The sequence below is a fragment of the Embiotoca jacksoni genome, unplaced genomic scaffold (genome assembly GCF_022577435.1).
Source record: "Embiotoca jacksoni isolate LCO1_2020_lvr unplaced genomic scaffold, fEmbJac1.0.p SCAF_90, whole genome shotgun sequence".
In the NCBI taxonomy this organism is placed as follows: domain Eukaryota; kingdom Metazoa; phylum Chordata; class Actinopteri; family Embiotocidae; genus Embiotoca; species Embiotoca jacksoni.
The window spans coordinates 114,911-259,089 of NW_027185448.1; the positions used below are offsets into that span (position 1 = coordinate 114,911).

The 144,179-nt window shown below is 41.3% G+C and overlaps 2 protein-coding genes across 2 annotated transcripts; both read right to left on the reverse strand.

Annotated features, from left to right (window-relative positions):
- Positions 1-18,520: 18,520 nt before the first annotated feature.
- On the reverse strand, positions 18,521-35,003 carry LOC138193621 (Ig-like V-type domain-containing protein FAM187A). The gene is made up of 6 exons (XM_069141756.1): positions 34,939-35,003; positions 22,870-23,009; positions 21,668-21,945; positions 20,785-21,147; positions 20,171-20,409; positions 18,521-18,747 (listed from the first exon to the last, which is right to left on the reverse strand). The coding sequence occupies exons 1-6, from the start codon at positions 34,940-34,942 to the stop codon at positions 18,521-18,523; spliced, it is 1,251 nt and encodes a 416-aa protein (XP_068997857.1). The 5' UTR covers positions 34,943-35,003.
- Positions 35,004-39,262: 4,259 nt separating this feature from the next.
- oprl1 (opiate receptor-like 1) lies at positions 39,263-104,799 on the reverse strand. The gene is made up of 6 exons (XM_069141719.1): positions 104,321-104,799; positions 98,331-98,580; positions 58,400-58,487; positions 57,771-57,953; positions 57,243-57,327; positions 39,263-42,935 (listed from the first exon to the last, which is right to left on the reverse strand). The coding sequence occupies exons 2-6, from the start codon at positions 98,528-98,530 to the stop codon at positions 42,388-42,390; spliced, it is 1,104 nt and encodes a 367-aa protein (XP_068997820.1). The 5' UTR covers positions 98,531-98,580; positions 104,321-104,799; the 3' UTR covers positions 39,263-42,387.
- Between the last annotated feature and the right edge of the window lie 39,380 nt (positions 104,800-144,179).

Genomic DNA, 144,179 nt, shown 5'->3' on the forward strand with positions numbered 1-144,179 from the left:
AGGAAGGAAAGGAAAGGAAAGGAAAGAAAGGGAAGGAAGGAAAGGAAGAAAGGAAAGGAAAGAAGGAAAGGAAGGAAAGGAAAGGAAGGAAAGGAAGGAAGTAAGTAAGAAAGGAAAGGAAGGAAAGGTAGGAAGGAAAGGAAGGAAGGAAGGAAGGAAAGGAAGGAAAGGAAGGAAAGAAGGAAGGAAAGGAAAGGAAAGGAAAGGAAAGGAAGGAAGGAAGGAAAAGAAGGAAGGAAAGGAAGGAAGGAAAGGAAGGAAGAAAGGAAAGGAAAGGAGGTAGGAAAGGAAAGGAAAGGAAAGGAAAGGAAAGGAAGTAAGAAAGGAAAGGAAAGGAAAGGAAAGGAAAGGAAAGGAGGTAAAAGGGAAAGGGGGGGGGGGGACACGGAGACCGACCTTTTCCTCAACACCGCGGAGCGAGGAAAAGCCCCGCCGCCCGACCGGAGACCGGAGAACAAAAATCAAACTGAAAGCAACACCCCCCCCCTCTCCCCTCCTCTCCCCCCCCCCCCTCCTCCTCTCCCCCCCCCCCCCCCTCCTCCACTCCTCCCCCCCCTCCCTCCTCTCCCCTCCTCCCTCCCCGCGTTCAAGCTGGTTTCCAGCAGCCGATCAGATACTCACTATGTGGGCATGAAACCGGTCCGGAGGTCGGTGTCTGCTGCGCTTTCGGAGGCACATCCGTGTGCTTTTTTTGAATTTCTTCTTCCGCCGCTTCGCACCGACGGAGTTGATTTTTGTCTTCTTTTTTTTTTGTTCTTAAATTAATTTTTCTAAATATCCTGCCGCCGCCGCTGGAAGAAGAAGAAGGAGTCTTCCTCCTCCTCCCCCCTTCTGCTGCGCTCCTCCTGCTCGGGTTTTTCCCAGAGAGAGAGAGAGAGAGAGAGAGAGAGAGAGAGATCACCGCCCTGGTGGACAGAGGCGGCAGGGCGCATGCGCGGAGCCACACGTCCGTCCAAGCAGGAGGAAACCCGGAGTCTACTAAAACTTTAGATTGGCTGTTTAATCACCTTTATTTTTATTTACGTCACACATACAGTATTATGTTACGTTATCAAACATTATACAGTATCATTTATAGTTATAATTTAATACCAGAATAAAAGTTTTAATGTAAGATAAATACTTTTATCCACCTTCTTACTTTCATACAATATTATTTTTGCAGTTTTTTTTATATTTATGATTAATGCTAAAATATATTTATTTTAACTTTATATGGCTATTTTATGCACATAACATAAACATATTAACCCATAAGTGTATTTTTATGTCTAAAAAAACCTATTAATTTATATAAGATATAGGCATAACTATAATAGTAAATATGTGCTAAGGGTACCAGCTGCTGTTTTTCCAACCTATTCTTTCATGGAATAACACAATATATCATTTTTCAAATATCATTTTTGCACTGATTCAACAGTGATCTTAACACCACTCCACATGTCTGTCAATCAAAAACAGATCGTCAGGAGAAAACTGACAAAACAATGAAACAGATACCTGGAAAGGTGAGGGATAAAAACACTCGGCGTCTTTTATGAATTTATTCAAAGTTTACGCGTCCTCAAAAACATGCTGACATTCAGTATAATTAACCACAACGACTCCCATTATTCTCCAGCAGTTTATTCTAAGAAGATAATTAATAATAATAATACTAACCCTCAGTTTGGATTTCTTATATGTAAAATAAATTGTTGGAAATACTTCAACTTTCCTGTGTGATGTCACCGAGGTGAAAAGTGACGCGTAAAATGTAAAAAAAAACCGGAAAAAAAAGACAACAGTAAAAGAGTTTAGACATCACTCTGAAACCCAGTGTGGTCATGAAACATAAGAAAAGGATGATTTTCTCGTGAAACGCAGAATATTTGTTCTGTTTTAGATTTTGAGTGACTGCTTCAGACGTTGTGGGTGGAGCAACAGAAACAGAAGGGGGCGCCATACACCAAGGAGAAGGAGAGAGAGCGGACAGGACAACCAAAATAAAGGATTAAAACGAGGTTTTACATTTTTAAGAACAAAATTACATTTCAGCACTTCATACATGATACACCTGATATTTATACGACCGAAGGAAAAACTATTCTTCGACATTTCAATGACAAATTATAACTGAAATTGTCAAATATATACAGCTCCTATGAAGTCATGTTTTATATTTCTAATGTCTTCTTCCTGTGTAATTTCCACTCCAACGTGAGTATAAAACATGTAGAAATGTGTCTTTTATTGTGTAAAATGAGATTATTAAAACCTACTCATGTATGTTGAATTCACTGAATCATGTGTTGTTGTTTTTTTTAACTTTAAACATTAAGTATCATCACACATTTAAGTTAAATGCTCTGATTCTCATTATTTTTCAAACACATAATTGTCATAAATCACCATCCAGGGGTCACAGAAAAACAATAATTATAATAACCAAGGATGTAATGTTGGTGGTGAGAACAGTAGAATTTAGACTAATTCTCATCCTTTGGCTTTAAAATATTCAAGGTGATAATTTTCTTTTTGCGGCAGAGCGCCACCTGTTGGAGCGCCGTCACTGACTCGAAGCAGAGCTGCAGCTTGTTATATGAGAGTTCAACCTTTGATCTGTGATATGAATCTGAGTCATATCTGGCTGCAGACGCCTCCTCCTCCAGTATGGGTGTGAAAATGGATTTCACCTGAACACGCTGTAAATCTACTGCTGTGAGTGTGTGACATGAAAACACTCTTGATTTATGATAATAACACAACAACACAGGACAAAAAACGCAAAGCGTGGAGGTACATTTTTACCAAATGTAAATAATTCCTTGTGTTAGTTTGTGTGAAATGCACTAAAATAGGGTTTTAAGACGATGCAAACATGAGTTTGTCTTCTCTGTCCTACATACACTGAACCTTCCACTTGTAGAATGTCCTCTGCAGTTCTTCCTGTCACCACAGGAGGGCACTGTAGCTGCATATCGAGCCGTACAGCCTTTTGGAGTGCAGCAGAGGTTATGTTCTGGTTTTCGTTTTTTTCCAACAACATATTGACTAACAGTAGCAATCAGCAGTATTTTGCTCTCTCTGCTCCCATGTTTGATTCGTCCTCAGAGAACATGAGCCGCTTTTATTGCTTCAGTGACGTCCTCCGTCCTCCGTGTCCCGACAGCAGTCAGTCTTTCACTCGCTGCTTGCCTTTACAATCTGATAGTGATTAGTTCCACCGGAGGAATCAGGGCTTAATTGCTTTGCTTTATAGGGTTGGTCTTTTAAAGGGTCAAATGAATTCCCCCTCTTCGTCACAGGTAGGTCTCAGAGGAGGGAGACCCTTCACACATCGGATTCATCACCAGAACAACATGCAAGAGATTCTTCAGCTCAATAAAACAACAAGGGACAGAAATAAATATGCAAATTAATTTAAAATACGTGTTAAGCAGAGTAAATTAAAGAGAAGAGTTTTGTCAGTTCAGACAGTTAAATGAGAAAGAATCAAAGCTTCTTTGCAGTGATGAATCACAGAGATGTGATGTAACTTGTGTCCTTTGTAACTTTACTCGGCTGTTTATATTCTACAACATCCCGTTCAGGTCGGACCGACTCGACAGTGAGAACAGAAGATAAATCGTGCTTTCTCTTTAAAGCTCGAGGCCAAACGTTAGCCTCCATCAACTCAAATCAAAGAAGCTGAATTCAACGATGCTCCGAGAGTTTATCTTCTCTGTGTCTCATTTTTTTTTTCAGATTTTGTTGCGCTGATTGTGCCGAGGAGGAAGTGAAACCTTCCATCCATCTGCCAAACAGGAAACACAAACCACACGCCCACGCACAGCTTTACTATTCTATCATTTATGCTTCAATATTTAAAGACGCTGAAAAGCACCTTTTTGCACACCTGCTGTGGTTTTACCTTCATTTCATGGAGTCCTGTGTGTCTGCAGCATTCGTTTAACCCCTCGGGTTTTGCACAAAGGTTGCGGCAGCAGCTTGCTGAGAGTTATTCACACTTGAAGGCACCTGCAGGCGGATCATCCGAGAGTTAACTCTCAATCTCTCCTGCAGGTTTCGTGCATCCGATCTGCTCATCAGACTCTCAAATATTGAAGACAAAAATCCCATCAAGCCCAATAATCCATATTTTATATTGACTGACTGTTTTACCTTCTGTGGCCACTGCTTCGGTTTTACGGCACACTTACTCAGTTTCAGCGCTCGTCTTAGCTTCATTAACTTTTGCAGACTTTACAGCTTGTATTCGAGATTTGCTGCCCCCTAGTGGTCAAAATCTGAGTAATGCAGTGTGCACGTGAAACACAAACCCAAAATCACAACAGTCAACAGTCTCATTGTTTGTGAGGTTTTTACAAAATTTCATCGTGTGAGAATCAGCTAATTTTCAGGTATTCTATCGTTCCAGTGAAACTTTTGTTGCTGCGCAATTTCACATTTTTATTTGTTTTGTCAAACAAGCTGAACTACAGAAGCCAAACCAGAACCAAAACAGGAACCATGAACAGAACCATGACCATGACCAGAACCATGACCAGAACCATGACCAGAACCAAAACCAGAACCATGAACAGAACCATGACCAGAACCATGACCAGAACCATGACCATGACCAGAACCATGACCAGAACCAAAACCATGAACAGAACCATGACCATGACCAGAACAAGAATTAGAACCAAAACCAGAACCATGAACAGAACCAAGACCAGAACCATGAACAGAACCATGACCAGAACCATGACCATGACCAGAACCATGACCAGAACCAAAACCAGAACCATGAACAGAACCATGACCATGACCAGAACAAGAATTAGAACCAAAACCAGAACCATGAACAGAACCAAGACCAGAACCATGACCATGACCATGACCAGAACCATGACCATGACCAGAACCATGACCATGACCAGAACCAAAACCAGAACCATGACCAGAACCTCAACTCAATTCACACCTTTCCCCTCGACCTAACCAGCATGTCAGAAATGTCGTTTTGCCTCTTCAGGACCAGACTTTGGTTCTCGTTAGGACACACACACACACACACACACACACACACACACGTGTACATGTAGCTGCACGTCATTGCAGACAATTAAACAATAATATAAAAATAACTCACCAGATGAATAAAGTTCATGTGCTGTATGCACATCACATGAACACACTGTTCCTCCAGAATGTGACATAACACAATAACAGTGCAACCGCCTTATGTCTGTGTGTATATATGTACAGTGGGTACGGAAAGTATTCAGACCCCTTTACATTTTTCACTCTTTGTTTCATTGCAGCCATTTGCTCAAATCAAAAAAGTTCATTTTATTTCTCATTAATGTACACTCAGCACCCCATGTTGACAGAAAAAAACAGAAATGTAGAAATTTGTGCAAATTTATTAAAAAAGAAAAACTGAAATATCACATGGTCATAAGTATTCAGACCCTTTGCTGTGACACTCATATTTAACTCACATGCTGTCCATTTCTTCTGATCCTCCTTGAGATGGTTCTACTCCTTCATTGGAGTCCAGCTGTGTTTAATTAAACTGATTGGACTTGATTAGGAAAGGCACACACCTGTCTATATAAGACCTTACAGCTCACAGTGCATGTCAGAGCAAATGAGAATCATGAGGTCGAAGGAACTGTCCAAGGAGCTCAGAGACAGAATTGTGGCAAGGCACAGATCTGGCCAAGGTTACAAAATAATGTCTGCAGCACTCAAGGTTCCTAAGAGCACAGTGGCCTCCATAATCCTTAAATGGAAGAAGTTTGGGACGACCAGAACTCTTCCTAGACCTGGCCGTCCAGCCAAACTGAGCAATCGTGGGAGAAGAGCCTTGGTGAGAGAGGTAAAGAAGAACCCAAAGATCACTGTGGCTGAGCTCCAGAGATGCAGTAGGGAGATGGGAGAAAGTTCCACAAAGTCAACTATCACTGCAGCCCTCCACCAGTCGGGGCTTTATGGCAGAGTGGCCCGACGGAAGCCTCTCCTCAGTGCAAGACATATGAAAGCCCGCATAGAGTTTGACAAAAAACACATGAAGGACTCCCAGACTATGAGAAATAAGATTCTCTGGTCTGATGAGACCAAGATTGAACTTTTTGGCGTTAATTCTAAGCGTTATGTGTGGAGAAAACCAGGCACTGCTCATCACCTGCCCAATACAATCCCAACAGTGAAACATGGTGGTGGCAGCATCATGCTATGGGGGTGTTTTTCAGCTGCAGGGACAGGACGACCGGTTGCAATTGAAGGAAAGATGAATGCGGCCAAGTACGGAGATATCCTGGAAGAAAACCTCTTCCAGAGTGCTCTGGACCTCAGACTGGGCCGAAGGTTCACCTTCCAACAAGACAATGACCCTAAGCACACAGCTAAAATAACAAAGGAGTGGCTTCGGAACAACTCTGTGACCATTCTTGACTGGCCCAGCCAGAGCCCTGACCTAAACCCAATTGAGCATCTCTGGAGAGACCTGAAAATGGCTGTCCACCAACGTTCACCATCCAACCTGACGGAACTGGAGAGGATCTGCAAGGAAGAATGGCAGAGGATCCCCAAATCCAGGTGTGAAAAGCTTGTTGCATCATTCCCAAGAAGACTCATGGCTGTACGAGCTCAAAAGGGTGCTTCTACTCAATACTGAGCAAAGGGTCTGAATACTTATGACCATGTGATATTTCAGTTTTTCTTTTTTAATAAATTTGCACAAATTTCTACATTTCTGTTTTTTTCTGTCAACATGGGGTGCTGAGTGTACATTAATGAGAAATAAAATGAACTTTTTTGATTTTAGCAAATGGCTGCAATGAAACAAAGAGTGAAAAATGTAAAGGGGTCTGAATACTTTCCGTACCCACTGTATATATATGTATATATATATATATATATATATATATATATACACACACACACACAGTCATGTACAGGCTATACACTGAAGCACACACACACTGATTATAAATGCAGGCCTACACAGGAAGTCTTTTGATCTCCCAGATGAAAGAGTTGTGAAGTTCTCACAACAAAAACTCTTTGAAAACTGAATTAATGTACAGACAGGAATATGGACAGAAATACAGAGTTGGTCAGTCTGAACAATTCGGGCTGGATCTGTTTTGAAGGGTCAGGTGGGCGAATAAAATCAACGGCGTGAATGATGAGTGATTTAACTTCCGTAAAGAGAGTGAGAGTCATTTCTCTCTTACTCTTTCTGTTGGTGTTAAATGTCGACATCAGATTGTGTCACGTGTTGCAAGCAGACTCACAATCACCAGAAGACCGAGGAGAGTAACAAAACCCTGCATACTGCAGGGTTGAATGAAAGAGTGTAGAAACCCCCCATAGAGGCCGGGTGCAGATCTCAGAAACAGAAGATAGAAGTAGGTAAAACATGCTGTAAAATTCTGGTTCATATAACCAAAATCTTTAGGGCAATAAATTATTTATATTTCTTGTTTTTACATGGATGGGCTCCAGCTGCTGGATGATGAGTTTGATGTTTAAAATGTAAGCGTGGTGCAGTCAGGTTACAGCTATCGGTGGGCGGGACGTAGTATCGTCAGGTTTCCAATCAGATCGGTCAGATCCACCGCTGGCTCCTCCCCCAGCTCGTCCAAATATGGTCACTTCCTGCTCCAAACCGCTCCGAACTAGTAAAGATGGTGACGGACAGAATCTGAACTGGAGGATTCATAACGTTCACAAACCAACGATGACATCACTGATGGTTGATGACATCACTGATGGATGATGACGTCACTGATGGTTGATGACATCACTGATGGATGATGATATCACTGATTGATGCCGCTTGGTTATATTCGGTCAAAAACTAAGGTGGTTTAATGAAAAATGTACGGTGGCTTGCTGGTTATTGCTGTCTCATATTTACAGTCATATCTCCAAGATCAGACCGTAAGAAACTCACCACTGATCCACGTAAATCATCGACAAACGATGAAGTGAGGAACCAGTGGAGGTGTGCAGCAGGTTGTGTCCCTACGACTATAATCATACTCAGCCTTGGACTCCGTCTGCAGTCCGCCGGTGTTCAGGGCTGAAATATCTCGAGTGTTGTCGGTGAAACAAATGCAGACGGACCGGATTAACATCTCCGCTGCAGAAATGAAATGACCTGACCTCCCCCCTGCAGACACTAAGCCCGTCTGAATGGAGCTCACGGTGTGGCACAAAATGACACATCAGATCACCGATGTCTCCGCGGCGTCTTCGAGAGTTTATCAGTGTTGTGCAAGATGTGAGCCACGAATCCCGAAGATGAGCGGAGCAACACCAAACTGTCTTCTGCCCCTCTGCTGCCTCAGAGCAGCAACACTCAAATGTCAGCAGATCGTTAACTTTTAAAACTGGTGAGGTCATTATATTCTGCTTCCAACAACAGCTAGCGGCAACGTGAAGATTTATCAAAGCGCATCAAACGGAAACAAAGTCAAATAATGTCATTCTGTCAAAGCGGTTGGTGTCAAACAGAGAAGCACGCGATGCCTGTTGGTGTCGTTATGGTAACCCCTAAATTTATTCTCTAATGAGGCAACCTAAGCTAACGAAAAGTAGCCTCTTACCCGCAGCACACAAAAAGACTTTAATATCTGACTATATCGTAATCCAGCTGATTGATACCAAATTAAATCCTTTTGCACACAATAAAAAAACAGTCACAAATAAAGTCTCACGTACTTCACACGCCAGAAGATGACATCAATAATTGATAATAATGAATTTGACCACCTGAAGGTTTTAAAAGCCAAAATGATTTAGTTTAAACTCAACATGAAAAATACGTAACTGTTGTGTGAGAAACACTTTGTTCTGTTTTTTTAAGCTGACAGAAAATAAAGGACTCGTATCTAATTTAGTTGAATGTCTGCAACATGTTCAGGATAAATGCATCGTGATAATAACAGTCTGCAGCACCGAAACACAGACTGGACAGAACAGCTTCCACCTGCAGCGCCATGCTAAGCTAAGAGCTTCCAATGTGACTCACTCTGATCAAATTAATGTATGTATACATATATATATATATATATATATATATATATATATGTATGTGTGTGTGTGTGTTCATCAGGCTTCATTTGTGATCCTCTATTATCTCGTCCATCTTCTGTCTCTAGAGATGGGGAGGAAGAGAGAGAGAATAAGTGTGAGATGGAAAAAATGAATTAAAAGAGACAATAGAGACAAAGCGAGAGTTAATTAGTGAGACAGACTGGATTCAGATTGACAGACGGTGAAGTCGGCCGCCACTTAATGGACGTCTAGACGATGTCGCGCTGCAACACGTGTCAGCCTTGAAGTCAAATTAACGTCTGTGGATCCAATTTGGGATTTCAAATGATGCTAATGTTAATTGGATATACTTTGAAAGAGACCTCTACTTCACATCAAGTCAGCAACAGGAAATTATCTGGTTTTTTTATTTAACACCGAGATAACTGATGGACACATTTTATTCACTTTGGATTTGATGAGAGAAGTTGAATGGGAGTCTATGGAGCCGGAGGCTTTTTGGAGCCGACCTCTAGTGGCACTCGCTGGTATTGCAGCTGAAGACACTTCTGGATCAGAACCATTTTACAGACCATTTGTCACGTTCCATTTTCTGAAGCGTCCGTCGTGAAGACTATTTATATATCAAACTACGTCCTACACGGCTCACATGTGCCGTCTGAGCCGCTGATTGAAAGCGAGATGAGTGACAGCTCCGACTGCTGGTGACGAAGACACGAGTCGGGGTCAAAAACGCTGTCAGGACATGTTCATCACACCGTCACCACCCTGGAACACCGTCAGTCTGTCTCCGTCTCCACCGTCAGTCTGTCTCCGTCTCCACCGTCAGTCTGTCTCCGTCTCCACCGTCAGTCTGTCTCCATCTTCACCGTCAGTCTGTCTCCGTCTGTCTCCGTCAGTCTGTCTCGGTCTCCACCGTCAGTCTGTCTCCGTCTCCACCGTCAGTCTGTCTCCGTCTGTCTCCGTCAGTCTGTCTCGGTCTCCACCGTCAGTCTGTCTCGGTCTCCACCGTCAGTCTGTCTCCGTCTCCACCGTCAGTCTGTCTCCGTCTGTCTCCGTCAGTCTGTCTCGGTCTCCACCGTCAGTCTGTCTCGGTCTCCATCTTCCACTCAGTAGGAGCCTCCCGCCGTATTCACGCTCTCAGCTCGTGACATGACGACACGGTGCCATAAAATCCTCCGGGATCTTTAACAGTTTACGGTAACCGCGTCGCTTTACAGCACGTCTGCTTAAATCGTCTGAGGAAGTAAAGCCGAAGGTTTCCTGCCGTCCTTTTCTTCTTCTTCTTCTTCCATCTTATTTCAGATCATTCTTATTGATGATCATGTGATGGAGAAAAGATCAGCGACCCGGCGGGAGAAAAGAAACCAGCTTGAGAAGAGGTTGTAAAGACGGAAGGAGCGACGAGGCGATGACGGCTTTATGCTGCCTGCAGTCACATCTGCCACCTCTCCTCCTCCTCCTGCTCCTCCTCCTCCTGTTCCTCCTCCTGCTCCTCCTGTTCCTCCTCCTGCTCCTCCTCCTCCTGTTCCTCCTCCTCCTCCTGCTCCTCCTGTTCCTCCTCTTGCTCCTCCTCCTGTTCCTCCTCCTCCTGCTCCTCCTCCTCCTCCTCCTGCTCTGTCCTTGCTTTTCTCTTACGAACCCTCTCACACTTCCCTGCAGCTTTCTCGTCTTTTATTGCATCATGAAATTTTAATATTTGCATTTCTGTGTCTCTTCTATGCTCCAGTTCGAACCCTCTCAACCTCCCACTCCTCCTCTCCTTCCTCTCCTCCCACTCCTTCCTCTCCTCCCTCTCCTTCCTCTCCTCCCACTCCTTCCCTCTCCTCCTCTCCTCCCACTCCTCCTCTCCTCCCTCTCCTTCCTCTCCTCCCACTCCTTCCTCTCCTCCCACTCCTTCCTCTCCTGCCTCTCCTTCCTCTCCTCCCATCCTTTCCTCCTGCTGCCTAATTGCTCACAGGATTTACACCACATGAAACATTAATGTTTATATCTTTATAAACGTTGTAAATTATGCTGATTGATGACACAATAAACCAACAGACACAAAACAGACATTTTCTTTCACTTCTGGATCATTAACTGCACACGGTTGGAAATATTTTTCAGTTTGTTGGAAAAAGAAAAAGGTCAACTTTAGCCTCTCGAAATATCTTCCACATGCAGCACATTATTATTAATTTATTTTGTGTCCCACGTCTGGTAGACATCGTGCAATCATCCAGCTAATGTGCGCAACTTCAAAAATGTGTCAACAGAAACAACAGAAATTGGTGTTCATAAAAGATGGACGTTAGCTTCCAGGTCTGAAAGTATTTTAAAGTGTAATACCACTGAGGGCCACTAGGGGCTGGTTCCAAAAAGGTTGTGGCTCATAGATTCACGTTCAAAAAGCTTCAACTTCTCTCATGTAAAACAAAGTCAATCCATTTTGTTTTTTCACGTCATCATGGAGTCCTTCTGAAAGTAACGAGGCTCGCCGGGATAATCACGCACACAAATTCACGGCGTACAATTCTGGTGCTCCATCGAGAAAAAAACAAGATGGCGACGGCTAAAATACCAGACACGAGGCTTCCAAACGGCAGTTCACGAACCAACCACCAGGTGACGTCACGGTGGGTTGACGTGTCAGCAGGATATTGAGCTTTTTATCTCCTTTATTATCAAGTCGATTCATATACAGTATAAACACACACGTTTGTGTAGTTGCACCAACTTTGACGTATTTTAATTTGAGCTCGTTTGAATCGGAAACGAATCCTGTCAGAACGAACCAAGACTTGGACCTGAAGCAAATACACGACATTCACTGTATTATTTTAATACATCTAATAATGATATTTACCCGTAATGACTTCAGAGCAGTAAATTGCCGACTTCGTATTTATCTTTAGGGACGTGGCTGCATGCCTGTCTGTATTTGTTGGTCTCATTCGTAGCCTACGTTAGGAAAGATAAGTCGTGAGTCGTCAGTTCTCGCCGCCCACGCGACTGGTTGTGATGGAGCGCGTCGACAGTCGTGACTCGGCATGAATACGAAGCAGGACTCCACGGAGCGCCGTGACTGACAGGAGACGACGAGGGCAAAGACCCAAACGGGGGAAACCAGACAGAGAGACGGAGGGACGAACGGGACGGACGGATGAGAGATGTCAGCACCCGTCTGCTCGTCAGCAGGAAGTAGAGCACCAACAGACTCGTCGGGTTTTTGTGGGTCGTTCTGTTGACTTGTTGTTTCCCTGTTGTCTCTAAACTGGGAGATAAACAGACGTAAATACATCCAAACCTGAACACGGCACATTTTCATGAAGCTTTATCAGCTATTGATTTATTCCTCAGTATACTTTGCTGTGGAACATGCGAACACAATTCTGACAAATGGGAATTTAATACATGCGATGGCATCGATGGCTGGCTTTATCTCTGTTGTGTTGGAGCGACGGTCACGCACATCTGGGTTTCTACGTTCTTTAAAATGTCCTTTAAATTAGATTTATTCTGATCTTGAGCCTTAAAGAACTCATCTTCATGTACCACAACAATCGACACGGCCCAGAGAGGTCAATGCATCGTAGTTCAGGAGAACACAAACAGACAAAGCACAAGAAAACGAAAGACAACATCCAAAACCAATTTGACAACATTTTGATGGTTCCCTTTTCACATGTATTTCAGATATTGGAGGTCGCAGAAATGTTCCGTTTGCTGTGGTTTTCCTCTTCAACCCCTGATCTCTACGTAGTCAGTATTTCCATCAGATAACAGAAGTGTAGTCAGTGACTACCTCATCAGGATGTTTAATTTAGATTCAAATTGTCAGGAAGGACACGGAAAAATAATGGAATTACTTAAACATCACAGAGACGACGCTCAAAGGCGTCAACAAAAAAACACAACAATAAAAAACAGGAGAAAGAAATGGACGTGTTTGACGGATCATTTTTCATTAACTGGACTTTTAGTCAAGTAAGAAGAATGAAAACGAGCAGAGATGGGAAAAATGAGCCAGTAGATAAAGATACGGAGCGGCAGAGAAACCAGACGAACAACTTCAGACAGAGATGGAAATAAAGTGAGATTGAGGAAATGAAAAATGAAAATGTGCTGACAGACAAACTGAATAAATTGAAAACAAAGATGACATGTTTGTCCTGTTGAAATTCTTCAAGTGTAACAGTAGGAGTTATAATGCAAGAAAAGTCCAAAAGCATTAAAAATGATTTTTAGTTTTACTAACGTGGCGTTTTAGCTCAGCAGAACAGGCGCTCCTCTTCCAGTCATTTATCTCCTTTACATCCTGCTGCTGAGCGCCGCTCTCCTCGTTATTTATTATCTGACTTTGCTTCTGCAGCGCAGCAGAGAAAACACGGCAAAGAGAGACAATAACATCCGAATACAATGAACCATTGAAAAGACAGGGACTAATAATTACTCCTATTAATCATCTCGCTTCGGAAACATAGAAAAAAACTGAAATTGATGCTGCAATGAGAAGTAGAACAGTAAATTGTTCTTTAGGCTGAAATATTGTGAGGAAAATGAAATCAAATAAAATGTATGTTATTTGAAACAGTTTTATTTCACCTGGCGACAAAAAGCACTTTCTTGCAGCTTTTTTTTACTCTGCTGAAAATTCTGTATTTTGCCTGTAAACTTCGAAGGTCCCTTCTGTTATCACATCGAATTTAACTGGACGAATTAGCCGATCCTTCAGCACAACTCGTTCCTAATTGAATTACCATACAGCAGCATTTATCATTACCATGGCAACAAATGTACACATTACCTGAAGGGCTCTTGAGTGTTATAATCTGAATAATTTGTGTTAATTTATTTATTGATAAAGTACATATCAGTCAAATGTATCTTGAAGTGCTGCCGCTTAAACATATCTGAACGTGTTCTAAATCTGGATTCAGTTCAGACTCAGAACTGAGCGACTTCATTGATGATTCAACACACGAGTCCCTGGAAGCGTTTTAGAATCTCCTGCCTGCTCCTGCATCGTCCATTTCACTGTCTGAATCCAATGTAATAAAAATGATAAATCCCAAAAGGCAGAGAATAATTAAGAACAAGAATTACAGACTCACGGTTGAATGGCTCCATCAACCAGTCGAGCTGCAGTTTACATTCATGTCTGGCCAGAATCATATAATATCTGTCGGACAGACTTCGCAGTAATTTGGCTAAGAAACGTATTCTGATGGTAAAATAAATGCAGCCATGAGAGTAGACGAAGCTTCAAACATGGATGTTGCTGTAAAAAAGCTGCAGATTCTAAAATGTGGATGCTTCACACGTTGAACCCGACAGAACGGAAGATCTCGACAATCAACACAGTTTTAAGGTGGACACCCAAGATTGGTGTCACCAATTCAGTAGCCGACCAAATGTAAGGGTTCGGGTTGGTGAGACACCGGCTGGAATTGGCAAACACAGGCCAGCAAATATATTGATTTAACTCGATTACATGCACATCTCTGAAGGTTTAACACGTCGTATCAGGAGTCATGCACCAGACTCAAGGCTCATCTGATTGGGAGCCTGAACACACTAAGCCCCACCCACTTATGGAGGAAATGTGACTGCAGACACACCCCCCCAAAAAATTAAGCTTTTTGAGGCCTAATTTCTAATTAATGATGGAATAATTTTCAGATGGACCTCCAGAAAACAACTAAGAACGAGTGACTTTAGCTAACAACACCAAATTGACTCGTGAAAAAAAAATGTTGACTTCTTTTTTCATGAGAGAAGTTGAATGGGAATCTATGGAGCCGGAGCCGACCTCTAGCGGCAATTGGTGGTATTGCACCTTAAGACACTTAATGGTCCAATGTAGATTTATTCTGTGGGGTACTGGACTGTGTTGCACAGTTCCCCCAAAACAGGCAAAGTAAAGCAACATCTCTTGCTCCATTTTGTCTCCAAAATAAATTCTAGCATTTATCTCAGCAGAACTTCAGCATGTCTGAAACTCCAGTGGCCCGATTGAAAAAAAATTAAAATAATGTTTTGAAGCTAGAAAATCTGAACTCCAGACATCATTCCTGAGTCATTCGACCCACGTTTGAACTCGTGCTTTGGGAAGGATAACCCCGAGCCCTGCAGAAAAAAAATGGTTTCTCATTACTCACTACATTAGTTTTTCTATTTTGCAGATTCATCCCAGTGAGGTATAACTAATATCCAAGTCGTCGCTAAGATTTTCAGATCTGCGGCTGGCGTTATGAAGTCAGGCGAGGATCCAATTACTCGTCCGGGCTGCGAGGCCTGACCCTTCCCGCCCTGCCCGTCTCCACTGCTGCAAACAAACAATGTCATTTTCTCTGCTCAAAATTGATTTTCATATTTCTTTGCAGAGTACCAATTAAATTTGCTCTTCTGTATGTTGCTGAATTGTTCCAAAAGAAAGCGGTGGGAGTTATATAGGTAAATTAATATTTCATCTCTGTAGAAAAATCTGTATTTCTTGCACATATCTGGCAAACATAAAAAGATAAAAGTTAGATATCATTAGTTGAACAAACAGTTTTCAAAAACGGGTAAAACAGAATTACAGATGATCTTTGATGAATTAGTTGAATAAAGAGAAACAGGAAACCGACGCTTTGTGCTCAAACTTCGTCTGAATCTGCAGCCAAGCGAAACATACACATGAAACCAAACGAATATTATAAAATGAATTATGTTTGTTTTTCCACATCAGGGAACTCATTAGCATAATGGGACAAAGGAGTTAATCAATAACAGTCCATCACACACACACACACACACACACACACACACAAACCTGGTCCACTGTTCCCAGGTAAAATGCAGGTCTGAACTCTGCTCAGGCCTCATTCAGAGGAAGTGTTAATCCCGTGGAACCACCGACTCAACTGACATCCTCTGAATAAAGCAGGAGAAATAAATGCAGATCTCGGTACCTCGTTCCTGTGTTCATACCCGACTCGGTGCTTCTGAAATGCCCGTTTGTCTCCGTAGAACAAAAACGTAACACAGGGAAACATAAAAAGTTGTGGATTCACAGATACCGTGAAAGAAATACTACATATGTAACATCACCTGGAGTTTTCAAAAGGGATTCCTGTTCATATTTGCACATGTATCTCCCACATATATCTGTCATGTTTGATACAAGCAAAGGGAGAAGATTCATTCCTTAAATAGCAGCGAGGAGAAGCGACCAGCGCTGGTTCTGTTATCTTTAGAGGTGGTTTCCTCTAACGAGCTGAGGAGATCTTCCCATCAGCACATTGAACCACAGTTCCTGCCTTTGATAATCACGTCTACTCTTTATGTCATTTCAGTTTGAAAGCACCAGCTGTAAAGATTTATTTTCCACCTCTTTGCCTTTCTGTACTTTCCAGTTTCAGCTGTTCAGATTAACGACCGAAGCCAGGCTGTATGTCGATGTAGAAATATATGGAAAAGTTTTCACATCTTGAAAATACAACAGCTGTAGTGGTCTCACATCAGAAATCCATGCTGGTTATTTGACAGGCTGCCAATAGGTCCTTCAGCTTATATCGTTCAGCTCTGAGGACACGATCAAAAGTCTCGCCTGGTTCAAAACCAATAAAATGTTAAAGGAGAAAAATGTAATTACATATAAAGCTTCCCCAATTGCTCTCAAACCTCCAACAGGGAACAGTCTGCAATTGTTTCCCCGAGGCCAAATTGAAAGCACTCCCCCGCTAGCCGAGAGGAACGCGGGAGCGCTGCGACGAGCCAGCTCACATTTTTGTCAATTACATTTAATCAACAAGATGGCAGCAAATGAGAATTCACGAATCATTCCTCATCGATCTGGTGGAGCGGCGCGGCGGCCGGGCGGATACCTGCTGCTGCTGCACAGCGCTTTAAATATTCCGTCTGGCAAAACAAGGTTAAGAAACTAAGTCTGTGTTCATTTATCTCCCGCCGACAGCAGCAGGCCTGGATGCACTAACAGGCTGATTAATGACTGCAGTGTGGGGTCCAAAAAAATCCTCCCTCCTTTGCCCTCTTCTGCCAGCTACAATCAGCTTACTACGAAGGAAAGTTAACTAAAGGGGTGGGGGTGGGGGGGGTGGGGTTCAGAACGACTAAGGTTTTTATGATTTCGTGTGTGTGTGTGTGTGTGTGTACTCGTTCAACTACCTTTGAGAGGACCAGTTTTCGTGAACCACCATCGGAGTGAGGACATTTTTTTGGTCCTTTTTCCTCAAAAAGGTTCAGTTATGAATTCCCCCTGCTTCGTGTTGACGTGATCTCTGAGCTTCTCGTACCGACTCCTTAAAGGCCCACAGCCTGTTGGCTAGTTTCATCCGTGCCCCCCTCCCCCTCTCCCCCCCCTCCCCCGTTTCATCCCAGTTGTAAAATCAATCCCTTATTGAATCGGAGGGAACGGTGAAACCCTGCAGGCCTCGAGGCAGAAGGAGGGACAGAATCAGATGAAAGAAAAAGAAGAGATTTTTTCCTAAACGGTTTCTGATGTATGATTATCTATCGATTAAATATGTTCGATTTTAGATGAAGTGAAATCAGATTAGATCCTCGAGAGGTAAATTAGTGTCTGGGTTCCCAGTGGAGCTGCTGGTTCAGCAGTGAACAGGGTAAAAGAAGGAGGAGAGGAACTGAAGAGGAGAACAAGTGGTCTGTTGGGCTCTCAGGCTGGAGAGAGAATCCAGATATCTGTCCCTCTCCATCCGCCCGTCTCTCGGCCGCGAGGCTTTCGAGAGGCGCATTAACACCTGCAGGTGCTGCAGCAGCTCCTCCAGGTGTGACAAGTCATTAGAGACACATCAGGCCTGCTTCATGGTGAGCTGCATGGGGGGAAAAAACTAGACAACACGAAAGAAAACTGAAATGTTTCATTCTATAGATGTGGATATAAGTGCAATACCGAATATAATACGGATAAAGATGTCATAAATATATGCAAAGGAAAAAGTAAAAATATTTTTTTTTTAAATGATGTCATTTATAATCATATGTTTTGCAATCATGCGTCAACCAACAGTGGTTTATGAACTACAGTTATGAAGCCTCCAGTTCAGATTCTCCAGAAAACTAATAAGAATATATACATGGACAACATTTGGTTCCAAAGCAGGAAGTACGCTCTATATCTATATCTATATCTATATCTATATCTATATCTATATATCTATAAAAAAAAAAAAGTCTAGAAGAAGGCGGTTGAATACATGCTTCAAGCCGGCATTTAGACCTTCAAAATAAAAGTGTATACTGTAATTATGCACATGGAAATGTAGTATTTAGCTTTTTCTTCCATCTTCTCTCCGGCAGCGTCGCTGATCATTTAAAGCTACGACAGTAGAACTGCCAAACAGTCCATATTCTCCTCTGCTTTTCTTTCTCTCTAACTTTTATTGTTTCCTCTCATGTTACCTTTCATCAGCTGTTTTTGTTACTGAATAATATTGTTGAGAGTAACTCCACAGCGTCGATGTAACGGAGTTTATTCGTGGTGTATTTCCTGGCTGTCTCTGAGGTGTCTCCATCGGGCTCGACCCAGCAGCAGCAGACAAAACAAAAACGTCATGCCGGCGTACGTGTTCAACACCATCTTGACAGCAATCGGGAAGTCAGGATGTGACATCACCGAATGGCCCCGCCCCAAGTGGGCGTAAACCAGAAGTTGGATCTGGAAGGCCCGGCGACCCTGCAGCCAGCAGAAGTAGGTACCTGAATATGTATTTCAGGATAAATTAGATAAATTAGAAAACATAAACTGCATTGAACTACAAAAAGGTTGAGTATATATATTATAATATTTATATAAAAATCCTGTTATATGAAATATGAAGGCTCCACAAATGAATTTTGGTGTGTTCAGACCAAACTTGAAGCGTATTCTGGTAAAAGTCGATGCAGATACATATTTTGCATAGAAGCTTTATTTCATTCGCCCGTCGCTCACAGCTTCAGTTGAAGGAATCGAAGGACAAACCAATCAGTGACCGGCGGACGTAGATAAGTACGATGACGTTACAAGTCAAGCGTTTGTTTCGTAATGAAGCTACAACGACGGCGGCGGTAGACCGAGATGAAGCCATACGAGTAGTTCGAGCAATGCTGGCATATATTAAGGAATTGAAGCCGGAGTAAAGCTCAGAGCTTTTTTTTAAAAGATGTCTGCAGCGGTCATGAACCAACACAGCGTTTAAACTCTGCTCACGCTGGAGGACCGTCTCCATTGGTCTCGGCTGGATGAGCTTCGCTGCACAACACGCATCACACGGTCGTCGATGTCGATTGGTCAACAGCTGCTCCGACGGTTTCTAAATCACCCCGAGGGAACACAACCAATAGGATGCAACGACTGGAAGGAAGCTCAATGGAGCGCGGACAGACACATGAATCCACCTGGACAGTTTGAGTCGGGTAAAACCAGGATATCGGTTTTGTATCATTTCCCTGAAAGGACAACAGGAGACATCACGAACAATTAAAACAGGAAGCGGCGTGAACGGACGAAATCAGACCGACACAATGCCGATGATGTAACGTGGCTACTGCTGCGTACAAGTGGAACTCGTGAGCTCGTGGTTTCAACACAGGAAGTCGTGCTTACGGTATGTTTGCCGTTCAAGAGGTTAAGTTGTAAAAAGAGCGCTGCTAGGCAACAGCAACATGGACGGCGTCCAGAAGCCACACAGGCTAACAATTTAGCGAGCTAAGGGGGGGGGGGGGGCGGCAACGTAATGCAGGAAATACAAAGACACGGAGGGAAAAGATGATGCTGTCAGAAAGATCAACATGTTCCTCAGACGTAGGTTATTATCTGAATTATGAAGACAAACTCTACGTGACTAAAGTTAAAACATGTCAGCTGAACATCCAACCAAACATGAACTTCCATGACCTCTGACCTTTCTGTAAACGTCGGCAAACACGTCACAACTGGTGAACTCGAGGCTGGTAGAAAAGTTTGAGTTTCCAACGTCGTAAATACCACAAGAGGGCGCCGTTCATACGGACTCTTCTCATGTACGCAGTAAATAGGACAACATTTGAACGCATTATATATCTATTTAAAGTAATGTGGTGATGTTGGACAGCAGGATAACATCAAACATGTCTAATGGAGGTCGTGTCATCACAGCACCTGAGTCCTCAAGTTTTGCCGGTTGAAAGACGAGGTGATGTCCCACGTCTATCGTCAGCCGGGGGGTCGCGACGCTGAGGTTGCCCCCCGCTAAGTGCTCACGTCGGTAGATGGGTTTGGATTGCCGGTCCCAGCCCACGGCCATGTCAGGACGCGCTCCGGGGCACCCCATGGTGAGGACTGTGTCCACTGGGTGGGTCAGGTAGGAGACCTTTATCTTGTCCGGCAGGGAGGCGGGCCTACAGCACAGGAAACAGAGATTCGTTATATCAGAGACGGATTACGTTTGAAACTGAAAACCGCAGTGACCCAACAAACGCTGGAGTTCTGATCAGATTTATGATGATTTGTGTGTTCCTGTTTTTAATGTCTCTGTCAGGACAAAACTTCTATTTGAACAACTCTTCGGTCCTTTACAAGCAAAACTCAGAGAGCCACAAGCACTGCTGTCAACTCTTGTCTTGTCAAATAGAAAACCCATTGTTTATTCCCTACAGCACTCTTGTATGGTTTTGGTGTGAACAATATTGCATCCTCCAAGTGATGCTAGTGAGGCTTCATCTCTCTTAAACCTAAAAATACACATCCATTAAATTAAAATTGTACCTGCTCACCTGTACCCGAGAAATGCCATCAGAGACTGTATTTTGGAAGAGAGCACAGCCTCAGAAGAACAAGGCATTTGACAGCTTTTCACCTCCAACCTGGCTCCAGCTCCGCTCTGCTTCAGCTGGCCGAAAGCCCGGGGCACCGCCCCCGAGCCGCACGACGCCACCGTCTGATTGGACCGTCTGTAGCGCACGTGCAGGAAGCGGGAGTGGACGTAGCAGAGTCCCACGCGGACCTGCTCCCCCGGCGTCCCGCAGCGGTCACACACTGACCAGGACTGGAAGCTGGTGAAGACCCGGTAGAGCGGCTGAGAGGCGCCGAGGGTTTTGTTCTGTTCTCTTTTCCTCATCATATTTTCTGGAGCGAGTCTGGGAGCAAAGCAGCGGATAGTCGAGGGTTAGAAGGAACCGACAACAAGCGACAACAAGCGACAACAAGCAGCACTCGTGACCCATAAATTTGTCAACAGCCGTTATGAATCCTCCAGTTCAGATTCTGTCCGTCACCATCTTTGCTAGTTCGGAGCGGTTTGAAGCAGGAAGTGACCATATTTGGACGAGCTGGGGGAGGAGCCAGCGGTGGATCTGACCGATCTGATTGGAAACCTGACGATACTACGTTCACTTTGTATTTGATGAGAGAAGTTGAATGGGAGTCTATGGAGCTGGAGGCTTTTTGGAGCCGACCTCTAGTGGCACTCGCTGGTATTGCAGCTGAAGACACTTCTGGATCAGAACCATTTTACAGACCTGGAAGCTACAAACTCTTTTATATCCAGTCTGTGGTTGCTCAGGAGGTTTCTCTTAGATTTTAGAGAAAACATGCGCGAGTCGATTGGACTTAACGCATTCATCCGATTTCCCGTTTAGGCCGCAGTAACCTCGTCACCTCGGAGCGAAGCTGATCGTGCGAGCCTCCTGGATGTCCAGGTCGTGGCCGTAGAAGAAGTCTCTGCGGGCGGAGCCGCAGATGTAGACGCCCGAGTCGCTGGTTCCCGCTCTGAAGATGAGCAGGCTGAAGAGGCGGATGGAGAACCGACTGCGCAGGTCGTTGTTGTGAGACACCTCACTGGTGTCCAACAGCTTGTTGCCGTGGTGATCGGTCAGGGCTTGGGTCTCCTCGGACCTGCCCAGATGTTTCCGAAAGAACCACACGACCGATTGGACCTGCGGGACACGAGGAGCAAAAGAAGGATAAAATAGATGTGCTGTAAGTCAATAAAGTTGTTTACTTGATCGATAAAATGGATTCCAGTTGTTGTTTTGGGAGAAAAATCGTTTTTTTTTTCTCTCCTGTTACACTCAACTGCATTTAGCTATCTTATCTTCTCTAAAACCTCCGTTTCTTTTCTTGGACTTTTGTTCTTACAGATAGACATAAAAGATTCAGTCTGCTTTGTGTTGCGGCATTTTTTTCCATAATTTTCTTGCATGCGAACCCCTTCTTGTGCACGATTACTCCCTTCAGCATCATGCACTTAGTAACCAACCACGCAGGACAAATTAGTGGGTGAAAAGGTGTCGGCAAAAACGGGACTAGAGTTGGTCCTGAGGGGAGTTTTTGTGAATGACATGATGGCATATAACTGTTTTAATACTTAAAATCAAGGTGAAACAGATCGGTGACACTTCATGGTGAGGTCACATGAATTATCATGAATTAATCTTTAATGGGAGCCTCAGTAATGTTGAACATAATGGACGCTGGACACCACCCTTGCATGTTTCTATTTGCACCCTGATGAAGTGGATGAAGCCGCGTTCAGCTCACCTGCTTGTGTTTCTGTATTTGTGTCCAAGTGTGCAACACAATTACTTCATGCATTAATACCTCATAAGTAACATGAGTTCAAAGTCCTTCATTCACTATCTCATGCATGAACAACACATTAATTGACTATATTTCTATATTTGATATAAACTGAAATAAAACATCAGAGCATCTTTTCAGAGACAATTTTCTATTTTGTAATAACATTTAAGGAACACGAGTTACATAACCCAGAAAGTGTTGGACTTTCTTCCTTTTCCTCTGAAAGCTGCTGGTGACATCATGACTTTCATGTTCCATAGAGACACTTATATTTCTACCTGATGTTGTTTGCAGTGGCAGGGCAGCTCCACGGTGACTCCGGCCAGGAAGGCGGCGTTGCTGAAGGTCAGGAAAGCGGGACAGGCTCTCCGGGAGAACACGTCCTCCTTGTCCTCCTCAGCCTCGTAGCTCCGCAGCTCTGGAGGCAGGAGGAGGACGAGGAGGAGGACGAGGACGAGGAAGGGTGTTAAAAGCATCAAATTTCGATGCAATATTTCAACACATTCTCAGAGAAAAACTCAGCTGTTTGATTTTTATTTCAGATCTGAAGAATGAAACTTTGGTTACTTTCAAATCATGGAATCTGATGATGTCACTGAGGAACAGTCGTCTGTCGTCAACACAAACATCTTCAGCTCCAGACTCATTCAATCTAAATAGAAAACTGCTTCTCTGACTACATTAGCTTTGAATTTCTTTCTCTTCATGAAGTAAAAATATTATTCTTATTAAAAATCCCCATCATTTCTTGTTGATCTAATTTAATTGTTTAATTTGTGTGGTAACGATGTGAGCTGTTTGTGGTCAATACAGACAACAAGACATTACAAACATTTTGTTGCACCACAGACGTTCATTACATTACATTCATTACATTACATACATTACATTTCATTACATTTCATTACATACATTACATTACATACATTACATACATTACATACATTACATACATTACATACATTACATTACATACATTACATTTCATTACATTTCATTACATTTCATTACATACATTACATTACATACATTACATACATTACATACATTACATACATTACATTACATACATTACATTTCATTACATTTCATTACATTTCATTACATACATTTCATTACATACATTACATACATTACATACATTACATACATTACATTACATACATTACATTTCATTACATTTCATTACATTTCATTACATACATTACATTACATACATTACATACATTACATACATTACATACATTACATTACATACATTACATTTCATTACATTTCATTACATTTCATTACATACATTACATTACATACATTACATACATTACATACATTACATACATTACATTACATACATTACATTTCATTACATTTCATTACATTTCATTACATACATTTCATTACATACATTACATACATTACATACATTACATACATTACATTACATACATTACATACATTACATACATTACATACATTACATTACATACATTACATTTCATTACATTTCATTACATTTCATTACATACATTTCATTACATACATTACATACATTACATACATTACATACATTACATTACATTTAGCTGATGCTTTTATCCAAAGCAACTTACAATAAGTGCATTTCAACCATGAGGGTCACTGAGTGAGTCATGAAGTTACACTGAATTCATTTCAAATTAAAAGACCTCAGTAGCACCTGCATACTGCAAATCTTCTATTCTACCACTTCCCAGTGAGTGAGATCTTTGGAGGTCATTTCTAAACACAACGCACCATTTTTCTGGATGCTGTCGACCTGCTCTACTCGTCTTCCTGCACCTTCATCCACGCAGCTCAAACCTCAGAGTCTCACTCTTCAGAGTCTCACTCTTCAGTGTCTCACTCTTCAGTGTCTCACTCTTCAGTGTCTCACTCTTCAGTGTCTGCTGATGAGGCGAGCTGCTTCGTGTACTTCATTCATCCCCCACTTCACCTACAACACTGCCGCCAGCAGTCGTGGTTGTAATATAATAAAGCAGTAAGTAAATGAGAGCAGCGGAGCAGCTCGCGTGTCCTCGGGCGTCCGGCACAGCGAGACAACACAACGCGTCTGCTCAACAACTTCCGCCTGCAGACACAAACAAGTCTCGTATGATGTAAACTGGCAGCTCTGGCTGGAGGATTATCTCCTGCATGTGTGTGAGTGTGTTTCAACACGAACTGCAGTAGTTTCAGGGTGGATGTTTCGTGAAGGTGTGAGAGCAGCAGGATGACCAACTAACTAACTAAGAGTGGGAAACACTTCTGATCACACTTTGTCGTTTTTTTTATCAACAAAATTAAATTCAGTTTTAATTCAAAACAGCAGATTCATTTTAGAAAACAAAAATCCCAACCTGGAGTAAAAATAATTACTATAATGTGTCACTGATCCCATACTGTGCTTTTTGTTCCATTGATACTAGTTAGAAAGGATCCTTCATATAGTAAAATCCTTTTTCTGTGTAAGATTTCATGGGGAGACCATTTGTTTTTATTTGGCCTTCTTGAATGACACTTTTCTTTTGGATCTTCAAACACATTAAAGATGTTCATGATTTTTCAATCAGATAAAGAAAAAAATAAGTTTTTCTGAATTACTGTGACCAAAGACAATTTGCCTGATTCTCACACAGGTTCTGGAGTTATGAAGAGTGTGCTATTATTATAACGTATAAGACAGATGACTCATGGACATCTATTCATGCCAGGACATTCGAGATAATTGTATTTCTCTGGAAATTTAAGTCACTCCATGTCTGTATTTATGACTCCGAGGAGTGTTATGCACTATTTTCTCCTCATGCAGTTTCTGTCTCTTTGCAGCTCTCCACAGTCTGAAGTGCCGTCCCATCATGTCCTCCCCCAGAGTCCCCGACGGTCTGTCCTTGTACGTAAACTTCTCGTGACCAGCGAGGGATGAACAGTACGTATAGGAAACTCTCTGAAGCGACAGAAGCCTGTTGCTCCAATTCTCTTAACAAAAAAAAGTCCATCTGAAAAACACAACCTGGATTCGGCCTCAGCTGTCCATCCACAACGTCTGTCCCCGCCTCCTTCACTTGTTGACTCCAGGTAATAGCATCGATTCAGGGCATCGGACTTTGAATACCACCGAGTGCTCCGACATTTCTCCCCCTGCCATGATCATCTACTGATACTCTCACAAAAAATGTCCATTAAAAGCTGCAAGTCGCCAAATGTCCCATTCAGCCCGCTCTTCCATCGTCCTCCTCCAGACGGGGGAAATTATTTTTAGCAGCAAAGTGCAATTTAATGTGTTTCGATTCTCGTAATCAAGGATGGTCGGTCCGTTAGTCTGTCTGACTCAACGCTCGCAGAACATCTTGTTGTGGTTGATGTCTAAAGGCATGAATCCCGTGTTTTTTGGTGTTTTCAATCACCACCATCGGGCAACATTTTCAAACTAAGTACTCCTTCTTGGTTAAAGTGATAAAAACAAACTGGCATACGACCCAGCTGAAGGCACTTCTGTATCGCCCTCATTTTTTTTTAGATCTGGAAGCTCTGTCCACTTTTATATACAGTCAATAGGGGCATCTGCAGAAAAACTAAATCCAATGAAAAAAAAAATTATGGAAAAAAGTGGCACCACTAGTGCGTCCATAGACAGTTTAAATAAATAACCCAATGTATGTTTGGCTAAATATAGCCATGTTAAACAATTAACTTTGCTCTTTCATTTTGTACTTTTCCATCTTTTGAGTCTGCAGTCTCGTTTCCTGTTTTTCATTTTAGAAGCTTTAATTTTGAAAAGCACTCGTTTTAGTTCCTGTCGCACAAAACAGAACAAAGAAAATGAAGGGACAAAAGAAAGTAATTTTCTTTTATGATATTAGCATCCAAAGTCAGTATTTGTTGCTCTACTCTTCTGTTAAGATGTGTTACGTGCTTTTTAAAAGAAGATGTGAACTGAAGTTTGTTTAAATGAATGGACGCTGGCCCGTGTTAAGACTGCTGTAATACTGGACCTGATATATTACTGTATTAAACCAGCTCTTATGGTGGTTTGTATATTTTAAATGAAACTGAATCATCAGTTGAAGTGTTACGGTGTAAGAAGGTGAGAGTCCTGCAGCATTTAAACAGCCTCTCCAGAGTCGGTCCAGGAGTTTAACCCAGAACAATATATGCAGCCCTACTTCAGACCTGGAGTCCTGCGCATGATGAAGTCCTTGAGCCGTGCTGTAATATCTCCTCCCGCCTCGACATTTCAGCTGCACAGTAATTCTTGAACTTTATGAACTGACACTACTCGGACTTGTCAGCGATTTGTCCAACACGGCGTTTATCTGTGACTGCAGATGGACGGACCTCCTGGGCTGCTAAACGTTACCTGACTGTCACTTCTGAGTGGGAGATTAAAAAAAAAAAAAAAAAAAAAAAAGATACATTTTTTTGCAGACGCACTCTCATGTTGATTTTTTTTTAATGATTCCAAAAGTTTTATTTTTAATTTAGCACTAATTAAAAACAAACATTTCTTTAGTTAAGATTTAACAATGAAGAATTTGTATGTTCTCTGCCAGAATTTCGTTGATAAATATATCATACAAATACACGCTGACAGGTTTTTAATAACACTCATAAGAGCGACGTGTGTCGGCGCAATACGCCACGATTCATTAAAAGAAGTGTTTATCGTGATTAGAGGAGGCAGTGATGTAAAACCAGTCAGTAGGAATTACAAACACAATATGGAGGATTAAGAAAAAGAGGCCCTGATGTAAACTGGTGTTCGCAGGTCAGAACGATTCACTCAACCTGTCTAACACAGAGAAACACAAACTACATAGACGTCATCTGAACTGTGTCACTTCTTTTCTACGACACCAGATTGTCGTTATCTTTATGACCACTAGGGGTCAATTTATCTTTAAAATCATCACTGTGGATCATAATTTCTGCTTGACGACATCTCGAACGTTAACCTGAATGACGATGAAAAACAGATCCGATATGAACATATTTACTGGATCAAACAGAGCGGTAACTATATTATTTACATTTAACTGTCAATTTACAGTTTCAAATCGTTCCACCTGTGTTTTAGGTCACGGAGAGGCTTCCAAAATCTACCTTCAGCTATCAGGTACGAAAACATTTTGGTGTTCCTCTATTGTCCTTCTTCTCTTTTTACAGCCTCAACTTTTCCTCCTCTGTCATCTCATCCATAAAATCTTTGTATTCATTCAAGCATCAAACACATTTCACTACTTCGTTTTTCCTTTTTTCCCCCTTCTCCTATATTTATCTTCCTCCGAGCGTCTTCCTCCTCTGCACCATCTAGTCTCCTGTTCCCGTCCTGCTAAATATCCCATTCAACCAAACTGTGTTTCCAGAACCCTTCGACGTCCTCCTGACATGTTTATTTAACTGGCATTTACTCCCGTGTTAAAGTTTAATGTAATTATATCTAATATGCAACCTGACTTTTCTTGCACATATTTCTCCTCTTCATCCCAGTTGGATTTCCCAATTAGCCTAAATTCCATCTCAATCTGGAAGGAAAGTCCTCATTTAATAAAAAAAAATGGCCTTCTACCTTTCCTACCTTTCTACCTTTCAATTCGTAAACTGTTAAGAAATGTTCATTAGACTTGGAAAAGTTGTAAAAATGTTTTTTTTTGTCATGTTAACATTTCAAGAAGAGTTCAGATGCTTGAATGTCCTTGAATGCACCACCATCAGAGCTGTCAATGCTCAACAAGATAAAGTCCTGGAGCTTTCAGACACATCTCACTTCTCTTTAAAGCAAAAGCACCTCCCAAAACCTTTACGAATCACTTCACGAACAAATCAGCTTCATGATAAGACAAAGCTATTGGGTGAAAACAAAACAAAACCCCATACCACCCTGCTGTTACCCCAATTCAGTAAGTGAGGAAAGGCAAGGCAAATTTGAGCCACCAACAAAACAACGTAGGGAGGTTAGAGTTGGAAAAGATTTCTTATGAAACATTTATGCGTCTTTCTCATGGACTCAAACCCTTTTCTGCCGGGTGAAAGTCGCCGTCTTACATCCTCCTTTGGGCTTTAGTCACATGATCGCTTCCTTTGATCCTGGACATACAGTGTGAGTACTTTTTGTGCTGTCTGTGCCGACGCGAGACAAAACCGTGACACGCCGACGCCGTATCCTCCTGATGGATGTGTTACTGGGCGGTACAACAGTATTTGAGACTTTGATGAAGGTCAGAGATCGGTGTTGACTGATGGTACAATACAGGAGATTGGAGAGATTTGATGAACAACTGACGCTGTTGTTCATCGTCGAGGGACAGTCTTGCTAAAATACAGTATGGTCGTATATATATATACACTTAACAAAAAGTCAAGTCATCAGAAAACACCTTAATCACCAAAAATACCTTTCTTCATTATCTCTGTGCTTCTGTCTCGTAATAAAAGATGAGTCAGCAGCCTTCGAATCTCTGCAATTCGAGTTTCACACAGAACTGAAACCAACGAAGGTAGAAAATCAATTCAAGTATGTTCTCATCTATTAAAAACACCAACTTCCTGTAACCTTTAGGAAAATGAGACTGAAACAAGAATCTCATCTTTTGCCTGTTTGAAGTTTGCCTTCTCTCAGACTCGCTTCTTGTCCTCATCTTTTATTCACGAGAGTGTTTGCTCGAACACACTCGCTGCACTCACCTGTCTGTGTGTGCATTTTAAAGCAGGGTTTAATAAGACTTCGGATTGGACTACCAGACTTTATCCATCGATCTGTCCTCTCGCCGCCTCGCTGTTATTACTTCCAAGCGCACTTTAGGATTCAACAGGAGTCTGAAGGCAAACTCAGAAAGCTCAAGCAACGGCCATTCATTTCAATCAGGTGGTCTCAGACAACGTTGTCTGGTGGACTGTGGATAAATATGTTGAACTAAAGTTCTGGTGTTGGATATGATAATCAGGAGATCTGATATGGATGCCAAAAACAAATCAAATCAAATGATATTTGCTTTAGTTAAAACAGGCTGTTTTGGACCATTTTAATGAAGACAGAATGATACTTAAAATGGGGCTCTGACTCAAAACCAGAAGTGTACGAGTTAGAAACGTGATTTATGTCACTCAAACTCAGCCTGTGATTAGCTTGTTGCTCGCAACCCAAGCTAAATATACATGTTGCATTTTTCATTACACGTCATCACACTGCATATATTAATCAAATGCAAATTTATGATGAATATTTTGTTATTTTGTAGTCATAAAGTCTTAAACCTTTACAGTATGATGAAATTTGAACTCTGTAAGTGTCAAATAATAAATACTTTCAAGTGTTGACTGTTAACGCCGTGAAAGAGTTCGAATTCAAACACCTCCAGGATGAAATAGAGTTTTACTCCTCATGGACTCAATGAGAAGGCGCCCATCAAACTGAGTGTCAAACTCAGGAAATCAGCAACAGAGATGCTTGAAATGCTTCAAAAAGCCAATGAGGTGAACGTTGTTGTCCAAACCCCAAAAAAGGTGCCCGAGGTCAGCAGCACAACCCGGCAAACTCCTTCTGTGAGGACCGCCCTGCTCTCATGTTGAACATCCACCAGTTTTCATTCAGTTTTTTAGCCTCTCTCAGTCCACTGAATGCCGAAAACCAAGGACTCCTTTCAGCAACACCCTCGGTTATATCCACCCGGTCCAGTTGGGAGCGCAGCGCCCGAAAACAGACGTCCACTGTCGGCCGCACAGCCGCTCAACTGGAGCAGCCGGCAGCCGAGCGGCTTCGGTCAAAGGGGCAGTGAAGAGGAGCTGCTGGAAGGAGGAGCAGGGTTTTATTCATTCATGTTTCGACCCTCAACGTTTCCCAGCTGGTCTGATCCCCAAGAGATTTACATTCCCACTGCTACCGGAGCTCGAGGACAGCGAGGTCTGTTATAGAATCTGACTCAGAGATATAGAAAGTCATGAAATATTCTTTGGATATTTATGGTACCCAGAGATTTTTAGTTTATGCCCAAATGTTTTCTCTTGAAAACAAGACATTGAAAAACAGTAAAAAGATTGCCATTAAACAGAAAGCTTCTCGAGTACTTAATTGTCCCCAGAGGATGAACCTTTCCCATTTTGGATCCTCTGTGACCCTGTGAGCATTCAGTGCTTCCAAACACTGGAGCTGCAGCTGCAGACCAACGTTTAGCAAGAAAACAAACAAGTCGGAGGAGAAGAGTAACGCAGGAAAAGCTAAATGTGACGACTCTAAAAGCTCTAAAAAGTGTTTACAGCTGTTCTGAGTGACTAAACTCGACGCCGGTTGAACGTCCGTCATCATAAAGACACTTTCAGACGGTCTGCTGCTGCACGCATTAAAAAGTCATGGAAATAAATGGAATAATAACAGAGAGCTCGAGAGTGAAGTTGAAATCCTGCAAATGTGGAGGGTCTTAGATGTGTTTGTCTCATTGTCAAAGGTCACAGGAACAATCAAAATAAGATAGACAGATACAAAAATAAAGACATGTATAAATACACACAAACTATATACACAACAATAAATAAATAAATACACCTTGGGGTTAATAATAACGCAAATAATATAGTAATACAACAGGATCGCAAATTTCTTTGGGCAATCAGTGTTTAATAAAAATTAAAAGTGACATCAACACATCACAAACGTAACGATTGAATATCTGTCTGTCTTCCTCGTCCCGTTTTCATCATTAATCACGTCTCCCCCTCCGACACCAGTTATCGTTCATTATCCTTCTGCTTTATTTCCAGACGAGTCGACCGCGGTTGCTAATTCATTATATGTTTGTGTGAGGACGCCGTGGAAGACAGAAGAGGGCTTCGCATCGTTAGTGACAATCTACGAAGTATTTCTGTTTTTAAATGTTAAACATCCGCATGATGACGAAGGTGATGAATATTGTGGTGCACGAGGTGGGATGAGTAATGCACCCCTCATCCCCCATCGCCTGCACCACAGGCCTGTCAATCAAACAGACACGCCCCCCAAAACAGGTGTTTTTGAATCTTATTTTCTAATGAATGAGGAATTATTTTCAGGTGAACCTCCAGAAAACTAACGAACACTTTTATAACGAGTCTGTGGACAAAACCGAAGCTGCTAGAAAAGGAGTCTCGTTGCCTTTGAAATTTGAGTGAAAAAAAAACGTTTACGTGGCCTTGAAATGTTTTTTTCATTGGTTTTCAAAAACATTCTTCTGCTGTAGAAGCACGGTAGTCATTACAAAAAGATTATTTCATAGGTTTTCTACTTCAAACGTGTGTGGGGGACGTCAGGAGGAAGAGAGGCGGCTCTGCTGCGTGGTGACAGCGCGCCGCTCATCATCGTCTTGTCATAAATCCACAGTGGGCAAACCTTTTCCTTGATACTATATAGTGCTGTCACACTGTGGGCCTGAAAAGATTTCCTGCCCACGGAGTCAGCCTCCCGTTGCAGTGATAGAATGAGGGTATAAAGACGAAGACGTTGATGTCGTAAATCACAGAAGAGGGCGCGGTGCTGCTGCTGCTGCCTGTGAAAACGCTGTTTGAACTTCACTTATCGCCTTCGTTGATTGATAATTCATGTTCATACCGGGTTTATAAATTCATTATTTACAAGAAGGATTACTTTATAAGGTGGAAACTGGACAGGGCTGTAAGGTGGTGAGTTTTGAAATATGTTATGTAAAGAGTCCGTTTCTAGGCCAGGTGCTGTCCATGGTGCTGATCCTAACTGTGTACACAGGCGCTATGTTAAAGTTCTGGTAAAATTCTTAATTAATGTCAAAAAATCCTATGAAAATGTCAAAGTTCCTGATTTTTCCTTGAACTTTGACCTTTGCCCCCCAAACTCTCATCAGTTCATCCTGGGTATGAAGTGAAGGTTTTTGTTCACGACCCCTGCAGAGGTCAGAGGTCAAGACGTTGCTGTGGAAAGTTTCCGTCAGATGATTGAGGCGTTTATGAATGTGATGATCGCATCGACTCTCGGGAGGAACTTCTAACGTGTGAGAGGAAAAACAACGCGGTCCTTTGTACGGGGGGTCGAACAAAAATGGCTCCAATACGTTTCACATTAGAAACTTTCCAGTTGCTAAAAAACATGATCGAAGTAAGTGTTGAGCATCGATGCGTAATTTCCACGACAAATTTCACAGGATTTAAATTGAAATTAGAAAGATGCTGCGGAACTTTAAATCTGAGTGTCTGCGCGCCGTCCGACCAATCAGAGACGTCTCTCGTAAAACGTTCGTTTTGGTAACAACACCTTCAGAATATTTTGCTCTTTTTCAACTTAAATTTGTCTCGTTCGTCCTCCCATCCTTCGTCTCTCAGCTTTCTCTCCACCCGTCCTCAGCTGGAGCTTTTTAAATGTACTCGGATCCTGTCAGGACTTTGAGTCCTCGTCTTCACTTTCCAAGGAAAAGTCCTCCTATCTATTTATCTGCCTCCCTCCTTTCATCTTCCTCGCCCTCCTCCCCCTCGGTTACGTCACAGCTCAGCTTCGTCCTCATCTCACCTCTCTGCCTTCCCCTCCAAACGTTTTACACCGACCGAACTCTCCTCTTCGTCTTCCTCACTTCGCCTCCCGATTGTTTCCACCCGCATCTTTTCCCGCCCGAGAGCGCTCGTCTTCGTCTCTTTTCTGCGTTTGGAAAGCCTCTCTGTGCACTCAGGGCTCTGCAGCGCTCCTTTACCTCTCCGCTCACCTTTTCATCCACCTGTTCCTGCGCTCGTAGTGGATGCTTTTATCCAAAGTGCCCGCTTTTTAAGTTTATACATAATGAACACTGGGACTTCTCCTGAAAATAAACCGCAGTGTGAGAACTACTTTAACTTCACTGAAGTCTTCATCTGAATATCCTCAAATCATTCTCACTCATTTTTCAGCACATTTGATGGATTTTCCTTTTTTTGTGGAAACACCTTTCACTGTGATGCTACACATGTTAACATGCTCCCCTCTGATCACCTGCAAACTCGGTCTGTAGCACCTCTAGCTCCGCCCACCTCTAACTCCGCCCACTTCACCCGGCACCGCAGATCGATGGAGACTCCCAATAAATATGAAGAAAAAGAAGACGAGCGCAGCAGAAGCAGAATTTATCTAAAAGTACAATAAGGTATGAGTATATTATAACACTACAACATTATTTTGATATTATTATTTGATATGGTCTAAACATCCTGACAAAACAGGAGTTATAGATGGGCGGGGTTAGATGTGGGCGGGGTTAGATGTGCACAGGATTGTTATCACTGCTCGTTTGCTCACGGCCACTGAGAGTGAGTCCTGCAGTAATTCTGCTGTAAAACCAAAACAAACATCTAAAATGCTAAAAAGTACCATTTTCATCCAAAGGAAAAATAAATAAATATACAAAAAATAAATTGAGAGTTCACGACCCCTGCGGAGGTCAGAGGTCAAGACGTTGCTGTGGAAAGTTTCCGTGAAGGTATATTTCGATTAGTAGCACTCATCATCTCGACTTTTGTGTGACATTAAATACCCTCGACTGCATGTTTAATAATAAACCGAGCACTCGTTGTTTTTCTTCTCACACATTAGAATTTCCTCCCGAAGGTCGATGCGATCATCACATTCAGAAACGTCTCAATCATCTGCCGTTATGACGGAAACTTTCCACAACAACGTCTTGACCGCTGACCTCCGCAGGGGTCGTGAACTCTCAATTTATTTTCTTTCAGCTCTGACTGATGAGCGCGACGGAACGCTGCCAGATTGATCCGCCGTGATTTGTATTCACGCAGCAGCGTCGTTAGCATATTCGTCACTCCGGCTGTTACAGAGCACTCGGAGACCTTCGACCTCCTCACCGCTGGCTGCTGGAAGTATTGGCAGTAAAAGGAAGCCGGCGCTGGTGCAGTACAGAACTCTTATTGATAACTGATTGATTGTTTTTATGCCTCCGGTGATACACAGAGCTGGAAGCATCATGTTTTCAGGTATACCGTCCATCACATTCTTGTGAACGCGATATCTCAAGAACACCTTGAGGGAATTTCTTCTAATTTGGCAAAACCATTCCCTTGATACCCAGGATGTACTGATGGGAGTTTGGTGATCAAAGGCCAAAGTTCAAGGTCACTGTGAGGCCTTATATATAAATAATGACGAATTATTTTCAGATGTACCGCCAAAAAACTAATAAGAAGAATGGGAGTCTATGGAGCTGGAGCTTTTTTGAAGCCAACTCCTAGTGGCGCTTGGTGGTATTACACCTTAGGAGACTTCAGAATTAGCCTCATTTGTCAGACCTGGAAGCTATGAACACTTTTATATACAGTTTATGGTGTTAACTTCATATAGAAAGTTTTCTACTCACCCATCCAACGAGGCCTTCAGATCTTGGGACGACAGTAAACGGAAAAACATTTTCTCCCTGAGTTTTACCCTGAAAACAGCACTTCTCTCCAGTTTTACCATTTTATGGAGGAACCTTCTGTTTGCTGCCTGGAGGAAGAGAAACACCAAAGATTACATGAAAGACTGTAGAAATAGTCCCGTATATGTCAATTTTAAATGGATGATTGTTAAACAACCCGTTGCCATGGCAGTGTTGGAGGCAGTGCTGCACACTGGATATTTAATCAAAACATAGTGGCAGGAAAAATTGATGTCGTGTGTTTCTCTGATGGATGTCCGCAGCTGTAAGCATGTTTGACTCATTTGGATCTCCCACATGAACCTCTTCCTCTTCCTCCTCCTCCTCCTCCAGTTAGTTATTTTTCATATTTTTCAGTCCACTTTGATGGATGCCGGAAAGCTGATTGTCAAAACAATAAATGACAAGAAACTGACGGAGAAGAAAAGGAGACCTCCCCATAAAACATTCCTACGAGTTAAACTCAGAAATGAAAGGATGAACTCATTTGATTTTGGTAGGCAAAGGTCAAAGGTCACTGTGACCTCACAAAACACGTTTGTGGCCAAAGCTCAAGAATTCATACAGTCATAATAACAAACTTTCATACACAAGTCTAGCAAGATCAAATATTGAAGTGATGACATTTGAGTATCCAAAAGGTCATAATGGTCTGCAAAAAGCAGTTTGGTCCCATTTCGCATGCATCTGCAAAAAAAGAAAAAGGTGAAAACTGGGAATCATACATGGTCATCATTTATTTATTTGTTCCATAAGCAGAGAAAAATATACAATTTAAAATTCAAGCTTCAGCAAAAACTCTTTATGCATTGACAACAAGCCAGCTAGCACGATCGTTTCAGTCTGCCGTACGCAGAGCAGGAACAGGTAAGTGTATAAAGCTACAGCCTGAGTCATGATGTACAAACAGTTCTGCCTTCTAAGGACTCTCCAAATATGAGAAATAGTAAACCAGGGGTCTCCAAACCTCAGCTCGCCACCCGTTTTTGAGTAGCTAGCAGAAGGTTCGAACAATATGCAGTGCTTCCCACACATACATTTATTTGGGCGGGCTGACCAGGTTTATTTTGCGATCAATTTCAGCATTTTTTTTAATCTATTTTTTATCTGATCTGAGAGAACTGTGTCCGTGTAATATCAAATATTTTGAAAGAGTCTCATTCACTTATTGTTTTAGTGATGGCACTTTGTGTACTTTTGTGACATATATCAACTTAATATTACACCTTGCTCCCTTAACATGCTGTTGTTCTTTCAGTAATTTGTACTAATGCAAACTGTTGATTTGAAAGCAATCAGATGTTCAGGTATATCTGACTTAAATCAATTGTGTTAATATAACTTGTAATTTTGTCAAAGTAGCTCTCAGATGAAAAAAGGTTGGAGACCCCTCTAGTAAACTGTGATTTTATCACCATGTGATACTTAAAAAGATACAAGATGGGTGGTGATTAATGTGATGCCTTTAAAAAGTCTGGTCACCCAAAGATTTGCCACATAGTCTTATTGTTTGAGTGGATTTATGGTCCATAACTTGAGAAAAGACCAAGAAAATGGGGGCTTTACAGCAACTAAATTTGTTTGATTTTCAAACGTTAAAAACTGTTTCATTTTATGACTCAGGCAGTGAGCAAAATGCAGTACACAAGTAATACATACATATATACCAGACAGTCTCCCGCGCATAAGAACAATTTTAAATTAAAAAAAAGCAAAACAAAAACAACAGAAACACGAATGCAACACAGTTTTTTTCTCTTTTGATAGTAATAAGAGTAATTAACAACATCAACATCGTATGTTTTTTTTCTTTCTTACATTTGGATTTTCATTTTCATTTGGACATTCATGTGGTCTGTAAAATGTAAACGAATGAAAGTAGCCTCGCTGGTTCGGCCGCAAGGAGGCGACAATACGTACCATTACAGTTGGCAAGAAATAGCTTCTATCTTTACACCGAGAACAACAAGAGAAAGAGGTCAGATGTTAAATGATGATCAGATCAAGTTGTATATTTATATATATTTAAAAAAAAAAAAATTCTATACAGAGCTAACAGACGCTATAATTATGCTGACTGCATTGTTAAACAGAAGGATTTTTTTCCCCCCTCTTCGAGTCCTCTCTATGTAGTTTTGTGCTACAAAACAACACCAAACAGTTATACAAAATACTGTTGCGTCTTCAGTTATAACAGTGACGGTTAAGCACAAAGAGCCTCACAGCTGCGTTATAGCACGTCTCCGTCAAGATGAATAGTGCCGAAGCCGATGTTCTCGATGCTTCGGCTATTTTTCCTACACAAAGTCTGCTAGGTTGTACAAAAGGTGACCAGTATTCATAAAACGACCTCCGGACAGAACAGACAGAGTTGACCTGTTATGAGTGACAGCTGTGATTGGCAACGATGTCCAATTAAAATCAGTTAAAAGTAGCCTACTTATATTTATATAGCGTGAGGCAGGCTTTACATTGGTAACAGCAGTTAAACAATATATTCCCTGATTCTGGAAAACCAACAGCCGGTTGAAATACCAGACTCACAGCTAAACTCACTGCTGATGATTTGAAACTCAACCCAAACTTTTGAATAAATTTGTGAATAAACACGATTTACAACTTGGAGGCAAGACAATACAAATCAGAAAGACTTGGTTTGTGTTGTAGTGCTCTTCTGAACCCAAATAAAAATTGAGCTATCAATGTTCAGTTTTAACTCCTGATAAGATTTGTTTAACCAAGGAGTATTGTTACCATGGTAACCAGTCATAGAACAATGCTTAAATAGTTGACTGGAAAATATGGTAAGGCATCCCCATTAACTCTTTTACCAAACATACAGCAGCCTACGTTAGTCAGTCTAAAATGAGTTTTGTTCATAGAGTTTAAATTACATAAACACATTTTTTTATAGAACTAAAAAGAATAGATATACTCCATTCATCCTATTCCTTTGAATATTTTAGATTAAATTTGACCACAAAAAGTGATAGATGAGTTGTGAAACATCCTATTGAATGTAAAACTGTCAGTCAGCTATTGTGCAGCAGATATGCAACATCAGAAAGAAGTATTATCAGCAGCAACGGCACAAACCAGACTTTACCAATACGTGATTACAGTTAACTGCAGTGACAAAAAACAAATATTGAGTTTTCAGTTGCAGATGCAGAATGAAAAAAAGGAAAGTTGAACCTCTTGATGTCCAGCAAATATTTGGGGTTTCCATAGCCATCATTTTTCTTACATTACATTTCACTGTGGGGGTTACTTTTGTCCTGTAGTGAGAATCAAAGAGCCAGTTTGCAGTTTTATTGCACCAAGTTTAAGGGAGAGGAAGGCAAAAAGATGTCCGTGTCCATTAAATTAGATGTAAGTTCATTAATAGTGATTTCCAAAACTGTTAAATCGTTAGTCTCAGGCCAAAGAGTAGTAAAGCAGTTTGAGAAATACAGACTGAAAATGTTCTCTGGCTTAATGAGTACCGTCCTCGGAGGGTTTATGAATACAGGTCTGTATAAACTAACAGCAAAGCGCCATTAAAACTAGAACACGTTTTATCCAGCCAGATAGCGAGCTTCAGTAACAGACTTCACTTGGTATTTAAGGCAATGTAAGTTCATAAATTGTTCCTCTCAAATAACAACAACAACAACAACAACAACAAAAAGGCAAAATGTAGGAAATACAAAAAAAAAACTGATTTCAATGTGCTGCAAAGAGAAGCTGCAGCAAACGAACGGGTTTGTGCAAACAAGACAATTAACAGCAGATCAAAACCTGATGCGACAGCAAACAGTGTAAATTTGCCATCCTGACATTCTGTTTATCAGTCTGTTGAAAAAAAAAATCTAATGAAAGAGAAACACAGATGTGTTTTCAATTCAAAGTAGAATCATTTTAACAAATAAAAACTCAACCAAATTATATGAAGACACACAAATATAAAATTAAAGGGGACACCAACCCTAAAACAGAAAGCACGTGTATATTCGTAAAGCCTGGATGGTTTTCAGTTACCTTGAACTGACCTGCTGAAATAACAGCCAAATGGTGGAAATTATTGGGAACATCAAAATGTGACATTATGTGACTGATAAATAAGAAGCAAAATTTCCATTCGGGTTAATTTCTTACAGTTTGGAGAATGGAAGCAAGAACTTTTATAAATATTTCTGAACTAGACACTCTTAAAGAAAGAAAATTTGCTTTTATTTTTATTAAAAAAAAAAAAAAAACTCGTTAAATTTCCAAGCTCTAACAATAAAAACTGATTTTTTTTTTTTTTTTTTTTTTTTACTTCTTAGATTAAAGTATGAATCGCAAAATTATCAAAAACATTTTTTTAATGAAATGTCACCACAAATTACCATAAACAAAAGAGGAACTACATTAAAATGAGATAAAAAAATCATCCCTGTTAGAGTTTCCAGTTACGTTCTGGAATATTTGCATTAAAATTGTTTTCCCTTTCTGGTGAGTCAAAATGTCAACTTTGTGGACCAAAAACTTCCCACTGACAAACTGTATCTGGTCCAATGTCGTCAGTATTATTTCTGAAACGGTCCAGGATGATGAGAATATGTTATGCGACTTCTGTTTCAGGGCTGATTTCCACTTTAAGACACTAAGAAGAGAGAGAGCCCCTTTGTCCCTTGGAGGGGGGCCAAGCTATTGTGACCCCTTCCTCCTGCTTTGCCACTGTGGTGCTGGGAGTCAAAATGCCTCCGCTGGTAACACCCCGACCCAACCCCCGCCCAATGAAAACGTTCCACCTTAACATATCTTACACCTAGAGTTCACCAGCGACACTCCCAAACCCAACCTGAACCCCTCCAACAGCTTCAAAATCCCCAAACCTGACAGCAGCTACAGATCTGGAAAAAAAACCAGCACATTTGTGGCATCATAAAAACATCTGTGATTATAATACCTCTGTGACTTTTCAAAATCTATACGTACCACGATGGGTATCAGTGGAATTAGATCATGAGCTCCAAGCCTGCTTGTGGTGTTTGAAGAAGGATGTTAGGTGGCATTGTCTTCCCACCCAACTGTTTATCCAGTGGTATCTAATGTTCTTTTCCTTTTAGGCTTGTCATTACAAAAGTGGGTATTAAGTTTATTAGCATAAGTAAAGCTGAGTTTCAGTGGCACTGACTCTAAACATGTATCAAAATGAATCCTTGTACATTTGTTTTGGTGAAAATGTGGTCGGTCCTGTTCAATGGTTGGCTAGTTGCCTGTTAAGTCCCTAACAGATCATCAAGGCTGGATATTAAGAACAAGTTTGGAATAACAACTATCAACACATTTCTAAGACCTAAATCTCTCTTGTTTGAGTGTTGCAATTCCACTTTCGTTAAAGTTGTATTTGGATTCTCCGAGGTGCAATCAACAAGTTCGAAGGTTGTTCCTGTTGCAACATAAGCTGGAAAACTCACTCACGAAATGGATTGTTTCCCTCCTGTTCTGTAACACGAACACTCTCTGAACTTTTAGATCCTACCTTCAACAAATTTCACTCTTTTGGTTTCTGAGTTGAACTCAACAACATGAACAGAATCAAAAGCAACATTCGATGAGAGTCCGAGTCAGTAAGCCGAATCAGAACTGATAAAAACTCCACTGATCATTCATAGCATTCATGAAGGTCAAGAATTCGTTTTTCTCTTTTCAGGAGCGTGTATCAATGTCAGCCATCCTGTTGGCAGATTGGGTGGTAATGAATATTTCTTTATATCAACTTTTAAACATATCCAATTTACAAATTGTCCTCAAAAGTTTTATTAGGACAACTACAGATGTGTTTTACACACCGTGTGGTTAGCATGTTTATGAAGATTGGTTTTCAGTGTTTATCCCAATTAAGAAGTGAAATCCTTGAACACTTTTCTCTGCGAAATGATGAGTTTCACCCTTGTTGTTCGATTTTGTACTTTGGTACTTGTATTTTTTTTTTTTTTTTTTACCAGGTCACGTTAAGGTTGTTTTCAGCAAACATCAAGTCTTCTAGCTGCAAATTTGAAATAGACACATCAACCCCTGGATGGAGGCGAATTGACATTTCATAAGTGGACCCACCATAAACAGCACAATCAGTCGCCGTCATTCATTTTGTGTAAGAAAAAAAAAATGTGTATACACCTTGTGGCCAAACATGACTTCTGTTTGTTCAGGTTTTGCTGTCCTTTAAATTTTAACACCCACCCACCACCCGTCCGATTTCCCACCCCAAACACTTCCCAGCACCCCACAGGTCATTGTAGAAAGTTTTCAGAAATCACTGAAACTGTTAAGAAACTTGTTTCAGGACAGGATTTCTTAGGCTTATTTTGTTTCAGTATTTTGTTTCAGAAATGCTGCTCCAATGAGAAATAACATTCATGTGACCCACACTGGGTCCATAGACACATTTTCAGGAATATTGTTCCTTCCTGCACGTTGTTCTTTTCCTTATTCAAGCTATTGTTTGCAGATATTATATCCAACTTCCTGTCCACAACACATATTATATTATACTTTGTGTACCCATTTAGAGCCCATTTTGGTGAATCCATGACAATAAAAGCCCCGTATTGAGATGAGTACAGGACGCTGGTCTTTTTAACCACCACTTCTGAAACATCAAGTGATAAAGATACATTAAAATGTAGTAAAAGTGTTTGTTGTCCATTTCACACTTTGATGACGCTTTACTCATTCCATGGTCCTTATCACCAGAAAGCCACAATCCGAGCTTCGAATGCTTTTCATATTGTTCTGAGCACCAACGTAGTCGTTTCACAGATTTGGTATCAGAAGCTCCGCCTGCTGTTTGTACACTTACTCCAAATGTCTCGGCTCATGCCGTCTCATACCCAAGTAAAGAACCTGGCAGCTTTCTAGACATGCAGCAACTGGGTACCAGCCTCAGTTCGCAAGATCCAGTTTCTGTTCATGAGGCTGTTTGTATTTTTGGAGCTGAACTCGAAGTCAAATAGTCCTTTTTTACCGTTTTTCACCGGATAGTTGAATCCTTTCGGCAAGAATTATTGGTGCTGTTCCAAAATATTTCATCACTTTGTCTCATCTGGAGTCGTAGTCCGTCTGTAGGGCTGTGGGTGGAGCTACCAACACCAGCATCTTCAACCCAGATAGCCACGACCACCATTCCGGCTATCTAATGTCGTAGCACCCATACAAATATATTTAAATCCGTTTCCTTTCGACCCCCTCCTCCTCATCTGCCTCCCCCCCGCCCCAGGCCAGCCTCCTAGTTGGGGGGCGGGAGGGTTCGTGCCGCTAGAGAGCAGTAATCTGTGTCAATTCTGTATTGGAGTTCCCCTTTCCATGGTTCTCCTCCCGCTCTTTGGGGTCCACCCCCACCAAGGGGAGCTCCACGCCTAGTCACGCCGGATTGGGCGTCCCTCTCCCGGGCCCCCCGTCATCTCCGGCCTTGCAGCTGTAGGCCGCCGCCACCTCCCTGGCGATGCTCCTCATCCTGCCCGACTGCTGGGTGTCGAGGCGGAACGGAGACGGGTGGCAGAACTCTCGGAAGCAGCGCTTGAAGTTTTCGTCCAGGAAGGCGTAGAGGACGGGGTTCAAGCTGCTGTTGACGTAGCCCAGCGCGATGCAGAAGTGCATCAGGACCAGCGTGGACAAGCTGCTCAGGTTGAAGCCCAGCGACTGAGCCAGAACCATGATCTGGATGGGGGTCCAGCAGACGACGAAGGCCGCCACCACCACCAGGACCATGCGGGTGATGCGCCGCAGGTTGCGGTCCTTTTCCTTGGAGCCGGACAGGATGCGAACGCTGCGCAGGCGCTTCACCATGAGACTGTAGCAGATGCTGATGATAGCAACCGGGATGAGGAAGGAGAAGAGGAAGACACAGGTGCCAAAGATAGGATACCCGTGACTCCTTGGTTCAGGCAACGACACAATGCACTCAACACCTACGTGTGAAAAAGAGGAATAGAAGAAGAGACGTGAAATAAGGAATATCAAACTTGTAGTTAGAAAAAAAAAGAGGGGAAAAGGGTTCGGGTGCATCCCAGGACGGCACTACAGTCGGTACAGGTTGTGTTTAGCATGAGTTGGTTTGAATTGGAAGGAAAGGTGCTCGTCTTGCTTCAGTGAGGGTGAAACTTAAGTGGATCATGATTTAAGACTTTGGCTGTGTTTCTGTTTTTGATTGGATTTTCCATCAAGTTGAACACGGCAGCTTTTGAGTTGTTCTTTTGATTCACGGAAAAAACAAACTAATGTCAGTTTACTCACGAGAAGTGTATCTCCAAAAATAAACCTTTATTTACTCTTTTTGCAATCAAACGGGATAAAAGCCGCTTCGTATTACGGGGAACAATGTGTGTAATATCTGAATAATAATGTGTTTGTTGAAAAATGCAAATGTGGATTATGTAGGGGATATTAATAAGAGGAGACAAGCGGATAGCACTGAGGCGTCTTTGGGAGGGCGTGATGATGGCGCTACAATGGAGACGAAGAACAAATGGATACATGAACAGTGACAGGAGAGTCCGTTTTTAACAAGGCCGGTTTAATCAGCTTAAACATGAAACAGTGTGCAGCTAAAGAAAGAGGTGGATGGGTGGGGAGAAGGAAGACAGGAAGATAAATGTGTCTGAAGCTTTAAGGAGGTCAGTAGATGCAGGTACAATGGAAAGGAAGAAACAGAACGATGGCTGCAGAGTTATAGAAGCTGGTGGGCTGCTTCAAATATTCACGGCAAACATTTTGATATGTTATTGCAGGGAAAGTACAGGTGTATTAACGGTGGCTCAGTTCCATTAACTGAGACCCCCCCTTGGTGGAATGCAGCCATCATTAACGCACCTGTGCTTTCCCTAAAAGACACCTGCATTTTAAACCTCATCTCACTTCTCCTGATGAGACTGAATAAATTCTCCTCACTTGTCCAGATGGAACTCAGATGTTGGAAGAAAAACCTTTTACTGGAAAAAAAAAAAAAAAAAAAACCCCGCTGAGGCAATGGATCAGAAAGTGAAGAGGAAAACTGAGAAGTAGTTCCGACCCAGCGATCTGATTGGTCAACTGCACATTTGGAACCTGCTCAAATCGGCATGACATCACTAGAAATGTCACTGATTGTTTTCCAGTTGTTAGTCGTACCCCATGTGTTGCCATGGAAATGGGATCACGCTAACAAAAGGTTTTGTATTTTGAGAGCGAATTGCTCCACAATATGAATATATTTTGATTACATATTTTATCTAGATGGTAACTTGTTGAATAATCACAATATTATTGCTTCAGTGAGGAACCTCTTCAACCAAGATATTGGCTGGTTAATTTTTCAGAGTCATTCTGCAAAGTCACTATTAAGAGATTGTAATTGTTTTTTTTTTTCATTTGAACATGTCTTTCCAATTTTCATTTCGATTGAAATTTAACAATCAAACTTTTGCATGGCTTTCGAAAAGTTTTGGTATGAAGTATTGAACTTCCCATAGCAGCAGTTTAACACTTATTTTGCGTGGTCAGTCTGTTGAATTGACAACACGCTCTGAATTTTGCAGAGCACAGATATGGATGAAGGGAAGGAGGAGAAATCTCCTGGAAATGCACATTTTTTGATCAATAAAAAAAACAAAACCACACACAAATGGTCCGAACAATGACAGGTTACATTTTGGAGGAAATATGCTGCTTCTGGGATTTCTGCCATTAGTGAGATTTCATGTTTTAGTCATAACCCCAAGGATGGATACGTTTACAAATTCAATTCAATTTTTTTTAATCCTGAGGCTGTTTACAAGGACGAGAAATCAGTCTGACTTAGAATTTTAAGCAATATCGATGATGCCTGTAAGTAAAAGAGGAAGCTGGAGAACACTTCAGCTCGTTACTCTTTCAGTGCCTTCTAGTTGCTCTGATTATAATAAGTGTCCTGCACTTTTAATGAATTACCAAAATGTTCCAATTCCCCCCGAAAGCACTGCTTCAAATAAATTGCCTGTTTTCCGATGTATTTAACAAAAAGGAAAACCACGAGGTTTCTACTTCAAAACCTTTTATCTCTGAAAGAGTCCTCTTAGCTGGAATAGTTTCCGGCATCGTGAAATATTAAGTAATCAATCCAGTGTTCTTTTTATGTCATTTTTCCTCAACCAAGCAAGTAACTTTTCATACTTATGATGTTGCGTCTCTGCTTATAAAGAGACATTAATGCAGTGTTTTAGTTATGAGATAAATGCTTAATATTTGGAAAATACACACTGCAAAAATGAACTGCATTAGCATTCGAGGTGAAGCAGGATCAAACAAATAGGAACAGGAAGTGTTTAAAGAAACAGGTGATCTATTGTGTTTGGTGGATGCTTTTATCTGCTGCATCTCGCGTGTTAGGTGTCCTCCGGTAAAAAATGGAAGCTTTGGTCTCGGCTCGGTTCCTGCCAACGCGCCGGCCGTTGACCAAAGACTGTAGAAGTCGGTGTGAAAGGACAGGAATGCTGATAACATGCTTGGCAGGGCCGTGAAGGTATTAAAAAATGCCGTGGATGGATCTGAACCTGAAGGTAAACAACACTCAACAAAGGGATTAAAGGTAATGTTCCCTTTTAGGGTAATAATCCCTCTTCACGCAGGGTCAGAGGTCAAATGGAACGGCAAACATAGGTGCAGTTTCAGAGGTTTCATATGTAAAGGAATACGTGTTGAAACGAAAAAACCCGAGAAAAACCAAGCGTGCCGATGCTTCTCTTCATCCGTCTCTCTTGCTTCCTCTCTGGATCGCCGCTCATCTATTTATTTTTCAGTCAGTGCCGACATTTCTTGACAGCGAACCGTCCGGATGCTTCAATTTATACCCTGCGATTTGCTCCTCCAGAGACGGCTCAGCTTGTCAGGACATGTATGTATTACATCCACCGCAGCATTCAGGCCTCAGACACCACGAGCTGCTGCATCGCAGAGTGTTTACGGACGCACGTTAACATTCTGACGCCCAAATCCCTGATGTGTGAATACATGTTTCAAGGCACTCGGAGATCTTCTGACCACCAAAATCTGTATTACAACACCAAAATACTTAAGTACTAAACACAGAAATATGTTGACGTGCACTTTCTAAGTATGTTGACAGAAGACTTTTAAATGCCGCATCTCTCAACTCTCCGACGTCCGATAGATGAGAAATCTCAGAGATTCGATTTTCTGCTGCTTCATTAGAGGTTTTTTTAGGCAGCGACGGATGCAAGAAAAAAGGTCAATCACTCCAAAGCTGTTAGCGGAAATAACGCAAAGACTACTCGGAAATATCTCTCATTTTAAAATGTCACTGGATGACTTTCTCTCCCCTCTGTTTCTGTACAAACCGCTGTTGTTGTATCTTGTTTTTTTTAAACCATAAAGTGAAACTATTCACAATTAGCCAAAGATTAACCTCAATGCTTCAACTCAAATGAGGACAAGTCACCACTCTGAGAAATTTAGTGCATTTCTCAGCATTCCTTTTCTTAATTCTATACATTTTTGCAAATTCAATTCTACAGATTTGTATCTGCGGTCTCCAACATTGGAAAGTCCAACATGCTCGACCAAGCCGGACGCACCAGGAGTCAATCCCTTCCGATAGGCTTAATTTAACATGAACTCTTTTGATTAATAGTCAGTGTCGATTGACCAATTGGAAACCCATCTTGACGCCACCCATTGGTTTCTGTACTGTCATTATAGAGCCTCCAGTTTGGCCTTTTGGCTGTCGCTATCTTGTTTTTTTGGAGCCAGAAGTGACCATATTTGGACACAAACGGTGGATCTGGACACCAACACCCGCCCACCTACACCGGAAACCTGACTTCACCTCGCAGATGTCAATCACACCAGGTACCCCTATGAACATACTTTAAGGTCTCCTATCTAATTATTTATGGAATTATTTTCATAAAGCCAACCAGAGAAAAAAGTGTGTTGACTTTCATGAAAGTTTTTTTTGAATGGGAGCTGGAGGTTTACTGAAGCCGGCCCCTAGTGGCCATCAGTGGTATCACACTTCAAGGCACTTCTGCATTGGCTTCACTTTTCAGACCCTGCGATTACCTCCACTTTACAGTCTATACTATCAACAGACAAGAAACTGTCACTTTTTATAAGTCAGTCATTCCTGAAAATGTCGCCAGTGACTAAGGAGAAAAAAATAACTTGAAAATGTTACTGTAAGCAACTAAAACACTCGGCTTAGGCTAAAGAAAGATTGAGAATATGATTATTAAATATAAACTAACATGTGACAGTTAAAGACAATCTAAGACACTAAGAGTTCTTCTAGAAAGACGGATCTCAAAGAGCATATTGTACATAAAAAATTAAAAACTTTAAGCCTCCAGACACGAAATTTAGCTTCAATACAGGAAGTTGGTCCTTAAACTTATTTCTTTTTGCTTTTTTTTATATTAATCTCTTTCTACTATCTGTTATTTTTGTTTTTCCTTTCTTCTTACTTTAAATCATCTCTTTACCATAATTTGCTCATTAAGATCCACATTAGATTTTGCATTACAGCAGCTATTCTTCCAGGGGTCATTAACTCTTTCTCATATAAAAGGTTTTTGTATTTCACATCTTTTCTTTTTCCTGAGATCTCTTCATACCTTTTTCTGTGTAGCTTTATTTCTTTCATATATAACCAGGAGTCTGTTCCTCATCCTTGTTTCCATTTCACACTTGATGATTCACCACCTCTGCCTTCGATCCTCTCATTTAACTTTTCTTTCTCCTCCATTGCGTTTTGCCGACCTCTTGTTTTTTCATTTTTTCCTTTCAGCTTTGACCATTTCTTTTTTCCCATCGCTCTTCTCATCTATTTTCTTTCAGTTCCCTGATTCCCTCTCTTACTCACTTTACCTCTGGTTCAAACCTATTTTGTTCATTTTGTTTAAACCTCTTACCATGTTTTCTTTTTTTCACCTATAGATTTGTCTTTTGATCAAACTTTTTTTGCCCTTTACTGTCTTTTTCCAGACATTCATGTTTTTTGGGGGGTTTTTTTCCTTCTCTTTTTCCACTTTGCAACTTAGTTTTTTTCATCTCCTCTTCTCACGTTTTCCAGTTTCTACTCTCTTGGTCATTCCTCAACTTCATATTCTTTTACTCTAGTTTTGTTATCTGAATTAAATAAATTGTTCATGTGTTCTTCCCATTTCCTTTCTACAAGTCCCTTTTCATTTTCTTGCTTTCTCCTCTCTCTTATTGCTAATCTCCTCTGCACCTCCTTCTTTCATTTTCAATCAGAGCCAAACAGCATTCTCTCCGGCTTCCTTTTCCATCTCCCTTTCACCTTTGCTAACAGTTTCACTCATCGTTTCTTCCTTTTCTATCCCCTCCTGCCTGTAAAGCTTCCATTTCATTTTCTGCCGGAGGACCATCGCCATGATTGGATCCCGATGCCGTCCCACCTGAACACCTGGAAACTTTTTACTTTGGTTAAACTGAAGCTGAACACCACCTTCCACATTCAATATTTTGCCATCAACCCGGTTCTTCAAGCCTTTAATACACTCATAAGTCCACAACAGGATACTGCATGAGTATATATAAACAGTGTGTATATCCCTTTGTAAGTATTCATTTTCTTTGATTGTATCTGTACTTTGTAGTGGTGCAGCTTGATTACACTAAAACATTCTTAGCACGCTGACGTGCTAACAGTTGGTCAGAGGACAGGAACTGAAATGACAAAGATAAAATACTACAAAATAAAACGGAACACAGAATGCAAAGATGAACCGAGAGGCAGAAATGTGACAGAAGCTTTTCTTTTTTGGGGGGGAAATAAAAAACTGCAGCCGCATTTCTGTTATAAGATCACAATATTCTCGCTGCCACATATGTGCAACATGGAGGCGGGAAACAAAAGAAGACAAGGAGATAAATATAGAAACAGCAGTGATTTATTAGCATTGGTGGAAGTGCTGTTCAAGCTCTATTGAGACAATCCTTCGTAAGCTAATGCTGCGAAGGAACGACCTTGACGTTCTGAAACCTGCAGATGTTCACCTATGTTAGCACGTCTGACTCACGGTGGGGACGAAATGTGTAAAGTATAAACGTAGTGTGGTTAAAAAGGCCTAATGTGAATTGAATACACCAATCACGTCACAAATTACACTTGTATGTATCACTGCTTTTACAATAACTAACTCATAAAAGATACAGAACCAACATAGCTAATGAGGCAGATTTAATTATACAGTTACTGTAAGACAATCATATTAGCATAACCATTTGCCTTTATAATTGCTCATTTATTGAAGTTTACTTCCTGCTGTTTGGATGATGAAGAAATAACAGCGAGAATTCACAAAGGGTTGAACTTCAATGTGTCGTAATAAATCAGGACCGCAGTGATTCCATGAAGGTTTCTTCTTCCACTTCATTAAAGAAAACTCCATTTTAATGCATTACTTTGCACGAGGGGTCGCTAACCTTTTTCCCTCTGAGAGTTAATTTGACTCAATGAAAGTGGGCCAACAGCTACCCGTGTTTTATATTCGTATTAACATTTGTTCACATTGCTGAGCTCCACCCACAAAACAGGTGTTGATATTCAACATTCACATTTTACATTAAAACCCTCTAAAATTCAGCAGAGTTTTTCTCTTTTATGCATTTCCTTACAGTTTTAGTGTGTAAGATTCACACTATTAAATTATATTATTGTAATTGTTCAGAGAAAAACTGACAGGGGAGGTTGTGATTTCTCGGCCAATTTCATTGCCAAACATAAAGTGTGCTTGTAAAAAAACAAAAACAAAAAGGGAGTCGAGCTCAGCAGCTGTGTTTAGCTCCAGCTGAGCACCACCCGACATATGGTGTCTGTAACAAGTTATTTTTTGGTTGGTGGTCAAAAAACCGAAGACAAAGCTGGAAGCATGCAGCGTTCAATTCTCAAGGCAAAAATTGACAAAAAAAAAGCTGCTTTTTTTGCTAAAACCACAGCCATTTTTTTTTTTACACCTTTATTACCAGGCTATCTTCTAAGCCCCGCCCACTACCAACCAGTGGACAGTTTTACTTTGAACGGCACTAGGTTCATATGATTAAGGTTCTTAGTTACGTCAGTCAGGAACATTAAAATCAAGTGGCCACTCGGCCTCAGACTACAGAGCGGTATCCTCCTTCCTCGACTCCATGAAGGCCTTGATGTCACTCAGTAGGGAAAGAAGAAGGTTTAGTGTCTCAGCCGTGTTTAGCATCTGATTTCAGGGTGGAGAAATCTCCAAAATCACAAGAGGATTCCTTCAGAAACAGATCGAAGCTCCTGTGTCACTTGGTCTTTACTCGAATGGAGCTGAAATCCTTAACAACAGGTGTCCCGACATGAGCCAATCCTTTAAACGCCGAGCGAAGCTCTGTCATAGCCAGAACTATGAGTTGTTAAAGCTTTTCCACCGGGATCATTTTGTAAATATCTCCTCTGTTTTAAATGAAAGTAAAGTCTAAAACTCCTCTTTTGCGGAACAGTCATCAAACAGCATCCGAACGGCGACAGCTGGGCCGTTGCACCGCTGGAGTCACCCGACTCATCACGCCGGATCCAAAACCATTTGCACCTGTCAGAGTTGTGTTGCAGCACCGCAGACACTCTCCTCGACACGGTACGAGCACCGAGGCGTACATCGACAGACGCAAACACACTTTCTGTCTTATTTGTAGGGTCTGTGACGAACGTTTCATCACCTCTTTTACAACCCTGTCATTGTTGGACGACTTTTGGTGCTTCGTTGTGCACCATGAAGACTCTTTGTCGGTTTGGTAAATCGACTGTTGTCTTTTAAAAGTTGTTTTCAGCTCCTTTTTTTTGTTTGTATGTGATATATAACGCATTTACTTAATAAATGTGTAAAATTTTCATCACATTCGATCCTTTTGACGCTGCTAATTGGTCTAAATCGGGGGTCTCCAAGCAGTAGCTCACGAGCTACTGGTTGAATATGTGTGTGTTGAGTATCGGTTTGTTATTAGAGTTTTTTTCAGCTGGTTTGGGTGGAGCTCAGCTATGTGAATAAATGTTACCGTTTTCCTGAGAGCTACTTGGACAAAATGAAAGTGAAAAGTGTCTTTTTTCAGAGGCAAAAAGGTTGAAGACTCCTGGTCTTAAATAGATGGAAGTAATCGTGATGAACACCCAATAACACCAGCTCTCAGCCTCTTCAGCCTTTTCCATTTCTAAAGCTTGTTTTCTACATGTGTGAATGCTAGTTTTAGGCAAACAAGCTGTCAACAGCCAAAGAAATCAGCAAAAACCTTCAGTTATGTTGTTTTAGCTACCAATGGTATATCTTTAGAAATGCAAATAAGATATTTCCTTATTTATCATTTTCAAATTGCAGTCAGTTGCACTTGTTGGCCCAAAATTATACTTGTATATGCATGTTGTTGCAGGAGAGGATGCAATGAAAGCGTGCTTCAAAGAAGAGATCTGCTGTATAACCAAGGACCAAAACAAATCATACTTTGCAGGTTTCTCCAAAACAGAACTGCTTTGAAGGAAAAGTTTTGAGTTGCACTCCAAAGAAAATGTAAGAAATTGTTTTTTTTACAGTGTAACCGCTGTGTTGTTGACACAAATATGGTACCAGAAAAAACACGATGACACATTTAACGTTTTTTCTGAATGGATTAGTCAGCGCGTCTATTGGTGACAGCAGGTGTCTCCTGATTACAGCTTGCTCTCCACCACTGCGTCCTTGGGTAACGCTTTTGACCCCAATTACCGGCGAGCCGCTCGCCATGACTTTCCCTGCAGCTGTCGGGTTACGAAGTCGCTCTGACCCCTCTCGGTTCTGTTTGGAGGAGACGGGCAGAGAAAGGAGACGAGGAGAAGTGGAGTCGCGTGAACCCTGTTTTTTATGCCTGAATGCCAATTTGCTGCACAGCAAGCAGTCATAAGGACGACCAGAGGGAGAGGAAGAGGACAATGGGCAGACTGAAAACAAAATCAGACGGAAACAAGGGAAGAGACGATCAGGAAATGGAGGTGATGTTAATGCAATAAAGGTCAGAATCATGCGTGAATGTGACGACAATTAAATGAGAATGACCAAATTAGAGATACTGTAGTTAAGACAGGGAAAGAGGGAGGAGAGAGGAAACTCAAGGGAAAGTCAGGGGATGCAAACAAGGAGATGATGTGAAGGTGATAAGAAGAGAACAATTAGAAGAATGAGAATGAAATAACAAGGATGTAAATGAGAAACCCGGTATCACGGCATAGGGTGAAATAGACACGCCCGTCTGCTACAGCAAAACGTGAGAGCCACGCTTTGGCCTCTCTCAGCGTGACAGTTTCACGTTTTGTAAGCGTGAAACTAACGTACGCAAAACTAACGTGACATAGGATCATGTGACCAAGTACAAAGGACAACGATGTTCTCGAGTTGTTTTTAGTCTCCTAACCCGAACCATATGTTTTTCCTAAAAGTATAATTTCCCTGTAAATCACAGGGCTGTATGCATCCAGTATAGGTTTAATTTTCGTTCACTCCAGGAAAACGTGGCTATTTCACGCTTTGCTGTGTAACCGGGTCGCAATGAGATGTAAAAGAAATGAGAATGAAATGAAGTAGATGAGAATAAAATCAGTGAGATGAGAATAAAAAGATACGATTTATTCAACAAGGTTGACACTGAAATGGAAATAAAAGAAACAATGAAATAAGACGATTGAGGAGATGCAAATGAAATTAATGAGATTAGATTGAAATCCAAAGGAGACGGGAATTAAATGAAAAGAAACAAAGTGAATAAGAAGAAGTCGAGGAGACAAAATATGGGAGGGAGAAAGTTGAGAAAACACAATAAATTAGAAAGCAAAGCAGACACAAGAGAGAAGAGAACTGAGATGTTGCTAAGCTGTAGAGTAGACTAATAAAAATGATTCTAGGATTAGACTGTAGCTGCAGGCTGAGACTGGATCAATATAACCACTAGACCTCCCCATTCCCCTGCTAGCGACAGCATTTTACTCGATTTAACTGCAAAACAGCCCCCGATAATAACTGAACTGTGTGTGGGCATGTGTCTGCAAAAGATTTGATGTTTTCCATTAACATAAATATTAAAAGGGAATCGATTAGTTTTTCTTTCTCTGTCTCCAACAGCTCTTTGAATAATTCTCAAAAACATTTGCACATCTTTATACCGAACAAAGATAACACAATAATAGAGTGTAAAAGCGCTAAACTGGGATTCAAGGATGGATTTAATAGGAAGTCGCCGACAGATCTGGGAAAGGCCAGAAGAGGCTTCCCGTCTGTAATCAGACAGAAGTGAAAACTTGGCAATGCAAACTTAAAACAAATAAAAAATAAAGCAGCAAAATCAATTGTAAAATTGAGAGGCAGGCGGTGGCGAGCAACATCGGAGTAACAAGCTCTCCGCTCGAGAAGCGGCAGAAGATATTTCTCTGGCTGTAACACCGGGAAGGAAAGCTTCAAAGGAAAAAGGTCTTCACGTGGAATGGGCTTCCCATGTGCAAAATACAGGTTTCCATTGTGCACAACATGCATACAGGGTCACATGTTGTCATTTGGGTTTTTGCACGTGAAATTCACATGTTATTTTGGGTAAGGAAGCTAACAGCTACCAGAATATCAGTTTAAGTGTATGTTGCGGTATTTACAATATTTTTATTGACCTTTCTTTCTGTCAAACAACACAAAGGGCGGCTTAGGTGTGCTTATGTCTAGGAATACGGAAAAAGAACATGTATTGCCAAGGAAACGGGATAATATAATGATATAATAAACACGGACCGAAGGATAAGTAGCTCAAATAACACCACGTCAAAAAAATACAAACTAACCCTTTAAAGCGTGGCCGTTTATCTACTGACGACACGATTCGCTCATTTCCATCTTTGTGTTTGTTTCAACTCAAAATGTGTTTGTTCATGAGAGGTCAGCTGAAAGTCTTTGTGCACATGTTGCCATAGTAACAGAGACGAATTGTTGGAATATTTTGGCCTTTTTAGGAGAAGAGCTGCCATCTGGTGAGCAGCATAAAGTTTACGGGTGATATCCCGGCGCTGCGAGCACACAATCAGATCACAAACACACATAAACACTCATCATCACTCACCCACAGCCCTACATGACAAACACACACACACACACACACACACACACACACACACACACACACACACACGGCTCAATATGTGTAAAGTAGAATCTGTTCCAGTGCAAGACTCTTCCATTAATATTCCACCTATAAATATTAGTCTGTGTGTGTGTGTGTGTGTGTGTGTGTGTGTGTGTGTGTGTGTGTGTGTGTGTGTGTGTGTGTGTGTGTGTGTGTGTGACCTGCACTAAAGTACATCAGTGCCTGAGCCAGATGATTCATTGTAACAAACACACACACTCAGTCAGTGAGCAGACAGAGGAGGACCCAGGTGGATCCACTCAGCAGAGACCGTCTGCAGGAAGACAAATGAAAGGAGTCTATATGAGAATGAAGCTGCTGATCTCAGGTCGGTGTTACCGGGTATCAAAGACACCGTCAGGAACTTAAAACTCTCCAACTGTTAGAAACTTCATTGGGCTTCAGGCACACGTTTTTGTTACACGCATGTTATTTTACGCTTTCAAAATGTGTAACTGCGACACCTACACAGACCAAAGCGTGTCTATTTCACATTTTTCTGTCGTGGACTGGCGTGTCTATTTCACGCTAGGTTGCATCGGAATAAAGTGTAAAGTGTTGCAGCAGCTTTGGAGAGCACAGGAGTGAAAGCAGCTGGTTGTGGGTGACTTCAGTGCATCAGTCCTTCATGGTTTTGTGTATTTGTGTGTCTGCTTCTCCATTTCTCTGTGGGAGGGTTGTGATGAAAGCCTCGGCTCCGGTACAGAAACTCGTCAGTCTGTTGGTTCTGGATTTTTATGGTTCAGAAATCGTTTGGCAGTCGGCGGCTGCTCAAACAGGAAGTTGCCAGGATGTGTGGTGAGACGGTGTCTCCGGTTCGGCGCCGGGCCGCCGTCACCACACGATGCCGCCGTCTTTCTGCTCGTAGAGAAGTTCGTCGGGAGGGTTTTAGTTGCGCTCATGCAGAAAGAGTTTGGACGTCTTCAGCTTTGTGAGGAAAACGAGTCTTTGTTGGGTCTTTTCTTCATGTCTTTGGTCTTTAAGGTGTTCTGAACCAGCTCATTTGCTTTGTTCAAACAGGGTCGTATTCATCGTGTACATGAGGAGAGTCTGTCTGAACAGCGCCCTCTTGTGGTATTCACCACCTCGGAACTCTTAATCTTCTCTCAGGCTCGAGTTCACCAGTTGTGACGTGTTGGCTGACGTTTACAGAAAGCTCAGAGGTCATGGAAGTTAATTTATCGTTGGATGTTCAGTTGATATATTGTAGTTTTCGTCACGTAGTTTGTCTTCATAACTTAGATAACAGCCAACAGCTGAGGAACATGTTGATCTTCCCAACGGCCTCATCTCTTCCTTCTGTGTCTTTGTATTTCCTGCGTTTCGATACCCGTCTCTTAGCTCACTAAATTGTGAGCCTCTGTGGCTTCTAGACGCCGTCCACGTTGCCCAGCAACATTTTTTTAATTTATTTTTTACCAATTAACCTCTTGAACGCCGAGCATTTGGTGAATAAGGACTTCTCGTGTCGTAACCACGAGATCACAAGTTACATTTGAACGCAGCATCCGTCTTTACACCGTCAGATTATCTACCTTCAGGTCTGAAATCAGACCGACTACTGCGGTCGCCTGCAAATTTAATGAAGGAGTTGATGAAGGTGCAGTCGATGGTGCAGAGTGAGGACACTGAGGGTTACCTGTGTTTCAGGTGAGGAGGGCGGAGGTGTGTTTATTGACTGATTCGCTCGGTTTGCTGACCACAGTTCTTCTTCTGATCGGATCTGTCTTGTTGGAGAGAGACGGGTTAGCCTTTAGCCTCGCTAGTAGCCCGGCTGGCTTTTCCTGCTTCTTCGGGGAACACAGGTTTGTTTTTTTGAGGGGAAGAAAGTTGAGTCAACTCCGGCACCTGTGCAGCCGCCTCCGATACAGATAAACTGGGACTGATCAGATGTGACGAGACCCACTGCTTTACTGAACAGACTAACTCGCACAACTAAAATACAAAGAACGCAAGAAAGACAGAGCCGAGCCGCTTCCATACCAACCGCCATCTTTGAAATTTCAGGCACAGTAGCAGCCAAATGGGAACTCTACATGGGGTTTAGTGTTCTGGGGCTGCAGGCCCACAAGGTTATTAATACTTGTCTCATTAGCACATCCTTTATCCCACTCTGGGAAAGCATCAAAGCCCGGCATCACTTAAACATTAAAACCTGGAGGCCATGAGAGCAAATTATTTATAAAGAATTAAATACTGGTATTAGCACTTAAGTTATATAAGAATCCATCCTCTCTGATTGTCTGAGGTAAAAAGAGAACCTTGTTAGCATGTTCCTACAAAGTCAGCAGCATCCTGATATTTCACTGAGCAAAATATATTCGTGCTTTTGGACTATTTATAGTTCAGAGAAAATGTATTCAGAATCACTGTTTATTATTTCTCATCCATCTTTAATGAATCCTCACAGATTCAGATCAACAAATCTGAACTTGAAATGGTGAAATAACACGAACACACATCCTTCATATTGGAAAACGTACCCGAGGCTGAGCTCAGCACCTGGCGTGAAGGTTTCTGAACATGTGCTGCCATATTAAAAAATACGACACTCAGCATGAGCAAAATCACAAGACGGGTTTCTGGACTTTTCTGTTGGATGTCTGAGTTTACACAAATAATTAGAACTGTTGAATAAAACAAGAGAATTGAAGTTGTGCCTCTGATCAGCACCAGTACGATGCCATGGTGGGTTCAATGTGTGTATGGAAATAAATTCTCATTGAATTCATGTTTATAAAGCATAGAATTTATATAAAAGAGTTTGTATCTTGAGGTCTGAAAAACAAGGCCGATGCAGAAGTGTCTTAAGCTGCAATACCACCGAGTGCCACTAGAGGTTGTCTCCAAAAAGCCTCACCTTACTGAATATTTTTGTACCATTGGTTTTGTTTTTGGGCCGCTAATTATCTGTCTTTGAATTTTTTCTTACCGTTTTTGTCGAAAAATTCACCTTTTTGTTTGTTTACTTGATATTTACCTATTTATTCAGAGTTATTTAGTTATTATAGTCAGTTACAGTTTTGTACAGTGTACTGTTGAATTATTTTCATATGGTGTTTGTGTGAATTACTCACTGTAATGCTCCTTTTCTACATTTCCCATGACCATCGCCGGCACACCGAAGGCAGAGGCCAACACCCACACGCAGATATTCACCACCTGAACACACCACGACGTGACAGTGAGACGCATCATTTAATAACCCTTATCGCTACAGATCTGAAAGGACCTGAAGCACAAGGGCATAAAAAACTTTTCAGTAAATCATCATTGTTAAAGTTTACTTGTGAAATAGTAAAAAATAAACACAAAAGTGATTTAATTTACAGTTTGTTTGCTTTGCATCCCTGCAAATGTACATCACTGTGCAGTTATACTAAAAAACAATTTCTGTGTTTCAGGCTTCCAGTGACAGCAAATAATACCTATTTCACTTCATTCATATTCATTTATAACATGTATTCTCTCCAGAATACCATCTGAGTGCAGAGCGGCATCACTGTGGTCGCTCTAAGTGAGCGCAAAGGAGGTGTGAAGGTTTTGAAACATGGTAAATATGTCACTTTGAAATGAAGCGTCTTTCTTTTGTTTTGTTTGTTTACCTTGGCCTTGTGAGGAGTTCTCATGTCCAGCGCTTTGACAGGGTGGCAGACGGCCACGTACCTGTCCATACTCATCACCGTCAGGGTGAAGGTGCTGGTGAACATGTTGTAGTAGTCGATAGACACCACCGCCTTGCACAGGGCGTTCCCAAACGGCCAGAAACCCAGAAACACATCGGTGCCCTGCGGAAACATCCAGAAATCCAAGACTGAGGATAGAAATACAGCTGGAGGCAAAAAACCCCCCCCAAAAACGTGTTCATTCAAACGTAGAAAACATAACAAAAAACAGACAAAACTTTTATCCGGACACATGTTTACATCTCATTTACAAAGAAATTACAAAAGTATCAGCATGGTAGGTTTGTGGAGATTTAGAAGACGCAGTAATGTGGTGATGAAGCAGCGGTATTTACATGATGAGGCATAAAGCAATAAATCACTCATATCTGTTGAAGAGTTATGAAGTGTTACCCAAAGTTTCAAATATTTCCATGACGATGTGTGACTTTGATTTAGTGCAGGCTCAGGATTGAGAGAACAACATTTCATTTCCTTCTCGTTCAAGAAAAACACTGTAAAAAGTGAATGATTTGAAATACTTAGTGTGATGCTCGATAAAGTCCTACCTGGAAAGGTAGCGTGGCCAAGTACAGAGAGTCGGCCAGTGCCAGGTTAAAGATGTAAATGTTGGTGGCCGTTTTCATCTTGGTGTATCTGCAGAGAGAGGAAACACACAAGTTCAGTCAAATAAAAAAAAAAAAGACGAGACGGGCAGTTGAGTTTACTGAAGGTCACACACATCCGTCAACACCTTCGTCAAGAGTCTGCATAACAAACAGAGACACTGTGTGTGGCGGCGTACTATTACGATGCTCGCAGAGTCTTTGTGAGCTGCTGCTGCTGCTGCTAAAATTGCCGGTTGTCATGAGATTTGGTTTGAAGCTTTTATCCAGAAACAAGCTGCAGTCACAGGAGGGAGGACATTGGTACGACCGGAGGCCGACGGATGTTACTAAAGCTTAAGTCGTGTTCATTTACATTTCCTAGTCTTAAAAGCAGCAGGAGGTGTAGTTTCTACTTCCAGGTCTGTGTTGCATGTTTTATTAATGTTCCAATTTTTTTTTATTTTTGAACATTAATCATGTTTTTATAGTGCAATACAAGTATTTAACATTTAGACGTAATACTTAAAACTGGACCAAGTGGGGTTCTCGAGTTGAACAAAATGGTGTAAAAACAATTGTAACAACAAACATAATCGGAATAACAGACGTAAGTAGAACAAATAAAAACAAAAACAAAAACAAGGCATGTCGGTTGTGCATCTTTTTGTTTGGTGCGCTTGTAAGTGAGTAGTTTTATTTCAGGAGGGATAAAAACCGTTTGGCAGCCGTAGACTTGTTTTGTTAAAAGCAACTATAGTCGCAGCGTCTCAGTGAACTCACCAGTTGGAACAAAAGGCAAACTAACGAATTCAATTTTCTTTTTTAAATGTCTTTCCCCAGGGTGGCATTACAGTAAAAGTCATGAGGTCATTAACATGAAAAAGGGTTCATCCTCAGGGGAACAGAAACAGTTGCATTTTATGGCAGTAATCCAAAAAATATTTAAGATATCATATGTGGTGCACTGACATTTTAGACTGACATTTCCAGGAAGGTAAGGGATGTTAACTATCCCCTCTGCTGGGCATCTGTGGCTTCGGTCTGGATCTGACTTCGACCCCTGAGGGTGGGCAGGTGTGGGCTCAGCAGCAGCCTGATGTGACCCTTCGCTTTGTGCCGCTGCTTTCTTTCTGTCAGGTTTAGTTCTCGGTGATCTGTCGGTGGACTGGAGGCAGCGCCGCCGGGCCGACGCTCCAGTGTCCGCTTTGAGGATTCCCCTTATTCCTATTTCATCCTGACGGTTTTTCTCAACCTACTTTTTGGGGTTTTTGGTTGATGCTTTACACTTTGATTATTTTAGGGTTTCACCCACAACCAAGACACATGAATAAAAGTGTTTACATTATGCCTTCTACAACACTGTTTCCATAAGAGTCGAAACACTGTGTAAAATGTAAATATTGGCAAATCCTGAAAACCCAAATTGAATTGAAAATAGAGCAAAAACAACATATCCAATGTTGAAACCGATAAATATTATTGTTCTAGTAAAAAAAATAGATGTTCATTTTGAATTTGATGGCAGCAACACATTTCAAAAAATGTTGTGTAAAGATTTTAAAAAACACACCTGGTAAAAACATCTCACAACTAATCAGGTTACCATGGCAACAGATGAGTAACATGATTGGGTATAAAAAGCTGATTTCAGAGAGGCAGAGTCTCTCAGCAGTGAAGATGGGGAGAGGTTCACCACTCTGAAAGACTGTGTTGGAAAATAGTTCAACAATCTAAGAATAATGTTCCTCAACGTAAAACTACAAAGAATTAGTGGATTTCATCGTCTACGGTTCATAATATCATTAAAAGATTCAGAGAATCTGGAGAAATCTCTGAACACAAGGGACAAGGTTGGAAACCAATATTGGATGGTGGTGATCTTCGGGCCCTCAGGCAGCACTGCATTAAAAACACACTATTCTGGAGTGGAAATCGCTGCATGGGCTCAGGAACACTTGTGAAAACCATCGTCTGTGAACACAGTTCATCGCTGCGTCCACAAATGCAGGTTAAAACTCTACCATGCAACTAAGGAAAGAGGAGAGGGATTGTCCAACTTCCCAACTTTTTGGGAAAAGAGGTTTTTAACTCTGACCTCTAAGGATGAGCCCGTCTGAGGTTATAATATCAAATACATCATCTGGCACCTGTTTATATCCAGAGACCATTCTGTGTTGTTCTTATATCTAATTATAAAAAATGAATACACTGATGAAGTCATTAAGAACTCATTTACGTCCGTGTGCGTTGGGTGTGTCCGCTGTCATAACTCTGCAGATTTTTTTCCCCCCTCTTTGACGTGAGAACAAACTGAAAGCGTTTCTGCTTCGGTTGCCCTGAATAAAACTTTACAAAAACGCATTGCAGTCAAATACCCCCCCCCCCCCCCCCCCCGCCCCCCTCCTCCATTCAGTTTGGCCTCGGGGTTCTTTTGCACTCTCTCTCTTTTCTGTTTCCTCAACACATCCCCTTCTTTCTCTCACCCTTTCTCTGCGTCTCCTCTCCTCTGGCTCTTCACATCCTCTCGTCTTTTTTTGTTTTTCCTCATCTCCCATTTTAGATGTTACTCAACTCTCTCTCTCTCTTTTTTACGGTCTCTCACTCATCTATTCCCTTGTATCTCAACATCTGTGTCTTTCAGGCTTTTTATCCTTTCATACCTCTTCATTACCTTCCTCTGACTTTTGCTTCTCCGTGCCGCGTCTCCTCTGCTTCACTTCTGTCCCTCGGCTCCGTCTTGATTTATCTCATCTCTCTTTGTTTTTTGACTTTATTATAACAGCCGGTTCCAGGAAGCAGAATTTCAAACGTTTCCAAGACTTCTGTAAGAGCCACAGTTAATATAAAACCCTTTATGACCAAAACAGAGGCAGAAACAGCTGATGGAAAGTCTGAGCTCGTGAAAGATAGACAAAACGAACGGATGGTTTATTATTCATAGTATCAGTCCAGATACATCTAAATATTAACCTCCATCTGTGGGTCATTTCAGGTGATTTCACTCTGAAAAGCAGAAACAGGATCCTTCACTGAAAGGACCACAGAAGGTATTCTCAGTCACATCGGCAGGATTTCAAGTACAAGTAGAGATCGGGGCGTCGGCCAGTCGGCTCATTCAGTTACAGTATAGTGTAAGAACATTTTTATAAAATATTTGAACCTACCCTTCACTTTAATACTCTATGTATTACTTCATGTGGGGTTAATGCAGTTCTTACAGCTGTATTTGGATCAGTTTACACTTTTTAAAGGATTCTTTTAAAGGGAATTTAAAAAAAATTTTAAATATTTTTTATTGATTACCAGATACCTTTCTGTCTCTGCCATCATTAACTTTTTAACTGTTGTTCATCACTTAACAAGTCCTTCAACCCCCCAAAAAACAAAGAGGATTTTAGTTCCTTCTTTCAAATACGACCCACAAGAGTGTTTACTGAATAGATGTTTTGGTTTGAAATGATCACTTAAACTGTGTTGTGTGTTAACATTAATACTTTCTTTAAATTATAATACTAATAATAATAATAAGAAATGCAGATATAAAGGAACATAAAAATGAGTTCAAATGTAATTTAAAAAAAAAATAAAGGAAAAGAACGGATAAAAAATAAACACCAGAAGTTAATAAAATAGAATAGATTTAAAATATAGAAAAAAAGCAAAATGCATTTTAAAGACGCAGTAGTAGAAAAGTGTTGGGAAGCGCGAGAGAACTTTAGGCGCGGCTAGTTAACGGCTAAAGTTACGCACCCTTGGTTGTCACGGCAACAGCAAATGCGGTTAGATACGGGAAGCGAAACCGCCATCGCATCGAACCATCCGCCCAACCTGCCTTCCTCTTCAGGAAAAAAAAAAAAATGACTTCATAAAAACATCATCTGAAATGCATCACTTCTCCGAGACACCAGACTGCAGTTCATTATTCGACCACTAGGGGGGCTGTTAGCTTTAACACGTCATTGTAAATCGTAATAAGCTGCTAACAGGAGCAGGACGGTCTCTCTCCGTTACATCCCTTGCACCTTCCCACACTGTTGTTACTCGTTCCTTCTCTTTCTCCACCGACTTCTCCCCTATACCTCCCCCTCCTCCCCCCCAGGTCTCCCTCCTCCCTTTTTCCAAATACATTTCAGCTGCTTTCAATCTCTCACCTCTGTCCTTCCCCTTCTCCTCATTTCTTCCCTCCCTCTCCACCTTCACCCCTCTTTTTCATTCCCTCTTCCATCTCATCCACATCTCTCTCTTGCCGCCTCCTCCCCCTCCTCCTCCTCCTCCTCCTCCTCCTTTCCATTCCTCCTTCCTTCTCTCAGCATACCGAGGACTTGCGAGGCAAGCTGAGAGTCTTTAGAGAGAATATTTCATGGCTGTTCAGCTACCCTCCCATTTTATACATCAGGGACCGAGTCTGCCCGGCCAAACCTTCCATCGCTGTGTTTCTCTCGACGGAACATCTCATCTTCTCTCTCTGAAAAAGTCTCTGTGTCTTCTGGCTAAAAAAAAAAAAAAAGACTCTCTTTGCCTCTCTATCTCTGTTGAGTCTTCCAATATTCACCAATGTCCCCGATGCTATCTCTTTTTTTTCTCCCTCTCTGTCATTCAGTGAAACTATAATTGCGCTCTAATTATGAGTTCAAAGCTTCTGACAGCAGTGGGCGAAGAGGGGAAGAAAAAATAAAAGAGAACAGAGTGGGTTGAGGCTCTGGAAGCATTTATTGCTCCCCTCCAACAGGAAGTGTATTCCATGTGAGCATCTTTATCTTTTTCGCTCCGGTTCCAAAGGGGTCACATGCAAGAAGCTCCGTCGCCATTGTCGCTTTGATAATACAGATTTACATCTTGTTTACTTAACACACCAAAGAAAGCACGGGAAGTATGAAAAGGACAAACGAGTCGTTCAGGATAATTAAGGTGTTTCTCACAAAGAAGGAGGAAACACAGACACAGAAAGAAACAAATCAATACGCTCAGTCAATGTTTTTGTGCCAGAAAACAGAAGAGGATGCACTACTGATTGACTGATGCTGCAGCCCAATTAGTTATGAATTTAAAAAAAAGTGTTGGATATATTTGTGGTCCATACAGCCAAAACTTGCTTCATGCAACAAGTAAAAATAAACCCTTAATTCGAACCCATAAGTTCTAAAAACCTGGTTTAAATTCTTATTTTTTGTCTCTAGAAATGCAAATTTGCCAAAATAAGATATTAAGTTATAAAACAGTGATTATATTAAAGTTTTGTGGGTGTGGTTTCATCAAATATGACGTGATTCCCATGAAAAAACAACCAAAACAACCAAACTACTTTCATCAGTTGAGCGTAAAGCTTTGGACAAACTCAATATTAAACAACCGCACAACAATATTGTTCCCGCCAAAGATTTTTTAGTCATTGACAGGAACACAAACCAAACAACTAAATACTGCACACAACGACACAACGACAACTGTTGATGCTTAAATATGAAAACCAAACAGCATCTTCCACTATTTGTAATCAATGCAATGAAAAAGATGAAGAAGAAAAAAAAACAGAGTAAACTTTGTAACATGAAGCTAAACACCAGATTAGAATAACTGGCAAAGCTTGAATGTGAAGACAACATTTTTCTGTTTTCCACTTAATCAATTAATTATTTCATCAATTAAATACTTGAAAACAGTGAAAGCCCAGAATGCCGACTTCAAACACTTTGTTTTGGTTGAACAACATCCCTCAATGGCTCGGTAACATGGCAAAGCGTGAAATAAACACGCCTATGTTTTTTGTAAAAAAAAAAATTAAAAAAAAAAATCCTAAATCACGAGTTTGTTTCCTGTCAGCGTGTAATACACACGCTCGTCCACAACAGCAAAGCATGTCATTCTTACACCTGGACAGCGGCAGGCGTACCTATTGCACGTTCTGGTTTAGTGGACGAGCGTGTGTATTACACGCTTTGCCTTCAACCAAAACAAACTCAACATGCAACAATACACGAACAGAAAAAAATATATATAAATGAACAAGTGAACATTTGACAGCTTAGATTTGTTTAATCTTAGTACAACACACATGCTTATATGCACCCTGACAGAGTCATTAATTGCTGTGAGGTAATCTCTTCCTCTGGCCATTTCTATTTCCAGTTCAGCTGAAGCTAATACGTAGCGTTGCAAGTACAAATTAGTTTAATCAAGCGGGTACTTTCTAGAGTTGGAGTCTTTTCATAGCCCCCCACCCCCCCAACCCCCCAGAGCGTATTACTTACATTCCTGAAATGCAGCCGAAACGTGCTGCTCCCTCGCACTCGGCCGTGTTAGCATTCACTGTCTGTCTGCACTAAAGGAATCTCCAAAATAAGCATGAAATATTTAACCATCCATTAAAGAGGTTTACAGCTTCATGCCTCTCTCACTCTGTTTTTTTTTCTTGCTCCTCAGTTCTCTTCCTCTAATTCTCTTTTGACTACTTCTGTCTTCTCCCGTATCCTCATCCAAACAATAAGGCCGGTATTATCCTCCGAACACAATCCAATCTGCGAGCTAATGTCAGCATACTGACTGCAGCTCCAAACTAGTCATCAGACAAAGAGTTCATATCGTAGGATTCTCCAAACAAATAGACTAAAACAGGTAAAACACTCCATTACGGGGAAGTGTAGTGAGATCAGGGTTGTTGTTTTTTTTAATTTTTTTAATTTTGTACACTTTATTAATCCCCGAGGGGAAATGTCTTCACTACAGCAGGGGGGCTCTCAGGGGGGAGCTGCTGCAGCAGGCTGCCACTAGCGCGGCGCCAGGTAACCTGACCTGAGGTGCATGTTTTTGGATGATGGGAGGAAGCCGGAGAACCGGGAGAGAACCCACGCAAGCACAGGGAGAACATGCAAACTCCCCACAGAAAGGCCCAGGACCGGATTCGAACCCGGAACCTTTTTTTGCTGTGAGGTGACAATGCTAACCACTGCACCACCGTAAGCAAACACTGCCTGTTGAATTGGACATGAAGCGTGAAATAGCCACGCTTTGGCCTGTCTAGGCGTGACGGTTACACGTTTTCCTGGAGTGGGCGAAAATGAAACCTCATGAATGCGTACAGCCGTGTGATTGACAGGAAAGCCCCCAAGCCACGCCTCCTTCTTCTTTGAACAATGCCCTTTGTTGGAACTTGGTCACATGACCACGCATCACATGATATTTACTTGTGTGTAAGTTTCACACCGAGAGAGGCTAAAGCATGGCTATTTCACGTTTTGCCGTGATACTGGGTTGCACCCAACCTCCCCATCCTCATGTTCTGTCTCAATGAACGTTGGCATTCAATGTGAATGTCCGTGTACTGTTATCGTAACTGGATCTCGTCCCTGAGCATCGAATACTGCAGTGAAAGTCCTGTGTTTGGTCCATCTATCCACCCCTCACCTCCTTCTTATGCGGTCTTTGTCACTTTTTTTAATGTTGTATTATTGTAACCTAAACCTACCAACATGAATACCGGTCTGCACTCTGAAATGCTTTGTATGTACTTCATACTTTATGCATTTAGTTCTGTCCAAAACAAATTAGTACAAACAAGATTTTTAGAGCAGCTACTTCAAGTTAGATGACATGCAATTTCAAGTTCATAGAACACAAAAAACAAAGAGTTCCACAAATACATCATGTTCAAGTTTTTAGCTCTTCAGTCTTTAGCCTGTTACAATTGTTAAAAATGTTTGCATCACTGACTTTAGCTTGTGATCACACCTGGAAATGTTTTTTAGCTCTTCATTCAAGAACACAAAAGGACTTCATTTTGCAGCTTCTGACGGCAGAAGCTATCGCAGGGTTTATAACCGACTCGTCACTCTGCTGCTCGTGTTGTTTTGGCTCATTTCCTTCACTTCTATGAAATTGCATTGTGACGCCTAGAACAAAGAAGATGGATTATGTTCTCCTATTGTGCCACATGAGACAGATAACATCATCCAAGCAAACAAACTGAACCGGCGGGGAAACAAGTAATTTCACTGACACTGTTTCAACATGGCTTCTGTAAATTGTATTATTTTAAAGCTCTCATGCGCTGTCAAAATCACTTTGTCTATTTTTTCTTTCTGTTTATAAAACAGTGGAACTGAACTGACAATGATGCTTTCCACTAAGATAATTGTATTCATATTTTATATCAATTCAAATTAGTGATGCACAATAATGAAATGATCTCGCTTTGTATTTCTCCAGTTTTCACAGCCACATTATTTTTCTCTTTCCATCCCTTGATTCCATTTTTCTCTCCTGCTGCTCACCTTCATCTTCACCTCTCACCTTTATTTGCATCGGACTATGATCTTGTTAATGAATGCAATTACTGGATTACACCTCTGAACTTTTAGCCAAACACATTGGAAACAGATAATTGAATTTGCTGTTGCCTGATGTATAACAGGGATATATAGGCAAGATTGTGCAATACATCCACTAAGGATTCCTTATTTATTCATTTTTTTCATCACGAGAGGATTATATTTGCACAAGAAGAAAAATCACAACAGTCTTTTAACACTGTCACTACAGAGAATGCACTTCAGTGACACACAAGTCGACTGTAGTTGAATTCGAGATCAGTCAGTGACTTGGGAATATCACTGTAACAATGGCACCAAGGAAAGTTTGGTTTATCGTTTTATAAGGTTAACATTACTAATATTAAATACATATTTTATACCTATATTATTATTTAAACACCAGGAACACATGGAAATAATTCCAAGATTCTACCCCTGATTAAGTCAAATCAAATGACAATTTAGACACATTTATATAATTAAGGTTTAAGCAGTGATTTCATTCCATTTCCAAAATGAAATATAACCCAAAAATTCTCAAAAATTCTGATTTTCATTTACTTTTTAATATTTCTAATGCTTTGACTTTGTGATGTCCGTGGAATGGTAAGAAAATATGCATTTCTGACTTTACTACTACCTGAATGACTTTGTTTCATCAAGATGTTTCCAACAGTAGTTGGCCTCATTTCTGTGTTTCTCTTATTTATGGATGTTAAATATCTGATTGTTTAATAATCTACATAAATCTTGCGTGATGATTTTACAGATAACCAATTAAGTCTGCGTGTATAAAAACACTATTTTTATTCAAATAAAGTATGGTATAGTAGCTGCACCACGTGATGTTCTGTTGTCATATTAATTCTTTGCAGATGATGTTGCGCTTTCTACTTAATTGCAACAACTTTCTTCTTTTCTTTCCAAGTGTATCACTGACAGATTTTCTCTCATCATTTCTCACTGCTTCTTCTCTCCATTAATGAAGGGAGGAGGAAGGAGGATGAAAGGAGACGATCTGATGACTCTTTAATCCGCCGAGCTGTTTGATTTCAAATATTAATAATCACTTTGAATTATTCACACGCTGCCGGTCTGCACAGTGTCGGCTTGAATGAGCTGTCACACGCCAGCATAAATGTGTGTGTGTATATATTTTTGACTGTGAGCTCACACTGTAGGCCTGTGTGTAGCAGCTCATAATGAAGAGGGATCGTTTTATAGGACAGAACAGACGGATACTAAAATCAACATACCACAGTGAACAAAGTAAAGAAACTATCTGTGAAATGTAGGACTCAAACACCAAAACAATGAAATGGGACATTTTATTTTGTTTTTGAGTCGTAGATATTGGACAGTAAAACTCAGATTACACTTCTGTTTTTTACTGCAGCTGAATGCTTCTTTACAACGTTAATAACAGAACAACTTCTGCTGCCATGAAATCATTAAAAAAAAACTCTTTTTAGAGTAGAGCTGTAATTTGCAGGATAAAAGGATATCGTGTGAATCGGACCTGAGCCGAACACACAGAATAATACAGAGTTCAATGTGATCAGAGTGAGTGCCCACGCTGCTCTTTCAGCTTCACAAAGGGAGCCGGTACCGGGAGAATGTTTAGAGGAACCAGGTGTAAAAGTTTGGAACGGCGGATTTGAACAAGTAAAAACAGGTTTCAGAGAATTATTTATTTCAAAGTGTAAACAACAGCGACAAATGATGTTGTTGTGCACTGAAAAAAAAAACCATGTTGAACTTTTAGTTAAAAAACTTTTAGTCCAAACTAACAAAACACAGGACGGCTCTTTGGTTCTCCAACATGATAACGCAGCCGCTCAGTGAGGTGAAAACATTCCTCATCAGCAACAACACAATTGTCAATCAACACACTCCTACTCGCCGTGACTTCTTTCTGCTCCCGAAAATTCATTTGAAGCTTTTTGACATTGTGGCAGCGCAAACCACAGATGACACGCCTCCAAAACAAGACTTCCAGGGACCGTTTCAAGCACGGCAGGACTTCTGGGAGATACTACAAGAAGACAACTTCTGAAGGGAATCATGGCCACATGTAAATCCAGTATGGCATTTGGTTGTCTCTGAACCTTTTGATTGTACCTTGTATGCTAACACTGGCCCAATTCAATTCAATTCAATTAACACCAATCCCAGCAGAAGTCACATTGATAGTAACACAAAAAGGTCAAGAGCTTCCGATATCATTGAGAGAAATCCAACATCACTTGGCGATAGCGGGAAGTAAAAACTACTTTTGAACAGGAAGAAATCTCCGACGGAACCAGACTCAGAGATGGTTGACCATCTTCCTCAGACGGCATTTGAGAAACTACGAACACTAAATACTGCACAGGTTGGACGAGCTGGTAACCGCTGATCAGAAACACGCAGCTCACATTTCATAGCAACCTGCAGAAAGGTACAAAAGCCCAGCGGAAGCCTCCGATAGCGAGCACATCCGCTGGATAAACATCGTCCTTCTCGTCCTTCTTTGTCTCTCATCCACTCTCTCTGCCTCTCCGCTCTAATGGCACAGTTTCATAAAGACCTATTTATCAGTATCCTGCTGCACTGTAATATCTTTCACATCCCTGTGTGTCTTTAGAGACAATAGCTCTCGAAAGAAAAGCTTCCTCTCGATGACATTCACACAAACCCGTTCCCGATCCAGGACTTTGATACGTATTGTAAGAATTGAAATGCACCTTTTAACATAAACACTTCAGTCATGAATATCTGGAGATGCCCTTTGATTACTGGGGGACAAAAGAAAGACGATGTCCATGTTGCCGTTGCCTAGCAACAGTGTTTTTACGACTTTACGACCACTTGAATGCCGAGCACATGGTGCACACGACTTCCCATGTCGTAACTACGAGCTCACGAGTTCTACTTGAACGCAGTCTGAGCCGTCAGACATGAAGCGGCCCGCACGGCCAACTGACTCGGAAAAAAAAACACGTTAAGTTGTCAAATTTGATTGATCAGAGAGAGACAAAAATTCAGAAACAAAAGAAATATGAATCAAACTCTGAATCCGCACTTTACAAAAGTGCAGCTCAGCAGCATCTTTTCATGAAACCGTCCTTTTCCTGCTGAATGCATCTCGTCATTTGGAAACATCGACTTCTTCTTCGGGCCCGAGAAAGAGAGGAGGTGGTATTTGATGTTGAACAAAGATGTTCACTCTTGGCTTACGGTACATATAAGTATTGATCCAAGTGGGTTATGTAGCGCCGTAAAAGCACTTTGGACCTCTGAGGAGTCTTTGGTTTGCTAATAAGAGCTTTGTTTACACTTGTTTCCATTTAGGTCTAATAGCTTAGAACGACAATGGAATCTTCACTTGCAAGAACTTATCTAATCGTGTATTTTATATAATAACCTGATTACCAGAGGAACTACTAAAGGTTTAGGTGAGTTTTATCACCACCACAACAAAGCCTCGGTTTCCAAATCGCCCTTAAAAAGGCAGCTGAAGATGTCGGCGTCCATTTCATTTCTACTTCAAATTACAATGAGCTAAATTTCTAAAAGGGTCTACCTGGCTCTAAATCATTCCGATTGTTTCTAGTGTTCATTTTAAAGTATCACTTCAGTGCTCAGTGAGTGCACAGCTTCGTCATTCCTCTCTGCAGTCCCACAGGTCACTCTGATAATGGAGAGCGAGACTCACACACTTCAAACACATTATCTTTCTTACTCGCGCAGAATTAAAAAAAAACAACAACACTTTATTAAGCCAATCACAACTCCATTCAGAAAGAAAAACTGAGGCTGGAGGAGCACCGATAAGCACATGAGTGGATACTACAAACACGTACACCATCAGGAGGATTCGCCGTCGGGATTATCACACGTTGGATTCACGATTCTGACAGGATTTTATTAGACGAACAGTCACTGAGGAGCTCTGATCAACTGCTGTGAAAAAAACACGGTTTAATCGATGTTTGAGTGTGCGCCTTCAAGTATTATTCTATAATACCTATACTAAATTATGCATGATGTTTATGTTTTATATGTAGGGTACTGTTGTGAGGATTTTACTATGTTAAGTGGCCTCATATGAGATTGGATTTAATTAAATTGATAACCGCTAACTTTAAACAACCTGAGTCCACATCCCAAATAATTTCTTAATGGTCTGACACTTACAACTAATGAATAAATGGGCTGGTTTATAAAACATTAAACAACAGGGAAACTATTACGATCAATAGACTCAGCTAGTATTTAATCTACAATGAAATAAAATTGAGGAAAGCAGCAAAAATATCATGTCGAAGAACCAGAGATTTTTGTTGGGATTTTCTTTTATAAATCAGACATCGTTTCATCATTTGCTCACGGGTCAGAAAAATGTGCATTTAATGCAAATTTAAGGTAAAGGGGAAAACTATGATGAGAATCTCTATCCACCTTTGTATTATGAAAATTAGGATTTAGGTGCTCAGACAAAGAGCCTTGATTACCAGCTGAATTCTGCTCTCACAGTGAAACCGCTGAATATTGGAACAATATTTAAGTTTAACAAACTTGTTAAAACTTGTGAACATTTTGTTGCCAGGAAACCAAAATGGAGCCTGTGTTGTTTTCTTCTTAAAAACAGAGGTGACATGATTTCATTTTCTGTGTCAACATCATAAAGAGGGGGGAGGGGGGATAGCATGCCGGACAAAGGAGAAATATTTTTAAAGGTCTGGTGATATTTAAAAAAAATGTCAGCTTTCATCAGATCCTGTGAACTTCACAGCTTGTCAATCAGGTTTCAAAATAACATAATCCACATTTTCCACTGAAGACGCATCGCACACGTGACATTGTTGTTGTTTCCTACTTTGTATATATACGTGATGTTGTATATATATGTCATGTTGTATATATTCGTAATGCTGTATATATTCGTCATGTTGTATATATACGTCATGTTGTATATATATTCGTCATGTATATATACGTTATGTATATATGTCATGTTGTATATATTCATCATGTATATATACGTCATGTTGTATATATACGTCATGTATATATACGTCATGTATATATGTCATGTTGTATATATTCGTCATGTATACATTCGTCATGTTGTATATGTTCGTCATGTTGTATATATACGTCATGTTGTATACATTTGTCATGTTGTATATATACGTCATGTTGTATACATTCGTCATGTTGTATATATACGTCATGTTGTATACATTTGTCATGTTGTATATATACGTCATGTTGTATACATTCGTCATGTTGTATATATACGTCATGTTGTATACATTCGTCATGTTGTATATATACGTCATGTTGTATACATTCGTCATGTTGTATATATACGTCATGTTGTATACATTCGTCATGTTGTATATATACGTCATGTTGTATATACATCATGACGCCAAACTGCATATTTTCCATATGCAGTTATACTATAAAAAAAAAACATTTAACGGTGAAGTAAATGTAAAACGCGAAAACATAAAGAATGTGAAATGCAGCTACGTTTGTTTTTTTCATATTTATATTATAGATTTAATTGTTACTTAAAATATGATTTTCCATTTCATAAAGCATAAAGTGTAAATTTGGATTGGATTTTGGGAGGAATATGAAGCAGCATAATTTTTTAGATACTCAGATCAAACTGATCTGGAAACATTCATTAAACAATAGAAACATAAAAAATAAAAACAGAAAAGAAGTAAAATAAATTAGCCATAGTAACACATTGGGAGACGAGGAAAGTATTTAACTGTAACAGTAGTAACTGTAATTTGGAAGGAACGTAACAAAAACACCAACCTTCAGGTTGAAAAACCTCCTAAAAATAAAAATAAAAAATAATTTGCTTTCCAAAATAGCCCGTTAAAAGGTTACAAAGGATATAAAGATCAATATAACAATTATGTAATCTGCCAGCTCTGTGGTTAATGTGCGATGGCTTCACCTGGTCTCTGGACCTCGTGCCTCCTGCTGATTTACTGAATGACCACCACTCTCCAGCTAAACGCCCGCTTGAAGGCACAACATGCACCGACTGATAAAATACAAAGCCGAACCAGATCCAGGCATTTCTTTATGGATTCCAACAATTACATTTGCAGCTCCACGTCTTATTTGATTGTACGTCCATGACCGTCGAACCATGGGCAAAAACTTCTCCTCAAGTGGAGGATTTATTGGCTGTTTAAATTGTGTCTGTGTGCCTCTTATTCATGAAATCAGCAGCTGAATCAATTGTACGGATCTAAAAAGGACTTTTGTGTGCAAAAAAAAAAATCCAATAATCACCTGGTAATTGTTCAGATTGTACATCCGCATCGTAACTACTGACGTCCTTTGTTCTGTGTTTAGCACACACACACACACACACACACACACACACACACACACACACACACACACACACACACACACACACACATTTTTCCTTCTGAGGAATACATTCTTGAAAGAGATTGGTTGAAAGTGATTTCCCTCGATGCTGTGATCTAATGCTGTGAGGAGGGGGAGGGAGGGGGGACTCATTGTGTTTCATGGGATGTATTTTTTTACACCATAAAATGCGCCCACACATTATCAAAAGGACTGAAACATGTTGTAAACACAAGGAACTGTCGCGTTTGTGAAGAGCGTCAGTGTGAATCCCAGAAAGGACTCGGTGGATTTGGACGAAGCGACTTCATTCATACGATTCATCCACGTCCGTGACTCAATGTCTTTACAATGATCAGATTCCAATTACATTTTATGATAAAACATGCTGTGAATATTCCAAGCAGCCATTATCATGTGCACAACAAAAGTGTTGCAGTTCACAAGAAGGACCCAAATCTATGCAAGCGTTCCTCATGAGAAGCTGGTGAACCAGACGTAAGGAAGGCTGAAGAAAATGAGTGCTGTGACGAGCAGAAGGCGTCACACGCTGGATATTTGCAACAGAGAAGCTTAAACAACTTCAGAAAGTTGATTGAACCTTCGGGTAGAACGTTGCCGACTTTCTTTCCTGTTGACAGATGTGCAGCCTTGAATGTCTTCCCCAGAGTCAGACTGTCAACACAGAGTTCCACCGGGACCTTCTGAGGGATAAACATTCGCCGTGAACCACCTGAACTTTGGTGCGATGGTACTTCTCCACTGTGATTTGCATCTGCTCACAATCTAATCGCTCTGTTCCCAATAATTTGTCGCAAATGTATATGTGCATTCTCTGGGCAAGTTTTAGGTAAATAAAAGACCCAGAAGCACCGAAACCACTTCACAAAACGATGTAAGTCACGAAACTTTGGTGAACTTACTCATGAAGGTCACGGAGCTGCACAGTTACAGGAAGTCTCAGTTTCTGATCCACCCTCGTAAATACACGACTATCTGCATAATGAGACTCTGGTCGGCACAGAAACTACTGCAGGAAATAAAACCAGCACAGACAATAAAGGTGAGTGATTCCAAAATAAAACAGGAAGCGACCTTATCGGTTTAGTTGGAGGAGGACGGCGGTAAACGGAGCAGGTCGCTCAGCCTCGTTGATTCTGATGTCGGATGAGGACACGGGAACGTTTGGCCCCCGAAGCAGGAAGTGAAAACAGTGAAGAATTCAACTCTGCTCAATGATACACATAAAGGTGGTGGGTAACTATTTTGAAGAGTTCCTTTATATTATTTACAAGACTTTAAACAGCACTTATGTATAAGAATGTGCGATATATAATAAACCTGTCATTTAGTTATTTGCCAAAATGTTTAAAAACCATGTGTTGAGAAAAATTTAGGCTTCACCCTTTGAATTCCCAGTTTCATTATTAAAAGGATTAATTGAGTCCTGAGGGAGACATTTCCACCGCCAACCATCTGTCGGTGTCCGGACTACAAACGTGAAGGTGACTTGTGGCTTGTTAACCTTCAACACCATCACAGCTGTGACTCTGCCTTCGTTCCCTTTCAAGCTCATTGTTTCTCTTGTTTGAGGCGGTTGTCTCTTTTACTAAACCCCTTTCCTGTCCCGTCGCCTCTCCGTCGCCTCACCGTCACGTACACACTCTGTCGCATCTGTTCGGTTCCTCGTTTGCGGAAAATCATCAGGACAGCGAAGGACGACGCGGAGCTCCACGGGCAAACTATGACGAAGGGAAACTCGGGTGTTCGTCTCTTACAGCACATTAAAATAAATAAAAAATAAGCATGAAGCAATACAGGAAGCAAAACTTCTTCATTTATTCTTCTTTAATACTTCTGCTACTGATGGTGTAAAAAAAGTCAAATTTAAGCGATGCACTCAGATTTGTCTTTTTCAAAAGGCAGCAGCTGCTTTCAGGTGAAAAGAAAATCAGACGTCAAAAGTATTTCAAGGTAAACATTTCTGCAGACTGTTCTCAAAACACCAGAGGCATAGCGCACGATCAGCGGCTCAATAATCCATCAAGAAACAAGATAAATGAAATGTTTGGATGCTACTCTTCATCCCTCCACTTCTCACTGGGGAAAGAAATCAGCATTTTTAACTGTGAGGTCAGAAACTGTTGTGGAAAATTGAAAAAAACATTTATTTAAAATGTAATTTACGAGAATGATATCAGCATTACGCCAGCAGCTTCGATTTATTCAACGCACAGACCATAGCTCATGTTTTTTTTTTTTTTTTAAATAAGGTCCTGTTGCTAATTTATGATCACACACCTTGACAATATTTTGATTAAGGATGCATTTAGGGAAAAAGAAAATGGATTGCATTAAAAGAAAAAAATGGCAATCAATACGTGTCCTTCGCAGTCAGGCTGCTGGTTTTAATCGAGTTTCAGCATAATGATGGCGGCCGGTTTGTAGTCAGACAGTCAAAGTACGTTTGGTAGTTTTATAGCGAGACTTTATGACATTACCAGTATTATTTAATAACTAAAATGAAAGAAAACAAACAGACAGAATATGACTGTTATGCCGATGTGATCACTGGAAGACATTCATTATGCAACATTCATTGTTGTGTAACGGAAAGTGTCAAACCAGTCGTGGATGATGTCAGCGCGGCAACACGCCTTCATCACTTCGAAAGAGTTTGAATATGATCTGTCAACAAGTCTGCATTGAAAAAAAGGTTTTGGAGTTTATATTCAAGCAAAACTACAACTACAATGACAGGATCTAATTTTGAGGTCAAGTAATTGTAGTTTGATAATGTGTCTTTCACACAGAAAATATAACCAACGTTATTCTGAAAGCCATTCGTGTGAATCTGCCTCCAATGACAAGCTTCAGTAAACTCAGCGGTCACTTCCATCTGAAGAAGGTCAGGTGTTTTCCTCAGGGCGTAAATATCACAATGAATCTGCTTTTTCAAAGGTTTCCGATCTGCAGTCAGCAAAGTAATTCAGCAGGAAAATCAGCTGCGCGAGTTTTTTTAAATCGTTGATTTTTCTTCTAATTGAGGCTTTTATCCGGAGTGGCTGCGGAATTATTGGCAGCCTTCCTCCAGCTCGACAGTAAATCAAACTGCTGAACCTTGGCAGCGCTCACGAGCTTAAAACTTCACGTTAACAAATCCAAAGACTCGCAGTCCAAATGAGCAGAAGAAAAATGGCTCATGCAACGTTAACTATGCAACCTTGGTAGACTGTGCTTTCTGTCTGGAGACGGTTGAGGATGAGCGTGGTGAAAGATAGTGCATTAAATAGAGAAGAACGTGTTTGCCGATGGTGTTACGCCAGCAGCAGATAGATTCAGCTGCATGAATCTATCTGTAGATCTGTCTGTAACTGTGTTTCTTATGTTGCTGCCTGTCTTGGCCAGGTCTCCCTTGAAAAAGAGATTTTTAATCTCAATGGTACTCTCCTGGTTAAATAAAGGTTAACTAAATAAATAAATAAAAATTCTTCCTTCAGATGCCCGTGATACGACAAAAAAAGCGTGGCTGAAATGCTTAAAAATTCATTATTCGTAAATAATTCTCACCTGAACACACCGACAACCCAAAATATGAGCAACCAATCAACTGTGACTCGTGATCGTCACCAAAATCCATAGTTCACTTCCATCTGCTCAACTTCACGACACGATCACATAGCCCCCCCCCCCCCTCCCCCCTCATCCTGCAGCCTGAAAATAATGAATGACTTCTCAATAAAATGGAAGCAGGGGATGTGGAAGCGCTCCGCGGTGCTCGTTCAGCCGGCATCTCCTCATTTGACAGCTTTTTTTTCCTCCTCATGGCCGCCGCCGCCAGCTAGCCAGCCAGCCAGCCAGCCAGCCAGCCAGCCAGCTCTGCCAGAAGCATTAAGATTCCTGCCGTGTGATTGCTGACTGCTGTCTGCTGGCAAATGTTGTGCATTATCACAGAACCTTTCGACTCCCGCGGACATTATGAGTCCGAGGTGTTTTGTCGGCGCTCCTCGTCCACACCGGGTGATGAATACCTGGCAGCCGCCAGAGAACCAACCAGTGACCTTTGTGTTGAAGCCGCTGCCATTAAAAGCGTCCTCTAGTCTCATTTTTCTCTCCACCTCCACCTCTCTGCCTGTTTTCTCTCCCAGCCTGCCGAACGCCGTGTTTTCAGTCATTTCCCCTATTTTCTCCTCTAATATACTTAATGGTGATTTACAAATTCAGTCTGTTTCACATCTATCTTATATTGTTTTTCCAGCCTTTTGCATTCACTCAAATTTTCATTTTCTCAGGTAATTGTAACAGACCTTACATAAAAAAACAGAAAAAAGAAAAACGTCTGACTTAATATATGACTACCTTTAAATGGCCACCAAAATCTTGGTGTTCAAAAATGTTAGTCGTCCTCACAAAAAGTTCTTCCAACCGGGAGAACAAACACGTCTATCACTGTTCCTACGTTACGTCAATGTACCCGTTAAAAAACATGTCAGTTTGACACATTGACTTCATCTCACATTATCAGGCGATGCTGTTGTCCAGCGGCAACCAACTGTGAGGTCAGTCGTTTGTTGGTGAACTGCTGTTCTAAAATCATCGGGAGCCTGAGGACACTATGCCCCGCCCACCTATAGAAAAAACCAACAGGTGTGTCAGTCAAACAGACACGCCCCCAAACATACAGCTTTTTGAGGCATAATATGTAATTAATAATGGAATAACTTTCAGATGGACTGCAAGAAAACTAATAAGAAGTGACTTTAGGAAAGGGAAACATAATGAATTGTGAAAGAAGTTTATTGGCTTTGTATTTCATGAGAGAAGTTAAATGGGAGTCTATGGAGCCTTTTGGGAGCCAACCTCTAGTGGCCCTTAGTGGTATTACAGTTTACGTTACTTCTGCATTGGTATCACTTTTCTGTAGATCTCTGTTTGACTTCTGTGCGTGTGAAGGGTGAGTTGGAAAGTTTCCTTTCAGTGACGTTAAAGTCTGCAAAGGTTTAAAAGTTTTCTTTAAACAACTTTGACAAGAGTTTGATGGCAGTGATATTATTTATTTATACATTTATTCATGATGGCAGCAGGTGAGGTTGAGAGCAGAGGAACCGCCGCACTCGACTCCAATTCTCCCATTTTTAAAAACTGCAGGAGATGATTTACCGACTGCAGGACCTCGTTGACGCTGCTGGCTGGTACGATGACGTGAGCTCATATATTAAAGGTGCTATTATGTGAGATTATATTGGACAGGAGATGGAAATTTATACAAACAAGACAAGTGATTGTTGTCGCCAACTGAGTGCTGCAGAAGAAGGTTTTGCATCAGTGAGTGAAAATCACAGAGAAAAAAAGGGGGGCTGGGGGGAGGGTGATGTCATTTTACAGGCTTTAAATTTATCCATTAGTTCCTTTAAATGTTCCTTTTTCTACCTAACAGTAATACTTTTCTCGCCAGTTACGTTTCCTTTTGCGGGAAGCGTAAATTCATGTGATTTAAGGTCTTAAATGAAACAAGTTTTCTTCAACTTATATTTCAGATTTAGTAGCATGCAACTCATTTTGTTGTCTTTCTCATATCTGCCATTTAGGAGATTTAAGGTGTTTCAAACTTTTATCACCTGATTTATTGTACATGTGCTTTGAACTCGACTGGATACGAACAATTCAGAAAAGGAAAGAAAAAGCAGGAGATTCTACTGAGATTTATTTCCTTTGTTTTTGTGCAACAAACATTGATTAAATTTTGAGCGAACGTTTTCGAGAAGTCAGCCTCGTGTTGGATCCGAGCTGCACTATCAACCCGACTATCTCCCGTCGAGTCCACAAATCCCTGTAAGTCATCATATTCCTATCGTCGCCATTGTTCGGAGGGCGTGGGTGTAATTGTGTGTGAAATTAGTTTGGATAGGGTTTGGCGGCGCTCCGTGTCTTGAAGGATGAACTCAAAGCCCGTCTAATTAGGATGTGGAGCGGGGGAGCGGGAGGGACAGGTGAACCTGTGGCCCGCCAGATCTGCTGCTAACGAGGATCATCTGAGGAGGACGACTGTCAAAGCTGTTGTTTCAAATTGTGTAAGAATTCAGGCTTTAATGGTGCAGGTACCGTTTCCAACGTTAACACGCCGTAAAGCCGCGTTTCCTCTTCAACACGTCCAAAAATAAGTCATTCAAATACATTTCAGCACATTTCCTTTGTGGATCACGACGGACGATCGTATATAATAACGGCCGCGAATGACCGAGTCGCTGAAGGTGAATATGTGCTTCACTGCTATCAGAAGATGTTGATTGGCTCGTCGTGGCCGGTTGAGTCGCACCTCACTAAAACAGAGCTGGTGCATTTAGGTGAAGTCAAGGTTAATCTTCATGGTGATCCAGAAAATAAAATATCTAAATGTTTTTGTCATCAGGGTTCTCAGTATTTCAAAGTTTGCATCAGAATCTGAGGTCTGAGGCAGTCGGTGCGTCCAGATCAAATTAATGATACGTTTGTTTTCAGATGAAACAACAGAAAAAAATGCATCGATTTTTTTTTTTCCATGACAGAACATGAATTGGAGTTTATGGAGCGAAGAGCCTCTAGTGGCACTCGGTGGTATTGCAGCTTACAGCAATTTTGCAATTTATATCCAGTCTAGGTCCGGACACGCTCCACTAGAGTCCGCTCGTTGGATCCTAACGGGTTGAGATCTTTGGTTAGCTTTTGAAGCATCATTTAACCAATCACGATTCACCGCCGTTTACCGTCATGAAGTCATGGCGATAAATGAGCATTATTATGTCTGGAACAAACAACTGATGTTCTCCGTCCTACAGAAGAAAAGTCCGCCTGCTCGGCCGCCTCATCCTTCATCGTCCCAACTAAATCCCGTTTCAGAGCTTCCGTGCGAGGCCGTGAATCATCTCTTCACCTTCCTGAGGCATCCGCTCCTCTCCATTTATTACACCTCCGTCCCTTCACATCTTCATCTCCCCGGTCTGTCCGTCCCTCCTCTCCCTCCCACCTCGCCTCCCGTCTCCTCGTATTTCATCTCCGTCTCCTCCTCTTTTCCTCACCTGTTGTTTTCTTCTTTTCTTGGCCTCTTCGTCTTTGGGGTATTTTTTTTTTTACACTTCTTCATAACCTTTTCTTCTTGCTTGTTTTTTCTCCAAATGTTCCCACGTCTCTTCTCACCCTCCAATAAAATAAAATTATTCGTCTCATGTCTTTCTATTCTTTTTTTCTGTCCCTTTGTTTCCACACTTTTTGCCCTCTTGTGTAGTCGACCTCCTCTTTCCTCAATTTAGCCAAATCCTCCAACATTTCCATTTTTTTCCCCACCTTTAAAGGTCCCATATTGTGTACATTCCTATTATTTTATGATTTTTAAGCAGGTCTCGGTGCCAAATCCTGTTAAAGTGCCAAAATACTCAGCTGATGGAGCCATACAAAGACTGTATTCAGCAACTGTGTTGTCTAAACAAGCCGTTTGTATTTCCGTGAGTTTGTGATGTCACAAACACACACTCATGTCGCATGTCCGCCTGCCGCACGGCCTCTTGTCCAACCATTAAGGTCTTAAAGGTCATTCTGACTTAGCAAGCGACGACCTGTGGTTGGCCACGACAACTGGTCTTCAGAAAAGAGTCAGCCAATCAGAAGAGAGGGTCGTTGATATCAACACGCCTTAAAGACACAGACACAAAACAGACGGTTGTTGGAGCTCCAGAAAAAAGCTGAACTATATTGAGAGTTTTTTGGGACTTGTAACTCAAATTTATAAAAAAATATCCTCTTATTAATATTAAAACTGCAAATAAAATAGCCAGAAAGTGTACAACAACGGTCCTTTAACAACCACTTTTCATTTTATTCTTCATTTCTTGCTTCTAATTTTTTTTTTTTTAGCTCATTTACTTCCACGACGTGAACACGAGAGAAACTCCATCACGAGCTGCTACTTCAGATTCTCCATAATCCTCCTGCACTTCAATATTTACTCACTTCGGTTCACTTCAAAGATTCTCTTCATTTTCCGTTTGATTCGCACACGACAGTCATCTATTTTTTTTTTTTTTTTTTTAAGTCATTGAAAAGAAATGGAGGATTCTCCTTCCTTCCCCGTTTCTCTTCTCCGCCCGCCAGCACTCAACAGCTCGACCCTTCAGTGATCAGCGCTCTCTTATGCTCTCAATCAAAGCTCATCTTTTGTCGTTTTCCCTCCTCGTTCCCTCCTTCCTCATCTACTTCCTCTTCAGCTTCCTCCTGCCTGCTTCCACCTCACCATCTTACTTCTGTCCTCCTATGTCAACAATTCAATTACTAACATGCTACATTGTTCTTTTTTTTTCTTTTTTTTTTTTACTCTTTTTCCTTTCTAAAGTGTTTTCCGCTAATCAATTTGAGAGATATTAAGGGAGATTTTTATTGTCATATGCACAGTTTAAGAAGGCAACCATACAATGGGAGTCTTACTTTGCTGGTTCTCCCTCACATAAAAATGTAAATATGTATGATATTTACAAAATCTAAAAAGAACTTCAAGAAATATAAACAATAAGAATAGAAATAGTTAAATACAATACAAAATAAAAAATACAAGAAAAAAAAAAGTACAGTATTGTGCAAGAAGCATTGGCGTTTGTAGCCTTTTGCTATCCATTCTTTTCTGTTGTTAAAATAATCGATGAGATTCAATTTCACACCCTTGAATATGCTTTTCTGTATGTGGGCTCAATTTGACCTGATTTGCCGAGTCAGAAGTTTGTGCCTGAAAAATGGTCCCAATGCTCAGAAAAAGTAATGTGATAAAAGTAGTGTAATTCTAAACATATGACAACATCATCTGTGTAAAAGCGGAGAACATTTCAATAAATGGGACTATTTCTGTGTTTCTGTGTCTTCATAAGAGATAGAAAATGACAGTATGATACACTAAATTAAATTGAGTTTATTAAAGATAATTATAATCCCTGCAGCCAGTAGTGGAGCAGTAGAGGAAAGAGAGCCGAGTGGATTAACAGTCAGAAACTGTGCTCATTTATAATCATTGCTGCCATCATCTTTACACAAAAACACTTTAAAATTGTATTTTTTGTTAAATTCAGTGCAGCTCATATAATCGATGGACTTACTGTCGAACAAAAGTCGATTACAACATTTGATTCACTGCGTCTTCTCTTTTCAAAGTTCATCCAGTAAATTCTCCTTTTTACATTTACGCCTTCTCTCTCTCTCTCTCTCTCGTCAATTATCTTCCGTCATATTCTGTCTCTCGCTTCCAGTAGAAACCATCTTCTGTTCTTACGTCAAACAGTAGAAAACATGCTGTTGCATGTCTGCACCGTGTCTCTATAGCCGGCCTGCTCATACCAACGAGAATCCAATTCTTCCAGATTCCATTCGGCTGTCTCGCTCCCCTCCACTCCTTCAGAAACCTTCCCTCTTATTCAGTTTCCTTTCTGTTCCTCCTCTTTACATTTCTTTATTCTCACCCTTCTGGTTTCAGCCCTCTGTTTGTTTCCTGCAGGATGAATCAGCAGGCAGACGGATTTGTTTGTTTGTGATCTTGTTAATGACATGCAGCCACACAAACACCATTGATTGGATTTTAATGAATTGCACTTAAAAAAAAAAAAAAAAAATCAATTAGTCTAATTTAGGCTGTAATGCAAATGAAGCACTCTCTGGTCAAAAAATCAAACCGCCTCTCCATTGTTCAAAAATCAGGAGAAAGTCCAGATGCCTGGCGGTACAGAGGCTGTGATGGCGGGTCAAAGAGGGGAGGGAGTGTGGGAGGGGGGGAGACCACCCCCCTCCCACACTCCCTCAGCCGTGATGACGGTAAATGGTCGAGCTCTGTTTCACCATCTGAGCTCCTCATTAAGAAAAACGCCTCGCCGAGGTCCAGAGAAGGATGATTGCACACGCTGTTAATCCTGCTAAGACCGTGGCCTGTGTGTGTGTGTGTGTGTGTGTGTGTGTGTGTGTGTGTGTGTGTGTGTGTGTGTGTGTGTGTGTGTGTGTGTGTGTGTGTTTGTGACAAATCTGTCTCTCAGACGAATCCAATCTGCTGCTAGTGTGAAGAAATGATGCGACCCCGTCACACCACAGGTGAAACACTTGCTGATGTCTTCCTACTTTCTGCTTCTGTTTTCTGAAACTAATTCAGTCGTTTCATCGTAGTGATGCAAGAGAGGGAATTTCAGAGGCTCCATTTAACACAGTTTTCAGGGAGGGAACGTTCCCATCTTTGAAACACAAGATTCATATGAATAGTACATCATATGTAAACATAAGCAGCACAGTCAGGTACTAAAATACACCAACAACTGTTTAAGTTTTTACCGTCCGCTGAGGTTTGATGTCGTCAATTCTCTTGATCCCAAAACAATCACACCACAGTCCTGATTAATTTTCTCTCCTGTTCCAAAGGACCCAAAAGTCAAAAGGCTCTCAGTGGGTTTAGACACCGGACCTACTCTCAAACTTTTAATGTTTTTGTTAATATTAAAGTGATAATTGTACTGCGTCTAAACTGGAGCTAGACACCTGCTGAGGGATCTGGCTTCATAGGTACATCGTGATGAGGTAGTCTGACTCTAAGATGTCGAGTGTTGGAATAAACCTGCCATCGGTCAACTACTGTAGTCAACCTTCCCTTTCTTTTTTACCAATTTACCATCACAACAGGAAAAAAAACAACGGCTTCAAAGCAGCAATCTACACACTCAAAAGGGCTTTAAAAGATTTAATGAAGATATGGATCATGCAATTCATTTTGGTCTTTTATGAGATCTTTTTACACAAGGAGCTGTTCTTTCAACCGTCCGTAACCACAAAAAAACAACAACCCTAAAACCCAACATACAAAGCTCTGGGTACTGAAAAGGTTTCTATGGGAGTACAACTCCCCAAAGCTGCCAACTTCTATCTGCTAGAACGATAGAAAAACCAAAGACTTGGACCCAAATAGACAAAACCAAAGTTGAGAGTCACTGGAAAGGGGAACAGAGTCTAAATGTTAGGTTGGTCGGAAGCAGAAACCGTCCACACTGTTGCAATAAAGAAAAAAAAAGAACTCAACACTCAATTCCCCCAAATACTCAAACAAATACTCAAACAAATAATCAAACACACAACCAAGCAGACGGTCAAATGAAGGCATTGACCGTCCAAAGACACAAACCCAACGGACCCAACGGACCATGAAAGCAGCCTCTGTAGGCTGATTCCCACCAGGTGAGGGAAAACATCACAGGTGCAACAAATGGCTCCTAATGAGAAAGAGTGAGACCAGAGCTAGACTCTGATGAAGTTGCCTAACAAGATATATAAAACATACAAAATCCTCCAAAAGCTTAATTTTTTTAGTGTCATTTCCAGCAGGACCAAATATTCACATTTTGTGAAGTTTGAGGACCGACTTTCCGTAGCGCATCGGTACTCCTTCATAGATCGTCTTCAGTTGGTATTCTGATACTTCAACATCTGTACTGAGCTCTTTCAGTTTTTACGCTACTTAGCCAGCAAATAAAGTTCCTGCAGTTTAATATTTAGTCTTTCTCTAGCATTAAATTAGCTTTTTGGTCTGGAGTCATTTTTACGCTATTAAACTTTTCAATGAAGGTCAAATGTCAAAACACATTTGGAGAAAGTTTTTGTTTTGTTCCTAGAGACATCTATAATCCTGCAGAGATCCTTAAAGTCCAAAAAACTCATTAATCTAAACCCGCGGTGAAAGACCAAAAAAACAGGAGAGGAAAATGATGAAGAATGAAGATGACAGTCGAGATCAAAGCCTGAAAGTAGATAATGAAGAGCAAAAAAAGGCGGGATAGCTTCTCCTGCCTCTCCGCTTTCCTCTCCCCTCCATCACACCTCTTCTTCCCTCTTTTTCTTTTTCACTCTCACTACTCCAATATGTCGCAGCTCGTCCGATTTGCTTTTAACAGGCAAACACCTGCACATTTTAATCTTCTTCTATGACCGTGAGACGGACGGCGAGAAAGAAAAAGAACAGAAAACCACACAGGAAACGAGAGGGAAAGGAACTCCGGCAATTATAACAGCAGGATGTATGTGTTTGTGGAAAGTACATTAGTTTGTACTATTTCATTCAAATTCCAGGTTTTGTACTTTGCATGTCGCCCCATTCTGTCGTAGACTTGTAAAGACAAAACTTTATTTAAACTAAATACAATCTGACTGAATGTCTTATTGTTCAAAACCAGAGCAGCAAAACCTTTGTGCAAGAGTTCGGCATCATAGATTAAAAAATAAATACTTGAACATTTACAAAATTATTTATGTCAAGTTATTCAATCGACACTGAAAGATGTCCTTAAAGAGACATTTCTAAAAGAGTTTAGGCTTTAATAAATGCTTTCAGATATGAACCGACTCTTTCAAACATTCTCCAATTAAATATTATTGAGAATTTTTCGTTTTTAATCAGCTGAAATTGTCGGATGGATTTTTTTTTTTACTATTGGGGGGAATTTTTAAAACTCGATCTGTCAATTTCAGAAATGGGGAGTGAAATATGTAAATGTATTTTTTAACAAGAAACATCGTAGACTCTCTTTATAAGGTTTTTGTTTTCTGCGATGAGCCTCGAACAACAAAGCAGATCCGTCTCGTTGGGGAAAGCCACAAAAGACTTTTGGTTGAAAGCTTCGTAAACAACATGGACGTTGGGCTTTCTTAGACTTTAATCCTCCTTGACGTAGAAACCCCGGAGGGACGAGCAGCTTTCTTCAAAAGAAATTTGCCCAGTTGGTGTTTTGATGATGACGGTGATTGGTTGAGATCCGGTGACTGTGAAGGCTGTAGCATATGGTCCACATCATTTTCATATTCAAACCTCTCAGTGACCCCTCGTACAGATAGATGCGTCCTCTCAATTCTCCTATAAAAGCTATACAACTTTTTAAAATGTGGAAGAAATTCTATTTTTTTCGATTCCTTTTGTTTGAATATATCAAACTTCTTGCAGCGTCACCTGAAGCTGAATTCTGCCAACAGACACATGCAGACTGAATTATAACAATATGTGACATTTGTTTGGAGCAGAGTAAGAGTTTAAAAATCAAACTCTTAAACCAGCTTACTGTAGAACCACTTCCAGTTTACAATAGATAAACAGTTTGGTAAAATCATTTCAATAAAGCTTTAATTAATGACCTCCATCTCATTATGTTCCACTGTTCAACCAGCCAGGGATCGACAGAAACACAAGAGGTGCCGAGAAACAATCAATGAATGAAGGACACAAAAAAGCTTTTAGCACATTTCAAAACAAGAAAGTCAATAAAAATGACCTTAAAATCTCAGCAGGTCCCACAGACGGTTTATATTTAACTATCCGTACGAATGCAGGTACGAACGCTCGATAAAAATATAACGCTTTGTGCTATCGCTCCCATTTTTTATGAGTTGAAGTAAAAGATTTTAGACTTTTCATTTCTGTCACATTTTGGTGACCATCAGACACGGACTGATTTCGAATGAGGACTCAATGACACCAGTGTTGATGGAATCTCCAGATTTCTTGACTTTAGTCCAGCTCATGCTGATCGACCGTCCGTCATCTTCAGCACTCATCCGGCGTTCTTTCTCTGGTGCTCGTAAGCGGTGTCAAAGTCAATGTCATTTTGGACTCTTTCATCATCAACTGGCAGTTAAGGGTATTCGGAACAACCGTTGACTGCCTGGTACTCAGATCCAGTCGGAGAAAAGGAAGCTACAGGACCAGAACCAGAACCAGAACCAGCTTGTTTTAATTCAGAACGACCAGGTTTTCAGAAAAAAAGGTTGAAGGAAATCTCTCTCATCAGACTCAGGCTGCCTTCATCCTCTTTGGAAGGAAAACGAAAAGAAAACCGTGGGAGCATGAAAGAGGAAGACCATCCGTCTCTATCAAAGTTTAAACCGGAGGGCAGCTGCGCTAACAGCGTTGGAGGTCCGGGCGCTCCGCCGAGGTCTGACTGAAAGCAACGATTCTGTGAGGTGTTAAATGTCTGCAGGGACTCGCTTCAAACGTCTTCTGAAAATAACAAAAGATCACCGAACAGGTGCAGAAAACAAAACGGACTTCTTTTCGCTGGATGAAGATTCAGCTGGAGATCCTCGAGATTGTAACTTTGAAAGAAACAGTCCCACATTTAAGGAATTTTCTGTCTTTGAAGTTACATCTCTATGATGAAGGACAGGAACCGTTATAGCTTAGCTTAGCTTAGCTTAGCACAGCACCAAAACAAGAACTGTTTTCATATATTGGTATTTTACATTATAATTTCATTCAGTTGTGTGTAGACACTTTGATAAACCTGTTAATTTGAACACTGATACCAATAAAGTGAGTTGAAATTAATAATTTATAAAAAATACAAAAGGAGAAAGTCAGCAGACAGAAAGAGACGAGATGAGGAGGACATGTTCTCAACATATGCAAATGAGTGTGTTGATTTCAAAGAGACGGAGAAGTCATGTGACGACCAGCTATATTTGGTGTTCATTACACACACACACACACACACACACACACACACACACACACACACACACACACACACACTCACACACACACACACACACTCACACACACTCTCACACACACACACACACACACACACACACACACACACACACACACACACACACACACACTCACACACACACACACACACTCACACACACTCTCACACACACACACACACACACACACACACACACACACACACACTCTCTCTCTCTCACACACACACACACACACACACACACACACACACACACACACACACACACTCTCTCTCTCTCACACACACACACACACACACACACACACACACTCTCTCTCTCACACACACACACACACACACACACTCTCTCTCTCACACACACACACACACACACACACTCTCTCTCTCTCACACACACACACACACACACACACACACACACACAGATGCAGGCAAACACTGCTCTCGGTAGGGAAGGATTCATTTGCAGTTCAGAGTAAATGGCCTCATAATTCAACGCGGTCATTAGGAAGGAGGAAGGCAGACTCATTACTCTGCAGCACACACACACACACACACACACACACACACACACACACACACACACACACACACACACACATACCATCAATCACCGGAGGATTCAGATCACAGGGTCGAGGACGAGCACACCGACATGTTGTCTCTCTTCTCTGCTGGTTTTCAGCAGCAGCTCTTTCTTTCTTTCTTTCTTTCTTTCTTTCTTTCTTTCTTTCTTTCTTTTCCATCTCAAACTGCCGGCTGTCCGTTTTCAACCCTCTCGTCCTCCCGGCGAGTCGCAGTCGGTTTCATTTTCGTCCACTTTCGGAAAATGTGTAACTTTCACGCCCGGACAGCCCGATGCGTGACTATCTCACGTTGTTTGCTTTCGTGGACAGACAGGCGTGTCTATTTCACGCTTTGCTTTGATGCCAGCTTGTTACATAAAACATCGATGTTCAGACACATTATTCTGCAAATTTTGCCAAAAATCAAGCGCTGATGTTGCAGATAACCCGGTGTGACGGATGAAGGAACAAACTAATGAATAAACAGATTTCATCAGGAGGGGAATAATAAAAGCAGATCACACACACACACACACACACACACACACACACACACACACACACACACACACACACACACACACACACACACACACACACACCAAACAAAAGATGGTTGAAAACATGCAGATACAACTGACCTTTCAATTCTGACCTTTGTTAATGACCAAAACAATATATGTCATCCAATGAAATGAAGTCCTGTGAATAGCAAACTAATGAGCAGTCAAAATCCACTCAATGTGATCGAAACACACACACACACACACACACACACACACACACACACACACACACATACACTTAGACCATCTGTGCATAATGAACTATTCAGCCAGCTCCACGTCTTTAAGCCAAAGTATGAATGTTTGATGTTTCCCTCTTTTTGGGGGTCCGACCAGAAAACACAACACGGCGATCAGCTGTGAGCCACGATGCAAAAATAGGAGATCTTTTTTAAAATGTCTTTCCAGACAGGGTGCAAAATTAATTCTGAAATGAAGTCACATCCACCATTGATCTGAGAAATGAATTACATTCATTATAAATGCCGCCTTGCCTTGAGACAGAAATATGAAATTGGTTTCCATGGTGACTTTTTAATTAATTATTGTTGAGTATGGTGTGTAAAAAAGATTCTTTCAGTAGTATTAAAATATCTGGACTTCACTAACTATGTCAGGTTGTGAATGATTACGATTTCTTTCAATCATTTGTGCACTTTCAAACGAAATAAAGTCAAACAAGTCAAACAAAAACAAGTCAAAGAAATCAACTGTAGTTCCAAATGATGGTAAATTAATTTGACACTAAAGATAAAAAAAACAAAAAAACATTTAGCCTCAATTATCAGCTGAAAACCAAGACCTGCTGTCATTTTGTGCTTTCAATTATCTTTTTTTTTATTTTTTTTTTTATATTATAATCCTTTAATATGATGGGCTGAAATAAATAAATAAACCAGAACTGTCAGCCTGTTCACCATTAGGAGGTTCAGATTTCTGGGCTGTTTCAGCCCCTTAATTACATCCTCTGGTAACCAGAACCGCAGGTCAGATGCCAAATGAGCTCGGCAGCAGATGGTGACACAGAAACAGACCCCGACGCTCTGTAACGGACACTCTGGTGTTTCAAGGGCTCTTAGGACCGCGTTTAAGAGGGTTCACGGGTGTCATTCATCAAGATTTATTGATAATGAAAACCTCGGAGAGAAGGAAAGCTATAGAATTAAAAGAGGAAACAGATGTTCACCTGATCTCAGGTGCTCGTTTCCTCTTCTCCCTCCTCCTCTCATTAACATTACAGCATGTGTGTGTAGGACGGAGAGCGTCTGAGGATTCTAATGAAAGAACAGCGACATCCACGTTGGTTTTCACCTCATCAGCCAATCAGAACGCAGCCCTTAATTGGCTCGGTGGCTGCGGGGACAGTGAAGAGTTACTCGCCGTCCCTCCTCACTGCTTATTGCACTTCTCTCTGTGTGCAGTCTCACAATCCCGGCTTCTCTATTTCATTTCATCCTCAACTGTTTTATTTTAAATATATTTCTCCACATATTTGTACTTCATTGACATGAACCAATAATGATGCAGTTGAAAAAATATGCGACACATGTCCACTGTCCCTCGATTCTTATTCTCCCATCACACCCACTAAATCAAAGCTCCGCCACTCAACTCTGAACATCTTTTAATTCATTCATTTTAAATTAAAAAAAAACTGTTGAGGCTATCCAGTGAAAAAGACAAATCCATTCAGAGCGCTGTCATAGTCAAAGTCTTTTCATGTCATCGTTGTTGAGGCACAAGATGTGTCAAAACAAAACCCTCCTCCAGAGCTGGCAGACGAATATTCAAACACGGGCCGATTAAACAGCCACAGTAGAGAGACAACATTGGAAATAATAATCTAAAATAATTGCAATAAGTGTGTCCAGTGTTCATTTAGAGGTTTTTTTGGTTTTGTTTTTTTACTTTGGTATCTAAAAGCAGCAGTTTGCCTGAGTTTTAATCCTTTCTTAAATATTCCCTCATCAAACCTTGGGTTAGATTCATTACAGTGAATTTGTTTTGTTTGTTTTTCTATAATATTTGCACTCAGTTCATCGGTAATCTTCTGCTTCAGCTAGCTATTAGAAATATGCACATCAGAACTTCAAGCTCTGTGATTGGAGCTCTTTTTTTTTTTTTTTTTTTTACCAAAGTGCACCCTGGGAGTTGATTAAGTTGAACACAGTTGCTCATCTGCTGATTCATCTCAGTCGAAGTCTTCAAAGTGCTCCAACAGTCATTAAAACGTCCTGAATCCTTCCTGAGCCCGTTTGTTCCCAGAACTGTTGGTTCAGCTGTACGACAAGATAGATTTGATTATTTGTGTTTTCTTTTATTGCCCAGCGTTTTTCCCTCCAAGATACGATGCCATTTTGATGTCTCAAACCGATGCTAAGGGCTGACAATGTTCTCAACGGTACAACGTGGATCGGTCCGTTGTCATGGAAACAAAACCCTTTTTTTTTTTTTCTCCCAAAAATCGCTGAAGGCACTTTTTTCCCTCACAGAAGAGAGAAACAGCTTCGGCCTGCCGGCTGCTCGGCGCTGGATTCAGCACGATGTGTCTCTCCCTGCAGCTCTTTAAGGGCTCGTAGCATTCAAACAGATGCTCGTCGGAATCGCTGCTCGTGGCTCTTGTTGTTGTTGTGAGTAAAAAAACAAAAACACGCTGCAACACTCGCAGCGATGTCGGGGGAAAAAAAGAAAGTGCTGATGTTTGTGTGGGAGAAACAAAAAGTAAAACAAAAACGCTGAGCGAAGAGATTCCCAGCAGACTCATGCTGCTTTGATGACTTTCTCTTCTGCGTCTTTAATCGTTGACATTTTTATTGTTTACGAGGAAGATGGTAAATTGGACCGTAACTGCGTGTCGCTTTTTCGTTTTCCATCTGTCGGTAACATTTGAATGATAATATGTGTGCGGCAAGAAAACAAATCTTTACTTCTTCCTTCCTCGAAAAGTCAACTAAATTTGAATGTTGAGAGGTTTTGTTTTTACCTTTCAGGTTTTCATCACTGAAACCTGCTCGCCTGCAGACAAAGTTTAGCTCATTATACACAAACCTTTGGTGCTGGAAAACTTCACTTACTGCATGGATTTAACACAATACTCTCAACACAACTGTACCTTGAACTGGCTGCTGTCCATACTGGCCCTGACGTGATCTCTTCTTTACATAAGGGCAGCACAAGATGAAGGACAAAATCCCGAGTCTGGCATTAGAAGTTTTCTTTCGAAGTTCTTTGTTAAAGCGCTCCAGAGCACCTTTCACCTCTCGTAACCAGCTTCCATCACACAAGAAACCCAACCTGTCCAAGATCAAAAAAGGCCCCGCAGGTCCGAAGCGCCATCGATTCGTCCCCCACCGGGTCAGACCGTCACCACCGAGTTCTACCGGGACGCTTCGGAGGCATTTTAGGGAAAACATTCGACGCAAACGACCCAAACAGTGACGCAATGGTTCTCCGACATCGCCAGGTTTAGCTCTCCGTCATCTCCCCGAAAAGGAAGTTCAAGCCGAAACGTTTGCCTTTCGAGGAATTCTGTTTCTTTTGAAACGTGACTCACTCAAAACATCTCACCTGCTTAATGGACATTTTGAAGCATTTTAAGGGTCAATTTCCAAGATTCAACTCTAAATTTGAACGTTTTAAATCCCTGTTGAAATCACAAATGTTCACGTACCAGCGGTCACAGAAATGGACGTAACTCAGGTGCTGATGTTGATCGAGTGACGTAACTTGGCAAACGTGATCATGAAAGTTATTGCTTCAATCTGCTGCCATCTGTTTCCACGCAACAGGAAGTCTTAACCGTTGTTCAAAGTATATTTTGTGTCACATTTGCTTGAGTGACGGGTCTCTAAGAAGCCACTGTAACGGCTCTTATACTATTAAACCTTCAGACACTTGAATATTCTATAGCTGGATTTTTTTTTTGGGAATGTTTTTTGGGCAGAAAACAAACCAATGAAGTTTTATAGTTTTGCCTTTTATGTTGAAGAAAACCTTGTTGTGAGGGCGTAGTGGTGGAAAAGAAATGTGTGTGTTTGTGTGTGTGGGCGTATGTGTAGATTAAATGTCACCACTTCCCATCTACTTAAAATAAAAGACTCTCGTAGCTGTGAGTACTTCTTAAAAATGACATCCAAATGTCACATCCAGTGCGCACTGAACACAGACTGCATTTAAATTCTTCTTCTTTTCTTCATATTTTCTCTCACAGCATCTTTCTGAATTAGCGAGTTGGTCTGGCAGCCCGCCGCTGTGAGACTCCCAGAAACCTGCTCCATGTCCTGGATAAGATTTCACTTTATCCCAGGTAATTACCCACAATCCATCACCTTAATACCGAGTCCGGCAGAGTCCCCATCGGACTCCGTTCCTTAAGCCCTCGGCATAATTGGACACGTTTAAATTCAAAACACTCGGCTGACGCTCTGACCTGCACCGAGTCCGACATTATTCATTCATGCTTTCCGAGCTCTTTACGGCGCCTGTAACAGCCGGTATAACTCAGCTGTTGAGTTGATATATATATATATCATAATGTAGTTATAGATCTTGGATTTAAAGAAAGCAAAGCAAAAAAATACACATATTCAGATTGGTTTTTGATATAGTGCTCTAATTTAATAGATTGGTACCTCAGCTTTTTTAATAGAAGCACTAATTTATGTTTTTATATTAGTACCAGAATTGTCATTCATTACTTTAATTTATATATTCAAGTTAGTTAAGGTATTTATTTAAGTTTGTACAGTATGTATCATGTTTTCTACAGGAAGTAAACACTGCAAACAGAAGTTACCAGCTGACGAGAAAAACTCTCTTAGGTGCTCTCATGTCAAGAACTGAGGTTCATTTGGGTGTTTTTTTATATCTCCCACATGACACAAGCTATATAAGTTTAATAACACAAGCAGCCAGTAATGAGGGTGTAGAGCGATGTCAGGCAGTATGAGTTGTCTACATAGCAGAAAACATTTGTCTTACGAGAACTCCAGCTGCACATCATTTCCTGCTTTTCCTTGTTGGTAAACAAACACTTTTCATACGGAGTGAAGTCGAAGCATCGATTACCGCCAATTAAAAAAACACATATTTGAGCACTTACGCTTCACTTGAGAACAAATGGTGTGAAATGAAAAAAATGGTCACAACTATTATGGTGTTTACGTACAGATAGAAAAAATGTCTCTGATTGCACATCATTTCCTGCTTTTCCTTGTTGGTAAACAAACACTTTTCATACGGAGTGAAGTCGAAGCATCGATTACCGCCAATTAAAAAAACACATATTTGAGCACTTACGCTTCACTTGAGAACAAATGGTGTGAAATGAAAAAAATGGTCACAACTATTATGGTGTTTACTTACAGATAGAAAAAATGTCTCTGATTGGCCGGACAACAAAAGTATATGGTAGAAATACACCATGTAGAACAGATTTTAACCAGAACTGCCAACAAACAGAAATATAGAACGTGACCATACACATCTATATCAAAAGGACCAACACAACAACACATGATGCACATTACTCATAAAGTAATCCATATGACTGATGTGTAGTTTCTGTGCAATATACAATATATAAAAAGGAGTTTACGGGAACAATATTCTTTTTTTTATCACCTACATGCAATAGTTTAACGTTTTTCTTTACATTTCACTGTACATATAAAGGTGTATCTATTTATTTTGTGTAAATAGCTTGTGTGTGTATTTATACGTGGTTTTTTTTATTTATTTTTACAGTTTTTCTAAAATATCTTTTTTATTCTATTCCTTTTTATTGCGTGCGTATTTAATTTTTTCTCCCTGTTGTGACAACTAAATTTACCCACTGCGGGATTAATAAAGTCTTATCTTATCAAAGTAACACATCTATATGAAAGAGAATATTCATGTAAGAATAATCTCTTTTTTTCCATCCACCAATTAGCACTTATCCTCATACAGTCTGCACACCTCACATGTTTCTACCTCCCTTTTCTCTTATATACAGTCTTTGCTCAGGATTTAGGGGCTCTGATTTTGCTCAGTCAACTTATCTTTGAGTTCAAATAACTCGACTCCAACACCACAACGTTACGCTGTTCTTTGGCTGCTTCTCGCTCAACAACACTTATCGTAAACCTTGATAAACATTGGTAAACCTTGATAAACATTGATAAACCTTGATAAACCTTGATAAACCTTGGTAAACCTTTATAAACCCTGGTAAACCTTGGTAAACCTTGATAAACCTTGATAAACCTTGATAAACTTTGGTAAACCTTGGTAAACCCTGGTGAACCTTGGTAAACCTTGATAAACCTTGGTAAACCTTGATAAACCTTGATAAACCTTGATAAACCTTGGTAAACTTTGGTAAACCTTGATAAACCTTGATAAACCTTGGTAAACCTTGGTAAACTTTGGTAAACCTTGGTAAACCTTGGTAAACCTTGATAAACCTTTATAAACCTTGGTAAACCTTGGTAAACCCTGGTGAACCTTGGTAAACCTTGATAAACCTTGGTAAACATTGATAAACTTTGGTAAACCTTGGTGAACCTTGATAAACCTTGGTAAACTTTGGTAAACCTTGATAAACCTTGATATACCTTGGTAAACCTTGGTAAACTTTGGTAAACCTTGGTAAACCTTGATAAACCTTTATAAACCTTGGTAAACCTTGGTAAACCTTGGTAAACCTTGATAAACCTTCGTAAACCTTGGTAAACCTTGGTAAACCTTGATAAACTTTGGTAAACCTTGGTAAACCTTGATAAACCTTGATAAACCTTGGTAAACCTTGATAAACTTTGGTAAACCGTGGTAAACCTTGGTAAACTTTGGTAAACCTTGGTAAACTTTGGTAAACCTTGGTAAACCTTGGTAAACTTTGGTAAACCTTGGTAAACCTTGGTAAACCTTGATAAACCTTGGTAAACCTTGATAAACCTTGATAAACCTTGGTAAACCTTGGTAAACTTTGGTAAACCTTGGTTAACCTTGATAAACTTTGGTAAACCGTGGTAAACCTTGATAAACCTTGGTAAACCTTGGTAAACCTTGATAAACCTTGATAAACCTTGGTAAACCTTGGTAAACTTTGGTAAACCTTGGTTAACCTTGATAAACTTTGGTAAACCGTGGTAAACCTTGGTAAACCTTGGTAAACCTTGGTAAACTTTGGTAAACCTTGGTAAACCTTGGTAAACATTGGTAAACCTTGGTAAACTTTGGTAAACCTTGGTAAACTTTGGTAAACTTTGGTAAACCTTGGTAAACCTTGTTAAACTTTGGTAAACCTTGGTAAACGTTGGTAAACCTTGATAAACCTTGGTAAACCTTGGTAAACCTTGATAAACCTTGGTAAACTTTGGTAAACCTTGGTAAACTTTGGTAAACCTTGGTAAACCTTGGTAAACCTTGGTAAACTTTGGTAAACCTTGGTAAACCTTGGTAAACCTTGGTAAACCTTGATAAACCTTGGTAAACTTTGGTAAACCTTGGTAAACCTTGATAAACCTTGATAAACCTTGGTAAACTTTGGTAAACCTTGGTAAACCTTGGTAAACCTTGATAAACCTTGGTAAACCTTGGTAAACCTTGGTAAACTTTGGTAAACCTTGGTCAACCTTGATAAACCTTGATAAACCTTGGTAAACCTTGGTAAACCTTGGTAAACTTTGGTAAACCTTGGTAAACCTTGGTAAACTTTGGTAAACCTTGGTAAACCTTGATAAACCTTGATAAACCTTGGTAAACTTTGGTAAACCTTGGTAAACCTTGGTAAACCTTGGTAAACCTTGTTAAACTTTGGTAAACCTTGGTAAACCTTGGTAAACCTTGATAAACCTTGGTAAACCTTGGTAAACCTTGGTAAACCTTGATAAACCTTGGTAAACCTTGGTAAACCTTGGTAAACCTTGGTAAACCTGTAGCTGTGTGAGTAACAGTATCACTAACGAGGGCAGAAACCTGTCCGTCCTTACATCCAACCTGACGGAGTTAAAAGATGGAGGCCGTCGCTTTCTGACATTTTTGATGAGGCCGAGGTGTCGGGGAGGGGGGGAGGCGTGTGTGGGAGGAGGGGGAGGTGTGTGTGTGGGGGGGGAGGAGGGGGGAGGTGTGTGGGGGGGGTGGGGGGTATCTATAGTGAGGCCACCTGCTGAGAGCTGACAAGTGGAAGGGTGAAGTGATTCGACACTACTGTGTTTGTCCATGTTTTCTGTTTGATTGTGTGGGTGCAAATGTCAACACTGAAAGAAAGGAATGTTTTCAAGTGTGTGTGTGTGTGTGTGTGTGTGTGTGTGTGTGTGTATGTGTGTGTGTGTGTGTGTGTGTGTGTGTGTGTGTGTGTGTGTGTGTGACTCATATTTCTGTCAGTAAGTCCATGAAGATGTGAGAGTGAGAGCAAGTGGAAGAAGGAGAGTACGTATCCACAAACGGGTTAGAGGAGATTAACATGGAGACGAGATCGTAACACTAACATCAACACAAACTTTCTCTCTCACACACACACACACACACACACACACACACACACACACACACACACACACACAGTAAACTAGTTTGATGTCATATACACAACCAGACAGCAGCAGCTGTCCTCCAGGCCTTCCATGACTGCACACACATCCATGAGTGTGTTTCAATCAATCACTGTGCGCGCACACACACACACACACACACACACACACACACACACACACACACACACACACACAGTGGCTTGCATGACCCATACATGACCAGACAGTTTCCCGCCAGGCATTTCACAGAAAGATCGAGACTCGCACACAAACACAGCCGTGGTTCACCTCCTGACGTTGAGTCTGCTGCAAACATGATTTATTATTCAAATAAACTGGTGAAATTTCCAATTATAAGAAAAACACACTTCATTTCAGTGAGTAACAGCTTCACAATTGCAACTCCAAAATGACTCTTGGGCTAATTTTAGAATTTTGAATCAACACTATAAATTAAAGAGTGAATACCAGCAAGCAATGAAGAGTTATGTACAGCAAAAAAGAAGAGCCGTTGAGTTCAGCGTAAAAAAGAAGAGATGAGCTGGAGGCTCGCAGGCCAGAGGCTCGCAGGCCGGAGGCTCGCAGGCCGGAGGCTCGCTGGCCGGAGGCTCGCAGGCCGGAGGCTCGCAGGCCGGAGGCTCGCTGGAGTTTTTCCGTTTGTAATTTTTTTGAATTAGATCAATAACTACCAAAAACTGACAGTGAATAAAGTTCTGTTAATCTGTGTATTGATTTATGGACGTGTCTTCCATTGCGAAGAGGAAAACTGAAGTCCTGACAGAAGAAGTCAGTCTGCAGAGAAAACCCCCCAAAAAAACATCCAATGACATTTTTTTTTTTTTTTTGGACTTGATTGTTTGTACCATCATTTAAAGAGTTATATAATAACTCTTTGAATAAAAGATGAAAGAGATCATGTCATCTTGATGAGCCTCTGATCTGTGGATCTGAAGCCTGTTGATTTATATTGGAAACTGTTTTCAGTGTACCGTGTAGATTTAAGGAAACAGTTCCTCTTACCTGATGATGACATACATGACCAGGAAGTTTCCCACCAGCCCGATGACGCAGACGATCATGTAGACGACGACGATGGTGACCTTCACGCCGGTCGGCAGCAACGCGTCTGTCTCGTTGGAGCCGCTGCTGAAGTTGTTCCTGAAGAACGACTCGTTGTAGAGCTGCAGCTCGGCGATCAGGAAGTCGTCTGGGTACTCCATCTCTGACCGAGGTCGGGGGGGGGGAGGGGAGGTGGCAGTTTTACACCCACCTGACAGACGAGGAAAGCGTGGTTAAAAACGTGGGCGATCAACAAACATCGTGAAGCCTGGAACCAAAGAGGAACTCAACCCACTGCAAAATCTGAGGTTTTGCTGACCTCGTGTGGACGGACAGGTGTACTTCCCTGTGACATCACTACTGGGCGTGGTTAGGGTCACAACAAAACACACTTCCACCAATACGGCAACCATTTGTTTTAGAGATGGAGGAAGGAAGGAAGGAAGGAAGGAAGGAAGGAAGGAAGGAAGGAAGGAAGGAAGGAAGTCGTGATGAAGGAGAGCATTGTGTTCCATGAACACGCCACGTGAGGAATTTATCAACGGGAAGAGAAGAGCGAGAGATTCCAGGAAGACTGGAAGAAGAGAGGCGGCGAGATCACATCAATATTTATGGGTGTTAATATGGTGAGAAAAGAGAGAAAACAGCAGCTGAATACTTGGTTATTTATCCGAGTACTTCAAAAGCAGAAATTAGACATTGTTTAGTTTTTTTTACATTTAAAAGGTGATATGTTTTTCTATATTTGTTCTTATTATCAGCTATAACTAACTGTTGTTAGTTGTTATTTCTTTACCCATCTTTCAACCCAGACATCCTCCCTTCAGCCGACTCACATCGTAAACTCCTCAGTTGCCTTTAGAGGGCGCTCTCTGAGGTGACGATGATGACTCTATTCTTCATCCCACCTCTTAATGGCTGTAACAGTAATGAATTAGGAAGCAGACTTATTTAAGTTGTTGAGCCCAACATGTGGGCGTCGGTCAGATTCAGAGATGTGGAGCCGTGCTCACATTCGGTACGTTAGTCATTCGTCCTGCTGGTTCGGCTTCATCAGACTGTGAAGCTGTTTGCATCAAAAGTGTGAAACTGCAGGAATAAAAAGTCGACAGCTCGGAGTCTGACGCCTGGATTTGGTGCTGTAACGTGGAGGATTGCTCGCTCCGGGTCGGGAGCAGGTCCATCAGCCAGGCGGAGATTCTTGTTCCTGAGTTGGGGAGATTGACAGGTGGTTTGGTTCTGCATCGGTTCTCATATGAAGGTAAAACTCTCCCTGTGCTGGTGGAGCTACTTTCTGGCCCTCAATGTGGATCAGTGTTTCCCCTCCTGTTGTCTTGGGAGGGCGGGATGTCCCGTTGTCGAGGGCAACCCCCTGAAAGAAACAAAACACGAACGTACTCATAGAACCTGAGTTACGTCCAGTGACTACTTCCTAACTTAGTTCCTGTGCTCCCCGTTTGATTTCAGCTCAGTCTGAAAGTCACTCGTGTATTTTTCTGTCACTGATTGGCGCACAAGGGAACGTTAGTAGAGTTGATAACAACTACGATTCGTTACGTGACTGTAAGAAAAAAATAAACTGCAATAAAAGTCTAACGTTAAACTATCGTTGGACAAACCTGGACTCAACCTGCTGAAAACCAGACCAGAATATCAGCCCCACATGTACGCACTGAAAGTAGGAAGGACGATAACGGATAAAGCTCAGACGAGTCGGCGACCCTTCCCGCCCTCCCGAGGGCCGTCCGTCCGTCCGCCCGTCCGTCCATCCGTCCGGAGGAAACACTGTGGTTGGAGACTAAGATGATCAATATCAGCAGAAACAATTCCTTCTGTCGTGTCGCCAGCTTCGTGCTTTTGGGTAAACCCAACGAGCACGTGTTTGTGTGGTTCATCCCACTGAGGAGGTATTGGTGGAGCATCCACTAGAGACGACCCCCCGGGACCCAACCAGAACACGCTGAAGGGATTATTCCATCTGGGATCCCTCAGGGAAAGATGGAGGATGGCGCGAACACTGGGAGGATGGCGTGAACAGCGGGAGCAGCGGCCGGAACGAGTGCTCGACGGAGGAGGTGTTCAGACATCAGCTGTTTTAAGCACCGGCTTCTTCCAGTGCAACACCCCTACATGCAAGCTGCAGCGGCAATACATCACCCCCCCTCTCTCTGCACAATCATGAATATTCATCAAATCAAAACAGCAAAGGAACTGTGCTGTGCTGCTGAGTTTCCTGTTTCACTGCCAGCCTTCATATACGTTCTAGTATCTCATCTTCCTCCCTGTAATTTTCCCTCCATCTCCGTGAACAGCTCTTCATCCTCTCCTCCCGACATCCAAACTCTTCATCGCAACATGAGTTTGTTTTTCCAGGTTCAGTCTCTGCGGCAGTGTGTGTGTGTGTGTGTGTGTGTGTGTGTGTGTGTGTGTGTGTGTGTGTGTGTGTGTTTGGCTGCCTGAGCTTTTGATGAATAAGCAGTTAAAACGTAAGAGGCTGGAGTGTGTGTCCATGTAAGGCCGCCACGCCGCGAGAGGACAGAAGCACTAATGAGACTCCTGTTTGCTGCTTCCAACAGCACATGGAGGCAAATAAACTACAGCAGCTAATATTTACACTTTCAATGTCTCCATGTTCGCAAGTTATGGTACCTCATGTCAGAATTATGCATCCATCTGAATGTCAAGTTTTAAGTAAATTTCCTAAAACTCTGAACGACGTGGGGCGCCGACAGATCGTTTCTACGCTGGTGAGTCAATCATGTATATTTATATCGCTCAACAAGAGAATTCTGCTATTTTCAACGTTTTTTCTGGATTATTTATCTAAACTGTAATTGTCCAACTTCAGTCACAACACCTTCCTGCAAATGTTTCACAATAAAAGCCTTTTTAAGACGGGTTTCTTTCTAATAAAACGCTACCGGGCTTCTAATTTGAAATAATACAGAAAGTGTTAAGTTTTTTTAGTAAAAGCGTAATACAGTAACTTTATTAAGACAAATTTGACCATTTCATGTGTTCTTACTGACTCTCTAGCAGGACGTACGCTTCAGATCTTCAAACACTTCAAATATGTGAATTTCAACCGAATCAAGAAAAATGTGAACATCTTATTTCCTCAATTGAAAGAAATAGTGGCGGAGCATCACGTCCACCTGTGCTGTTAACTACAATAATGAACACGTGCAAGAGGACGCAACAAGTTGATTTCATTGATTAAATTAAGGAGCAGGAACTGTTTCCGACCTCCGATAGCATTCACGCTATTTTAATGAAAGAATGTGTCTTCTCTGATTTATGTTCTGTTGTTTCTATCATCCAAAACAGTGACAGAGTCAACAAGTGTCAGCAACTGGAGTCAAACTGAGACTTTATAGATTTGAAATGATTTGAAATGACGTAAAATAATAAATCTACTAAAAGTACTCCGAACATTGTTTTTTGTGTGTGTTTCCATTCAAGTATGGTTTAAATTGTTCCAAATCTTGCATTAGACTCTCTGAGATTGAGCTTAGCTTTCTCCTTGGTGCTGGATACCTGCCGGCTCCTCAGAGGAAACCCGTAGTACAAACAGTACTTCATAAATTCACAGTTCGGTCGGGAGGAAGTTCCACAGGTCTCTGCTTACTTTCAAGCTTCCAGCTTGTTCACGGTTGTCCAACAGCTTACAGTTACATAAAAACACACAATCCTGCTTTCATTTTGTCTGTGAGGAACCCAGAACAAGCTGCAGACATTTATTCACCAATAATACAGTTGATATCTGCTACTTTTTGATTTGTACTGTCAAAAATATGACGTGTTGTAAAGGGATGTTGATGCTGCATGTGCTCGAGAGTCTCGCTGTAGTTTGCTGCTTCAACGCTCTGGTTGCAGAAACACCAAAGGCCTCTTCTAGAGTTACACTGTAAATAAGGTTTTTACACACGTTTCATACTTGGCGTCATGGTTTCATTCCACCTTCATGCTGTCGGAGGTTTTTCTTCATTTTAAAAGGGAGTTTTTTTTCCTTCCAGCTGTCACTCATTGTGGGATTTGTTTGGTTCCTTCCTTAAGTGCCCTGAGATGTCTTATGTTAAGATTTGGTGCGACATGAACACAAGTTTTGAAATCCATACACCCGCCCCAGCGTCTGGTCTCCTAGACGTCCTGTCCTGTTCTTACATCCATCTGAGACGTCGCTCAACGAAGTGACTTCTCATCATCGGAGTCTAACCGCCAAAATTCAAACTCTCCAACTGTTGTTACTTCAATGAATGGTTTTCCTCTGAGGATGATTGCTCCTCGTTGAAATAGCAATAAACTACGAGGCAAACCTGGCAGAGATAATAACACCGCTCCAAGTCCAGATAAAAAGATTGGTTGAGAGGGCATGCCCTATAAACAGACAAGTTTGCTCTGGTAGATAATCATCTCTATTTCCCATGAATGTAAAATACACAAACAGGCCGTATATACACAGAACAAGGTTGGTTATTCAACATCATTTCTACTCGTAAATTAAACCAGCAGCTCGCTTCCCTTTAAAGGTCTACGACTGCAGACACGCATGCAGCGAGGAGATAAACATACAGCAGTGCATCGTGGGTATTTATGGGTTACGGTTTCATGAAGAGATGCTGACACACACTCCTCTTTTGGATTGTGTTACATTCTTGTTGCACATGTCGGTATTGGACCGGTTCCTCTGCGGGCTCTACGTCAGCAACAGGTCTGCTTCCACGAATCAAGACGACAAACTCGAGAGCCGAGGCACATTTCTTCCTCCGAGTCGCTGTGCGGTAACTCTTCCTGTTCTTTAATCATGAGTGGAGAACACATGCTGCTCAGAACTGTTCTGTTCATCAGCTGACGGCGTTTTCGGGTCTGTCGACAAATTCCTTTTGTTTCGTGACCAAGTTATTGTGTTTCTGTGGGATTAGTAATGAGCCATTTAGTCCAGTCACAGTGCTAATTGCAAATATGCTTTCATCTTTAATAAGCACTCACAGATGATTCCGCGTGACTGCATTCGTCTCGCAGGGGACGACAACACCGGACGTCTGTGGAGGTCTGGACACTGAGACAACACGTATCCTTCCACAAAAACAATAAGCTGATCAGACTCATGGAAAGTTGAACTATATACAGGTTCTTAACAAATGAAAACTGTCTGTTACAGTTTTCTGGTTGAATATCGATCTAACTTTTGGTTAAAAGAAACTCAGCATATGAGAGTCAGAAACTGTGATTTTAAGTTGTCTTTTAAATACGAATAGACCTTCTGCATTTCTCCCATCAGGAGTTTGGTGTCATCCTGTGAAATGATTGAAGAGGACTTTGCTGCAATGCTTCAAATACCAAGATTTTTCTCTTGTTTATCCCGCAGATCTTCTTCAAACTAGTAACACAAGCGTCACACATACACACATACATAGACACACTGCGTGAACAAACCCACTGCCGCACACAACACACAACACACAACCAGACACCAGCGACGCTGCGGTCCAATCTGAGCATCTGGTTCAACCTAAAATGCACCAAACTTGCACCTTTTCTCTGCCACGTGAACGCAGCACGAGCTGAAAGCATGTTTCAAGTGCGAAGACACACTTGAAATACGCCACGTGCCCTTGCACACGCACACACACACACACACACACACGCACACACACACACACACGCACACACAGATGCTGCATAAATGCGCAGATACTTTAAATGAAGTACGTCACGCACGCGCCGCAACCATCCATATCCAGACGGCGTGTTATGGCAAGCGTAACATAAACACGGTGACAAACTACAGACGGACGAAAAGGCGTGTTTTTCTCACGCAGCGCGCCGTGGCTGAGGTCCAAGGGGACACAGCATACACAACAGGCTATACACGTCTACACGCGTGTTTTGTAGGTGTGGATACATGCTGGGGGGGGATGTTGTTGCTTTGGAGGCTGGCAGCGTCCTACCTTCAATTAACAGATCCGGACCGCCCCGAGGACGCAGGCTGGAAGTTCTCTGCGTCGACTGTGCAGCAGTCTGCGCTTTTTGCCTCGTTTAGTTTACTCTAAAATGACAGTTTCCCTCCCGCTGCCATCACCAAGTAGTAGTAGTAGTAGTAGTAGTAGTAGTTGTAGTAGCCATGTAGTGTCTCCCAAAAAAAAAATCCCAAACCTCAAAAACAGCCCGTCCGGATTTTCCCGGGATGCCGAGCCGAGAGAGGAGAGGAGAGGAGAGAGGAGAGGAGAGAAGAGGAGAGGAGAGGAGAGGAGAGGAGAGGAGAGGAGAGGAGAGGAGAGGAGAGGAGAGGAGAGGGAAAAAAAACCCGCTTCACCTCCAGTCAGCATCAGCTGGCAGGAGGAGGGAGAGAGGGAGAGGAGGGAGGGTAGGAGGGGTTGGCTGAGATGAAGATGCAGGCAGCACGCGCTGCGCTTTCTTCCTCTTCCTCTCTCTCCCTCTCTCTCTGACAGATCGATGAAGGTTTACTCCCCCCTCCCCCTCCCTCCCACACCTCTCCTCTCCATCCTTTCGCCAGTAACCCATCTCGTATGCGCAATTTGAATTTGCTTGTGCACGCGCTCCTGTGTGTGTGTGTGTGTGTGTGCGCGCGCGCGCGCACCCTGCAAGTCTATACATTGTGCAACAGCAGACGGCACCAGTCTTGTGTTTTCGCTGCTCTCTATCCCAGGAGGAGGATGAGGATGATGATGATGAAGCACGAGGAACACGTCAACGCACCACAACCTGTGAGACTGTAATCCCATTATGTTTTCCCATTAACGAGGAAACAGCTGCAGTGGATTTTCTGTGCAATGAAATTTTCCCATACTTAGTCCCCCCCCCCAAAAAAAAATAAATAAATAAAAAAAAGTCTGATGTCATTGTTGTGATGTAATAAATGAAGAGCCTTTAGAACAGAGATTAAACAGTGTGGGAGCAGTGCTGCAGTTTGTGTGGTCTCATTGTGAGACTGGCAGAATGATTCTGACCCAGTCTGAACACAGACGGCACAAAAAGGGAAACCACGCTTGAACGGCTCCGAATACTTACATATATATGACCTTTAATAAAGTATCGCTTTAGTGTGAAACAGGCACTTATTCAGACCTTTTACAGGAAGTGAAGGTGGTTTTACTGTTGGAGGATCTGAAGGCATCATTTGCACAAAATAAACAACATTTTGCAACCAACACAAAAGAGCCCAGATCTACAACCAACAAATAATATGATGATGGCACCGTCTGATAGCTGCACCGACGCAGCACTTGCAATCAGTTCATGATTACAGTGGTGGTTTTTTTACAAGCTCAGCTGCAAGAAACATGGAGAAGAAGAAAAGAGCTCTTTACGCTGGACGGCAAAAAAAAATCCGATGTTTGGCAAAAAGACATTAACACACACCGATAGTGCAGGTTTGGATTTTTAAGCTTCACACTATAAAGTATAGTAAACTTTATCTTCTCAAAGTTACATCCCGCTAACTTATATTACACCGAGCAGCGGAAGTATCCGGAAGGTCCTTTACTTAAGTAACGGTACTAATACCAGACCGTCAAAATACTCATTTAAGTAAAAGTATGTAATCATTTACTATTCTAACTGTGTTTACTGATGTAATTCGAGGTCATTTTAACATGTCACTCCTGGATTAAACATCTGAAACATTAAAGTCACTCTTAAATAAATCAAACTCTTCAGTCACGAGTGTAAACAATCCTCCAGGTGTACCCTTCAAACTACACATCCTAATATTCCCCCTTAGTTTGTATCCACAACTCCCAAAAAGCCAACAGTAGAGGATGTGCCTGGACATTTCACATTCAGTTGTTTGACATGAAAATCATGAAAGAAATTTTAAATCAGCATTTCTTCTCAACTCAAGGCCAGAAAGTCTTTTTTTAGTTGTTTTTTTTTAGTTTTTTTTTTTTTATAGAAATTGTGACGTATTTTCAACCCTTAAGAAAACCTGACCTTTATAATTAAAAAGAAAAGAAGAAGAAATTGGCTAGTAAATTTGATTTGAAGTGTTCCAAGTGTGCTTAAAGGGACGATTTGTCTGGGGTTTAAATCAGGTAGGATTTTTAGTTTTTATAAGCTTTTTCATCGCAACTCGTGAACCAAAGTTCCACTAAAACCGACTCTGAAAATATTTCTCTGTAAAACTCAAAGTTGTTTTCAAAGTCGCCATATATTCACAGAAGAAAACAAAACAACCAAAGGAGAAAATGAACCGGGGATCAGGTCGTTTTATTAACGCTCGCAGAATTTAAAGTGGAATTCTCCTTCTGCAACTCAGATGCTGTTTTTGTGACACCAGTCAACTTATCAGCCAAATTGGTGGTAATGAACTACTGTGTGTGTGTGTGTGTGTGTGTGTGTGTGTGTGTGTGTGTGTGTGTGTGTGTGTGTGTGTGTGTGTGTGTGTGTGTGTGTGTGTGTGTGTGTGTGTGTGTGTGTGTGTGTTCAGGGCTGTAACTCTGTCCGTTTGATGTCGGGCCAAAGCAGTAATCTCAGGTCTCTGCTGGGGTAACTTTTTTTGGGAACAGACGGAGTCCTTCAACTCTCAAAAACACTCATGAACCCGTTTGCCATCTTAATGGAGTTCATCTCAGGTGGTGAAAGAAAAGTGGCTGCAGGTTGAGCTGTCTGCTTATAGCGTATATGCTAGTCATTCCCCGCTAACCCCGGTGAGACTCCGCCCACTCTCACCTTGCTGCTGAGGCTTGTGTTGCGTTCAAATGTGGTCGTGGAGGTTTTTGTTTGGTTGGATGTTAAGCAAATATATTGTAATTCCAGTCATGTAGAGTTTCTCTTCATAACTTATATAACAGCCTACATCTGAAGAAAATGTTGATCTTCCCAACGGCCTCATCTTTTGGCTTGCTAAATTGTTAGCCTCTGTGGCTTCAAGACGCCTTCCACGGTGCCGCTGCCTAGCAACGGTGTCTTTACAACTTAACGACTTGAACAGTAAGCTTACATGTTGTAACCACGAGTTTCATTTGAACGCAGCATAACGAGCATCATTTCTCTGCAGCTGCAGCTAAAGTAGTAATCATGCAAAATAGGAACGCTGGCCAGCAGATTAATGAAGAAATAACAGTGAACATAAACACATTCAGAGTTTAGTTTTCAAGTAACGTCTCGACTCGTCGAAACAGATTCAGTATTATTATGAAGTAAGTCGCACACACAGTCAGTGAATCATGCCCAGATAAGGAAGAAGCAGATATGCGAGGAGGGTAATATTCACTCTGCAGTGTCAGTTATTTATTGGTGCCGTCTGAAGGCTCCAGAGACTCTGAAGGCTGAAGGAACCAACGGATCCCAGAAGGCTCATTAAACACACTTCTTTTGTAAGATCACCTCTGCTGACTCAAATCGTATCCCGACGCCCAAACCCCTCAGCCCACCCCCCTCAGCCCACCCCCCTCAGCCCACCCCCGTCCCCACCACCCCAAGCAGCTCCGACATTGTCATCCCGAATATGAAACATGGATTAGTAATGCTCTGTACACATTATGTCAGCACTTGTGGAGGTGGCCCAGGTTCGGGTCCCCGGAGTGTTAACGGGTCAGTGGATGGCAGCTGGGATTTAAATTGCAATTATTTTCTATGAATTACGGCTTGCATATTGCAGTCTATTAACATCTTTTGTGCAGGCGGACAGCCAAGACTTTCTTTAACAACTTGCAGAATCAACATTAGCTAGAGCTGAGTAAAACAGGACTGTAGCCATTTAAGTTATGTGTGAAAGGAATTCCTCGAGGTCCTATGTAATCACATCTTGTATTGAATTGAATTGAATCTTATGATAATAATCTACTGCACATCCCAAAAATATTTAAGTTCTGAAATTTTTGAATTTAGAGAACTCAGTTAAAACATTTTTTTATAAAAGTGACAAAGCTTTGCAAAACACTCTGTGACTGTAATATTGAACATAAAGGCTGGATCATATGTAAAAATAGGGATTTCAAGTTTTCTTTTAAATCATACTAATTCAACACATAGTTGGACAAAAACACTCCTGTGCTCTCTGTATGTTCTAATGAAGGTCTGATAAAAAGAAATCTTAAATTAAAGTGATAAACTGCATGGATTCTATCCGTTCTACCATCCTCATTAAACAAACTCTCCTCCGTGCCCATTTGTTTGGCCTCAGATTAACTGTGTGCCTCTGTGGACTTTCTCTTTATCCACTGGGTGAAATAAATCACACCGAACAAAACTGTAAAAATACGGTCCCACAATATCCCTGTTTATACCCCCGAGGACTCATGTGTATCACATATAATTTTTTTTAAAAGCCAGAATAAAAACATTTTCACATTTTATACTTGAGACATTTTTGCTCCAGAGTGACTCACACCGTAATCAAACATCATGTTCAGCTCCAGTCTCTCAGCATATCTCCTCTTGTTTTTTTTTTTGCAGGCTTTAGAGCTTTGGGGTTTATATCACGAGGCTTTAGTGAGCAGTTCAGTTTGTATCATCTAAAAGAACAATAGACTCCAAATTGATGACATTTCAGATGTAGATATAAAATGCAAATGTACAAAATTTTGTCTTTAAGCTGTAAGAATTAAACTATCATTTTATTTTGTGGAAAAAAATCAGGATCCTAAGTGCTTCCTTCTGACTGAAACACATTTTCTAATGTGTGAGGGGCTCGAGTGATGCATCAGAAGTGGTCATTAATCCAGCGAAGACTGATAAAGGAGTCCTGTCGACATTTCAACTGCAGCACAGGAAAAACAAAACCGAGGGACTCTTGTAGAGGAGAAAAAGGCTGGAACCTAAAGAGATTTACTGTTTATGTACTGGACATAGGGGGCGCTAATGTTCAGTCTTAGTGGGATGAAAGGGGGAAAGAGATGGACGATCGGATAGGGTGGTTTATGCATTCACAAGAATAATGATCAAGTAGGGGATGGACACGGAAACATGGAAGTGATGGAGTAGTTGGTTTATGTGTAACTAACCCGAGTTGAACACTGCAGGCGTCGTGCTGACAGATGGTTTCACAGCAAGACTGGAAAGATGCAGAGGGCGACCTGCTGCTCCTGTTTTTATGTGCTTCTCAGCCACGTTGGATAATTAAGAGTCTCCGAAGAAGTCTCGAAAGACTAATGATGTCTCTGTGTGTACAGAGATATTCCATGTAGACAGATGAACGGTTGGTGACAGTGAAGAGGAGAAAAAATAAAAAGTCATTTTTTTAACAGCCTGAATTTTGTGTAAAAGAAACTATTTGATCACCGGTCATTGCAGCGATCCAATCGTTATCGATAACCAATGGTGAGGAAGGGGGTGGAGCTTATCCTGGTTGGTGGAGGCGGGGTACCAATCAAATCATTGGGCCAACACGGGAGCCGTGCCCGGTGGAAATCCACACGTAGCCGCTGGATGTCGAGCACACTACAGCCTCGCTGCCAGTTTGTTCCACGAGCCAACAATGTAACTGCCAAAAGAATCAGAGGGATTTCTCCAATATCTCAAAACAAAACAAACAGAACACTGAAGATGTGATGAACTGTTGTCAATATTCTTTCCAAACTCCACTGACTGTGTAATATATTTTCTTTTTTTCCCCCCTAAGCTAAATAGTTTTATGAACACATACGGTTCAAAGGCACTTTCAGAACAGTAGTAAGGGAACGGCTGTTATGAATCCTCCAGTTCATATTCTGTCTGTCACCATCTTGATTCGGATGCGGTTTGGAGCAGGAAGTGACCATATTTGGACAAGCTGGGGGAGGAGCCAGCGGTGGATCTGACCAATCTGATCAGAAACCATGATGATACTACGTCCCGCCCACCGATAGCTGTAACCTGACTGCACCGCAGGCCTGTCAATCAAACAGACACGCCCCCAAAAACAGGTCTTCTTGAATCTTCTTTTCTAATGAATGAGGGATTATTTTCAGATGGACCTCCAGAAAACTAATAAGAAGGAGTGACTTTAGCTAACAACACCGAGATAACTGATGGACACATTTTATTCACTTTGGATTTGATGAGAGAAGTTGAATGGGAGTCTATGGAGCCGGAGGCTTTTTGGAGCCGACCTCTAGTGGCACTCGCTGGTATTGCAGCTGAAGACACTTCTGGATCAGAACCATTTTACAGACCTGAAGCTACGAACTCTTTTATATCCAGTCTGAGAATGTAACTGTCCTGCAATATCTTCATTAAGGTTATATTGCCAAGTGTTTCTGTTGTTTTGTCCAGCCCCATGTTAATCAGTTGGCTCAGGCTACAAAACAGAAACACCTATATATCACATATTAAAGTAGACGTAACCATAGCAACTGAAGTTTTCTAAAAAGAAAAACTAGTGTATTTTAATCTGGTGTGTAAAAGTGCCGGATGGACTGTGAGACTGCTGCATCTGAAACTGCTCCTCTTCATTACACAGCACCACGGTCTATTTTTGGGGCTGTAATTTCACCCCAATTCCTTTTTGGGGGGTGGGGGAGGGGGATAAACCTGAATCGATTGCCTTTCTGGGGGACGAACAACGCCGCGGTAGAAATATATTCTACTGGGTCAAACAACGTGGAGAAGCTGCCGGTTTCCGCCTTGTTAACGGGTGTCGAAGAGCTGTTTGAGTCAGCTCACCTCATCGCTCCAGCTGGGACTCCTCCGGACTCCACGGCGCTCTGTGATACCAGCGGCCAGCCGGGGGGGTCGGACCAGAGGCGACAGGAACTTCGATGAGTCACTTTAATAAGAGCTAATCATCTCCTGCTCAAATTACCCACAGCGCTCTGCCTGGCTAATCATAGCTCTGTGGTCAACAGTGGTGGCAAGGGAGGACATTTACCCAAGTAATGTACCCAAGTACAAGTTTAAGGTGTGTGTATATATATATATATATATATATATATATATATATATATATATATATATATATATATGTATATATATATTCAATATTATGCTGATGATCATCTTATGAACACTTTTCTGTTTTTGCAGCATGTTTCAGTAACGTTATCTTTATATTTTCTGTTTGTGTCAGTGTTTGGTTGAGTTTTTTGACTGCTTGTTGCATCTGTGTTGTCAGATTGATGAAAATGATCTTAAAATAACACCTTCTTTTTGTCACTCATTAAAAATTCCAGTATCTATAAATACGTAAATTGTACTCAATTTCTAAAGTTTAACTGCAGGACACAGAATTTCTTCCAATTTATACATTCAAGTCTCCACATTATATTTCTGTAAGTTGAACTGGACCAAGACCGGCTTCCAAAACATTTGTCAAATATCCAGCTTCTTAATATCAGATTTTCACTGAAGCAGATACAAACACAAATTCCAGTTTAGAACTTTTGTGCAGATTTTTCTCAATGAAGCTCGAAAACTGAACTGTAGGAACAAGACTTTAGGTGGCAGCAAGATGAGCTCTCAGGGCCGTCGCACAATACAGAAACTAGCAGAGAAAACCTTACAAGTACTGACGGTCAACAACTTGAAGGGCCATTGAACACAATCTTTTTTTTTTTTTTTTTTATCAAAGTACACTTGCTTAGCTGCACTATTGACTGGTTTTACATGTTAAGAAGACAGCTTAACAAAGGGATTTAGGAAATGTGGGACTGTTTATCTTTTTACTAACAACCGGTGCATAAATAAGTTACCACGGTTTGTTTTTGAAAGATCCCACTGCGCCACAACCAGACGTGGAAGTCTAACTTTACGAGTGCTGGTTGTTGTCCTTCAGCTTACAGTCACCAATGATCGCTACTGGATATCCGTTATAACCACAGACTGTTTATAAAAGAGTTCGTAGCTTCAGGTTTTGTAAAATGGTTCTGATCCAGAAGTGTCTTCAGCTGCAATACCATCGAGTGCCACTAGAGGTCGGCTCCAAAAAGCCTCCGGCTCCATAGACTCCCATTCAACTTCTCTCATCAAATCCAAAGTGAATAAAATGTGTCCATCAGTTATCTCGGTGTTGTTAGCTAAAGTCACTCCTTCTTATTAGTTTTCTGGAGGTCCATCTGAAAATAATCCCTCATTCATTAGAAAAGAAGATTCAAGAAGACCTGTTTTTGGGGGCGTGTCTGTTTGATTGACAGGCCTGTGGTGCAGTCAGGTTACAGCTATCGGTGGGCGGGACGTAGTATCGTCAGGTTTCTGATCAGATCGGTCAGATCCACCGCTGGCTCCTCCCCCAGTTTGCCCAAAAATGGTCACTTCCTGCTCTGAACTAGCAAGATGACGGCAGCCAAATTCCGAACTCAAAGCATCATAACGGCCATTCACAAACTGACGGGTGACGTCACTGCTGGATGCTGCTTGATTGAAACCAACCTTCTGTTTATATTTATGACCCTCATGAAACAAATTCCAGTAAAAGTAGAGCTGCTGCAGCATCTCTTTGAACTTCGGCCTAATAAAATGGCCGGTTATCATTTGAAACTGAACAACAGATTGCATTGGTTACAAAAATCTGGAAGGAACAGCTTGCAGGAGTGCTAATTACCATCTCAGTGCAAGAAGAAATTATAATACAAGTCATAAATGTGTTAAATATGAGATGCAAAATGTATAAGTATTTGAGATTATATTAATGTTTTAAGATGATGTTTGAAACAAGAAATGTCTCGGCCACTAAGACAATATATTTTACCTGGAAGAAGAAAAAGATAAATCTCTTCCCCAGGCTGAATGTTGTGTGTTAAATGGATCATGCTTGACAGAACAACACAACCCATCTGATCTGTTTCCACTCCATTACTCCGGCTGAGAAAGTGTTTGGCTGCTTCAGCCACAGGGGCCACTCAGAGGAGGAAGACCTCATCTGTCAGTCTGTCCGTCAATCTCTGGACTCAACAGGCTACTGACTCGGCAGCAAGAACAGGGAAAGGCCGTCCTCACCGATAGAGCTAATGGAGCCTCAGGAATACTGCTGGAAAATGTCTTGAACATTTACATCTAATTAAAGATGGCCCTTTTTATCACCTGCTTCGGGAACTATAGAATAACTTATCCTCGTATGTTTGAGAGATGCTAATTCTCTGATGATGAATCAGATCAGTTTTAATATTGTAGAAAAGGATACACTTATTGTTGGTTGTTCACTGAAGTACTCTTACAGCGCCTCACCTTACGGACCATCAGGACTCCAAGGAGACATCAGCTCCTGCCTTCAGTACAAGACTGATTCTGATTGGTTGCTACAGTCATATGAACTGATGGTTTGTTCCACAGACCCATCGGAGAATTTGTCCTCAGAAAAGGGCAGGCGCTTTCAAAAAATACTTGATTGACACGTGATTGGATAAACCATCTCGTTGTTACTGTCTGTCACAGGATAACTTTAACCAATCAGATCGTTGCTCTTGTCACCAACGGTGACGTCACACATTGATTTGTGTGATGCTGTTATGAGACCTCGAGTCTCGATATCAGTCATTGCCAGAAGTGACCATATTTGGGCAAGCTGGACACAAACCCCGCCCACAGTCAAACAAACATCCCCCAAAATCACAGTTTTTTTAGGCCTAATATCTAATTATTTGATGGGATTATTTTCCGATGGACCGCCAAAAACTAATAAGAAGGAGTAACTTTAGTAGATAATACTATTGTGACTTCCGTAAAAAAATTATTGACTTTGTATTTCAAGAGAGAAGTTCAATGGGAGTCCATGGAACAGGAGCCGGAGCCCCTAGTGGCCCTCGGCATTATTACAGTTTAAGGCACTTCTGCACTGGCATAACTTTTCAGACCAGGAAGCTACGTCCACTTTTATATACAGTCAACGGTCGTCAAACCTAAACCATGCCTGTAACTGCCAGCAGGAGTTATACCAAACAGATTCATGCCCTCCACAGGATGAACCCTTTTAATTTTGAACACTTTATGAGCTTTTCTATAGTGCTATTCTTAGAGTGAAAAATTCTCATATATCTACTGGGCTGACAGCTCAGTGAGTTCAATTAGTCTAACGAGTAGATGAAGCCTGTTGATTATAAGGATGAAAGTCCTCAAGTGCTGCCCCGAAAAATTACAAATTTCAAGCCCCACTTCTGCCAAGGCTCTAAAAACATCTGGAAAGTGCCAAAAGGAGCACGCGGAAGAAATCCAATCTTTGCTCAAGGACAATTCAAGAGTTAAAAAAAAGGATGCAAAAGATGGAGGTCATCGAGAGTCCCGAAGTCAAAAAACACAGAAATCCCAAAGGAAAGCAAAAAAAACAAAAAACACTAAACATCAACGCTGTGTTTGTCTGCTGATTCCTGAACACCTACAGAATGTTTTGTTTACAGTTGTTGCCGTGACAACATGTAAATGCTTCCATTGGCAAAGCATGTGTCAGTTTACGTTGTGAGAATATTTAAACTGCCAGTTTAAGATATACAAAACAACATTAAACATTCAAATCAAACCATGCAGATCTGCAGCCAACTGACTTTATTGACATCCACTTATCAGCAACTGACATTGTAACGCAGACATGATTTATTATTCTGCTCAGCTGACCGTTCACTGCAGCTAAAAAACTGCACTGTAACCTGAACTTTAATATATTTCACTGCAGTGACTTATGTTAATTTCAGTGTGTAAAATATTTATGAGAAACAGAGAGAAAAAATAACAGCATTAACCAAAGGCAGAGGGAGGTAGTGTGGTGAACAGTCTGATGGCTGGTTAAGTTGCTTTGGTTTTAAACCTGCACATTCTGTTCATGAACAACAGAAGTCAATGCGGTGTTGATGCACGATCATCAGAGGAACCTATGGAGCTGCAGTTTTTCATTTTTTCTCGGTTTCAAGGCAGAATGTTAAATTTGTGATGCATATCTTTAAAGTGCTTTGAATGAACTGAATCTACTTGTGCAACAGTTTGCAGTTAGATTCAGCTTCAACTGAAACCTACAATAAATCCTGAATCAGACAATGTACATTATAAGAATATTGTCTCTTTAATAATGGGTTTACGTTCACTGGACTTGAATGAAGACCAGTTACATCCGTTATTCAAACTGGTTTCATGACAAAGCGTGAAATAGACAAAATGGTCCTTCGTACTTGGTCTCAACGGACAAGACATTTACTTGCGTGTAAGTTTCACACTTACAAAACGTGCAACCTTTACGCCTAAGAAAGGCCAAAGCGTGGCTATCTCACGTTGTGCTGTAGTGGACGGGCGTGTCTATTCCACGCTTTTCCGTGATACCAGATTAAAACAGACGCTAGTGGACATTAAATGATCGTTTATGTAAAGTCCATATGGCCTCGTATAAAAATGTAAATTTAATGAGATGCATTTGATTTATCAACAGTGACATTTATCGCCATGCTTTCCTTTCACTTCTTCCTGCACAGATGAAACTTCACCAACTGTCATCGCTTTATCATCTGTTTGCCTTTCCGATGAGGTTAAACACGCTGAAATAGATTTTTTTCACTTCGCCATCTGTTACAGCGAGAAACTCTTGTGGAAACATGGAGGACACCTGGTAGCTGGTGGTGTTAGAATGTGGAGCGCCTGGCGAACAGTCCCGCCGTCGTTCTGAACCGCGATCGGTGTTTGTTTATCGCGACTGTCATAAATAAGACATCAAGAAATAGAGAAGGAGAATAAAGGTGATATCTGGTGGTAAACATGCCCAAGGAAAAACACTGAAATAGATGAAAATGGGAGCAAAAGCTGAGGGAGGAGGAAGAGGAGGAAGAGGAGGAGCAGGAAGAGGAGGAGGAAGAGGAAGGAAGCGCGGAGAGGAAAAAGAAGAGACGGAGCAGAGTGGAGTGAAGACGCTAATTGTCAGAGCGGCCCGAAGCCTGGAGACGCCGGGCGTTCCTTCTGAACTGATGCTAAATTTATCTGGGATGCCTCAACATTCACACTGATTACCATACTGGGACACACACACACACACACAAACAAACACACTCACATACACACACACACACACACACACACACACACACACACACACACACACACACACACACACACACTTATGTACTCATTCATCCTTTGTATTTCTCCTGTTGCTGCTCTACGTTAGTCCAATCTTTAGCTCTTATGTTATTCATGTCTTGTCTTCTGTTAATACTTTTTAATGATCAGATAGCAGCTAAACAGTCTCAAGTAAACACTCAGTTCTTTGAGCAGGAAAAACGAACACCTTTATGGAAACAACACATGGTTTTCACATGTGATTGTGTCACATGTGAAACATGCATTTTGGTACATTTTCAAGGTTTTTGCTCCCATAGCTCTGCAGGATAGGAGAGAAAAAAGATGAGCATTTTCTGGCTATAACGCTGAGATTTCAGCAGACTGGGAGAAGAAAAAGACATAATGTCTGTTATGACTCCGATAACAAGTCAGTTAATGAGAACAATAGAAGAGAAATAGAGCTGGTTTCTCTGTTTGTTCTTTAAAGGTTTGTGTAAGTTGTTGACAAAACATAGCAACTTATACCTTTCTGTATTGTTCTTGACGGGGAAAGAGAATATTAAAGATAAAGTAAGATAAAGGCCTTTCCTGTATAATGGTTGAAAACATGGGAAATAGGGGAAACTACTTTGGTGCTATTGTGATTTAGGTACACTGTAAAAAAACAGATGTGAAATCCACAGTAATTTACTGTGTTTCTGAACAGTTAATTGTTGGAAAAGTATTTTTACAGTATAGTACTGTGTAAGAGGTTTAAAATCATAAAATAAATCACAGTAGCTATTAAACTACTGTAGAAAATCACAGTAACTATTATAATATTGTAGAACACGACAGAGTAGAACATTTTACTAGTTAAAATAGTTTTCAGGGGTAAATATAACCCATAACATGCACTTAATTTGCACTTTCCAAAAAGTGATGGCAGCAAACTGAAAAGCACAACAGGGTGAGTGGGCAGTTGTCTCTGACGGAGGGAGGTTTATTACTGCTGTAATTCAGGCAGGCTGAATGAGACGTAGGAACTCCAAGAGCAGGAGTGTTTTACTGAAAGAGGAGGGCAGAGAAAGACCAAAAATAAGAGCTTTTTATTATTATTATTATTGCAACTCAAATGGGATTACTGTGAAAGGAAAGAGGGATGGAGGAAGGGCGGTGTGTGTTTTGCTGCTCCCACGAGTCAAAGTGTCAAAGAAATGAAAGGCGACGTATAGAAGGAAGAAGGAAAAAAATGCATTATAAAATGATTTCCTGCTGCTGAACCCAGATGAGATTCTGTTGATAGAAAAATAGCAAAGAAAGAGACAGAGACAGAATAAAAGATTGCTGCTATTGCATTTATAGCATTTTACACTTTGTCAGCTGATGGGATCGGATAGCGAGCCGATCTGCCGAGACGCTTTCTAGACAGACGCTGAAAGGTTATAAATAAATCTGTATCCCCTAAATTCAAACACAATCTTAATGTAATCTTTGTGACAACAAGTCAGGAAGTGGCTCCTGACTGAGTCGGTCCTCCGTGATAATGGCAGCTGCAATTACAGCGAAGTCACACTGAAATTAGCCGTCCGTGTCACAAACAGGTGGCTTCGGTTCCCGGTCGAAGGTGAGAGCTGTCTGATGCTGTTTCCACAGCACGACAACTTAGGATCCAAACTAACTTTAGTTTCCTCTGTGTTTTTCTGCTGGTCAGTTAAGGACTGGGATGAAATGATGTTACAGGAGCAGGAGGAAGTAACAACGTTCATGACTAAGTATTCCTGAGTTGCACGTGTTTTTGTGACGACAGGTACGTGAACATTTTGTATTTCACCGTTGAGCAAAGAGGGGACATCGTATCTTGTTTCAAACTTTGGAAATTGTCAACAGAGATGCTTGAAATGCTTCAAAAAGTCCACGGCGATGAAGCGACGAGCCGGGCGAGGTGTGTTAAGCGGCATTCGCTTTTTAAGAGGCGGAAAAAACTGCACTGTCCAAGACCGAAAAAGTCATGTCGGGTCAGGAGCTCGACCAAGATGCTGGTGGTTCTCTTTGACATTCGCAGGGTTGTGCACCGTTGAATTTGTCCCCCAGAGTCAGACTGTCAACAGAGTTCCACTGGGACCTTCTGAGGGGAAACATTCACTGAAAACCAGCCTGTCTAACCCTAACCCTTCCAGCCATACCAAACTGGTCCTGTCATTTCATGCATTTAACAAACAACCAATGTTTTTATGTTCCTGTGTTGAGAACATCTCAACACGAACGATGCACGAGTCAAATGGGAAGTTGAGGACTGGCAGCTGGGCTGTGAAGTGCTTGTAACCTCAGAGCCAACTTCAGCAGCTCAGGCATCTCCACAGTTTCAGGTCATCCAAATCAAATCATGATTAACACTCATTAGTTCCACCTCTGGAATGTTTGTCTTCTTTCAGCTTTTCTATTTAGCACAACAACAAAAACAATTTGATCCGCTCAATTTGCTGTTGGCTTCGGCACATCAAAAGAAAAAAGGTGAAATGGAGCCAGAAACAATTAGGCCAAAATGACAACGCGCAACACGACTGCTCATCCAAAGAGACGGAGAGAGAAACGTCGGAGAGAGGCGGAGATGTAATGAGGCGGAAGTTGACCCGGGACGGTTCAAAGAATTGTTTTGGACGTCTCCCAGACAGCCGTAAACACCCACCTGCTTCCCTCCGTCTCCACGTCACTTCCCATTCGCTCTGACGAGATCGGGATCGACTCTGACAAGCGAAGGTTATTAAAACACAACACCGTCACATCCTCAAATACCCACAACTTAATACACACCGCCGGATGTTCGTCTGCGAGGGTCGCAGGAGGAAGGAAGAGGAAGAGGAAGAGGAGGAGGAGGAGGGAGGAGGGAGGAGACGACGGAGGGATACGAGATGAACGGTCGCCGTAGAGAAGTGAAAGATGTCTCGTTTAAACTGCATGTTCTTCTTCAGATAAGCAACTTATAACTCATGAATTACGACGACGAGGACTTTGGCGGCTTTAATTGAAACCACCGAGAAGATTATTGGATGTTTAGAGAAGAGGAAGAGCGCACTTATTGTGTGAATGAAGCTTTTAGGAAGTTCTTCAAAGACTGAGCACATAGTTGTGAAGACAAAAAGGCCTTAAAGGAGAACGAGACAAAAAGAATATGCAAATCAGTGGGAGATAAGAGGAGGAGGAGGGGGGGAGGAGGAGGGGGGGGAGGAGGGGGGGTGAGGAGGGGGGAGGGGGAAACAGAGGATGACTGCAAAAAAGTACCACAAACAAAAGGAACTCTGGTTTATTCACGGACGATGTTGTAGAAATCTCAGAGGTCTTGGGTTTAACGGCAGTAAATGTCATGCAGCACTCAACCTCCTTCATACACTGGCAGTAATCAATGAGCAGCTTTTTATGATCCGGTACGGCCACAGAGTCCCGACTTAAATCGATACGAGTCTTTTTCTGAGGGTTGAAATGCATTTTAACGACGTTGGGCATCGTACTGATGGCTTTTATAAAGCCCGACGACGTTGCACCGCGTCGTCTGCGTTGTCGGGTTTCAACGTTTCGATGGGATCAAAACATCAAGTTTCATTATCGGAGTTCGATGAACCGCAGCAGCTCATCTTGTTATTTTTCAAGGCCGAAATTCTGTCAAGCAGCTGCAATTATCACATCAGTGGCTGCATTCCCTTCAGGTGTGCCAGAGCGAGCGGCAACCTGTTACCATGCACGCTAGCTTATTGGCATCTTACTGGAGTGGAAAAATGCAAACAAAAAGATCAGAAAATCAGTTGGTTTTCACTCAGTTTTCCTTTTTTTTTCGAGCAGAAATGCCAAATGGTCACAATCAGGTATGCCGGCGCTAACGGGGAAGTCAGACGGCACACTTGGCAAACCTACATGGAACGCAGCCAGCACTGACATAATTAGCTGACCCGGCGAATTTCTTCCCAATGAAATGTGAAGGAAAACAAAACAACTTGCAAGAGCCAATATCACGTGTAGTTTTTGCCTTATTTTGTTTTTATATAAATCTGGACCGACACTGTATCAGTGGATCTAAAGATTTCTCTACTGTTTAATCTAATTTAGTCTGTCTGGAGGCCAGTAGATTTTAACCAGGCTACGGTGAGCATTGGGCACCGATGTAAAATTATAGTTTACCTCGATAAAAAACATGTCATATCAGTAAGTTACATGGCTGCTACAAAAACAAAACAATTTTTTTTAAGTTTGAGCCAATTTTAGGCTGCCAATAAATGTCTACCGACTCATCAATAAAAGCAGAAAAATAAAACAATATCTCTGGTCTGCCATTACTGGCCCCACCAACAGTTCATTGTCTTGTATCTCGATGCTGTTGTTTTTTCTCTCTGCTCTCAAGGCAATCAAAGGCAGATGCTCCGCCCCCCCGCTGATCCTGGCTGTGTTGGAAGTTTTCAAGTCTAAGTGTAATACAAGCGCAGGAAGAAATTGTTGAGTCGATATCCTCTGGTGTAATTGAAGGAATAAAAGGCTTTTAACGATAGAAGCTTTCCAAAGAAAGAACCAGCCTCTTCATATACTGTTCACTTCATTTAGGAAGGAAATTATAACTAAAGTTATGTAACTTGTGGGTAATTAATAGCGACTCTACGCTGTCACATTAAAACTCTCTGGAATGGGTTTCAGTTAAAAAAAGGAAATTAAATGTCTGGTGATTTCATTGTGTAAAACACTCATGTTTCATTTTACAGCACTCTGCACTCTCTGCACATCTCCATGAATAGTCACCCTCACAAGCAGACTCCAAAAACGGCTATTCAGAAAAGCAGCAGCATCAGCGAGGTTAAATAATTACCTAACAGACTACCTTCATATTTGAGTGTTTGCTCGTCTGATTCATCTGTTTTTTGCTCTTTTGTTTTTCACTGTGCCGATTGCTGTTGTGTCAGAGAGGTTTCACCACCTCTGTAAACAGCAGGCCTCATTATAGCCGCTCCGATTTGGCCTCACACACTGAAAGCAGAGAAAAATACTCTCGACTTACAGGATCATTTGTTGCAGCAAATAGTCGCCTTCACTCAGAGCTTGGTCACCGTAGGCATTTGGTGTCACAAAAACCTCACAGTATATTTATGTAGTTTAACGTAGCCACAAGGTTTAAAGTAGGAATTACTGATGAACTGACAAAAATGTGTGAGCTAAGCACTCCCCTTTATTATCACCCTGCTCTACATCACCAGGCGACAGGTCACCACATGCTGGTGCTTTTAGAGAAAAAAGGGTTGAAATCTTTAAAAGTGTAAAAAAGCAGACATTTATTAAGACTGGATCGTTGTCTCGATAAATAAATAAATAAATAAGGCATCCTTGAAGCTGTCACCTAATTAGGTTTATATATTACTTCATTGTTAAAGCGTCAAGGACTTACATCCAGTCTCTTATCGAGGTCGAGTCAGGCTTTGGTTAAGGCCAAGAATTGAATACCTGAAGTTTTCATTAATTGTTATTATATTGTACACCTAATGTCTCAAGCTAGATTTTTCTACATTAAACTTCAACCCGTTTTTTCTCTTCCCTTAACCAAACGCTAAACATGAAAAAAAATAAGTTTCATAATGCTGCAGCTCACGTTATGTAAGATACTTCCAGTAGCAATAATGTAGAAAACTGTTAGTTGACATAAATATTCAAAATTCAGTTGCTGTTACATATCAACATAATTTCCTGAGGCCCTGCAGGGAATAATTATATTTTGCAATACACATTATTTTCTACATAATTTGAGTGGTTCTCCTGCTGCATTAATCCTGCTTTATTTTACTATATACAACTCAAGAGATCTCTGTCTGTGTGTTTGTATGTTTGTTTGTCCCACGCGTATCGCGACAACCATTTGTTCGATCTGCTTCAAACTTGCTGAGCGTATTGCCGAAGACCCGAGGAGGTGCACTGGTAAATTTGGCGGGATTTAAACATGCAATACCTTTAATATTAATCAGCTTTATTAAAGAGGCAACTGGTGCTCTTTGCAGCAGAGTTTCACCGTGCAGCCGCAGTTCCAGAAAACATCACCGTCTGCAGTGAGCTACACAGCAATACCACGAGGCAGGAAATCATGACAAACAGGCTGTTTTGAACAGGAACTGCACTATTTAACATCCATTGTGAGATGTACTTGAAATTCTGGAAAGGACTCGTCGCTTAAAGAGTCCAAATGTGGCGACATTTTGATTTTGACTCATTCAGATACTTTAAAACACCCTGCATGGAGTGATTTATTATTCTATTTTCATTATTGTCATATTCAACTAAATGCAAACTGATTCACACGTTGAAGAAAGTTAAAAATAAAAATGTGTTGCATTTTGATTCATTTTTGATTCAATCAATCTTTGTGATTCCATAGAGATCAGGTTCATAGTACAAAATAAACACAAAGAAAAGAGGACTCCGTCTTATCTCTTTAAAAACTAATATTATATTATTTTGCACTATGGACGCATCATACTGAGGCCTGAAGAGTCCTTCTGCTGCCAGCAGGAACACGAAAAACGTCCCGGCAGGCGCACAGATAAAAACGTCCCCTACCTGTCCAGGGTGAAACCCGCCTTCACCGGAGATCAGCTGGAATAGGTCGCCTCCCCTCCCATCATGTTCAGGATAAAGCTGGTGTACATGATGGATGGATGCGCTTCACCGCCGCTGCTTCGACTGCGTCTTAAGGGAAACAAGCTGAGAAAACAGACATAGAAATAAAATAATTATTCTAATAGAAAATGGATTATATTATTAAGTTACAGTAAAAGTCATGCAGAACGTTTAGGTATGTGCAATGAATCAGCATTCAGGAGAGCATCTCTCAGTTGCAGCGTGTTTCTCTAACCTCCACACCGAGACCACCCGACTTTAATCTTGTTTGTTTGACCTACCAAAGACCCAAGAGGAGCTCTGAACACTCCTCCGAGCAGACGGCCTTTAGTCGGACTGAATCCCATTTATTCTTCTTTACCGTTATGGCCGGGGAGAAATAGGCCATAAAGCCAGGTGGGATTAGACCCTCTGCCCCCCGGAGCTCATTTGGATCAAGTAAGTGGTGAGCAGTCTATACTTCATTAACTGAATAACCCATTTTAATTTTCCAATAAGTGGTCTTGAGTTCTGGAACCTGCCTTGGAAAAATATTGCAATAATCCATCAAGCACACCCTTATGACACTATTCCCTCTTTGTCTATTAGAGTCTTCTTCCATTTAAAAGCTCTGAGGACAGAGCGAAGACATTGTGTATCATAGCACTGTCTATAAAAAAACAGAAGAGAATTTAATGACGACCACCATCTTTGAATCAGAATGATCCAATTGAGAATGCCAAGTATTTTAAGAATCTTCAGGTTTACGTGAACAGGAGCAGCAGTGAGATCAGAGAAGGTAGAAATGAAAGGTGTTGATCTCTTCGAGCTCACTGAAGAGCCACTTATCGCCCATTGCTCCGGACCACTTTTTCTGAAACAGATATTTGTCCAACAAATGAGCAGCAGGTCCGAGAGGACGGTGCTCCGGTTCAAGTCCAATACACAACAAAGCTCGATGGCACTACGGCACTGCTTGAAAGTTTGAGAACCTTTTAGAAATTTATATCCTTTCTGCATAAATTTGACCTAAAACATCAAAAGATTTTTACACGAGAACCCAATGAAACAAATGATAAAACAAATATTACACTTGTGACAATATCTCATTTTATTAAATACCTGTTGCAGCTCGTTGTGTTTCTGTGTTTATTTACCTGTTTTTTTTACGTGACTTAGCCTTGCGTTTCGAGCAGGAAAGGTGTAAACAGATGTACTTTAGGTACCGTATGAAGAAGATACTTTCACTGGTGCACTTCTGATTCTGTGATTTAATTATCTAACCAGTTTTTGAACTCAGATTTGATTTGAGCGATTACATATTTAGTTGAAGCCTGTATCCTTCAACACCCGCATCTTTTTTGTTTGTGTTTTCTAACAACTTTGTACGTTTCTTTTTCTCTGGACAATTTTTGTACTTTCCAGAAGTAAAAGGAAATTCAGTCAAATTATAGCTGAACTCTGTTTGTATTACACAGCATTTAAACACAGTGTGAGTCTGAGAAGCTTCACATCTTATTTATTTTGAAAATTTGACAGAAATGTGTGCAGCGTGACATTTCTCTGATGGTCTGGATGTTTGGCTTCCTGTTTCCTGGGGTGATAATAAAAAAGGAACCTGAAAACCTGTCAGATGGGATGAAATGCAAGCAGAGCAAACTGACGTTTTTATATACCAGCAAAGTCACTAAAAGGTAAATTTAGATACTAGCCAACATGTTGATGTTGATATGACAGCTTGCGTCATGTGTTGAAGGCTACATGTTCAAATAAAGAGAAATGAAAGATGACACAGACAACACGGCCTTGTGCAAGATGGGATCAGAATCAGAATTTCCACCGAATATCAATATCTAAAGTTGTGATCATGAATAGGATGTTTATATGTGAACGAGCTGGAGGGAAGTGAGCGGCGGACCTGACACGATCTGATCGTGAATCCAATGATGCAATGCCCGTCCACTGTCAATCAAATAGACACGCCACCAACCATACCGCTTATTAAAGCCTAATATCGAATTAATTATGGGCTTATTTTCAGATGGACCTCCAGAAAACTAATAAGAAGGAGTGACTTTAGCTAACAACACCGAGATAACTGATGGACACATTTTATTCACTTTGGATTTGATGAGAGAAGTTGAATGGGAGTCTATGGAGCCGGAGGCTTTTTGGAGCCGACCTCTAGTGGCACTCGCTGGTATTGCAGCTGAAGACACTTCTGGATCAGAACCATTTTACAGACCTGAAGCTACGAACTCTTTTATATCCAGTCTGTATGTACGCACAGACATCATTCCTATGAATGTGTCCATTGTGCCTAATAGAAAAGTTTTTTTTCTTCTTTTTAATCGAAAGGCAGTCTAGATAAATTAATCTGCATCTATTTTTGTAAACGATTCATTTTCACTTTTAAATACTTAAAGTACTTCCAGGTTCCTGCTTTTCCAGCTGGGTGGTACCATTTTTTTTTTTTTTTCTTTTGAGGATTGGCTGCATTTCTTTGTCTGGTACAATTGTACACTGAATATCGTTGAGGTTTGGTCTTCTGGACAACAGCATTTTTCCTTCCTTCCATTAATCCATTAATCCAGCATTAATCCATCCGCTTCCATGATAAATGCCTCAAAGCTCACGAGCACTCAAACCTCAGGCAGGTAAAAGACACGTAAAAGACTACAACACAGCAGCAGCGTCGACGTGTCGCCGAATACTTACAGCAATCTCATTTGGCTGCAAGAGATCAGCTGCATGTCTTTTACATTACATTACTTTACATTACTTTACATTTCATTTAGCTGACTCTTTTATCCAAAGCGACTTACAATAAGTTCATTTCAACCATGAGGGTACAAAACCAGAACAACAGGAATCAAGAAAATACAATTTCTTCCAGAAAGCCAAACTACAAAGTTCTATCAGTAAGTTCTATTTTAAGATACTAAAGTTCTACTGTTCAAGGTAAAGGAGGAGGAGGAGGAGGAGGAGGAGGAAGAGGAGGAGGAGGTGTGTTTTTAGTTTGTGGTGGAAGATGTTCAGAGTTTCTGGTGTCCTGATGTCGGTGGGGAGCTCATTCTACCATTTAGCAGCGGATTAAGCCTCTGGCGGCCACATTTTTTAATTCACATCACCTTCATTACAAAAAACTGACAGTGGTGTAGAAAAGCGTGGGCTGAGCTTCTTGTTGTTGTGTTGATGGTTTCAAGGGAAAGCAGCACGACTCCCGAGAGACAAAACACCAGGAAGAGACAGATGCAATTAATACACAAACCTGCCGACACCACATGCTCCTGCACAGAAAAGACACATTTAATTTGCATTGAAACAGATAATGCACTGAAGAGGAGACGCACGCGCACACACACACACACACACATGCACACACACACACATGCACACACACACACACGCACACACGCACACACACACACACACACACACGCACACACACACAAGCACGCACGCACGCACACACGCACGCACACACACACACACACACACACACACACACACATGCACACACACACACACACACACACACACACATGCACGCACACACACACACACACACACACACACACACATACATACACAACTCGCAACTCCCTCTCCCTTGTCTGTAAGGTCAATGCTAATCACCGTTTCTCAGAGTGAGGGGGTGGAGACGAGGAGAGTCAGCAGGAGAGAAGAGGATGATGAAAGTTAAGACGAAGGAGGGAAAACGAACAGGAAATGAAGGAGTGAGGAGGGAAAAAAAACAAAAAAACATACAAGAAGAAAATGGGTGTCTGAACCGCTGCAGCGTCTCAGGAAGGTGGTCGGGGTCGATGACGGCCGCACAAAACGTCGGACTGTGGTTAAACAATCCCTTCATTAAGGTGATGAAAAAACTGTTTTGGTTAAATATAAATGAGTGTAGTGCTTCAGGACGCAATGTCTTTTAATTAAAAGCTCACATGTAATTATAGTTGAACCCCTTTGTGCAGTTTAAATGTAGTTCGTGTGGGTATGAGTTCGCATTTTAATCGGAAGTAGTGAAGTGTCTCGCTGTGAGTATCAAAGGTTGAATGTGCTTCCTGCGGAGTGTAAATAACACGAACAGGCTGCTTCGGTTTGGATCCCACCGAGAGGCCAGCGAGCTACTTCAAGCACACGCCCTCGTAGTCCGGTGCCAACCCGACTTCATTTCACTGCGTGAATATGGGTCTGGGCAACCTCCATAGAGAATAGTTTGCAGTCGTTCCATCCGACTGGGTGTTGATCTCAGGTTCATTTGAACCAATCAGCATGCGCTGAAACCGGCCGACACTCCGCCACCGCTACAACTACCGACAGCCGTGTCCACCAAAGTGGGTTTTTGGAGCGCAGCCTGTTTTTAAAGTTGTTTTAAATGAAGCAGCTTGACGAGGAGCTGAGCGTTTATTCTGTGCTGAGCAATTATTTTCTGGTCCAATCACAATGAAGAAAGGGCGGGACAAACACGGTTAACCACCGACGCTGGTCCCTGATTGGTCCGGTGAGTTCCCAGACTGTTATTCACAGCAAAGAAAATTGAAGCTGTCAGCGACAGTCGGTGCAGCCGGCCTACTGACCTCGTCCTTTCACCACCAAAATCTTCTTGGGTCGTCCAATTGAATGTTTTTGCCAAATTTAAAGAAATTCCTGATATATTGTGTTCATCAACCTGTGACAGACAGACGGCATTCGACCATGGCTGTCGCCAACTCAGAGGATTTAAAAACACGATTGAAGCTGTTTATGTTCTGCCTCTCTGTGAATGAGTGCGTTCAGCATGAATGCCTGAAAAGAACAAGCTGAATCAACCTTTTCTTTTACACTCAGGTCAAAACGTGTCCACCTTGTTGTCTAGTGAGAGTCCTCTCAAGTAAACGTATGATCAGGCTGTATTTTCCAGAAACAGGCTGGCACTTTTGCTTTAGTGCCGGGAAATTACAGTTATAAGAATATATACAAGAAAACTGTTTGAACTGCTGCTGCTACCGCCGACTGAAAGACGACCGTAAGTGTTGACTTACATGGCCTCCGTCACTCCCCTTTCAAACTACCTGCCTTCCCTGTCCAACATATTGAAAGTACACCGCTTCCACAAGACGAAGGACTTCCAAGATGGCAACAACCCCAGAGATGAAAAGCCCTGCAACACCCCGTCAATCGGTCCGAATTGAAGAGGCCTTTCATCAAAGATCTGAAGCTAGTTCGGTTGCCTTTGACGCGACTGGATTAGATATATGATGACCTGGAGGGTCTTACCAGACATCTGATATGACATGTTCAACAGACTGAAATTTCTGATCTCCTAAGCTCTCAAAGGTTTATCCTGTTTCATGGTGAACAGGAAGAGAAGGCTGATGACGGTAGAATTCAGAAGGGATACGAAAGGGTACAAAACTACAAATTTCACGAAGAATTCTAAGAGAAATATAGAATTTTATTTATACTGTTAGGTATTATCGTTGATGAAAACAAGTGAATTGAACAAGTGCCCCAATGCTTCTACCTAAAAGCCAATTTGTGTGGAATTGGTGCGAATGCCCTAAATTGGGGTAGGTAGGCTGTAGATACTCACGCAAGTCCACTGTTTGGAGTTTGAGTACGCAGCTGTCTGCAGAAACCATGAACTGCCCAGCAACAGCACCATCCCCTCTGAGGTTTAAAGAGGGATTTAATTTATTGCATGAGCTATGCGCTCGTTGATCCTAAGATAATTGAAGTCCGATCCAGAATGGCCCCTTGAATTATAACATCTATCACTTAGAATTTGTGTGAGGAGCTTTTGCTTTTGCATTCATTGAGTTCCTCTGGCAGTTCTAATGAGGTGAAATGGAACAATCTGAATGGAGCTCGATGGTCGAGAGCCAATTTATAACTCTTAAGGACCGAAAGCGTGGGCACACCTCTACCAGAAGTGAAGCTGTCTGGGAATGTGTATCATGAACCTCTGATATGCTAAGTTACAATGGTGCATTGCAACTCATTTTAAAATGCACTCCAACTGTTTTTGTGCTTCAACCACAAGCACAAACACAAATTAACTGTTTCCAAAAACCCACTTTATGAACCACGTTAGTTTTAGCCTTTGCTATGACTTTAATTTTGTAACTAAAAACTCTCTGCACAGCTGCAGCTGACTACTTTGTAATTGTGATTTTTTTTTTTTTTTTTTTTTTTTTGTATCCTTGTTGTTGTGTGCCAAACAACACATTATGTAAATGGTGGACATCCTTTGATGGTTGAAAGCAGGGGTGCATGTGGAGATTAAACCTTTTACCCACTTCAGATTATGAAGTAGCAGTGACACAGTACCAACCCTAAACAATAATTGCACGTTAATTCAAAAGACTTGCCTCGCTCCCTCTGTTTCTTTTGCATATTTTAGATCACTTGTTTTTTTTTCTTCCATTTTTAACATTGCATCTCCATGTCTGAACCTTTGTATAAAGCTGAGAGGCATATAGCAAACCATGGAAGAGGGTTTCTACAGCTCAAGAAAACAGACAAGCCTCAAAAGCACGACCATAGACTGCACATAGAAGTGGAAGTAGCCTCAGGGTCTGAAAAGTGAAGCCAAGTGGTTTCAAGAAAACTCTGGCTCCAACAGACTTCCATTTAAAAAGTACTTAAAAAGTAATAATTATAAATTTTGTTCCATGTCATTAACTGAAGTACCTCCTTTTGATAAGTGTTGCGGTGTTCCATCTGAAAATAATTCCATAATTAATTAGCTATTAGGCCTCAGAGACTCTGTTTGGAGGCATAGTGTCCTCAGGGTTTTCTGTCAGATCTATAAGTCCGCTCCATCCAACACTCCTCCCAAGTTCAACCGTCTCGTCCAAATGAAGTCAACTCTGACACAGGCGGTACATTTAACACTTTAACTTGAATTTAAAAAAAATGCCATTGATTGGACCAATGGTTAAAACTGAGCCGTAACGTCTATCGGCCCAACTTCATATTTTAAACAGTGCGTTGAATGGTGTCACATTTAAACGCTGGTCTATAGAGATTAAGAAAAGAGAGACCTTAGGATTCCTTTATATGTCAATAAGACCTGAGTATTAAATACATGTGAAAAATGTGTTGATATTGTGACTCTTTTCCATTTGTGTCAGACTTACTGGAGGTTTTGCAGATAATCTGATAACGGGAAGCTGTGCCTGCCTGACTAACAAGCTATCTGAACACGGCAGCACTGCTCTGTAAACAAACAAATCATCCATTGCTCTTCACTAACAAGGCGGGCTAACAAGTCCCTGTACACCTTGACAACTCTATTAACGAAACCAAATTGTCAGGATTGTGTTTACCCCGATGCCCCCAAAGGAGAAAGGAGGGAGACGATGTGGGAAAGAAAAAGATCTGAAACATTAAATGAGCAAACTGGCAAAGAAACAAATGATAGAAAAATATCAAGTGAAGGTATTAATAAAAGTAGATACTGTGGCTGTTATCTTTTCTTCAACAGTCACATTTCCCTTTATTCCCATGGAAATAAAAAGGGTGAAAATATAAATCAATACAGAATACAAAGGAGCTGACATAGATACCCTCTCTTTCATAAAATAGGTAAACATTAAATGTAGGCAATATTTTGCTTGAAACTAAAATGAGGGTGTTTTATCTAATGCTTTGGGTAATCGTTGGTCTTCATAGACCTCGATGTTTCTCCCAAATACGGTTGTAACGGTGTGAATTTTTCAAGATGTAATTAACCGTTTTCAAAAATATTCAGGTATCACGGTATTTTACAATTATTATTATTATAATCAATTACAATGAAAAAATAATGGTTGAAAAGCAAAGTGATATTTTTTGGTTAAACGAAAGCTAAAAAAAAAAGGGAAATTTAAATTTTTAAACACTCTTTAAAAATTTAAGTATGTTTAAAAAGTGTATCTTTTGAAAAAAATAAAATGCATTGGTGAAAAGCAGAATTGAACTGTTTTTCATTTGTTTAGTTTAGTTTTTTTGAATGATTTGGGATCCAACTGCAACTAACAATTATTTTACATTGTGAATTAATGAGGATGATTTTCTTGATTAATTGGTTTATGATTGGCTTGTTTGTAGAAATTTGGTGAATAGTAATAAATGCCGCCACAAGTGGTCTAAATTATTTTCTAAATAGTTGCAAATTAAATTAAAGTTATAAATGGGACACATACTTTGAGGGATTCTTGAAGATGTTTAATAAGTTTTTACTTCTTCAGAAGCCACTTTGCATTCATGTTGTTATTGTTTTTTTTTAAAAAAGATAGCTGCCCTTCAGGACCTCCCCAAATTCATTTCTAGGATATAAAAAGTTATTCCACGCCGATGGAGCTTGGTGATATGAACAGTCTGGCGTCTCGTTTTTCTCTGCTGGATGTGTGTGTGGTACTTGTTCAGGTGGGAAGGTGATGCACAACAAGCTATCGAGAATCTCCAATCATTGCTCTTTTTATTTCAATGCTGATAATAAGCTATTGTACGTGGTTTGATAACCATGAATTTTCATTTCACGGTGTATCACTGCAGCCTTACTCCCAAGTGCCAGAACACAGAGATGACTGATAATAAGCTGCTCACTGACAAAAGTGGATCTGTAGGGGAAAAAAATGGGGGTGAAAAAATGATCATTATTACCACCCAGGAAACTGGCCAATCAAAAGAGAGTGGGCATCGTGGGAAGGATGCCTTAAAGAGACACGAGCTAAGGAGGGCCTGTAAAATGAGTATAGGTTATGCAAAGGTATGCAAGCAGAGCTCCATTATATAAATATAGACCTTGAAATATGCAGGATATGTTAACTAATGCAAACAGTGTTCCTGTCCATCCTCTGTGATGTTGCTCGGCCTGCTGGTAGCTTTTTCAAACATTGCAGATTTCCTGTTGTTTTTCTTTTCCTTTGATCCAGTGGAAAGCTGGCCGACCATCTCGGTCCTGTTTCAGCGCCACTCTACTTCAAGTCCTTACTGACCTTCACATCTGAGACCATTCTCATTCACAGGGCGTCAAAAAACGACCATTTTGTTAAAGCGCCTTGCGTCACAAAAACACGTACAAACAATCCGATTCAAAGGAGGAAGTCGGGCGATGCAGTGAAGAGGATGTCGTGGAAAAACTGCTATTAACAAACCTGGATTTAAAGAAAAACAGAAATCACCTGTTGTGTTTGTCCAAAATTATATTAATATCATGTTGATCCGCACAACGTGGAGAGGTTTCTACAACCAACCAACCAGTTAGAGAACAAAACTTCCCATTCCATCGGTCAGTTCTACAGTTTCATTGCTTCATCCTTTTCTCACCATGTACAAAAGATTATGAAACACAAGTCTTTCTAGTAAACAGATAAACCTTGCAGAGAATAACAGTTTAACTGGGCCTCTGACCTTTGACCTTTGACCTCTTCATGACACATGTAGACTAGCCCAGATTGAGTCACACCAACATAATCCCAAAAATACATTTTGACAAAAAGTCGCCAAAGTTGCTACAAAAGAAAATCATCAGTAACAGAAAAATATAAGCAAATAATTATGAATAGATAATTAACATAACATAATAATGATTAAAAAAAAAACAAGCTTATTGCTATGTTTACTTTCACAAGGACGTCGAAGACCAATTCTCAAATCCGTGTCAGACTCATTTTAAGTAGCATACTTAACGTACATAATGTAGTTTACATAAGTAGTCTAATTCTAGTCTAAACTAGGATCTTTTCCTCAACGTATCCGTGTGATGCTGTTGCCTCAAGCCGCTGCACCTTGTCTGCGGCTGCAGTCAGCTTTAACCTCAGTATTTGAAGCCTCTCGGTTTCGAGAGCAGGTTTTGCACTGAGCTCTGTGACCTGAGACGATTTGACAGGTGTAACTGCAGGTCGAGCGACCTCCTCTTCTCACTTGAGATGAATCTGCTTTCTAATCACACCACTCAGACGAAGACGAGGGCAGAAAGAGTGCCTGAGAAATACAAATCCGTACATCAGCCATCTTAACATCTTTTTTTAATTTTTTTTATGATGACTTCTTGGCTTTTCCTTTGGAGAAATGATCCCTTCAAGAGGACTTGGTCAGCGACAGAGCATCAAAATTACTTTTTAATTTCTATCTGTTGCTGTTTCTATAGATGTAATATAGAAACTCACAGCTTGATGTACATGAAATCTGCAAATTTACGATCCCCTTCAGGGTAAATCTAGAATTTTGATGCACTTTCTGAGGGCCAAAAACATCTCTACTTCTCTTCAACACATCAAACGTTTTATTGAACGCAACACCCTGACGAAAAGTCTAGTATGTTAGAACTGACGCCGACCAATAGGAACGATGACGAAAAGACCGTTAGCATCACACGTAGTGCTTCTGTAGCCGTCATCGTCGACCTCTTGACCCCCCCTCCCCGCGGACACAGGAACTGATCGGTCCGATACGTACTTGTATGTGGATAAAACAAATCTTTAAAAAAAAGCAATGCTTTGTTAAATATTCCCCCAAATATAGTCAGGAACAGCTGCGAGATTGAAAGGCCAAAATTACCAACAGATTTGGCTGCAAGGACAACAGACAAAATGGAAGAATTATTCCAATTCAAACAATAAAAAAACCCGACAACCCCATGAACGTCAAAAATAACCTCACTTCTGACCTAAAGTGTCTTCTTCGTTTTTGGCCGGTGACGTTTCACCCTTCTTCGCTCACAAAAACGTGTGCAACTCAAGTGCTGACGATGAGCAAGCGATGAAACTTAGAGAACTTACTCACGAAGGTTATAGCTTCCCTCTGCTTTGTGCACGGCGCTCGTCACTGTTCACGCGCAACAGGAGCAGTCTCTGAACTTTGCCTTTCATTCAACAGACAGTTAAACACCACGAACACTTACTTCTATAAAATAAAATAAAATGCACATTAAATGTCTGTTAAGCTCTTACAAAACAGAAAGGGATCTTGTATTTTAACATTTGCAGACAGCAGCACTGACACAATGAATATCAAAACATTGATGTCAAATGTGTCTGAGGACTTTTTTCAGGCCAGAAACTGAACAAATTACATCAGGTTAACACACACACACACACACACACACACGCACACACGCACACACACACACACACACACACACGCACGCACACACGCACACACACACACACACGCACGCACACACGCACACACACACACACGCACGCACACACGCACGCACACACGCACACACACACACACACACACACACACACACACGCACGCACACACGCACACACACACACACACACACACACGCACGCACACACGCACACACACACACGCACACACACGCACACACACACGCACACACACGCGCACACACACACGCACACACACACACGCACGCACACACGCACGCACACGCGCACACACACACACACACACACACACACACACACACACACGCACGCACACGCGCACACACACACACACACACACACACACGCACACACACACGCACACACACACACGCACACACACACACACACACACACACACACACGCACGCACACACGCACACACACACACACACACACACACACACACACACACGCACGCACACGCGCACACACACACACACACACACACACACACGCACACACACGCACACACACACAAGTGCACGCTCACAGGCTGCGTTAACTGCAAGCTAATGAATTTGCTCTCGGCTCAGTTTCCACCCACATATCTTGATTTCTTGCTCATCACAGGTGCACGCGCATACACACACACACACACACACACACACACACACACACACACACACACATAAATTTGTCGTCTCAGCTCACACCTACGGATATTGGCAGTTTCAATTTGAAAGCAGCTGACTCCCTGAACACAACACTGACTGGGACTTACAAAGACACTGACACAATGAATTGGGTGAACGCTGTATGAACGCACACGCTTAGTACAAATACCAAAGATTCAGAAGATCTTATACTTTGCAATCATATAAAAACTAATCAAATCCTTCATCGGAGTACTCTTCAAAAATTGTGTTGGTGGTTCTCTTGTGTTTCATGAATCCGTCTGATTTCGTTTGTCAACCGAGGAAGAAAAATGACCAAATATCCATCTTCATGTGAAGTTAGGTTACTCCAGTTTCCCTTTTGGGCTTTTTCAGGACAAATTGACTTTGATATAAAGACTGGACACTGCCACTGGAAACCTGTGCAGGTTGGTAGAGCTGTTTTTATATGCATCTTGTCCAGTTTCACTTACTTCCCAGGTTTGTTTCCAGCTTTAGACAGATACAAACATAAGATTGAGAACTTGGAAGCAATATTGCATCTTATAAGTAACTGAGTAAGATGCAATGACGTTATACCTTTGGGATTTTCTACTGGAAAACATCGTTAGGCTTTTTTTTTTTGCAGGTAATTATGTCTTGAAAACAAATACCTAAGGTCACATATGACGTGTTGCCTCAGCTTGGTCAGTTAACATTGTCACTTAGGAGCTGTGTTGTTGCCAGGAAACAGGTGACTGAGTAGACGTTGGGTATTTACCTGGAGGCTTGTCACAAAAGACAGTCGCCCTTATTCGCACGGTGATGTTGTCCCAGACGATCGCTGTTCGCCTGCAGGTATGTGAGCAGAGGAGGTTTGTAGTGTTAACAACAGTTTAGCAACCAAAATCTGATTTTATTTGCATGTGTCTGATACATGCAGCTACGACCAGAAGCCAGTCAGCTGAGCTCAGCTTCAAGACATAAACCAACGAGTCTCCGGAGTCCCGTCTTCAGTGTGAGGCTGCAGAGACAAACAGCCGAGGCTCCAGCGAGTCTCTTCGCTTGGCCACAGACTCCTAAACTCAGGCTGTAGATGGACAAATGTCACGCTAAAATATCGAAAAATTAAGAAATCTGTATAAAAGACGGCGACCGTCTGCAGCATAATTGTTTGACTCCTGAATGTAAAAGTGTGTAAAAGGACGCTTTTTATTCTACAAAGCAGAGATGTGAGTGTGCTCACAGAGCGAGCTGGCTCATGCTTCAGTGGGTGTACATTCAGAGTTGTGTGTGTGTGCGTATATTTGTGTGCGTGTGTGGAAAGTAAATTTACTGCTAACTGGCACAGTCTCGTGGGACTCGTGTGTCACTATGGCAACAACTGGAGACAAAGATCAGGGTGGGAGAGCAGATAAGACGGAGCGGCGGGCTGCACAGCTTACCTCCATCTCTTAGTGTGGCTTCGTTTCTTTTACATGTATTTCACATTATTATAATTATAAAGTTTTAACCTATACAATTTCGGTAGATAGAAAAAAATTAGAATTTTAAGCAGTGAAAAATAGTCATCGTGTTCCACCATGTGAGGATGGTTAGGAGTCAGAAAACTGAATTGTTTATGATATTAAAACCAAAAAACTAAGAAAATCCTCATATTTGAAAAGCTGTGACAACACAAATTCCCCTGTCTGTCACTCTTTCTACCATCATCACTAATGGTTTTACCTAAAGTCAAACAGCGAATGTGAAATTTTGTCATGTTTACTAAAGAAATTATCTGAAGAAATGATTAGTTACAGCATCTTATGGCATCTTTAAAAAGAACAATGAAGAAAGCGTGACATCTAACAGGTCTGATCTGATGGATAGAAATCACAATCAGGCACATTTGAAACAACAAGTGTAGCCTGATAAATCCAATCCGGTATCACAGCAAAACGTGAAATAGACACACTTTGGCTTGTATAGGTGGGAAATTTACACATTTTCCTGTCGTGGACGAAAATGAAGCATACTGCATGCGTATAGCTAAAATATGTGGTTGGGATCAGGTAAAGATACAAAAAAAAACATGGTTGGGGTTCTGGAAACCAAAAAACAAAACCAAAAAATTCTACTCAACAAAAACGCTGTCACCTCCTCATGACATTTACGTGCGCCTTAAGTTTCACGCTTTCAAAACGTGAAACTTTCACGCGGAGACAGCCCGAAGCGTGGCTATTTCACGCGTTTTGCCGTAGCGGGCCGACGTGTCTATTTCACGCTTTGCCGTAAAACTGGATTGTCTAAATCCATTGAGATGGGAGAGAGATACACATGGCAGGAATTACGTTTGGAGAAGTGCTGGAAAGGGCTTGCATATACAGACCTGTTATTTCTTTCTTATCACCAAGGTTGTGTTCGGTAAAAAGACACAGCGACACAAGGAGAGAAAAAAAGCAACAGAGCCAAGAGACCAGGAGAGGTGAGAAAACAGAGTTTTGTCAGACAGAATTGAAATCCAATCTGACAACCTTGAATGGAACACGATCTGCACTCCAATTGCATTTTTTTCATTCACTGCATGTCAGCTGATGGGGGAGGAGGAGGAAGAGGAGGAGGAGGAGGAGACAAACATGGTGGTGAAGTGGAGGCAGGAGGAGGAAGGACACGGAGACTGCAGCAGGAGGCAATAAGCTGGTTTCATCCGTCACACCTTTTTGACACGGCGCGCCGGGTGAGTGTGTGAGTGCAGATATGAAGTGAAGGTCATCTCAAGGTCGAACACATCTCTCTTCCTCTTCTTCCTTTAAACAGAGTAAACACACTTTGACACCACGTGTTGACTCTCAAAGATGTTGATGGAAGGACAAAGGGGACAAACGTCTGTGATTTATTCTCTCTGTTGCACTTTGTCTCCCAAAATAAAACATTTCTGTGGCAGAAAAATCTGAAGTTCATGCTGCATAAAACAAATGACATTAAGACATTCACTATAACACAACAGCATGTATTTACATGTATTGGGAAGCTTCCGATACAGCAGGCCTGTCAAACATCTGCACAGCCCCCCCGATCGCTCAGAAAACAGCATCATCAGACATCAGCGAGCGCTGCCAGGAACCATCGACCTCACGCAGAGTTAAAGAGCGCCGAGCTGGAAACGGGAGACGATGACATGGTGGATGAGTGACAGACAGACGGAGACAGACAGAGAGTAAACACAGGGGGGAGGGGGGGCCGAGATAAGGACGTTCCCATCGAGCAAACAAAGCTCCAAATTTGGCAAAGTAAACTGGGATTATTTAGAGGCGAGCCGAACAGATCAAACACAGTAAAATAACACGAGCTGTTCGGCTCAATTTTACTTCATCAAACACGGACGGATTCGGTGTTTCTCCTCCCGACCAAACACACGCGCTTTGACGAGCAAATACAGATTCATTTATTCGTTCGAAAAGCAAATTTATAAAGCGGATGAAACGCGACAAACAGCAAGCTGTTCTGTGTCTGGTCCTGTTTGCTTTGACCTGTTTGAGGCACGAGGTCACACGGAGACACAGTACTTGTGAGGACCGTCTGCCCAAACCTTAACCTGAAAATACATTTTAATCCATTAAAAAAAAAAAAAAAAAAACCCTTATTTTCTAATTAGTGTATAAAAGTGTCGAACTGCTCATCCTAGTATCAAACCAAAGCGTGAAGAAAACACATTCATTGACTTAAAAATAGCGGTGCCTCGTTCTCGCTGTTTTTCACGCGCTTGCGCCAAGTTGTGAAGATAGATGAAATTCTTATTGATTTTGTATTGAATGGGAGTCTATGGAGCCGGAGGCTTTTTGGAGCCGACCTCTAGTGGCACTCGGTGGTATTGCAGCTGAAGACACTTCCGCATCGGCCCTTACTTTTTAGACTCTGAAGCTACGAACACTTTTATAGACAGTCTGTGGTTTAAACCAGATTTAAAGCATCTTCAAACTGTGACAGCTGAGGAAGCTGCAGCTGTTTCTCCGCTCCAAAGTGTCCATTTATCTCTAAGTACCAAAACACTGCTGTTGGACAGAAGCCATCAGTGTGTTAATTGTGTGTTTTAAACAGAGGACACGAAAGCACGTTCATTTCCTCTCTGCCTTCCTGTTTGTAGTCGTTCCTGGATCCTCTGAGGGTTGACCAGACTTTCTCACTGGCAGCTTCCCTCCGCAAATCAGTTCATCAACTTCAGTGTTCAAATTTGGATTTAAATCAGTTTTTCTTGCTGGCATTTTCAGATTAGACCTAACTTGAATTACAATTTTTTTTTTACAGTATTGATGACAGCTCGTATGTTTTATATATAATTAAACTATGTGGACTTTTTCTTTTGTTTTTGAACCCTGTAAAAATCATCCTAAATTCAAGAAATGTGTTTTGCCATGTTAACACCACACATGCATTCTGGTATCCTCTCATACATTTTCAAGAGTCTTGGATGTTTTCTCAGGTATAATTTTGGCAGAAAATAGTGAACATAGTGATGCTAGTGTTGAACGTGGTGAAAGGATCAAACTGCAGTAGCGGTATGGAGTCTCGGTGGTATGTTGTTTATTGTAACCAAGCGGCAACCGTCAGTGATGTCATCATTGGTTTGTCAACGCCTCGAGTTTGGGGCGGTTTGGAGCAGGAAGTGACCATATTTGGACGAGCTGGGGGAGGAGCCAGTGGCGGATCTAACCGATCTGATCGGAAACCTGACGATACTACGTCCCGCCCACCGATAGCTGTAACCTGACTGCACCGCAGGCCTGTCAATCAAACAGACAAAAACACTTGAGGCACTTTAACTGCTATTCCTTGTGTAAAAAAACTATAATGAAGATGATTATCTTCAAGAAAACCAACCTCTTCACTGAGACATTAAACTGTTTATTGAGCCTTATAGCGTTTTGTTATGAGGTGGGTGTTTTTCCAGGACCCAAATGCAAACTCACAGACTCGAGGTATCAACTTCCAAAATGCAGTCTTTATTGTCCAAAAACAAACAAAAAAACAATGAACCAAAAGGTGGCACCGAGCGTGTCCACTTACGTCCAGTCGGGAGGGCAACTCGACCGACACGACACGGCAGGGCAGCCGGCAGACCAGCGGAAGGGACGGCGTCAACAATCCTCCGAGCCGGGAGGGCAACTCCACCGACTGGTGACTTTGACAGGGAATATCCGCAGGAGACACAGAGGCCGGAGGAACGGGAACAGGAACAGGACTGACGGAGAGCTGACGGAGAGCAGACGGAAGACGGACGGGTGGCTAAACAAAAATGAACCGACAACCAGAGTTGTGCAGGGGCAGGTTACATATAGTCTGGGGAGGTGATCAGGGAGATGCAGCACACCTGCAGGTGGTGATCAGGGGTGAGTGGCTGCATCTGCTGGGACCGGTGAGGGGCGTGGCCACGGGAGGTGAGGGGCGTGGCCATATACAAAGACAGGGGACACAGGAGGAGAGGTGATCGGGGGCAAAACGGAGGAAAAAAACTGGACTCCTGACAGTTTACTTTCACAAAACTGAATCAACCAGGTACTCTTTCTCGGCTGTTTGTTTTCTCTTCCAAATCAGCCTGTCAAACGTTGGGTTTAAACTTCTTGTACTTGTTGAGTCTTTAGATTTTCAAGTGCTGCTACCAAATTCATATTTTGGCCCAAAAGCTGCCTCTTTTTTTTTTTTTTTGCACTGACAGCGTTAAAGTCAGGACAGAAAGACTATGTGCCTTCCAAAACCATCACGAATCACCGCAAGAAAAAAATTATCTTTTTAATGATCTGACAGCGCTTTCATTAAAGGAATAAAAACAACCTCATGGAAAGTTAATGATTTGGATTAAATATTCTCCATTTTTCAAATGATAGATTATTCATCAACATGGTAACAATTAAAACCATTAGGGAACGGTCTTGATGTTTTGTTGGGGGCTCATAGTGCCACTCCACTTTCTTCCTTTTCAGGAGTCATCTCTTCTGTGGATGCTGAAGGGTTTTGTTGTTAAAATGTGATGATTTCAGGGAGTTTTCGTGGTCGGACAGTCTCCATGGCTGGAGTCTGCTGTAAATCTCAGGTTTCCTTTTCAAGCTATATTGGACACACTGCGCAGCATATAAACCTTTAAACTGGCAGCCGTATTTACCTTGAATAGGAGCACTTTAGTAGCTTAAAATGGCACTTACTTTTAGCACTTTGTAGTTTGGCTTTCTTGAAGAAATTGTATTTTCTTGATTCTTGTTCTGGTTTGAACCCTCATGGTTGAAATGACCTTATTGTAAGTCGCTTTGGATAAAAGCATCAGCTAAATGAAATGTAATGTAATGTATGAAGTGGTGTGGGTGGTCAGCCCGGACTGCCTTAACAAGAAAGCAGCATTTTTCTTACCATTAATTACATTAATTACCAGATTATAACCACTTTAACTTGACTTCGGTTCTTCTGCGGTAAAAGCAGCCTTCTTCTGTGGTGCTGTATTTGTCACATGCTGTGTTCAAATGGAAGTTGTGACTTCGTGGTTAGAGCACGGGAAGTCGAGTGCACCGTTCAAGTGGTTAAGTTGAAAGAACACCGTTGCTAGGCAACGGCAGCGTGGAGGGTATCTAGAAGCCACGGAGGCTTACAATTTAGCAAGCTACGACGGGTAACATAATGCAGCAAATACAAAGGCACAGTGTGTTTTCGACGGTTTTTCTCAGTCAAAAGTAACGATTTTGAGTCCAAACAGACTTTATAAGCAGAGTAAATTGTACTGAAGTAATGACATGAAAACTTGTTCTTCTCATACAATGTAATTTCATACATGCAGATTGTCATTTTCAGGCCTTCTAATGTTCTTCCCGTTCCCTGGCTGTCGTTAACTGTCTTTGAAAGTGTACTTCATGACGGTGAAGCATTACTATATTATTTCTGTTCTTTTCATGTGTTCTCTTACGTTTGAGTCTGTCTAGTATCGATGAGGCCGGTGCATGTGGGTGGTGAGGTGGAGGTAGTCCGCAACGTAAAGTGCCAATTAGAGAGGTAACAAAGGGGATGAGGGCTAAAATCTGTCAGCACGTCTGCACAGAACAACGGCTGATTTCTTGCAGGTGGAGACGATATGGGCAGCTGCTTTGGAAAAAAACAAACTGAAAGTAACGCCTGCACACTTACTCGAAACTGCAGATGTTTTCTTGACAAAGTTTTAATCCTACTTGTAGGATCAGGTCATAAAAAATGGAAAACACGGCCATATTTAACATCTTAAATCGGCATACTGTGAATATTTACTATAGTTTCACAGAAATATTGTCGCTTTTGGCTGAAACATAAAGGCGGGACGCAGTGAATGACTGAGGGATAAAGTCACAAAATTGGTCAGCCAAATGACACCACTTCCATTTCAAATTAAAAGCCCTTGTTTCAAACTAAAAGTCCTCTCACGTTTCCAAGGGTTCAGCCATATCCGAGGGTTTGACCCATTCTTGTTTTTCCATTTGTTTGAATTAATTAAAGAAAAATATATCGGGGTTCAGATGGCAGTTGTGCAATTTAGTTTCTGTGTTTTTTGTCTAAAATAAAATTGTGTAATAATTCAGTTCTCTTTTTTATAGTGTGTCATTCTGTTTGTTGTTTTTTAATCCTTTATTTAAACAGGTAGTCTTGAGACTGGAATTTCCATTTCAAAAGAGACGTGTGTGCAAAAACAAATTAACATATATACTTTAAGCATAAAACAGATTAAAAAATATTTGGCAAAGACTTGTTATACATTTTTCACGACTATTTTAGTGTTAAAATCCATTTTTATCCAAGTTCAGTGTGAAGAAGCAGCACGGCTTTGTTAAAAGATCCTGTGACCTGACATTGAAATGAATGTATTGAATTGTAACCAGACAGCAGGGGGTGATGAGACAGTTTTATTGTTTCTATCTTGTTTTTGTTACAACTCCTTGGTGTTTATGAGTTGTATTTCTTTATATGTATATTTTGTATTTTATAGTTTATGAAAATAGAACCACTACCAAATAGGGAAACCTCCCCTGAACCATGAATACTGTCTGTCTTGCAGCCACTGTGTTCTGCACATTGAACAAATTATAAAAATGTCTGAAACACATTTCTAAGAGGGAGTCAACATCACTCGTCTCTTTCCTTTGGTTCTTTGTCTTTTAATGTCAACGCGTTAATCGTATAGGCACACAACACAGAAAATGGAAGACCAAAGTGCATCTTTGCTTTGCACAATGAGAAAAGAATCGGCACGCTAAAGCTCTGACACTTGACATTTTAAAAGAGAGGCAGCTGGTAATGTTGGTGATTTAGTAACTGTAGCTTTTAGGTCTCATGTCAGCTGAGCTAAAAGCATCATCAGACAAATGTGGAAAAAAAAGAAATGTCAGAGACTGAACTGACACACAGGCCTGTTGGTTGTGTTTCCTACGAATGTGTTTGTGTGACACAAAACCAATTTCCTGCTCAGCGGTGGGCAACACTTCCCACCGGCAACAATCATACTGTACATTCACACCGCACTTTTTCTGCTTAATGGTGTTTTGGGATGGTGTCTATTAACTGGCAAGATATGCTGTACACTTATGATATTATCTTCACATATTCAGACAATAAAAGCAAAATGAAACAATGTACTTTTACTTTGAAGGGAATGACAGAACAATTATTATGGGAATCAGCCAAACATTTACAATCCCCAGATCAAGAGTTTAATTACAGTGAGTCACCGAATGTTTGCATTGTGGAAGTTCTGTACTGTGTACAAATGAAACGAGTTCTGTGCTGTCCAATAAAAGTACGGCCGCGCCGAATTTGGATGGATTGATTATTGCAATAAAATGAGCTCGAAGCAAACAGAAGCAAACTGGGCGGCGGGTTTCAGCTTGTGTAGCGACCACTTTCATATCAGTTACCCACGTTAATATCTTATTTAACAGGCTTTCCTTATAGTTTACGATAAATTCATTGCAGTAAAATGAAAGTAAAAACGTTTCAACTAGCTTGCTAGCTTTGTTTAGCAGACAGTGTCAGCAAACTTCCATCACCTCACCAAATTATTATAGCGAGAAAAGTGTACTTTTTTTCATAGATTATCAAAAGCACAATGGAGCATTCCCATCTGAGTGAGAACAAAGAGATCGGTGTGGAGCACTTGTCTGAAGCCACTTTCTGCATCACTCCGCTTTACTGTACATCTGCCAGTACTCTGAGACAACCCTGCAATTAAGACAGAAAACGGACGTCACTCGCAAACTGGTGAGTCTTACCACAGCAGCGCTGAATGATTCACTGACAGCTTCATCACGCCACTTAAAAAATGATGTTTTAGGTTTATCCGCTGTTATTTTTGTTTTTATTTTAAGTTGAATGAAGAAGTGTTTCTCTGTCTGCACAGCCCACAAGGAAGGAACATGTACACAGAGCAGCGGCAGCTTCAGTGCTCCATCTGATGCGTTCAGGTACAGTATTGAATGCGTAAAAAAGAAAGAAAAGAAGTTTCCAGCATAAAAATACACTGCAATAAACTCTGATTTCTTCAGTGCTTTGCTACTTTCACT

Bases quoted from the DNA above. Each gene is read 5' to 3' on its own strand.
- LOC138193621 (XM_069141756.1), bottom strand. The intron at 21,946-22,869 runs GTAGAAATATAA...CGTGTCCCGCAG, and splicing joins GCCACTGCAAACAACATCAG to GTCCAATCGGTCGTGTGGTT. The intron at 20,410-20,784 runs GTGAGCAGGTAC...CCTGTGCTGTAG, and splicing joins ATGGCATTTCTCGGGTACAG to GCCCGCCTCCCTGCCGGACA.
- oprl1 (XM_069141719.1), bottom strand. From the start codon at position 98,530: ATGGAGTACCCAGACGACTTCCTGATCGCCGAGCTGCAGCTCTACAAC. The intron at 58,488-98,330 runs GTAAGAGGAACT...CTCTCTCTGCAG, and splicing joins GTCATGTATGTCATCATCAG to ATACACCAAGATGAAAACGG. The intron at 42,936-57,242 runs GTGAGTAATTCA...TTTCACACGTAG, and splicing joins TGTAGAAAAGGAGCATTACA to GTGTTGAGTGCATTGTGTCG.